This window comes from Urocitellus parryii, chromosome 7 (genome assembly GCF_045843805.1).
Source record: "Urocitellus parryii isolate mUroPar1 chromosome 7, mUroPar1.hap1, whole genome shotgun sequence".
Classification (NCBI taxonomy): domain Eukaryota; kingdom Metazoa; phylum Chordata; class Mammalia; order Rodentia; family Sciuridae; genus Urocitellus; species Urocitellus parryii.
Window position 1 is genome coordinate 182,543,522 of NC_135537.1, and position 137,344 is coordinate 182,680,865.

General features: G+C 56.2%; 6 protein-coding genes across 18 annotated transcripts; 3 read left to right on the forward strand and 3 right to left on the reverse strand.

The window, feature by feature from the left end:
• Positions 1 to 4,073: 4,073 nt before the first annotated feature.
• On the forward strand, positions 4,074 to 8,233 carry Pvalef (parvalbumin like EF-hand containing). 2 transcript variants are annotated; one of them, XM_026410822.1, is made up of 5 exons: positions 4,074 to 4,100; positions 6,063 to 6,174; positions 6,423 to 6,558; positions 6,818 to 6,933; positions 7,764 to 8,233. In XM_026410822.1, the coding sequence occupies exons 2-5, from the start codon at positions 6,069 to 6,071 to the stop codon at positions 7,808 to 7,810; spliced, it is 405 nt and encodes a 134-aa protein (XP_026266607.1). In that variant the 5' UTR covers positions 4,074 to 4,100; positions 6,063 to 6,068; the 3' UTR covers positions 7,811 to 8,233. The 2 variants fall into 2 exon arrangements, with proteins under 2 accessions (XP_026266607.1, XP_026266606.1); XM_026410821.1 differs by lacking the exon at positions 4,074 to 4,100 and adding an exon at positions 5,824 to 5,892.
• A 3,784-nt stretch (positions 8,234 to 12,017) lies between these two features.
• On the reverse strand, positions 12,018 to 35,759 carry Cep131 (centrosomal protein 131). Of its 5 annotated transcripts, none has more exons than XM_077800465.1 (26): positions 35,627 to 35,759; positions 33,610 to 33,682; positions 27,490 to 27,584; positions 25,573 to 25,687; positions 25,250 to 25,371; positions 24,543 to 24,656; positions 23,471 to 23,629; positions 21,572 to 21,689; positions 21,123 to 21,251; positions 20,808 to 20,967; positions 20,387 to 20,481; positions 19,680 to 19,847; positions 19,188 to 19,361; positions 18,407 to 18,532; positions 18,093 to 18,218; positions 17,226 to 17,342; positions 16,561 to 16,663; positions 15,798 to 15,999; positions 14,723 to 14,830; positions 14,493 to 14,610; positions 14,313 to 14,387; positions 13,569 to 13,711; positions 13,269 to 13,446; positions 13,029 to 13,192; positions 12,334 to 12,394; positions 12,018 to 12,258 (listed from the first exon to the last, which is right to left on the reverse strand). In XM_077800465.1, the coding sequence occupies exons 2-26, from the start codon at positions 33,625 to 33,627 to the stop codon at positions 12,184 to 12,186; spliced, it is 3,063 nt and encodes a 1,020-aa protein (XP_077656591.1). In that variant the 5' UTR covers positions 33,628 to 33,682; positions 35,627 to 35,759; the 3' UTR covers positions 12,018 to 12,183. The 5 variants fall into 5 exon arrangements, with proteins under 5 accessions (XP_077656591.1, XP_077656589.1, XP_026266574.1 ...); XM_077800463.1 differs by having other exon boundaries at positions 33,610 to 33,802; XM_026410789.1 differs by having other exon boundaries at positions 21,123 to 21,239; positions 33,610 to 33,802; positions 35,608 to 35,759.
• Positions 35,760 to 39,930: 4,171 nt separating this feature from the next.
• Tepsin (TEPSIN adaptor related protein complex 4 accessory protein) lies at positions 39,931 to 49,626 on the reverse strand. Its single transcript, XM_026410758.2, has 13 exons — positions 49,410 to 49,626; positions 46,202 to 46,274; positions 45,733 to 45,824; positions 45,485 to 45,578; positions 44,706 to 44,773; positions 44,397 to 44,475; positions 44,195 to 44,266; positions 43,073 to 43,261; positions 42,706 to 42,880; positions 42,434 to 42,547; positions 42,280 to 42,358; positions 42,018 to 42,152; positions 39,931 to 41,283 (listed from the first exon to the last, which is right to left on the reverse strand). Exons 1-13 carry the CDS (start codon positions 49,455 to 49,457, stop codon positions 40,801 to 40,803), a joined length of 1,701 nt encoding a protein of 566 aa, XP_026266543.2. The 5' UTR covers positions 49,458 to 49,626; the 3' UTR covers positions 39,931 to 40,800.
• LOC144255821 (protein Mdm4-like) lies at positions 46,817 to 48,651 on the forward strand. 2 transcript variants are annotated; one of them, XM_077800787.1, is made up of 2 exons: positions 46,817 to 47,072; positions 47,537 to 48,651. In XM_077800787.1, exons 1-2 carry the CDS (start codon positions 46,922 to 46,924, stop codon positions 48,190 to 48,192), a joined length of 807 nt encoding a protein of 268 aa, XP_077656913.1. In that variant the 5' UTR covers positions 46,817 to 46,921; the 3' UTR covers positions 48,193 to 48,651. The 2 variants fall into 2 exon arrangements, with proteins under 2 accessions (XP_077656913.1, XP_077656912.1); XM_077800786.1 differs by having other exon boundaries at positions 46,817 to 47,035; positions 47,131 to 48,651.
• A 69-nt stretch (positions 49,627 to 49,695) lies between the features above and the next one.
• Positions 49,696 to 52,328, forward strand: Ndufaf8 (NADH:ubiquinone oxidoreductase complex assembly factor 8). The gene is made up of 3 exons (XM_026410759.2): positions 49,696 to 49,857; positions 49,967 to 50,077; positions 51,916 to 52,328. Exons 1-3 carry the CDS (start codon positions 49,774 to 49,776, stop codon positions 51,943 to 51,945), a joined length of 225 nt encoding a protein of 74 aa, XP_026266544.1. The 5' UTR covers positions 49,696 to 49,773; the 3' UTR covers positions 51,946 to 52,328.
• A 2,320-nt stretch (positions 52,329 to 54,648) lies between these two features.
• Positions 54,649 to 102,767, reverse strand: Slc38a10 (solute carrier family 38 member 10). Of its 7 annotated transcripts, none has more exons than XM_026410743.2 (18): positions 102,487 to 102,767; positions 99,042 to 99,159; positions 94,822 to 94,867; positions 93,673 to 93,766; positions 91,848 to 91,991; positions 90,597 to 90,721; positions 87,704 to 87,806; positions 86,614 to 86,796; positions 84,068 to 84,179; positions 83,119 to 83,225; positions 66,152 to 66,308; positions 61,036 to 61,203; positions 60,254 to 60,721; positions 59,600 to 59,719; positions 59,287 to 59,331; positions 58,503 to 58,526; positions 56,424 to 56,597; positions 54,649 to 56,227 (listed from the first exon to the last, which is right to left on the reverse strand). In XM_026410743.2, the coding sequence occupies exons 1-18, from the start codon at positions 102,583 to 102,585 to the stop codon at positions 55,125 to 55,127; spliced, it is 3,390 nt and encodes a 1,129-aa protein (XP_026266528.2). In that variant the 5' UTR covers positions 102,586 to 102,767; the 3' UTR covers positions 54,649 to 55,124. The 7 variants fall into 7 exon arrangements, with proteins under 7 accessions (XP_026266528.2, XP_026266527.2, XP_026266530.2 ...); XM_026410742.2 differs by having other exon boundaries at positions 54,649 to 56,230; XM_026410745.2 differs by lacking the exon at positions 59,287 to 59,331.
• Between the last annotated feature and the right edge of the window lie 34,577 nt (positions 102,768 to 137,344).

Here is a 137,344-nt window from a genome sequence, read left to right on the forward strand (position 1 = left end):
ACAGAGCTTTGACAGGATGAAGGACAAGTGATGCACCAACTGAGGCAGAAAAAATATTGGATGAAATTCAACACCCTTTCATAGCAAAACACTCAACAGAGTAGAAGGAGACTACCTCAACACAGCACGAACCGTCTGTGCAGAACCCCAGCAAGCGCCACGCTCTGACGGAGGGCAGACTCAATGCTGCTTCTACCATTGGGAACAAGGCCAGGGTGCCTGCTCTTGCCATTTATAATCAACAGTACTAGAAGTTCTAGCCAAAGCAATTAGGCAAGAAAAGAAAAAGTATTCGAGTTGGAAAAGAAGAAGTCAAGACTATCTCTGCTCACAGATAATGTACTTTTATGTTTTGAAAACCTGAAAGATTCCACAAACTATTAGAGCTAACAAATGAATTCAGCAAAGTAGCAGGAAATAAAGTCAACACACAAATAAATACCCATGGTGGTTCTTTTTTGTGGGGGGTGGTTCTGGGGATTGAACTCAGGAGTACTTGGTCACTGAGCCACATCCTCAGCCTTATCTTGTATTTTATTTAGAGACAGGGTCTCACCAAGTTGCTTAGTGCTTCACTTTTGCCCAAGCTGGCTTTGAACTCGATCCCCCTGTCTCAGCCTCCCAAGTTGCTGGGATCACAGATGTGGGCCACTGGGCCCAGCTGTCAAATTTTTTTTTTTTTTTTCAAAAATTCATCTTTTTAGTTTTAGGTGGATACAATGTCTTTATTTTATTTTTATGTGGTGCTGAGGATTGAACCCAGTGCCTCATGCATGCTAGGCACTGAGCCAAGCCCCAGCCCCATGTCAAATGGTCTTTGACAAGGGTGTTAAGATGATCGATTCACTGGGGAAAAGACAAAAGACAAATGGTGCTGGGAAAACCAGGCATCCAAATGCGACGGGATGAAGTCAGACCTTCCTCATATCACATGCAAACCCTGGCTCAACAGGTCCAAGACCTGAACACCAGGGGTAAAGCCACAAACTATTAAAGAAGAGAGGACCAAGGTTCCATGGCATTGGGTTTGGCTTGGACTTCTTGGCTCTGACACCCACAACAGTCAACAAAAGAAAACACAATTTGAGTTCATGATTTTTTTTTTTAATGTGCAGAAAAGAAACAATCAACAGAGAAAAAAGTCAGTCCAAGGAATGGAAAAGCCAGGTGCAGTAGCTCAGGAGGCTGAGGCAGGAGGATCACAAGCTCAGGACCAGGCTCAGCAATTTATCGAGGACCTAAGCAACTTAGCGAGTCCGTGTCTCAAAATAAATAAAAAGGGCTGGGAATGTGCTCAGTGGTAGAGTGCTGCTGGGTTCAATCCCCAGTACCAAAAAAAAAAAAAAAAAAAAGATGGAAAAAAATGTTGCCAATCGTTGTCTGATAGGGAATTAGTGTGCAGAATGCACAGAGAGGATTCCTAAAGCTCAACAAAAGTCAAACAGCATGACTCAAAAATGAGCTAGAACTGAGATAGACAATTCTCAAACAAGAGCATGCATGGCCAGAGAGCACATACAAAGACGCTGGGCATCACTGGTCACAAGGAACACGCCAACTAAAACCGCAGCGGGCCCCCCTCACACCCACAGGATGGCTGCCATTGGGAAACAGCGGTGTGGAGAGGCTGGACCCCACGCCCCGTGGCCAGGTGTGAAGCGCACACCGCTGCCGAGCAGGGCCTGGGGCTCCTCCGTGAGGCCCAGCAGCTCTGATTCTGGGTGGATCCCCAGAAGAACTGAGGGCGGGGACGAGAGGGAATGCCTGCCTGCCCACATTGACAGAGCCTGCAATGTGGAGGGGACACTGCAATGTGGAGGGGACACGCCCGGGTCCATCGGCAGAGGAGGGGAGACAGAAGGTGGCCCAGCCACACTGGGGAAGCCCTTCGGCCCTGAAGAGACAGGCCTCTTTTCCTTCAGGGCACCCTGGAGGGCTGCTGCCCACCCAGGGTCACTGGTAGGTAAAAACAAGCCAGTCTCGCCTCTGCCCAGTGTCCCTGCTGCTGAGGGCAGCGTCTTTCACCCAGGGTGGAAGGAGGGCCCCTGGTGAGCTCCCCTCTGCAGCCCCACAGCGTCTGGTGACCAGGGCATCTCCCCACCCGACCCTGGAGGCTCCCTGTCTGTGCCACAAGCACCTGGTAAGAAGCTGCCGCAGAGACCACCCAGGGCCACTCCACGCTGCCCATGTCCCCACATCAGCAAGACGCCACCCTCACAGGGCTCAGGGCTCCAGCCCCGGGCCCAGTGGCCAAGTCATCCTGCCCACCCATGTCATGTTGCAGGATAAGAAGCACATGGCTGAGGGCCACTCAGGGCCAGGTTCAACTCCCGGCTGCCGGAGGTCCACATCTTAAAGAAGGGGGACTTGACCAAGTTTAATGCAGACCAATGTGAAGACATGGTGACTGAGTGGTGGCTCATCCCCAAGGCTACAGGGTCAAGTGCGCCCCAGTCAGGGTTCCCCAGACACACGGGACCCTGCACTCCTGAGGACTTTTCCTGTGCCCTTGATCACACCCACTGATACATCCTGTATTACGTCCAGGAAGAAAAAAAGATCTGACCCCTGCCACACGGGAGAACTCGAAGGTCTCGCGGTGAGTGAAACAAGCCAGTCACAGAGGGACACGGACCGTGCGAGGCCTCCTACCGGAGGTGCCCAGACCCCCGTTCATGGCGACAGTGGATGCGGTGGCCAGCAGCTGGGCGCAGGGAGGAGGGTCAGTGTGCCGGGGGGCAGGGCTTCAGTCTGGAATGAAGGGTCCTGGAGGGGACAGTGGTGGTGGCCACGCCGTGACGTGCTCACAGCTGCTCAGCGGTGCCCTTGAAGATAGTCGTGCTGGAGAGCTTGAGGCCGCTCGCCTTCCACCACCGTGAAGCAGGAAGCACGGCAGCCAGAGGCCCATGGGAGGGCTTCTGGTGGCCCCTTCCCGCCAGGCCTGCCCTCTGTGCTCTCCACGTTGCAGACCTGCTGCAGTAACCCATCCCACCGTGGTCCCAGTAAAGCAAGGACACTGGCTGGACCCCGCGGTGCTAGGATCTCCCCGTCCTAGCTGCTGTGGACAGAGCTGGCTCAGCCCTGCAGGAGAGTGAGCTGTCGGGCACACTGGGGGCCCCTCGCTGTCCTGGGCCTAGTGTCTGCCCTGAGGCTCCAGGTGCTCCCTGGCCCCTGAGCCTGGAGCAAACAGAACTGGGGGCCATTTCCCACTTTCTGGGGACAGAGCCTCGGGGGGCTGCTGTGATGGTTCCCTGAGACCCTCTCAAACTGGTCGGCAGGGCACCCGAGGGCAGATGGCACTGCATAACAGCTTCATCGTCACAGATCAGAAGGAACGTCACCTTCATAGGGTGGTACACCACCAACAGGACCAGGTGCTGGGCCCAGCCATGCCCCTTCTGACGACTCCTTCCTGCCCTCGCACAGCCTGTTGCCCCCAGCGTGGACACCTCACAGGGTCAAGCTGACTGCAGCTACCTGCCCTGGGCAGAAGGTGACGATGTGCCTGGTGCTCAGAACCCTCCTGGCCCCAGCAGAGGGACACACTGTGACCTGGGAGGAGGTCTGTCCTGTGCCATCTGGAGGCTCCCCAGCTGCCCGTTGGCCTCAGGCTCTGCTGAACTGTGAGCCTTCGCCCTGGCTCAGGTCCCCAACGTGCCACAGCACCACCTCTCCAGGGTCCCACCAGCCCACGGCTGCCAGGCCACGGCCACATCCTCATCTTTTGAGCTTCACGGCCCAGCGTTCCCGTGTCCAGGGCCATCAGGACCTGGGTCTCCAAGTGTGGTGGAGGCTCCAGGTCTCGGCTCCATCCTGTGACCTTGGGCAAGGCCTTGGCCCTGCACCATCTGCCTGCCCCTCCCCATCCCCACGCCGTGCCCGTTAAGGCCAGGTACTGCCCAGTCTGGACAGGCTAGCCAAGTGCCAGCAAGCCCCTTGGGGCAGCCAGTGCCAGGCTGGAGTGCCCGGGAGGGGTGGAGGACAGCTGCAGTCGCGAGATGTAAACAAGCCGGGCGCTCCCAGGTATAAAGCCTGACGCCCCCCTGGTCCTCTAACCCACAGCCTGACTGCCTCCCAAGAGCCCCGAGGAAAGCCAGGCGGTAAGCTGTCCGGGCTGGGAAGCTCGGGGCGCTAGGCCCGACTAGAGTTGCCCAAGCCGGACAGCAGGAGCTTGGGGCCTGGTCTTTATACACAGGACAAAGAGGTGCCCTGGGATCTGGAAGGAACTTAGCAAAGTCCAGGGGAGACAGGGAAAGGAGGAGGAGGGAGAGGGGCAGCTCTTCTGCCAGCAGCCCCCACTGGCCCCAAGGGAGTTCTGCTCCAAAGGCAGCCAGGTGGGCCTGGGTCCGCACACGCGCCCACGGGGGGCGGCCCGGGTCTGCCCGTGTGCCCACGGGGGGTGGGGGTGGGGAGGCCCAGGTCTGCACGTGTGCCCACAGGGGGCAGCCCGGGTCCGCACGTGTGCCCACAGGGGGTGGCCGTGAGCCAGGACTGCACAGGGGCTGACGGCCACCACCCTTGGGCCCTGGGGTGCACAGGGCAGTAGCTCCAGGGCCTCCTGACCCAGCAGCCCTGAGCTGGCTCTGGCCCCTCACCTAGCCCCATCCATGGATCCCCTGTGCCCATTATCTCCTGGCCACCAGTGAGTCCTCTCCCCGTAGCGTCTGAACCTGGAAGTCCTTGGCAGAGGTTGGGTGCTGGGGCAGCCCCCGCTCCCAGGGAAGGCCATGTGAGTGGTGTGGAGGGGTTGGGCACAAAGGTGTCCAGCTGATGGCAGGACTGGGGACACGGCCACTGGCAGGCCTCAGAGCTCAGTCAGCTCTGGTGGTGGAGGCCGGGAGATCGGAGGGGAAAGGAGGCCTGAGCAGGGAGGAAAGAGGAAGGACTCTCCAGGCGCTGAGGGGAGCGCGGGACTGTTCGCCTGGGCCGTGCAGCCCCATCAGGCTGGACATCGGGGCCTTTCTCTGGGGACTGGTCAACTCCCCCCCCAGGTCTGGACGCAGGAGCTATAAATAAACAGGAGCCCAAGGCCCTGCCTCCCTGGCCCCGGCCCCGGCCCCAGCATGCTGGTGGGGACCCTGACAGTAGCCAGGTGGGAAGGGGGCTGGTGATGAGCACAGGCTCTGGACAGGAGGTCGCCGTCTGGCTGGGCCGGGCTGGGCCTAGAATTTGGCTGGGCCCCTTCCTGATGGAAGCAGGTGGCAGGTCCCCCAGCAGGACCCCAAGTGGGCAGACGGTTTTCTCCTCTTCCAGAACGGACCCTGAGATGCCCGGGGAGGGGAGTCAGGGACCAGGTCAGGTCCCGGGGTGGTAGGGCCTCTGCTCTGCTGCAGGAGTTAGCCACTGAGGTGACGATGGGGGATGCGGCTCTAAGCCCATCAAACGTGCAAAAGCCCAGGCCCCACCATCCCCTTCCCTCCTGCTAGAAGACAGGGGCTGCCCCAGGGGAGCCACCCCAGGCAGGAAGCAGGATCCAGTCTTGGGGCTGCATCCAGTGCTCCCCACGTCCAGGCCCCAGGGTGGGGCTGCAACCTTTGACCTCTCAGGAGGAGAGGAGAGAGGCCTCTAGCCACTGCCCAGCCCCTGGCAGGGCCATGAGTGCCCACTGCCCCTCCTGGTGGGGCCAGGTATTCTAGATGTCTCCATCACCCTGTGAACTTTCTGCAGGGCTCAGAGGCCTTGGACACCTGCTAGCCTGCAGCCCTGGACTCTGAAATAGCTGTTCCCACTCATATCCTGGAACCCAACACCCCCCAGGGAAAGAACCTGAGAGCCCACAGGTCACGAGGCTCTGCCATGAGGGCACAGGCTGCCCAGCTGCCCCGTGAAGGGTGGACAGTGATGCCTGCACCTCCTGGGCCACCCAGGCTCAGGGGCTGCCCCCGAGAGCAGGTGCCTTTCTCGGTGGGGAAACTGAGGCCTGGAAACCCCTCCACCAGCTGCCCCTCTTCCCAGCCTGGGGCCGCCCCACATGTCAAAGTTGTGACGTTTGCTGCCCAGGTGGGCGGGGAGTGCACACCTGGGCAGGGACGTACCAAGAGGCTGTTCTCTGCCCACCCCAGGACAGGATGGACGAGGACTTCTCCTCCCAGATGAAGAAGATGGCCCTGGCCATGGGCACATCCCTATCAGACAAGGACATAGAGCTTCTGCCCTCAGACATGAGGCACCACGGTACAGCCAGCTCTGGGGGCCCGGCCCCAGCCTGGGAAGGGGGAATGGGACATGGCTGCCCCTGTCCCTGGGCCCAGGTCTAGCAGGGGACATCTGATTTGTGTCCCTGGGGCTGATGGGCTCAGGACCATGACCTTGGTGGGCAGGGAGGAAAAGAAGTGGACCCGGATGACCCCATCTCTGGGTCCACTGACCTGCCCAGCCCTGTGCACAGCTGGCCCTTCTGATGCCAGCCCGGTTGGCTCCAGGGTCCTTCAACTACCTCAAGTTCTTTGAGTACATGCGCAAGTTCCAGGCCTCGGGACAGTTGGAGAGCGCCATCCGCAAGGCCTTCCAGACCCTGGACAAGGACAAGAGCGGCTTCATTGAGTGGAACGAGATCAAGTAACGGCAGGGGCTGGGCAGGGTGCTGGTGTCCCTGGCCAGCCACAGCCGGTGCCCCCATGCACCCAGCAGACTTGACATGCCCCCTGGAGCCCCACTGGCCGGGGCCACAGTGTCAGTGCTGGACCCAAACCAGAGGGTGGGGGACTCTGGGCCTGAGGCATCCGTCCAGGGCCTTGGTTTCCCCACCTGTGAAGTGGGTCGAGCAGCTGCGAAGGTCAGGCCCTCCTGGCCCTGACCTGAGCCCCCTTTGGCCCAGGTACATCCTGACCACCATCCCCAGTAACATGCCCACTGCCCCCCTGACGGATGAGGAGGCCGAGGCCATGATCCAGGCAGCCGACACCGATGGGGATGGAAGGATCGACTACGAAGGTGGGAGCAGCCAGACGGGGCCCCAGGGACTCCTCCAGTGCCCCACCCCATGTGACCACCTGGCCCCACAGTAATGGCCCTTGCCAGTGCTGGACACGCACTATCCAGGCATAGCATTGAGTGGCCACCCCACCCCAGATCTCTCAGCACCCCAACTCAACGTGGGGAACCAGTCTGGGGGTTGCTGAGTGGGTGGGTGTCTCACTGAGCAGAGCCGGGTGCCGGGTGGGCTGGGGAAGGCTGGCTGGGCAGAGACAGTATGGGTGGGGCTGTGCCCAGGGAAGCGGCAGGGCTCAGGCTGCCTGTGGCTCTGGCTGCCCTACACTTCTGGCCGCCACTCGCTGTCATGATACTGGGGCAGAGGGCAGGCAAAGTGGCCACCAGGAAAGAGCCAACCGGCCCAGCGCCCCAGACACCACTGTCCAGGTGTGCGCCCATCCCTACCCACCTGTGCCACATCACAGCCCTCAGTGCCGGGGGAGGCCCCAGGCATAAAACAGGATGGCTGGCCAAGGGGCTGGGCAGGACTCAGGCCCCCAGCCTCAGTTTCCCCACTGAGAAAGGCAGGTTGATCACAGGGCACCTGCTCAGAAGGGTCTCAGCAGACCCAGGTCATTTGAGCTCAGGGAGGGTCCACTCACTGGTCTTTCAGCTCACACCAGGGCTCAGGCAGGCTGGGACGTCAGATCCTCCAGACTGTGGGCCCTCAGAAAGGGGCACGCCTCACCACTGCTGAGCCATCAGAGGGCCAGCAGCCTGCCCCTCAGGGGCCAGCGGCCTAGGCTGTCAGAAAGCAGACGTGTTTACTAGGTATGGGTTTCCTGCCCTAGAATTTTCTGAATTAATCAAGAAGGAGAAGACTCCAAAGAAGAAGTAATGCCATGACCAGCCCTGGACCAGCCAGAGGTCCCTGTAGGGCTGTGTGGGGTGAGCATGGGCCCTAGTGGACATTCACGGAGGAGACCGAGGGTGGACACAGCCTGTTCCAGGAAAGTGGAGGAAACAGAGCTCTAAACAAATGCGGTGCCGCTGCCCGTGTGTCTGTGAACGCCTGCCTGCGCCTGGGGGCTGGTGGGGAATGGGCAGATGGGCGGGCAGGGGTCCAGGCCTCCCTTCCCCTGGTCTCACCTCACTGGAGGCACTGGGAGGGAGGTCCCCCCCAGCCCTGGGCTGCCTGGGTCTGCCCTCTCTCTTAGCCTGGTGCTTCTTGGACCCAGAACCCTGAAGGGCCCCTTCCTGTGGGCCCTGGGTCTGTCCTGTGGCCACCTGGCCCCACACCCCCAGCTGACACAGCAGATGTGTGGACATGTGTGGGGATTCCTGCCGCCCAGGGCGAGTGAGGCCCAGAGTGCTCTGCAGGTGTCCTTGGCTGCCCCCAGGCCAGAGCGCACAGGTGGTCGCCTCTCCTGGCCTGGCTCGCCGTTGGGCTGGCTCTCCCTCTCACTCCTTGTGCTCAATCCTCCACGACTCCAGCTCTCCCAAGCTCTCTGGTGGGACACGGGCCCGCCTTGGACTTTGCCCTGCCCCCGCTGGCCCACCCTCTTTCAGTGTGAGCACCATGTCTATGCTGTCCCTGGCCCCCTCCTGGCCTGTCATCCGGTGTGGAGAGTGAGCACCAGGAGCGTGGCTGACCTCAGTGCACTCATGGGAGCAGGTGGCCTCGTCCAGTGCCCCACCAGGAACATCCTGTCCCCGGGCCTTTCCACGGCTGCTCCCCCAGCCTGGCATGCTCCTCAGCTGCATGACAAACTCCCTCTTCTCCTTCAGTGTTTTCCTCAAAGGTCACGACCCAGAGAGGTCCCTACCCACCGTTCTGCCTTTCACTTACCCCCGAATCTCACGCTCCCCTTGACTCAGTCTTCCCCACAGCACCTCCCATCCTCCAATACACTGTGACCTTCACATGTGTGTCATGTTTTCCTTTATGAGCAAACAAAGCATCAGAGACACGGGTATGAGATCCCAGAGAGCGCCCAGGAGGTGAGCGTGAGGGGCACAGGTCCCCTGGCAGGCACGGTCCAGCCAGTGACACTGCTTAAGGGCTGAGCAGCCTCCTGGGTGTTCAGGATCTACCAGGGAGGAGGTGCCCACATTGCAGCTCCAGCGGGGTCCCCAAGAGGAGCCAGGACAGAGAGAACCCAGCCGGCCCCACAGACCTGGTCCCTTGGCCCCCTCCTCCCCACCTGCCCACCAGAGCAAAAGTGGGTCAGCAACTCACAGCCAGACCTGGTGTGCTTATCGCCTGGGACTGGCCTTAACTATAAGGCCACAGGAAGGTTGGAAGGAAAAAGGGGGCAAAGAGACACCACGCTCTGCTGGGGCAGAGCGCTTGTCTGGCACGTGGGAGGCACCGGATTCAATCCTCAGCACCACACAAAAATAAATAAAACAAAGGTATAAAAGTATTTTTTAAAAATTTAAAAAGAGAGACACATGCAGGTACCAAGGAGAGAAAGCTTTACTATCAGATGAAGGAGACTTTAAGGCAAGAAGCACTTCTAGGGTCAAAGAGGAAGGACTCATGATAAAGGGCCAATCTCAGGGAATCACCATGGTTCTGAACGTACAGCCTCCAAATGCACAACGGAAAAAATGAACACACCAGAATGAGACAGAGTTGATGCACAAATATGGTGAGAGACCTTAGCACTCAACCCCAGGGACCGAGAGACCGAGTGCCAAAGGAGGCTCGGGAAATACGACGGGCTGGCTCTTGGATGCAGCCAGTTCTCTGCAGCCCCCTGATGCAGAATGCACATTCTTCTTTAAATTACAGATGTGACATCTGCCAAAGTGGACCAACAGCCAGGCCTTAAAGCGTATCTCAACCAAGTGAAAGGACTGGAATAACACAGGACAGGTCCTCTGGGAAGATGAGTTAGAAATCAGAAACAAAAGCTAAAGAAAAACAACACAGTTCTAAACAGCCTGTGACTCAAAGAAACCACCACAGAAATAAGAAAATCAAACCTAACATTAACAAAAATACAACATACCAAACCTGGTGGGTACAGCTCAAGTTGTAATCTGAGGGAAATTCATAGTCTTAAATGCACTGATTTGAAAAAAAAAGGGGGCTGGCAATCAATGATCTAAGTATCCTCCCCAAGAACTTAGAAAAAACAACAGAAAATTAAAGTCAAAGAAAAGAGAGGGAAGAAAATAAAGGGCAGGAATTCTGAAATGGTAAGTCCCTTGCTTTCTGCCCATTACCCCCGCTAGCCTGTGGGCCCCGGAAGGCACGGTGTCTGCTCGGGTCTGCACCGCAAGGTCTAAGTCGGGCAGAGAGATGGCTGCTGATGGTGTGGCCTCTCTCAGAAGGAATGTGGCTCAGACGCAGGCTCTGTGGGGAATATGAAACCCACGGGGGCAGCCAGGTGGGCAGGGGGACTCCCTAGGCAGAGTCCACTTGAGGCTCTAAAACCTGGCCTCCTCGGGTTGGGGACACAGCTCGGCTGATGGAGTGCCTGCCTCACATGCACAAGGCCCTGGGTCCAATCCCAGCACCAAAGATAAAATAGAGAACCTCTAAAACCTGACCTCCTGCTGTGGGAGCTCTCCTCCTCACCCAGGGACCAGACCTGACCCCACCCACTCTACAGTCAGGCACCCCACCACTTTAGGGACCCCCCATGGTCAGACCCTCCCTTCCCACAGGAGCTCCACAGGATTACGTCCTGCTGGGTGACATCCTGCTGCCCCTGCCCTGACCTCTGGTCCACAACCTGCAGGAGGAGGAGGTGGAAGGCCCAGGCAGGAGGCTGAGGACTAACAGATGCCCCCAGAGCACAGCTGCCCCTGAGACCCCAGGAAACTTCCTGTGGAACTCCCGAGTGCTACAGGCTGCTGAGGGACCCAAGGGCTACGGACTCCCCTCTGAGCCCTGTCCACCCTCACTCTCCAGGAGTCAGGCCTTCCTGACCACATGCACTCTCTCCCAAATTCATATCTGCCTCCAGTTGTGTCCTGGTCAGGGGCATTTCCCCAGCCTCACCCAAAGGCTGGGGCTTCTCCTTCTGGTCAGCAGCCCTGTCCTGCAGACGGTGAGCAGAGAGGCCCAGCAGCCTTCACCCTCTGCCATGTAGGGGAGCCATCGACAGCCTCCTGGTCTAGCCTGAGACCAGGGACCAGTTGAGTTCTTCTCTGGGAGGGGGCTAGACAAGGAGCAGACATGGCTTAGGTCCAGCAGTGAACAGCATGGTGACTCGGGTGCAAGGTGGTACAGGGCAGGCTGACATCCTGTTGCCCCTGCCCTGACCTCTGGTCCACAACCTGCAGTAGGAGGAGGTCGGGCCCTCATGGGGGGAGACCCTCAGAGCCGTCCCAGACACAGCAGCAGAACCACATGCACAGGAAGCCTCCTGGGGTCTGCACACCACCTGCAGGCGAGGAGAGAGGCCCGGGGTGATGGCCCCCTGGGGCTGCTGGGCAGCATCCCAACACGGAAGCCTGATCCAGGACAACACGCCTGCTGAGCAGACCCTTATCTCCCTGCAAGTGCTCCAGGACTCTCCTGTCCACGAGGGCTGCAGCCTCCACCTGTCTGTGCCAACAACCCTCAAGGTGAAGGGCACTAGCAGATTCTGAGCTAAAGTGCCAAGTGCAGAGGCTGCAGAGGGAGGGTCTGGCAGTGCCCGCCCTCCTCGGGGTGCCTGTCCAGTCCCCGTTTCCAGAGGGCTCCCGGCAGTCATGCCTCAGTAGGGGGCAGTCTCCTAGGAGGGCCACCTGCGCCCCTGGAGTCTTTCCAGTCATGGGGACACAACAGCAGCCCAGGGGCTTCAGGCACCCACAGACTGCGTGGAGCCTCCTAAGGGCCAGGCGGGGACAGAGGGCCATTCTCCAAGTTGGGCACTGGAGCTGAGTCTCAGGGCCACAGGGCAAGGCAGAGAACAGATGGGGGCGGCAGGGGCGTTGAGAGCAGAAGGGCTGCTAGCCACCTGCCATTTCCTGGTCCGTCTGAACAGCCCAGAGGAGGGAGATGGGGAGGCAGGAGAGGGCTGGAGCCAGGCCTGAACTCTGGGGTGTCCCCCAGCCCAGGAGAGAAACATCAGGCAAGGGACACAGGACTCTAAAAAAACCACCTCTTTTACTGTTAAAAACACAGCCACAGACTGGGTGTGCTGAGCACGGGGCTCACGAGCAGGGCAGCAGGCCGCACCTTGGCAGCATGCGCCCCAGGGCCCGGCACGGCAGAGGGACTCCTTATTGCATCCCTCCTGTCTCCGGCCTGCCTCCGGCCTGCAGGTGGCATCACTTGGCACTCAGGGGCGGCCGCCTGTGCTGCTCCAGCAGCTCCTCCAGATGATCAGCCCGCTTCATGGCAGCCTGTGACGGGCACCAGAGTCAGGCGTGGGCTGCCCCAACCTCAGGCAGGAAGGGCAAAGGGACCCTGGGACCCACCTCATGCTGTCTCCGGAGGCTGCTCACGGCCTTCTCCTTCCTGGCGAGGGCTGTCTTCACCCTGCAGAGGCACACAGTGGGATTCTGCACAGCCCCCCTCGGCCAGCCTGTCGGGGCAGCCAGCCTGCCCAGCCCACTGGCCACAGCTCCCAGGCTGGCCTGGGCCCAGAGAAGCTGCCTTCACGGGGGTCGGAACCCAGAGAGCGTGCCTGGAGCAGCCCGGGCCGGGGGTCTGTGCCAGGACAGGCGTGAACTTCTCATACCCACCCCTCAGGGCCACGGCAAGTGTGGGCAGGTGGCAGGAGGACCATGAGGTCCCTGGGGGCTCACTGTTGCCCCTGCAGCTTTCCCTCTCTGTGCATCAGCTGCCCCACCCAGGCCTCCAGCCCTCAGCAGGCCCTGGGGTGCCCCCTGGAGAAGCACACTCTGAGCCCCAGCTTGAGGCAACCTGCTCAGGTGCTCCTGGTGAGGCCAGGCACCAGATGCCCCAGGACTCAGTGCCACTGGGGTACTGGTCCAGGCTTCCTGGACTCGGACCTGGACCACGTGCCAGCCCCTGCCCACAAGCGGCCTGCACCCTGGAGGCCTTCACCTTGCTCACCCTCCTCATCTGTGGTGCCCTCTGCCGTGGTGCTGGGGGGGTGCTGCATGCTGCCCTGCCCTCTGCCTCCAGCCCCTGCAACCTGGCTACCCACCTCTGGTGCACCTCATCCAGTTCCAGCTGCTGGCGGGCCTGCAGCTCAGCCAGCTCAGCCTTGACCCGCTGGTTCTCCTCCTCAGAGGCCGCCAGCCGGTCAGCAAACTCCTGGCGGACCACCTCGACCAGGCTGCCTCGCTCCCTGGACAGCTCTGAGTTGACCTGGAGGCAGGGAAGGTGGTGAACAGGGCTCCCACAGTGGTGGGCTCTGGACCTGGGAGGGGCGGGGGTCACTCACTGCCCGCAGGTCATCCAGCTCCTTCTCCCTCTGCCGCAACAGGGCCTGCAGGCGCTCCTCCTCCCCCTCGGCCTCCCCAAGGCGCCCCCTCAGCTCCGAGCACCGATCCTGAAGCTTCCGCTGGGACTGCTCCAGCTCCGAGAGCTCAGCCTCATACTGGTCCCGCACACGCTTGATGCTGGTGGGTGGGCAGGGTGCAGCTGGCAGAGTGGCCGGGACAAGCTCCTGCCCTCCCCTCACCCCAGCGGCCAGAGCAGCCCAGCACCAGCCCCTGGCTGGCTCCCGCGCTGGAGGCCTCACCGGCTCTCCATGGCCCTCTCACTCTCCTCCTTGGCCAGGGTCATGTCAGCCTCCAGCCGGTGGATAACCAGCTCGATCTCCTGGTCACGGTCTTTCCGGATTTCCTCCTTGAGCTCACGTTCCCGGTTCAGCTGCCACGCTTCCTGCGGGGCCAGGCAGCTGGCTTGGGAACCACTGGGAGGGTGCAGGACAAGGGAGGTGGAGGGGCACAGGGCAGGCTCCCGGGGCTCCCTTCTTTGAATCACAGGGGCACGGACACATTCGTCGGGCAGAGAGGGCTTGCCCTGCCCTAGTTCCCCAGGTGCTGGAGGCCCTTGGATAAGGCGGCCAACACGCGAGTCCTCTCCTTGGAGACCCACAGCCAAAGGTGACTGGAAACCACACTGCCACCAGACAGGCTGGGGACAAAGAAGGAACTTGCCATATTGCTAAGTGGGGATGTGAGAGTGTAAATGGGGCCAGTTCCTGGAAGCTATTTGGAAATTCCCCAAAGGAAACACCAGAGGCCAAGGAGGGCGGCCCCCATAGGTGGGGCAAGCAGTTGACCGAGGGGCACGGGCTGGCAGCTGCCGGGCATGGAGGACAAGATGCCCTGACCAGGCCTTGTCCTCTTGCTGCCAACTCCTGGCTCTCCTGTGGCCACAGGATGCAGAGAGCAGCTTGCAAGCCGAGGAAGGAGAGCCCCTGGAGCCTTGTGCGACACTGGAAGAGCCCCGGAGGCCTGGAGCTGCCCTGCCCTCCCACCTCTTTCTTGGCACAGCTGGCCGTCCATGCCTGCCTCTCCACCTCCAGCTGGTCCTTCAGAGCCTTCAGCTCCACCTGGAGGGGAACAGGGCATGAGAGCCACCAGCCAGCCCTGTCCGCCCAGAGCCTAGCCCAGGCCCCTGCCCTACTGGATGCCAGGCTCGGCACGGGGGAGGGGACCTGGTGCCGACGCTCCTGCTCCTCTTGACCCTTCTCAAACTCAGTCCTCAGGGCTCGGGTCAGCGCCGAGCTGCTGTCCTCTAGCTGCTGTCTCAGCTCCTCCAGCTCTGCCCGCTGCCTGCAAGCCAGGCCAGGGGTCAGTGGGCAAAGGGCACTGAGGGTCACCACGTGAGCAGTCTATGGGTGGGTGAGGGGTCACTGTGAGGAGGGTCAGCAGCCCCTGGCGGCACCTGGCTGCCTGCTGGCTCAGGCGCTCCCTTTCCTCGGCCACCTCGCTGTACAGCCGCCGCCGCTGCTGCTCCAGGGCACGCTGTTCCTGCTCCAGGTGCTGCTCAAACCTGCGGGAGGGCGAGGCTGGCTCAACTGGCAGGCTGCGCGGTCCCAGGACACTTGTGCGGCAAGGCAGGGGCGGCCACAGGCCACACACATCAGTCCTCAGAGCATCCTTCCAGTGACACTTGATGCCTGTCAAAGCCACTGCCCAGGTCAGCACAGCCAGGCCACAAGTCCACCATTGACTCTGAGCTGAGGCCCCTGTGGTGGCTCGTGAAATGGCCTCATGGCTCGGCCACCTACTATCTCCTATTCCTGTCTGTCCTCACCGACCCCATCCTGCTTGGCCCCGCAGGCGAGGAGGGCCTCTTCCTGCCAGCTCTGCTCCCTATGTGGGGGGCCAGGGGCAGGGTCCATGGTGGGAGCAGGCTGCCGTAGGCCTGTGTCCTCACCGGACCTGAGACAGGGCTGTGGGTCTGGCCAGCTGTGTTTTGAAGGGCCAGCCATACAAAAGGAGCTGCTTGCATATACTGGCCATCGCCAGCATGTCCCCCAGCCATCAGGTCCCTAGGGTCTGAGGGCCCACCCAGCCTGGTCACACCTCTGACCCAGCCTGGTCACACTCTCCACCCCCACAGGGCCAAGGAGACGAGGGCAAGAGGCTGCTCTGGGCACCAGAGGGGCCTTGGAGTCACCTGTCTGGGGCTGAAAGTTCTGGGCCAGCTGTGGGGGTCTGCACACCTCCTAAGTCACAACCCTAGCTTCACGGGAGGGCCGTGCTGGCTGGTGCAGGGGCTACACCCACAAGCACAAAGGAGCTGCTGGCCGGTGCTGAGGTGGGCAGGACTGCTATTCTGGGGCCACAGTTCCCTGTGCCCTCCTGGGCAGCTGCACCAAGACCCCCAGACCCAGGCCTTCAGGACATACCCTCAGGGTTTAGAGAGGAAATGCCCTGCTTCGGATGAGGGTCTGGGCCTGGCCCCACCCCACCCGGGCCCCTGGCCTGGGCAGCCAGGATGTGCAAATGCCCACCGCCGCTGGGCTCGCTCGCGCTCCTGCTGGCCCAGGGCCTCCTTCTCCCGCTCCAGGTGCTCCCGCAGGTCCTCCGCCTGGCGCAGGTAGCGCTGGGCGGCCTGCTCGTCCCGCTGCAGCAGCTCGGCCTCGTGCAGGCCCCGGAGCCGCCTCAGCTCCTGCTTGTGTTTGGCGATGAGCTTCTGGATCTCGGGCTCCAGGCCTGGGGGCAGGATAGCAGCTGCAGGGAGTCCCCGCCCACACCACCCCTCCAGGGCGCCAACCTCAGAGTGCAGCTGTGCCTGAAGTGCTGCAGGGAAGGGGCAGTGCTGCCCCTGGTCCCTGCTCCTGGGGACTACAGGGCCTGTCCAGCCTGGGCAGGTGCCCGCCTGCCCTAACCATCAGGTCTCTTAGCATGGGTGTCCAGGACCCTGGAGCCAGGGTTCTGGGTCAAGAGCCAGGCCAGGAGAGCCCCACGAGCCACCTGAGGGCCTGGGCTCCCTCCGACAGCACCCTGGAGCCCGCCTCCCAGCCCCCGCTCCCTGCTGCTGCCCACAGTGTGGCCTCCTGTTGGTGGCCCACTGACCCGACTTCTCCAAGCCCACCCCAGGGGAGGTGGGCGCTGCCCGAGCTCTAGTCTCTGGTGTGGGCCTGCCCCTTCCACCCCAGGGCGGCTGCCCCAACACTGTGCCTGCTCTGGGAGGTCTGGTGTGAGTCCCTCCTGTTGGGGACTGCAGCCACTCTTCCCTTCAAGAGCACCCAAATCGGTGCTGGCGTGGCCCACCTCTGACGGTGATCTCCTTGATCTTCTTGGTTTTCTCATTGATCCACTTCTCCCTGCGGACTTTCTCTGTTGCACTCATGAGTTCTTTGAGTTTCTTGATCTCCTAAAAACAAGGACGTGGGAAGTGGAAAGAAGAGGCAGATGACATCTGTCCCCTCTGCACACCTGTGTCCTGAGCAGGGCAGCAGCCTTCCAACTGCAGAGGCCCTGCTCTCCCCTGTGGCCGGCGGTCCTCAACGCTGGCTGTCACCATGGACTCCAGGGGCCTCTGGCCACGCTGGTGCCACCCCCACTCAGAATCTGGGCTCTGGTCTGGGGTGGGCTCAGGGACTTGGCATCCAGATGGGAAGCCCACTGAGGCGGCTGGCAGCCAAGCAGGAAGACGCCAGGAGCGGTCCTGGGCCTGAGCTGCTTGGGCACCCAGGCTGGGCTTGGCCTCCTGAGTCCAGGGCCACTGCCCAGGGGAAGGGCCAGGCCGGCACCAGGTCTGGATCTGGGGGGAAACGTGGCAGCAGCCGGGGAAGACGCAGCTTGGTGTGAGGAACAGCCCTCCTGCCTGGACCACATCCTCAGGGCCCCCGACCATGGAGACCCTCCTCCAACCCTGCCCCGCTCTGGGGTCCGCTGCCCACGGGGCAGCTGGGCCAGGCCCCCAGGCTGCTCACCAGCTCGTGCTGCTCCTGCATCTGGGCCATGCGCTCTCGACACCGCTGGTCGCCCTGCTTCAGCTCGGCCACCACTGCCTCACACTTCTCATTCAGGACCTTCTTGTCTTCGATCAGCTGTGGGGGGGGGGGGTAAGGCTCTGCACTAAGGTCCCACCCCAGCAGGAGGCCTGTCTCCCAGGGCCACCCTGTCCATACAGGACTGTGTATGCATGTGACACGGGGCGGCTGCCCCTCTGGGTACTCGACCTGGAGGACATGGTGGATGTCAGAGAAGCCCCAGTGGGGACCACACCCACCAGCCTGGGATGAGGGTGGCACCTTGCCTGCAGGAGGGCCTGCAGGCTGCTGCCAAGGGGTGTCCACGAAGCCTCCTGGAACCACACCAGCCGCACTGAGAGCCCGACTCGACTTGGGCACACTGATGTCAGCCACCCAGTAGCGACCACCATCTTTCCAACCCCAGGCCTAGAGGTCTCTCCAGATCTGGCCAGGGATAGTGGCTGAGGGGCAACCCGGAAGCTTCTGCTGCTCTCACTGGGGGTACTCTGGCTGTCCCAGAAGCCCCAACAGACCAGGGTGGCCCTCCAGGGATCTGATGGCCCAGGCACGGCACAGAAAATTTTGAACTTTGTCCAGGACACTTCCCTGTTGGGCCAGCAGTGAGCTAGCTCTGGAACTGCCTGGCTCCTCCAAGGGACGCCTGGTTATGCTCTGCCCGCTGTCCCGGCAGCCCACCACACTGGGCAGGACACAGTGGGCTATGTGGACCTCAGGCCAGCTCCACCTGCGGCCAGCCCCTGGCTCTGTAAGCCTGCTTCTGACCCTCTGGCCTCATCCATCTTCCTGGTCCCCTGGGGGCATCACCTGGTCAATGAAGGACAGGTGCCGCTGGATGGTGGCCTCATAGTGCTCTTTCTGTTGCCGAAGCTGCCGCCTCAGCTCCTTTTCTGTCTCTTTGACCCGCCGGACCGTGAGGTCACGTTGCTGTGCCTGTGGGGGGTGTGGGCAGGAAGGAGGTTCTGGCACCAGTCCAGCCAGAGACCCAGGGCTGGGCACTGGTGGCCGTGCAGAAGGCACAGAGTGCCTTGGGAAGAAGGCAGTGCCCAGGGCTCTCAGCGAGGTGCTATGGGGGCCTGTGGCCCAGCTGGCAGCCCTGGATGACATGCTAAGGGCCTCACCAGCGCCCTCTGCAGCAGCACCACAGTCTGCTTCTGCTCCTCCAGCTCCAGCTTCAGCCGCATCACAGACACGCGCCCCTCGGATGCCAGCTCTGGGTGCCCCCGCCCCACGTCTGGTGCCAGCCCCTGCAGACGTGGCCAAGTGTCAGGCAGGTGGGCCACCACCCACTACTCACTGGGTGGATGACCAGGAGGCGGCAGGGATGTGCCAGGTGCCCTGCCTGCCCATGTTCCAGGGGACCTCCATGTCCCTCCACTCCACCCTCAGGGGAAGGAGCAGCAAGGTGCAGGCGTTGAGGGGTGGTGGGAGAGCTCCCCCAGAAGGCCCTATTGCTGGGTACAGGGGAATGAGGCTGTGACCTCGGTCCCTACACAGCCACCAAAGAGCACTCTGGCACCAGTCCAGCCAGAGACCCAGGGCTGGGCACTGGTGGCCGTGCGGGAGGCACAGAGTGCCTTGGGAAGAAGGCAGTGCCCGGGTCACAGTCACTTCTGACCTTCCTGCCGTTTGCCACCACTCCCCTCAGCCTGGCCACTGGTGTTCACCAGGGGACACCAGGGCCCAGGGTGCCAGGACAGCTCCCTGGGCAAGGCGTGGGGAGGAGGCTCGAGAGGCTCACCCAGAGAGGAATCCGCATGGGACAGTCGGTCCCGCCAGTCCCCCGCCTGGGCCATTCAGCCACATCGCTGAGCAGCCTGGTGGCCTCAGGTAAGGGGGAGGCAGGTGCGACCCCCAGAGCAGAGGGGGCTGGGCTGCCGCAGGGGCCTGACAGGTGCCCACCTCCTGCTGCATCGCGGGCTGGCCCTGGCCCGACCTCTCCATCTCGTCCAGGAAGCTCCTGACGCCCTGCAGCTTCGCCTCAGACAGCAGCGCCCCCTCCTCAGGGGTGCTGCAGGGTGCACCGAGTTTCCCCCACCTCTCCAGGTTGTCAGCTGTCAGGGAGCTGGCACTGTCCTGTGGGGTGGGGCCAGCATTGGGTGCTGCTGGGGTGGCCCGAGCACTCGGGGTCCCCGGGGCTGGGTGCTTTGCTGGGGGAGCAGAGGCAGTAAGAGTGGGCGGCGGGAGGCAGCTGGGTGTCGCCCACCCAGAGGTTCTCCTGTGTCCCACCTCAGGGTCCCTGCACAGGAGGGGAGAGTGGGTCAGTGAGATCCAGCTGGCTGGTTAGGGTCTCAACTGCAGCCAGGAGCTGGGGCACCCTGCTTTCCCTGGCCTCAGGGCCTGTGAGGATGGTGGCAGCACGGGCTGGGGTGAGGGATCGTGTGGCTGAGTCACCTCATCCATCCAAGCATATCTGTCCTTGTGATAGACCCTGGGATGGGACAGTGGTTCGGGATCCTCCTCCAGCAGCCTCAGCGTGTCCAGCAGCTCGTCCAGGGTTTCCCTGGACTTGACCCTGCTCCTGGTGGGGCCCACCATCTCCACGTCCTCACTGGCCATGTCCTGGGACAGGATGCCTTACAGTAGACAGGCAGGGGGGACGCAGCCACCAAGGCCTCTGGTGCCCAAGAGAGTACTCGTGCCCAACGCGGACCCCAGTGGTGCTGGGTGGGGCCTCTGCTGCCCACGTCCTGTGGCTCCTCAAGCCCACCCTACAGGTTGAAGGCATCTCCACCAGTGGCAACCCTCCCCCAGGAGACCAGACAGACAGGCTCGGCCATTCAGCTACATCACTGAGCAGCCTGGTGGCCTCGCTGTCCCGACACCTCTGACCTTCAAGCTCGTCTTCTGTGGACAGGGACACAAGGCCCTACCCAGGCCCAGTGTGAAAACCTTACAGGGTTCCAGAGCAGTTCTGAGACTCCACCCAGCCAGGGCCCCCCAGCCTGCCACTCGGCATCAGAACAGGAGCCCTGGGAAGCCTTTCAGGGAAACCCGACTGAGGAGGGGCGGGGAAAAGGTCGGCTCAGGCCACTCCTGGCATAGACACGCCCCTCAAAACTAAAGTCCAGAAGGGAGGGAAGGGTGGGCTGTGCCCAGACCTGTGGCTTGTCCTCCGGAGACAGCTGGTGCTCTGAGGATGAGTCAGAGGCAGGTAGGCAGGGGTTCCTGGGGCCTGTGGGGTGGACGGTGGTGCCTGCCCAACAGAACACAGCAGGTTCCTGAACCTGGAAGAGCCTGGGAAGGAGCCAGGTAAGGGGGAGGCAGGCACGACCCAGAGCAGAGGCATCGGGGGGCCCTGGCTTCCAGGGACTGAGGTTGGGGAGCTGGCGTAACCAGCTGTCAAGGACTGAGCACCTCAAGTCCAACCAAACAGGTGAGCTGGTCAGGAGCAGAGGTGGTGTGGGTGTGACCATGGCCCAGGCTGCGGGTAGAAGCTGCCCACCTGGCCACAGTATGAGGGCCAGGGCATGACGGCAAAGGCTGCACCTCCTTCCTATCCTAGGCCTTCAGGTCACTCACCAGTGTTGTTGGCCTTGAGGGGCTGGCGGGCGTCACTGCCTGGTGTCAGGGGCGGCTCCTGGGAGGGCCGAGGCTGCCCCGGTGCTCTGGTTTCTGGGCTCCCCTTGGGCAGCCCGTGCTCAGCCTTGCCCGACTGCTGGGCTCGTTTCTGCCGCAGCTCCTGCCAGGGGAAGCATCTGTGAACAGCCCCGAGGCCAGCCCCTTGCCTCCCATAGCCCAGCTGCCCTGGGGCTCCATGTCCACGGCCTGAGGACCCAGGCAGCAGTGCTGGAGCTGGGGCTGGGCTCTTCCTGGCCTCCGGGGGCTGAAGGGCACCTGAATGGCCGCCTGCCTGGCCTGGCGAGCCTTCTCTTCTCGGGCCTTCTTCCTGGCCGCCTCCTTCTGCCGGTGCAGGTCCAGGAGGTTGCCACTGCCCAGCTGCTGCTGCTGCCCCTGCCAGAAGAGCTGGGGAGGGTGAGGCAAGCCCCCATGACCCTGAACCCCCCCTCTGCCCCATGAAGGGCGAGCCCCCAACCCCGAGAGTGCTCAGCAGGGGAGTCAACACTGTGCCTCGGGGTCAGGTGCCCATGCAGAGGCCTCCTGGGACTAGCAGGACACTCAGGCCTGACCATGGTCCTCATGGGGACAATGTGGGCCACAGAGGTGTGACCTGTGTGGTTCCAGGTCTCCGTTCTACTGGTCCCAGAAACTGCCTATGCACAGTTCAGACCTTGGGCTTCTGCACCCGCCCAGGGGGAGCCTGGGGTGGCTGTGCCCACACTGACCTCCTGTGTGGCCGACTGCAAGTGCTCCAGGTCTGTAACTCCTGCTTTGCGGCGCTGTACCTGGTGGCGGTACCAGCGCTGGATGGTGACGGCAGCCTGGTTCACCTGGTGGATAAACCTGCCCAGAGAGCAGGCTTCAGGGCTGAGAGGGGGTCCAGTGCCCCCAAGGCCCTGCAAGAACCTGCAGACTGGAGGCCCAGCCAGGCAGAGCAAGCTGGTGGCTGCACACAGCCCTTGCCACCGACTGAAACCTGGTAGGACCAGCCCTCCTGGCTCATCTCCCCAACACCCAAATGCGACATCCCAGGTCACCAGGAGAGCAGGTGCCGTCTGTCCACAGACCTGGGTAGTCTGTGCACGAAAGGCACCAACTGGAAGCAATCCAAACATGCTTCACTGTCTTCAGAGCAAGCACAGGTGACAGGTGACAGGATGCTGCTCAGCAGCAAGAAGCAACCACCTGCGCTAGTGCCGGGCACAGAGGAGGGGCTCTGTCTAGGGCTTGCCACAACAGCCGGACTGCTGGGCAGGGGCCTGAGGGTGGACAGACAGGACTCCAGGGACCGTGGTGCTGGAGCCATCTGGTGGTGGTGCACTGTATCCACAGACACCACGTGTGCATCTGTCCATGGAAGCCTTTTACCACTCGAGATCACACTCAATACAGCTGACCAAGTGAAAAGGCTGACCCTGACCCTTAGGACCAAGCGCAGATCCTCTCAGCAAAGACACTAGCAGAGAGCGCAGGGCGGAACTGGCCTGCCACCAGGGCCCGGACTCGTGAGTCCCGCCCACCAAGGCACCTCAGAGGCTTTGAGCAGCTGCAGCAGGGCAGGCGGGCTGGGTGGAGGCCGAGGCCAGGCGGAGGTGTCTGCAGAGGCTGTCTAGCTGCTAAGCGGGGAGGCCAGGGCCACTGTCCTGAGGCAGAGGCTCCACCACTCCCACCCGCAGCCCCCAAGGGCGGCTTCAAGTGCACAGCCCCACAGGGTGTCTTGCTCTTCTCAGTCTTGTTTCTTCTTTCCCTTTTCTTTTTCTTTTTTTTTCATTTTTTTTTTTTGTATTGAGGATTAAACCGAGGGGTGTTTAACCACCAAGCCACATCCCCAACCCTTTTTATTTTTGAGACAGGGTCTCGCTAAGTTGCTTATAGCCTTGCTAAATTGCTGAGGCTGGCCTTAAACTTGTGATCCTCCTGCCTCAGCCTCCTGAGCTGCTAGGATTACAGGTGTGCACCACCTCACCCAGCCATAAAGTTCTTTTAATAAACAACTTTACTGAGACTAACTGTCACATTATTAAAACCTGCCCATTTTCAGCACACAATTTCATGATTTTAAGCAAATTTACAGAGTCTGCAACTACCAGCACAATCCCCATCAACATAATCCTGTTCTAGAATGCCCCCACTGCCTCAAAGAGCAACGGCCACCCTGTGTCGCCAGCTTCTGCCCAATCCTGGCAGCCATTGCTCCCTTCATGCAGCTAAGGATCTGCCTCTTCTTGGCATTTTATGCAGATGAGCCACACCACATGTGTCTGTCACTTGCCATTTAAATAACTACTGAATAAGATTCCCACTGGAGTCCTCAGACCCCAGGCCCTTGCCCCTGCTCCCACAACCCCCAGGCCCTTGCCCCTGCTCCCCACAACCCCCAGGCCCTTACCTCTGCTCCCTAAAGCCCCTAGGCCCTTACCTCTGCTCCCTAAAGCCCCCAGGCCCTTACCTCTGCTCCCTAAAGCCCCTAGGCCCTTACCTCTGCTCCCCACAACCCCCAGGCCCTTGCCCCTGCTCCCCACAACCCCCAGGCCCTTGCCCCTGCTCCCCACAATCCCCCAGGCCCTTGCCCCTGCTCCCTAAAGCCCCCCAGGCCCTTGCCCCTGCTCCCCCCAAAGCCTCACCTCTCAGCTTCCTCCTCTGTCACCTCCGTCCGCCTGAGTAGGTTGGTGGTGGTCCCCCCAGCGGTGCCCCGGGCCGCACGGTCAGTGCTGAAGTTCTTGTGGGGCTTCCGGAAGCTGCTACCCTCACTGCCCTCGTTGGTGGCTGCCTTGATGATGTTGCTAATCGGAAGAGAAACCCCGTCTCACTGCCCCAGGAGCGCTCTGCCCAGGCGCCAGTGGAGCCCCAGCCGCCCTGGGCTCTGAGCCAGCAGGAGGTCTGGGCACGGCAAGAAGCTTGCCCTCCTCCTCTACTTGGCCAGTCCCTGGGGACACCTGTACTAGGACAGACCCATCAGCCCGCGCCCGAGTAAATGGGCGTCACATTCATTTTTTAAGTGGTATTGGGACTGAACGCAGGGGTACTGTATCACCGGGCCACATCCAGGCTTCTGTTTTTTTTTTTTAAGTATTTTTTTTAGTTGTAGTTGGACACAACTTTATGTTATTTATTTATTTTTATGTGGTGCCCAGGATTGAACCCAGTGCCTCACACGTGCTAGGCAAGCGCTCCACCTCTGAGCCACAACCCCAGCCCCAGTCTTCTGTTTTTTATTATACAGACAAGGTCTTACTAAATTGCTTAGGGCCTCCATAAATTGCCCAGGCTGGCTTCAAACCTGTGATCCTCTTGCCTCAGCCTCCAAATTAACTGAGATTATAGGCATCTGGGATTACAGGCATGTACCATTGGGCCAGATATTCTTTACATTTACAAAAGTAAGAAGCTCTTAGAAGCAGCAGGAGTCCATAGCTAGGTGGCTCAGGAAAGCTGGAGAGCCACCAACTCAGCAAAGCAGCGCAGGGGGCTCCTCTGCTTCTTTCAGTCACCCCACGGTGACACCCTTTCAGTTCTGGACAAGGCCAGCAGCTTCCTCAGGAGGGCCCCCACCCGGTGTGAGTCCCTGGGAAGTGGGCCTGGCCCTGGATGGGACTGGGTGACAGCACTGAGGGTGAGGGACCTGCTGCTCGTGCTCCGCAGTGCCCTGCTGAGCAGACCCCGGGCCTGGTGCCTCCCGGGCAGGTGCAGCCTTACTTGAGAGCGGGGGCTGTCTGGTTGGAGCTCTTGAGTGGGGGCGCCCGCTCCACGGGGGCGTAGTGGTTGTGCACCATGCTGGTGACGCAGTTGCCCACGGCTCCCTTGCTGCTCCTGCCAGAGAGGGAGGGTGCATGGGTGTGGGGGCAGGTGGCTGGGACCGCCAGCAGGGGTACGGGTGTCGAGGGGCTGCCAGGGCTTGCTGTGGCACCGTCAGGAGTCTCCAGGGCCCCACGTCCTGCACCTAGTGGAGAAGCCCTTCCTGTCTCTCGGGGGGACAGCTGTGTCCCCAGGCCCCAGGAGGCCGAGGCTGGGGCTGGCCTGCTGCTCCCTCGGGGCTTCTCCGCACCCTCCTACCACCCTGACCGTGGCCTGCGGACGTGCTCTGGTCCTTCAGGTCCCCAGAGTGTGACCTTAGAGTGAACACTGCATCCCTGACAAGGCAGGCCACTTTGGGCCTGAAGGCCATATGGTCCCCACCACCAGAGACACACCCGGAGCCTCCAAGTCCAACCTCCAGGGAACCCTGGAGGGGCAGGAGCTCCCCGCGGGACATGGCGGCTACAGCCTGCGGGACAAGCACAAGCCCCTGTTTAAGCAGTGGTCAACAGCGCCCCCGACCCCACCTTGCAGCCTTTGCCCTTGAGCAAGAAAGCCATTCATTCCAAAGGAGCCAGATCCCGCCACCAACACTGCAGAGGTGGTACCTGTTATTGGCTGTGAAGCTGGGTGCCAGGGCACACTCCCTCCTCCGTGGGCCCCCTGGGGAGTTGAGGGTGCTGGGACTCTGGGCACTGGACGGCGAGCCAAAGCCCCTGGGCTGATCGTCCTAGGGGCACACAGGACACCCTCGAGGCCCTACCCCAGGGCCCTTGCCCTCCCAACACTGCCACACCCACAAATGGAGGTGCCCAAGTGCCCAGGGTGTAAGGATCACAGCCTGCTGACCAAGACAAAGGCAAAAGGACACAAGGAGCAGATGGCAGTCCTGTGGCAGGACCAAGACCCACGCCGCCCCGGCCCGCCTCACCAGGACGTTCCAGGTGGCTCCCTTCCCACTGCATGGCTTGGGCAGGCTGGCCAGCCTCCCTCTCCCACCAGGATCTCCCTCGAACAGTGCCAGGAAGTCAGTGGGCTCCGTAGGCCTGGGTCACAAGAGGATGGCACATGAGGACAAGGTCAGCCAGCCAGGTGGCCAGCCCCAGGAAGACAGGGCCACATCTCACAAGAGGACAGAGGGGGCCGTGCTGCCAGTGAGAGCTCCTTGGCCCTGACCAGCGGGCTCGGGCTGGGGCCTGGGGAAGAGGCCCAAGAACCCGTCCATTAGCCACACTGAGCTTAGATTTCTGAGGACCAAGGGTCTTCGATAGGTGACCAGCCACTGCTACCACTCTCCTCCTGTGGTCAGGAAGCCACACAGGCCTGCAGCTCAGAGGGGTCCACAGGGCCCCCATGTGGCCTAGGACATACCTGCCCCAAGGTCCAAACCTACCAGGGACAAGAGCCACAGCTGCCCCAACAGAGCTGCCCTGATGGAAACGTGGTCTGTCCACACAGTACTGTATTATTATTGTTGTTGTTGTTATTATTGTACCAGGGATTGAACCCAGGGACGCTAACCACTGAGTTTCATCCCCAGCACTCTTTGCTTTTGAATTGGGGTCTTCCTAAGTTGCTTAGGGCCTTGCTAAGTTGCCCAGGCTGACTTGAACTTGAGTCCTCCTGCCTCAACCTCCTGAGTTGCTGGGATCACAGGCACATGCCACTGTGCCTGGCCAGTGATAAATCAACCCACTATGAGGTAGGCAGCACTGGTCATCCACGGGCCATCGCCATGGCACAGATGGCCCTCGAACACACTGAGCTCCAGGAAAAAGCCCGACACCAAAGGCCACACACTGGGACTCCAGCTGCAGGAAATGTCCAGAGCAGGCGAACCCACAGCACGCAGGTTGGTGGCCAGCGGGTGGGAGGGAAGTGACCATCAAGGGCCACGGGGCTTTCTCTAGGGAGAAAACATGACCGGGGCGATGGCGGTACAACTCAAGTGTACTAAGGATCACTGGTGGGCTGGGTGTGGCTCAGTGACAGAGCACTTGTCCAGCATGCAGGAGGCCCTGGGTTCAATCCCCAGCACCAGAAAAACAAATAAAAAGAAAAGAAGAAGAAATAAAAAGTGCAGCCAGTATCCCAGCTGCTCTGCGCCACAGTCCTGGGCTCTGAAGTTGCCTCTGGTGGACACACAATGCCAACCCCTGGGGCCACCGACCCTGGGCGGGGCAGCACTGTCCTGTTCCTCAGGGGAGGTGACCCCTGGGCTGGCCCAGAACTTATCATCTACACATCCGCAGCCCTAGCTGGCATCTGCCCTCTTGCAGACAAGACGCGTGGGAGGAGGTGTCGGCCTAGTCCCTGGTCCTGAGGGTCTGCGGGCTGCAGGCTGGGTCCCCTGCTGGCCCTGGGCATCCCCTCCCACTGGAGTGGAGCCAGCAGGGCAGCAGCTGTTTAACTGGTGGAGACGGCACAGGCTCTCAGGAGGATGGGGAAGTGCCAGGTGCCGGTGCCTCTGCACCCAGGCCTGACCCCAGGGGAAGGTGGAAGAGGCTGGGACAAAGACTTGTGGGGTGCAGGCCTGTGAGGGTCCCACCACCTGCCACCAAGCCCAGCCACAGAAGCAGAGGACGCAGGTGGAGATGTGCCTGGAGGACCCCGCCGGCAGGGTCCCTGCAATGAGACAAGACTGTCTGCCTGTTGGTGGCCTCCCCACCGAGCCCCTGGCTAGAGGTGGACATGCATGGAGCTCGCCCCAGGCCCCAGGCCTTAAAGGGGCACAGATGGAGCTGACAAAGGGCTGAGGCAGGAGAGGACAGGGGCTACCTGGGGGCTGGGCTACCAGAGGGCTCTGGGAGAAGCTGGGGTGATGAGACCCCCGATGGGCCGGGGTTACCTGGGGCAGCTGGTCCACGGCTGGTTGACCTGTGTGGTGCTGTTAGATCTTCGAAGGTTGTTGATGGCCCGGGAACCCCCAGGCCCTGTGGCCTCCTGCGAAGAGGGAGAGAAAGCCACTCAATGGCCGAAGTCTCCGACCCTTGTCAGCCTGCTCAGCACAGGCAAGCCCTGGAGGGACAGAGGAAAGGCACGCTGGGTTTAGGGATGGACTGGGACACAAGTGGCCCAGGAGCAGGTAGGCAGGACGGGGCAGTGTGGGGGCTGGGCAGGGCCGACCTCCTAGAGCCTGGACTTCCTGCACAGGTGGGGAGGGTCGTGGCCGGGCAGCAGGCTGGCTGTGAGCCGTCTCCTGTTGGGAGCACAGCCAGGCGGCTCTGGGTTGCCATGGGGTGAGAGAGGAGATGGGGCAACGGTGGGCAGCGAGCCCTCGGGGAGTCTGGGTCAGAGGGCAGTCTGCAGAGTCCCCTGGCAGGAGGCTGTTGGGGAGGAGAGTGCCGCAGGCCACGAGGGCATGTGAAGCCCTGAGGCCAGGCTGAGGGAGGCACCGTGGGTGGCCTCTGGGCCATTGCTGGGCCTTGCTCCCTGGGAGAGGCAGGTGGGGAAGGGCTCAGTGGAACAAGGCTGGGCCCGGGGCTGCCTTCCAGCTTCCCACAGGCTTAAGATCTTCCAAATCAAGCACTCTGGGGGAAAGTCCTGAATGAGAAACAGCGGGGTCACCAACGGGGGTCCACCCCAACAGTGAGCCCCCAGACCGGAAAACAGACACAGAATTTCAGGTTTTAAAATCCGAATCCTTAAGCTAAAAACACCCCCCCACACACACAGAAGAAAAAAACAAAACCAAGGGACCCGTCACAGGCGTCTCCCGTCACCCGTCTCCCTGGCGTCTCCCCTGGCTCTCAGTCTCTTTCTGAAGCAGCAGGAGCGGCAGAGGCAGAGACGCAGGGCTCTGACTACCTTCCCTGCAGGGGACGCACACTCCCCCCAGGCTGTGGGCGGCGACCCTCAGGGCTGTCAGGGTCGGTTCTGGAGGCAGCTGCCAAGTCTGGCAGGTCAGTGGATGTGCCCAGGGCTACTCCTGTGGCGGTCCCAGCTGGACCACACTAGGGGCCCAGGCCAGGCACTGGGAAAGGCTCCCGAGGACAGGGCTGTGGCAAGGGCACCAAGCATGCACCCAGCACCCAGGGCCCTGCGAAGGGAGCTGAGCGACGCTGAACCTGGGGCAATGGACCCAGAGAGGCCACTGCTCTTCTGGGCAGACCCAGGAATGTTGCCTGGCCCTGGCCTGTGCCTACCAGACATGGGCAGAGGGCACCCCCGCCTCCTCAGGGGGGCTGGCTGAGGTGGGCCGCACCTGCTCAGGGAGAGGGGCCACGGAGGCCTGCGCCTCACCAGAGCAAGCCCCAGACTCTGCCCTCAGCGTCTCAGGGGTGACCTCGAAGTCCCCAGAATTTCCTACCTGATCAAAATGCCAGTTCACCTGGGACCCTGGGCCAGCCCCATGTCCAACAGTGCGGTTTACAGAGGGGATTTCAACGACACCCAGAAGGGGAGGTGGGACGGGGGCGTGGGCCACATAGCCACTCCACCTGGAGGGGCTGGAGGCTGAGGTGGGCCAGTGTGTGCCACCGCACCTCTGCATGGAGCCGGGCAAAGCAGAACACACAAGATGAGGCCAGAGCAGTTTGTTGGGCCAGAAAGGAAGAAAGCAAGTGCTCAAAACCAAAAGGTGAGCGCAAGACTCCCGGGGCCAAGGCTGCAGCCGGCAGATCAGCAAGCAGGGGTACAAGAGCAGCACGCGCTGCGGAGCCTTCTCACCGTGAGGCACAGCGAGAAGCCCTGGTCCCAAACCCCAAAGAACCTGTGGAGACATTCTGGCTGGAGCAGGGCCCACGGGTCCCCAAGCGTGGGCCACATGGGTAAGAGCCCTCCAGAGAGCAAGTAAGAAAGGGAAACTCATGCCGTGAAAGGGCCGTCAGCTCTGTGGTCCTCCAAACCTGCCTACCCATGAGAACGTCCCGCAGACCACCTCAAGTCACGGAGGAGGGGCTGAGCCTCGGCCGTAGGGGACCGAGGGGGCCCAATGCCATGTGGGATCCTGGGGCAAAATAAAGACGTCAGGCCAGACACTGTCATCCCAGCGGCTCAAGAGGCTGAGACAGGAGGACCGCAAGTTCAAAGCCAGCCTCAGCAACAGCGAGGCACTAAGCAACTCAGTGAGACTCTGTCTCTAAATAAAATACAAAATAGGGCTGGGATGTGGCTCCCTGGGCAAGTACCCCTGAGTTCAATCCCCTGTACCCCGCCCCCCAAAAAAAGATGTCAGGAAAAAATTGGGCATGTGACAACTGTGGGCTTCAGCCATTGACAAGATCATGGCCTGGGCCAACATCCCACACTAGTGCCGCAAGAACACGACCCACAAGCTCGTGTGGATAGTCTTGGTTTCCATCTGAAGCTGTAAGGATGCAGCTTGCAGCTCAGGCTCACCCGATTTCACACAGGGAAATCAATGCCTCTGACGCCGCAGACACAGGTGTGGACTGCCACGCCGGCAGCTCGGGGGAAGAAACAAGGGGCAAAGTGCGCCGTGAGAGGCTGTGTCCAGCACAGAACCTGGCCCTCGGCCTGTAGTGGACCAACCCAGCCCTTCCCCTCTGCTGCCCTGATTCTAGAATCAGTCAATCACGCAGACCGTGACCCCCAAGCTCCTTCAAGCAGAGTGAAGGGCAGCTACGTCAGGATCCAGGTACATGCAGCGGCCTGCTAGCCTAGCTCCCCGGAAGCCCTTCAGCAGAAGTAAAGGCTGGCCCTGCCACCCACTCCACACACGTGATTGAGTTCTTGTGGCATCTCATTATTTCTAACGTGTGAATTCTCAGGTAAACTTCTCTCATTGCCAAACATCTATTTGAATTTGAAAATATTTATGTTTTATTAAGGCATGTAATAAATTATTCTTTGAAACTTGTTGGATTGAACAAGATTCAAAGCCATGTGGAAAAAGATGGCATACTGATTGCAAAATAAACAAAAATAACATTGTATTTTTTTTTAATACCGAGAATTGAACTCAGGGGCATTCAACCACTGAGCCAGATCCCCAGCCCCTTCTTGTGTTTTATTTAGAGACAGGGTCTCATTGAATTGGTTAGGGCCTCACTAAATTGCTGAGGCTGGTCTTGAACTCTTGATCCTCCTGCCTCAACCTCCTGAGCTGCTGGGATTACAGGCGCCACCACGGCACCTGGCTGCATCTTTCTAATACAATTTTCTAACAATGTAATAAAACACTAAACTTACATATCCATGTCCCGTTAAAACCACGTTCCATTAAAAGTACACTTTCATAGTATGTAATTTACATTTTTTTCCTAATGTGCATATCTAAATGAAGCAAAGCTACAAATATAGACCTTAAACTTCCCTACAATTGCTAAAAAACAGCATCATCAGTTCTCTTTCTGTGCATACCAAATTAGTGAAGACCAACAGCTGTGGGCATGTTGTGTGTCACCATCCATCAGTGGCACTCTCCTTGCGGTGAGGTGAGTGTAAATGAGGACAATGAGCTTCTTTTGGCAGCACCCAGGGCCCCCACTGAGCCACACCCAGCCGGAAGCACTTGGCAATACCAATACCACGTGCTCTGACCCAGTGGTTCCACCTTTAAGATTTATTCTACAAGATCATGTATGTATTGGCAAACACAGGCCCGAAGACACTCGCGGTGGCACTGTTTGCTGCCAGCCGACCTGCAGCCACCCACTAGAGGACCTTCTGCCCTGCTGTTAGAGAGAGCAACGGCTGCGCACAGCCACTCGGGGTTCTGCAAGACACAGCCCGCGCGCGGGCTCACATGTGTCTGTGTACTGGAGCAGGAAGACCCACAGCACCACACAGCCACCCTGACATGCTGCCCGGGGAGGTGACAGGCAGGTCTGCTGCTTGATGGGCCCCCTTCTGGTGTCTCTGCATTTTAAATCGTGTGCATGTGACCATTCAGAATAGCACACACAGAATTTTTTTAAATATGTATTTTTTAGTTGTAGATGGACACAATACCTTTATTTTATTTATCTTTGTGAAGTGCTTAGCATCGAACCCGGGGCCTCACACATGCTAGGCAAGCACTCTACCACTGAGCTACAGCCCCAGTCCCATAGGTAGAATTTTAAAACAATCAAACAAGGCGGCACCACGGCGGCACCAGGTGACGGATATGGACAGCTTCATCTGTCCTGGGTCTCCCTGGCAGCGGTTTCCCACCTCCTTGCTGAGGCTGATGTCAAGAAGGGAGGAGGGTCTTGTGCTCACTGAAGGCGCCAAGGTGGAAAGGGTGTGCTCGGAAGGTACACAAAGTCACAAGCCAGGAGCCCCTCCCTCCAACTGCAGAGTGGTCTGGCACTGACGTCACCTGAGCCACAAGACCACCAGTGACTACAGCTCATGTCCCGGACAATCGCGGGACAGAGGGCCTTGGAGAGAGGGAAGTCTTTGGAGACAAAGGCGATATGGAAATACCAGGCGGATGGTCAGCAAAATGGCCCCCAGCCAGGGGCTACTCCAGCCCCACAGAGAACAGGAGAAAGAGAGTCATCAGCCCCATGTCAGGCATGGAGCCATGGCCTGCAAGTGCTCCCCACAAACCCCAAGACACCTGTGGCAGCAAGGTGGCCAAGAGGGCAGGCACTACCAGAGCCACTCCTCGCTGGGTGGTGGCTTTCACCCACATCTGACCCCTGCCAGGGATACCAGGGAGCAAGCTACGATCATAAATGTAGGAAACAGCTGGACACTCTGCCACGGAGAGGACTCGCGAGCTCCACCCTCAACACGGGGGCAGGCAATGGGGCAGCTGGGAAGACATCTGGACAGGACCCATGCTGGCCTTGTCTTTAAACCCAGCTTCAGGAACAGAATGCCCTCAAGTGGAGAGGTGGGAGAGGGTGGTAGGTGCCCAGGTCAGCCACAGGTGCAGCCAACCACAGCTGGGCACTAGCAAGCCAGCAACTCCACACCACTGGGCCACAGTGTGTCACCGCATCAGCCCCGCCCCACGCCCCCTTCTAGGCCTGCTGGGGCAGTGGGAGGGAGCTGGACAGGAGGCAGGGTCCAGTGACTCCGGAGCAAGGTGGAGCTGCAGAGGGCAGCAGGTATCAGTGACACACTAACCCAAGTTGGCCATCACTCCGCTCAAGCAGCACACTGTATCTTAAACCTGTGGCCACCACAAGTGCCCTGGTAGAACGTCCCAGGTCCCCATAACGAGGGTCCTGGGCTTTGGGAACTTGTTTGGATGGAAGGTCCTCTACTAGGCTGTTGTCCTCACCTCAGAACTTGGCTTTCATCAAAGCCGGAGTGACCTTTTTAGGGAGAAGGGCGGGAAGAACACAAGGGCACTTAACCACTGAGCTACATCCCCAGCCTTTATATTTTATTTAGAGACAGGGTCTCACTGAGTTGCTGAGGGCCTCACTAAGTTTCTAGGGCTGGCTCTGAACTCATGATCCCCCTGCCTCAGCCTCCTGAGCCACTGGGATTACAGACGTGGCCACCCGCCCAGCTGGAGCAAGGCTTTTATCCACAGGGGAACCACCACCCCAACCCATGAGGCTACTCTCTACCCTGCCAGGATCCCCACCAGGACTAGACTGTCTGAGCCCCAGATGGTCTGGGCATCTAAGCCAAGCTCCCAGGCCCCTCTGTGGGGCACTGCCCTGAGACCAAATCCTAGCCCCTCAGCCACCCTGATGTGTGGGTGACAGCCTCATTCCCTGCCCCAGCACAGGTGCAGGAGGAGCACCCCTGCCCAGCACACTGGAGCCCATCCAGGGTTCTCCGGGGTCACAGGAGCGTGGCACCCTCCCCACAGGTCAACCTTGTTGATTAAGATTCCAAGCAAATCCAAGGGCAGCAGAGCAGGAGGGACAGGGCCTGGTGCTAGGATGTGGGCTCTGCCTCAGGCCAGTTGGCCACTGAGTCCTCCTGTGGGTCAGCTCCCAGGTGTGCACGGCCTGGACCATGCCTGCTTGGAAATGGCCAAGAACTGCACAGAACTGCCTGGGGCCAGATGCCACCCATGACAACAGGACCCAGGGCCCCACGCTGCACTCACCAGAGCCCTCCTCCTCATTGTGCCACCTGTGGCCACAGAGATGGAGCGGGTGACGGGCTTGGCTATAGAGGCACTGCTAGGACGCCGGGACATGGGCAGAGGGAGGCCAGTCAGACTCAGGTCCACACCTTCCAGGCTGCCCTCAGGGGTACCACTAGTGGCCCGTGAGCCTTTCATGGTGGACATGACAGACCTTAAGAGGGAAACAAGAGATATAGTGAGACACCCAAAAAAACTGCAAACACCACGTGCAGCAGAGCCTTGCCAGCTCAGAACACCTGGGTCCACCTGCCACCAAACCCTCCAGGAACCTGCCACCCTCCTCACTGGCAGGTGAGCCCCTCAACAGGAATACAAGGGGGCTGTTCTAAACCCCATGCCAGTACAGGGCTGAGCAGGTGCCTCTGGGTGATAGGCAGGTGGGCAGCATATTACTGCAAGAAAGTGGCTCAGACAAGTGGAGTGCCTTGCTCAAGATCATGGTGCTGGCAGTAAGTGGCAGAGCTCTACCATTTACTACCATTTATTATCAGCACCATGATCCTGAGCAAGGCACTCCACTTGTCTGAGCCACTTTCTTCAGTGAAATGGGAATTTTAGAAGTGCCTCTGCGTGGGCACCACAAGGTGTGACCTGAGGCTAGCATAGGGTGTGCACTCAACAACCCAAGTTACTCCAGCAGGATTTGGTCTTGAAAGTCCTAGGACAATAAGCTCAGGGTCCCCAAGTTCTAGCCAAGACCCCCTCAGAGCCCCTGGGCACTTCCTGAACTCTTGGATGAGGCAGCTGCTCTTGTGCTTTCGGGGCACCCTGCCACCCCTTTTCATGTAGGCTGCTCTTAGTCTCCTCTGAGTTGGAAGCCCCCAGGGCTCAGCCCCAGCTTCTCTTTCCCATCCACCCTCTTGCCTGGGAACCACCCACCTCTGGCCTCTTGGCTCCCTCCACATCTCAACCCTGGTTGGGTCAGAGACTCCTTGTCTTGGACAACCGTAACAGCCCCTCCACCTGCCGGCCCCCTGCTGTCCTCACTGGGCACCTGAGTTTCAGAACACTCCCAGCTGGTGGGAACAGTTTTCCAGGCACAGAGAATCAAACACCCCAGATCTGACCCTGCTCCCTGACACACACCCCCACCCCCACCCCCGCCCACTCTCATGCTCAGCTGGCCCATCCCAGCATCTCTGCACCTGCTGGCCCTTCTGCCTACCTGACCTTGTCTACCACCCCAACCCTCTTCTTTCCCATATCCTGCTTCCTCTTCAAACACCACACAAGATTGTTTTCTGAATTGGGTGACTCCCTTGAGAGGACAGGAACCTTGTAGCCACAGTACCTGACACACAGAAAGGGCTCAAGTGGTGAGTGCTGAGGGAACGAGGACCCAGATGTTACATGTGATCACAGTCCCTGTCACTGCATCCGGTGTGCCAAGGGCACAGAGCTATCGTGGGTCAGTGCTGCCTGGGTGCTACCCCACAGTTGGCCAGCCCCAGTCTGGGAGCAGACCTGCCACTGGCCTGGTCAGTGGCCTCAGCTCTGCGTTCCCTGCTTGCCGGTGAAATTTAACACCCCCCCCCTCCTCGGCACTGGCCACGCCCAGCTGGACAGAGCGGACCCTGCTGTCCCAGCCACACGTGCAGCCAGCGAGGCTCCCGGGGTAAACACAGCCTCTCCATGGAAACCTCCGGCAGGATGAAGGGAGGCCTGGGAGGCCAACCGCACCCCGGGTGGAAAGGTGTTCCTCGCGGGGCCTGAGGGGTCAGGTCCAGCGTCCCGCCTGGCCCCGCGTGGGGGGGGGACGCGGGGACGCGCAGGGGTAGGGCCCTGGCGCAGTGCGGCGCCCTCCGCTTCTCCCCGGGCCGCTCGGGTCTCCCCGGTTCCCCTGGGCATCAGGCGGGGTCCTGAGACCCCGGCCGTACTCCACGTCGCCCTCTGGGGAGGGCGGGAGAGGGCCGCCCGGGGGCACCAGCCCCGTCTCACCTGCAGGGCGAGACTCACCTGCGCGGACACCCCTCACCTGCGCGAGCTGGGCCTGGGGCGCGGGGCCCGCGGACTCGGCCGGGCGGGCGACCTGGAGCCCCGCGGTCCCCAGCGGTGCCCCCGGGCGGGTGACAATGAAGCGCCGTGAGGGCGGGCGAGGGGCCGCGGCTAGCAACCACTCGGGCACCGCCTCCCCTGCCCGTCACCCGGCCCGCCTTTCCTGCCAGCGTCGCTTTCGGATTGGTCTTCTGGCCTCCCGCTATGGAATTCTCGGGACCTCATTGGACCACTGGGCTGTCCTTCGGGAGGTTCCAGCGTGGGAGGAGCGGCGGAGAGCTGGGGGCCCGCGACGGCGGCGGGCTGCCGATTGGATGAGGCCGGAAGAGGGCGGAGCTTCTGGGGCGGGGCCAACGCGTGGGCGGAGCGGTCGGAACCAACGCGCCTCTTGATCCCACCCCTGACCCGGCTTCGTCCCCGGTGCACGGAAGGCGCGCGTTAGGCCGGGAGTGCGTCCCGGTGCTGCGTGGTCAGAGCCCTCGCCCCGCTCTGGCTCTCCTGACTCTGCCCAGGGAACCCTGGACATACAGATCGGATGCCCTCTTCAACAAAAGTTGTATTACAGTAACAACATAGTGCTGGCCTCTCCACATACCTTTTATATTAATATATATATATATATATATATATGATTTTTTTTTGGTACCAGGGACTGAACTCAGGGGCACTTGCCCACTGAGCCCCATCCCAGCCCTATGTTGTATTTTATTTAGAGACAGAGTCTCACTGAGTTAGCGCCTCGCTAAATTGCGGAGGCTGGCTTTGATTACAGGTATATATATTTTTTATTGTTGTTGTTGTCGTCGATTAACCTTTATTTTACTTATAGGCGGTGCTGAGAATCGAACCCTCACACATGCTAGACAAGCGTTCTACCACTGAGCTATAACCTCCACCCCCACCTTTTTTTTCCCTTAAACACCTTTATTATTTTATTCTTTTAAAAAAGGTTTGAACGGGGCACGTAGACCATGCCTGAAATCCCAGATGCTGGGGAGGCTGAGGCAAGAAGATTGCAAGTAGAGGCCAGCCTCAGCATCTTAGCAAGGCCCTGAGCAATTTAGAGAGACCCTGTCTCAAAATTAAAAAAAAAAAAAAAAGAAAAAGAAAAGAGGTTTGAAGCTGGGAGCAATAATGGTGCAGGCCTGTAATCCCGGGGACTATGGAAGCTGAAAGAGTATTACAAGTTCAAGGCCAGCCTGGAAAACTTATTAATGAGGCCGTGTCTCAAAATAAAAACCAGGGCTGGGGATGTGGCTCAAGCGGTAGCACGCTCGCCTGGCATGCGTGCGGCCCGGGTTCGATCCTCAGCACCACATACAAAAAAACAAAGATGTTGTGTCCGCCGAGAACTAAGGAAAAAATAAATAAATGTTAAAATTCTCTCTCTCTCTGTCCCCCTCTCTCTCACTCTCTCTTTAAAAAAAAAAAAAAAAAAAAGTTCAAAATAAAAACCAAAAAGGGCTGTGAATGTAGCTCAGTGGTTGTTTGCCTGGGTTCATTCCCCAGGACTGCAATAAATAAGTAAATAAAATAGAAGAGTTGGTTTATACATAGTAAAATTCACGGTGTTGGCAGTGTGAGTTGTGCAACCACCTCTGAAACCCAGGTGCAAAACACTCTTCCACCCACACGTGTGTGTGTGTGTGTGTGTGTGTGTGTGTGTGTGTGTGTTTGGGGTGGATCGGAATGTCCTCCAAGCTGGTGTGCTGAAGGTGTGGTCCTCAGTGCTGCAGTGTCCTGAGGTGGGCCTTCAGGGGGTGATGGGATCAGTAGGTCAGACCTCACACTGATGGGTGCTTAGTAGACTACTGGGCTGTAGCAAGGCTGTATGTCACTGGGTGTGTGCCCTGCAAGGGTACTTTTTGCTGGGGCTCCTGCTCCCTCTTTCCCACTCCCTCTCCTCCATCTCCTCCCTCTACTCAGGCCCAACACACTGCAGCCAGCCAGCCACGGGTGGAGAGCTCTGAAACTGAGCTACAACAGAAGTTGTTATTCTTGGGTATTTGTCACAGTGATGAAAAGCTGACTTAGAACTAGACCTCCTCACTGCCAAACCCTCCCCGCCCTCAGGCCCTGTGGTCACACAGCTTCAAGGTCATGGTGTAGCCTTGGGCGTGGTTCTCCCCCTGGTGTGGGACGGCTGGCTCTCTGCTCCTGGCAGCAGTGCTCAAGCCACAGACAAGCCCAGCTGTCACCTTGTTCTTCAACCTTAGGACCCAGCCTCAATCCCAGCACTGCCACTGAAGCAGTGGCTCTAGACTTGCTTAGACTGAGTGGAGGTGGCTTCTGTTTGGGTGAGTGCTGGGAGGGGCTTGTGGGTCGTGTACTGGGTGCTTGTAAGCTACCAGAATGTTCCACAAGCTTGCAGCTCCACACTTCTGCAGCCCTCTGGGCCCCGTGCTGCCAGGGTTCCACCTCTAGAGTCCCAGTGTGACAGGCAGGTCGTGGGAGCCCACACAGCCTTCAGGACCCTTCCTGATGATCAGGGGTGTTGAGAATCCACTCCCGACACGTGTGTTCACACAGATCCTTTGGGGTCATATCTGTTCACATATTCTGTTCACTTTGTGAGTCCTTTTTCTCAATTTTGAGTGTCCCTTACAAGGTCTTTATATCAGTCCTTCATAGGAGACAGGTGACCTGAAAATATCTTCTCTGTCTCTGTTCATTCCCTTAACTGTCAAAAGAAAAGTTTTGTTTTTTGGGGCTGGGGATGTGGCTCAAGCGGTAGCGCGCTCGCCTGGCATGCGTGCGGCCCGGGTTCGATCCTCAGCACCACATACCAATAAAGATGTTGTGTCCGCCGAGAACTAAAAAATAAATATTAAAAAAAAAATATTCTCTCTCTCTCCTCTCTAAAAAAAAAAAAAAAAAAAAAAAGTTTTGTTTTTGTGGTTTTTTGGTAGGTAGTAGAAATTGAACCCTCATGTATGCAAGGCAAGTGCTCTGCCACTGACCCACAACCCCAGCCCTTTTATTTTGAAACAGGGTTTAAGTTGCTGGGGGTCTTGCTAAATTGCCTGGGTTCCTCTGCCTTAACCTCCCAAGTAGCTAGGATTACAGGTGTGTACCACAACACCTGGCTAAAGAGTTTTTTTTTTTAAATCATTCTTTTTTCAAATATTTATTTTATGTACACAATGCCTTTATTTTATTTTTATGTGGTGCTGAGAATCGAACCCAGGGCCTTGCACACACTGAGTGCTCTACTGCTGAGCCACAACCCCAGCCCCAAGTTTTTTTTTTTTTTAACTTTAGTAATAAAGTCCTTTTATATCTCCTAACACTATTGCTTAACCAAACCACAGAAACTTCTGTTTTCTTCTGGAAGCTTGACAGTTTTGCTTCATGTTGAGACCTATGGCTCCGTTTTAACTACAGGTAAGGTGTGAGGTATGGGCCAAGATTTGTTTTTTATTCCTTTTTCCACATGCAGATGTCTGCTGTTTAGCACTGTCTTAAAGGCTGCCCCTTCTTCAGGGCCAGTCACTTTTGCAGAAGACGGATGGTCCACATGTGCTGGTCCATTGATCAGCATCTACCTTGTCGCCAACACCAGCCTCAGCTGTGCTGAGATCAGTTACTGGTGTGTTCTTATTCAAGATCACCTCAGTTATTCTAATTCCTTTGATTTTCACTGTTTGTCACTATATCTTAAAAAAATCCAGCAGAGGGACCTGGGGCACAGCTCAGTGGTAGAGCACTTGCTTGGCAGGTGAGTCCCTGGGTTCCATCCCAGCTGAGACTTGACGGGGTCACATGAAGCCTGCAGGTCTCTGGTTCAGAAGCAGGGATCCATCCATCGATGCTCGTGCTAATCTCCTCTGCTTGACCTCTCTCATCCCAGGCAGAGTGATGTGACCACCACCAGGATCGAGGTGTGAATGGACACAGTAAGGTTAGTGGCAAGGATGGGGCCACTTGGCAGTTGTGCCAAACGGTTAATAACAGCTGGCCTAAGACATCCTCAGAGTGAGCGGGACGGGGCGATGCACACCTGTAATCCCAATAGCTCGGAAGGCTGAGGCAGGAGGATGGCGAGTTCAAAGCCAGCCTCAGCAACTTAAGCAACTCAGGGAGACCCTGTCTTTAAATAAAATATAAATAAGGGCTGGGGATGTGGTTCAGTGGTTGAGTACTCCTGAGTTTGATCCCTGATAAACCCCCCCAAAAATGAAATCCTCAAAGTGTGTTCTTACTAATGGTGTCTTCACTAAAATGTACACATGCAGAAGAAAGGGGGAAAAAGTGGCCCAACTGCATATAAACAGTAGTGTTTTTATTCAGAGTGTAGACCCCAGCACTCTGGCAGCTCTCGTGGGATGGGCAGGAGCACTCCACTTCTCCCATGCAGTCTGCAGGAGGTAGCTGGGGCCAAGGGGAGCAGCGCGGGCCTTGGGCAGGGCACCCAGGAACCAGGCCTGCTGCACCCATGGGCACCACACCAGCCTCACCAGCACCCAACCCCACAAGGCAGTGGGCTCTGGCCACTGTGGCCTGAGAAGGATCTGAGGTCGGGACCAAAACAAACTAAGAACCAAGCTGTTGCTCCCAAGTTCAACCCTTGACTATGAAGGCAGGGCTGCTCCTGGACCCCAAGGCCAGCACCTGAAACCCTGTCTGCCACTACAGGAATTCAAGCCCAAGTAGCCAGCATCCAGCCAAGGAGGCAGATGGACAAGACTCAGATAGCCCTGGGGTCCTCTTCTCTGGTCAGGTTGCCTGGAGACTGGCCAGTAGCCTTCAGGAAGCATTAGTTTGCAGATGCACTGGCCAAAACTCCAAGACGACAGGTGGCCCCCAGCCACCCAGACCCTTGAGAAGGCATGTGTGGGTCCTATCCTGCAGGGGCATGGCTGGGGAACTGGCCTGGAGGGCAGGTATCACAGATGACTCATGGGGGCACCAGATAAACCTGCTCTTCAGCACGTACGCCCTGTCCTGGCCGGTCTGGGGCATGCAGAGGTGCCGCACAGGCTCCATTAGTGGCTGTCCACACCAAGGCCCCAATGGATGAGGGTGAGAGGCCAGAAAGGTGCAAGGAAACTGCCAGCAGACCCCTAGGAGAACCATGCCTTGACGGGCAGGAGGCCACAGGGTCCTGGGAGCCACCAGCTGAGAACAAGGAAACCAGATGCCAGGTCCACCCGGTCACACATTTAAGAACGGGAAAGCTGAGGGCTCGGAGCCCACAGGCTCTGCAACCATTGCCTTCTGGGCCAGTGCCTGGGGAGGCTGGGCTGGGCGGGGCGCCTCTATAGAAGCCCTGGTGCCACCCAGGTGGGGGCAGGCCACCAGCTCCATGCCAGCAAACAAGGAGCCACGACAGCGACTGGGGACTCTGTTTGGGGTGTCTGGGCCCTGCTCTCTAGACACTGCCAGAGAAGTTTCAGCCTCATTGGTGTCTCCAGGGATTGGGAGGGGACAGGAGTCCAGGGGTGGGGAGGGCACAGGGCTCCTAGGCAAGGCTGGGGTGGAGCTCAGCGGCTGGAGGAAGGCCTGGCCCCCAGGGGGAGGCGAGGGGCCAGTCAGCAAGTCCGATGGGCCTGCAAGGGTCGTTGCGGGGCCAGGCTCGGTGCAGGACCTGGGAGCAGGGGGCTGCTGTCCACAGGAGGCCTCCAGGTGCCTCAGGATCTGGAGGAAGAGAGGAAGTGGAGGTTTCTGCACAGCTCCAGGAGTCCTGGGGGACAGCTGGTCCCTCCCCACCTGCCCTTCTTAGCACACTGCCTAGAAGGCTGGGCCAGCTTGGGCAGGAGCCTGTTGTCATCGCTGCCCTCCCTATGTCACTGCCATGCAGACAGACATTCCTGTCCTCAGAACTTCCTGGGCAACACCAGGGAAACTGAAGAGCCTGTTCTTCTGCATGTCTGGTCACCCCAACAGGTGGACATGAAATGCACCCACAGCAATGTGCAGCCCAGGCTCACTCAGCACTATGACTGGAGCCCATCAGCAGGCAGCAGTGGCAGAAGGAGATGGGGCTGGGTGACGAGCAGCTGTACTCCCAGCAGCCACAGAATGGGAAAAATGGGGACCAGGACGATGGAGGGGCCAGGCCTGGCTGGGAGGGGCCAGCAGCACTCAGAACACTGGGGAAGTGGACACAGACCAGGGCTGGAGTTGGAGGAGGCTCCCCTGGCTGTGAGGCTATGAGGAGGGAGGGAGGAGGAAGAGTGAGCCAGGCACTGAGGCTGAGGGCTGGGGTTCTGGGACGTGACCGTGCCCCAAGCATGGTGCAGCCAGCACAGGGCGCAGGGGACAGCAGGGACCCTGTTCCATTTCCTCTGCCAGCACTGCCCACCAAGAAGGGCCTTGTGGGGCATGTGTCCAGGAGAGGGACACTGCCAGTGGCCCCAGTTGCTGCCCACCTTGGTGGCCTTGCTGGTCACAGGTCCAGGGCTTCCCCTGCTGAGTTCCTGCAACCTTGACTGGGAGAGGAGGAGGACGTGCTCCAGGGGAAGGAGGTCAGCACAGCCGAGGGAGGCGATGGCACTCAGGGCCCTCTGGGAGGCAGGAGGCAGGAGGCAGGGTCAGCACCCAACAGCACACCCAACCCCCAGGCTGAGCCCTGGGCACACAGCCCCCTGGCTCCCGGTGCCCCCGCCCCCCGCGGCCCCACAGCCCTCTCACCATCTGCTCGTGCTCGCCAGCCCTGCCCAGGCGGTGGAGGAGCAGCTCCAGCACAGCCTCACAGTTGAGCAGCCCGCACCTGTGGGCAGGAGGGGATGGCTGGGTGTCCCCCTGCAGGCCTAGCTGGTGGGGGCGGGGCGGGGTGTCAACTCACTCTTTGAGGAAGTGCTGGGCCTCCTCCCGGCTCAGGAAGGTGCGTGGCCCCTGCACCAAGGTGCTCACCAGGCTCAGCTCTTGCTGGCAGTCACTGGCGGCCACAGCCTCCGCCCTGGGGAGGGAAAGTACTCAGGCAGCTCTAGCTCTGGTGGAGGGGGACGGCCCCTCCCCCTCCCTAAGCTGGGGTGAGGCCTGGACAGCAGGAGCCCTGGGGAAGACCCCTCTGGGAGTGGAGGCCACATGTCCCCTCCCCTAGCTGATCCTGCTCACCTTTCTGCCAGGTCGCCTGGCTCCCGGCTGGCCCCTGACTGGCTGTCACTACCAGACCTACTGCCCAAGTCTGAGGCCCTGCTCAGGTCACTGTTCTGGGAGGAGTTCTGGGAGCTGGGGCTGCTGTCCAGCTCATCCCAGCCCCCTCCGGCCTGCCCAGGCTGGTGTCTGGTGGCTGCAAGAAAAGATGGCAGTTGTGACCCTCAGAGGCTTTGTTCCAGGTGGTGGTGGGGGGGCAGCTCTGCTTCCTATCTGTCCCTTCCCCAAGTGAGGAAGCACTGCCACCTGCCTCCACGCCCCAAAGCCCCAGGCCCCAGCACACAGGAGGAGCAGCCTGACCCGAGAGCAGGAGTCCTTGCCTCAGTACCTCGGACACCTGGGAGGGCTCCAGGGAGCTGGTTCCCAGGGGTGGGCAGGCCATGGCTGACTGCAGGAGTCACGGCAGGCTGGTAGGTGTCTCCCCAGGGTGGGGGTTTCTGGGCTCCAGGGCGCACGGCATTAGCCACCACCTCTGCAGCCCTCTGGATGGTGGAGAAGAGGGCCTCGCTGGCAGAGCCTATGCCCACAGAAGGGAGCCATATGAGCCCCAGTCTGCCCCCTAGTCCCCACATTCTCCAGCACGGAGGGGCCAGGGCTGCTCCCTGCTCAGGGCTGAAGAAGACAGGATACATGCTGCAGGTAGAGCAGAGGTTCCTAGTGGGACCCCAGCTCCCTGGAAGCTTCCAGCATATTCCATTTCAGCAGTTCCCAGGACCATGGTCCTGGACACCCTCAGCTGACAGGAGCTTGGGGTCAAGAAGCAAAAATGTTTTGGGCGCTTTGCTTGAGGGATGCCAGGACTGATGCCAGGAGGGGCCGCCCTTTTCTTTCCTAGGCTAAAGCAGAAAAGCCCACAGAACCTGGCTTTCAAGGCCCTTTCCTCCCAGGCTCTGTGCTCCAGCCAGCCCCGCCCTGCCCCCAGGGCCAGCAGGGAGTCCCTCTCCTCTGCCTCTGTGTAGGCCATAGCCAAAAGAAGCATAGCAGGAACCCCCAGAGCTGCAACCAGGATGGTCTGTTAGAGTCCAGCAGATGCCAGCACCAGGGGCCAGCTGAGATGCCTCGCACAGCAGCACAGGCTTCACAGATCCCGGGCCGCAGGCGTCTGCAGGCACTGCTCCCTGCACCACTCGCACAGGTGACAGCTGTTTCCACCTTGCTGGCCACTGCCCTCACCCCTCAGTCCCATCAGGGGACTGAGCCCCCGCTGCTGTTGCTGGCCAGACCCTGACCTCCCAGCCTGACTTCTCTCCCCTGCCCACAAAGCCAGTGTGGCCCCGGCCCTGCTGCTCTCCTCGTGGCTGGGCAGAAAGATGCCAATGGGGTCCACGCCAGGAAAGGTCCACCAAGGTGGGGCTGGGGTTAGCAGGGGAGGCACAGGGGCCTGCTCCCACTGCCCTCCTATTCCCTGATCCCCCAACATGCTAGGGGCCCCAGAGCCTCACCCTCTTACCTGCCTGGGCTTGCTCCTTGCTGTAGCCAAAACCCTGGAGGGTGCCCTGAGGCCTGGACTGGGAGCCCATGCCTATGGGAGGACCCTTGAGTCAGTGACCAGCCAACCCCACCCTTAGCCCCACCACACAGGCAACCAAGCTCAGAATACTCCAGAGGAAGAAACCCAGTGACAGGCTGAACGTGATCTCCATGACGAGTACCTGCTGGAGCCAGGCTCCGGGGAGGCTGGGAGGGAGGCAGCGGCAACATGGCGTCAGAGAACAAGGTGCTGCCCAGGTCCTGGAGGAGGAGGCAGGGTGCTCAGCGTCCACATGGGCCTGCTGCTCTGGCCCCCCCATTCCTGTCAGCTCTGCTCCATCTCAGATGCTTCCCCTGAGCTGCCTAGCTAGACACAGGGGCTGGAGGCTGGCAGCAAGGAGCAGAGCCTGGGGTCCCATGTGGCAGGAGAATGGCAAACACCCTGTGGGTGCTCTGGTACAAGTTCAGAGCGACCCTGATCCTGGGCTCACCTGGGCAGCTGCCCGCACCTTCTGGTACAAGCTGTTCCCGTGGAGAGGATCCGGGGGCCCTGCAAAAACTAGAAGGCAGAGAAAGCCAACAAGGGGTGGCTGAGCCTGGGCACTGCTGACCACCTGTAGAGTATGGCTCTTAAGGCCCATTCCTCCCAAGCTGTGGGCTACGGACGCCCCATCCCTACCGGCATGGCCAGCAAGGAGTCCCTCCTCAGGACCTATGCAGGCCACACCCAAGCAGATCCCCAGCACCCTCCTCACCTACCTGACAGTGGTGGCCCCTTATCTACCACCGTGGTGGCTGCTGTCTCCTCAGGTACCCATGCCTCCCCTCCTGCCAAGTCACTGCTTCACCCCTCACTGCTGCCTTAGGCCAAGTCTCCTCCAGCCAGACGCAACACAAGAGGCCTTGCAGGGACTGGATGTGCAACCCAGGTCTGTATCACGGCCTGAAAGGCCCTGCTTGTTTCAGCCCCACTCACGCCCAGCCTTGGGCTGTGCCAGGCTCCCTCTGCTAAAAAGCAGAGGTCCTAGAAAACCAGACTCAGTCACCCCCAAGCTCTCCTGCCTCAGGGCATGACAGCACCCCTCACCTACTCAACCTCATCCCATGAGGGCTTACAGCTGCCCGTGGAGAACCCTTAGCCCGTACCTCCAATACCTCCAATGCAAACAAATTCCCCTTTTCACCCCTTAACAGTCAATCAATTGACAATCCTTCTCCCTGCCATCCCACCCTGGCTTCCCCCAGCAAAATCTGTGCTGGCTCCACGTACCTGTGGCTTCCTGGATGAGGGCAGAGTTGCGTTTGAGGATCAGCAGGAAGGAGGAGGAACCGTGGCTGCACAGGTAGAGCAAGATCTTCAGCACCTGGGGAGTCCGCAGGTACAGAGTGCTGAGGGTTCTGGCATGGGATGCTCAGGGCAGAGCCCAGCTACCAGACACCCTGGCTACATGTCTTCCCCTCCAGCCTTGCCACCCACAGTGGGAACTGGGGCCTGACTGCTGCCACTCAAGGACTCACCTTGAGCTTGACGTGGCCAGAGCTGCTGTCCAGGCGGTTCAGGAGGTATTCCAGTAGGCACTGGCTGCTGCCCAGGGACTCATGGGAGATTTCTGGAATGCGGTCAGGTTAGGGAAGGAACCTGTGTGTGTGTGTGTGTGTGTGTGTGTGTGTACAAGCGCTCGCGCTCACGGCCTGTTGTAACACACGTTGCATCAGGATGCACTGGCTGAGGAGAGAAACCCAACCTCCTGTTACCAATGGCCTTCTCAGGGCGTGCTTCCTAGCGGCACTGACTGTAGGCCCTGGTTTCAGGAGTGCTGGGCTTCTGGGGTCTCCTGTATCGCAGTTCTTGGACCTGCCATCCCTGGATCCTATGATGAAGGAGCTGTGGATGCCCACAAGAGAGCAGAAACCCTAGTAACCTCAAAGCCACAAAGGGCCCCTGCCATCCACTCTCCCCCTCACCAGGAACATGGAGGAAGGATACTAGCAATCTCTTCAAACAGGTAGCCTGGACACGGGACATCATCATCCGAGGTGCCCTTCAGGAGAATTGGGAGCTGAAAGGGAACAAGAGCTGTGACACATTGCCATCTTACACATGTGAGCCCACAGTCACCAGAGGTGTTAGAAATAGGCCTCACCTAGCTAAGAGGGACCAGAACCGACCCCCAGGCCACAGGGAGGAGAGAAAGGAATGATGGTTCTCTTCTTGGGTCAAGACAGGCCCAGCTCCCAACCTTCTTACTGACATGTGAGATGGTTTTAAATAATACCCCTGCTTATTGACTAGCAAGAGCAAAATGCCCAGAACATTCTACGTAGAGAATGTGAATGCTGCTAGTTCTCCTGAGCACAGGTTCAAAGAATCAGAAGCATTCACTCTCCATATTCCTGAGAACAACTAACTGAAGTTTTAGGTTTTATGTTCACACATCAACAGACATGTTTGCTTTTCACGTGCTGACTTGGAATCATACCAGTATGCTGTTGAAAACTAACATGTTGTCATGTTATCCAGTATCTGTCCAGAATGGAAAAGTTGGGGGCTATTTAATTTGTTTTTTTATTATTCCTCGCCATTTCAAAAATGCTGCCGAGGGCTTAGGACCTGTGACTGCCACTCCTCCCCCCCCGGGCTCCGAGGGGGAGCGACGCATGGAGCGACCATAAGTTTTATCAACAGACTGCAGTTTCTTCAGTCAAAATGACATCATATTCCACCTCTGCCCAGTGTTCAACATCTGATAGTGCTTGCAGGATCTCTCCAGAACGAGTCAATAAGGTACGACCAAAATTGCCACTTTTGAAGATTTTGCAGGCAGCAGGTGCAGAAGGTGAAATGTTCACTGTTAAAGAGCCCTCTCTATGATATGCTAAGAAAGAATCTTGTCACTTTAACCACTGCTACTACAGCAAAGTACAGAGGAAAGTTCTAATTCCAGGAAAAGAATTGAAGAGGGTGATATTCCCGCACTGCCTACCTCAGAGCATAAATGCAGAAATTCCAGAGAAGATGAAGACTTGATAAATTTAAGCCAAGATGAGACATCTAGGTTGGACCTTGGGTTTGAGGAGTGGGATGTAGCTGGCCTGCCTTGGTGGTTTTTAGGAAACTTGAGAAACAATTATACACCCAGAAGTAATGGCTCAACTGATTTACAGACAAATCAGGATATAGGTACTGCCATTGTTTCAGATACTACAGATGATTTGTGGTTTTTAAATGAGTCAGTTTCAGAGCAGTTAGGTGTTGGAATAAAAGTTGAAGCTGCTGATACTGAACAAGCAAGTGAAGAAGTAGGGAAAGTGAGTGACAAAAAGGTGATTGAAGTGGGGAAAAATGATGACCTTGAGGACTCTAAGTCCTTAAGTGATGATACTGATATAGAAGTTACCTCTGAGGATGAGTGGCAGTGTACTGAATGCAAGAAATTTAATTCTCCAAGCAAGAGGTACTGTTTCCGTTGCTGGGCCTTGAGGAAGGATTGGTATTCAGATTGTTCTAAATTAACACATTCTCTCTCCACATCTGACATCACTGCCCTGCCCGAAAAGAAGGAAAGTGAAGGAATTGATGTCCCTGATTGCCGAAGAACTGTTTCAGCTCCAGTTGTTAGACCTAAAGATGTATCTATAAAGGAAGGAAATTCTAAACTTTTAAATCCCTGCAACTCAGTGGAATTCTTGGATTTGGCTCACAGTTCTGAAAGCCAAGAGACCATCTCAAGTATGGGAGAACAATCAGATAACGTCTCTGAGCAGAGAACAGATGTAGAAAATATGGAGGATTGCCAGAATATCTTGAAGCCATGTAGCTTGTGTGAGAAAAGACCACGAGATGGGAATATTATTCATGGAAGGACAAGCCATCTTACGACTTGTTTTCCCTGTGCCAGAAGACTAAAGAAGGCTGGGGCTTCATGTCCTATTTGCAAGAAAGAGATTCAATTAGTTATTAAGGTTTTTATAGCATAGTTGAATCAATTGCAAAGAAATATTAATTAGGAGCACCAGGTCACGTATGGAAACATCAGTATTGACTGTCTCTACTAATTGTAACACATTTTATGTGTACATTTGTACATGTAAACATCTGTGTTTTGGATTGTTTTTGCTTTGAAGCTTATATGGAACTTAAGACTGAGTATTTTAGAGCTAGATGATCAGTTTGGGGGCTTCATTAATGTGAAAAGGTACATAAAAGTCACTTAATTCTCCCTCCAAAGATGAAGATCTGGGAGGGAACAGTTACCAGTATAAACATAAATATTCATTCATTCACGTATCAGATTATTTGAAGATTAACCCTTTTTAAAATTTTATTCCCTAGCCTTCTATTTAATGTTGTTCTGGAGTTGAAATTCAAGGTAGTTATTAGAAAAATACTAGGATTAACGATGAAAAAAACAAATAATCTGATTAAATTATTGAAGTGCCGTGAAAAAAAAAAAAAAAAAAAAAAAAAAATTTGTTTTTTATTTACTTACTTACTTATAAGTTAGGGGTTATTTTAAATGATAAGCACTGGAATCATGTCTGGTGCCAGTGACCTGAATGGCAGCCATGTGTCAGGACTATACGTAAAATCGTGCAACGTGTGTTACAACAGGCTGTGAGCGCGAGCGCTTGTACACACACACACACACACACACACACACACACACACACACACACACAGTCACACCATGCTATTTGCCCACCATGCCCTGAAGGGGACCTGGAGGGAGGGGGTCTGCAGGACTACAGGAGAGCTCGCACAGAAGCGTCCCGTCCGGGGCTCTGCGCGGGAGACCGGACCCTTCTAGCAGCCCGAGGCGCGCGTCCCCGGACTACCCGGTGCTCTAGGGCCCAGGGCTGTCAAAGGACGACGCAGCGTTCCGGACAATGGCTGGTCACAGGCTCCTGACCTCTCCCTGAGCATCCACTACCCAAGCCTCTAGCTTCCCCTCTGTCGCCTGGAGATGTCTGCATCTCCCGTACGCGACATCTCCAGGACCTGAGGCTCCCTAGGCAAGGTGCCGTCCGGAGCGCCGCGGCCTCCGGGTGAAGGAGGTCGCCCGCCCGCCGCCCCCTCATCCTCCGCGATCAGGGAGAGCTCGGTCCTTCCCTCCTGCTGCTCAACAGTCCTTTCCCGTCGTCCCAGGAAGGTCCCCGGGCGCCCGGCGTCGGCGGGGCGAGCCGGCCTCACTCACCCGGTGCAGGAAGCTCAGGCGGTCCCGCAGTGGCGGCGCGGCAGCCATGGTCCAAGTCACCTCCCGGTCTGCCCCGCTTCCGCCAGGCCCGGGTCCTCCAATCACCGCGCGGCTCTGGCCCCGCTAGCCAATCGCTCGCGGGAGGCGGGCCCTAAGGTCGGCTTCGTGAGCAATTTGAGTCTGAACCAACCCGCAGTCCCAGACCACAGACAGACAAGGACCAGAGCCAACTGCAGGGGCTCTAGGCCTCCAACCTGGAAGAGTGGGCCAGCTAAGCACGGAAGCGCCGACCGATTTACAGCTGGACGCCGGAAGAGGGCGGGCCTAAGATGGCGGCGCCCTCAGGTGCCCGGAAGAGCCGCTCATGTCGGCGAACGGAGCGGTGTGGGGGCGCGTGCGGAGCCGCCTCCGCGCCTTCCCCGAGCGCTTGGCGGCCTGCGGGGCCGAGGTAAGGAGCCGAGGGCGGTGCCGTGCCTGTGGGGCCAGAAGGGCCGCGCGGGCGGTGGCGGGGGGGCCATGGCCGCGGTCAGGCCCCCGATGGCGCCCTCCCCTTGCAGGCCGCAGCGTACGGCAGGTGCGTGCAGGCCTCCACGGCCCCCGGCGGCCGCCTGAGCAAGGACGTCTGCGCGCGGGAGTTCGAGGCCCTGCGGAGCTGCTTCGCGGCCGCGGTAGGTGGGCGCGACCCCAGCCCCAACCCGCCCCAGGGTCGGGCTCTCTCCCTCAGGCCGCGGGGAGGACCGGCGGTGACCGGTGGAAGGCGCTCGCGCCAACTCGCGTTGGCATGTCACCCAGGGCCGTCCTGCCCGAAGGGACCCCAGCGCCGCGCTCCGCGTCCTGTTTGCAGCACGCGCTAGTGGCCGCTGCCCCGCGCCCCTTCATCGCTGACCATTCCACAAGGAGTCCTGGTCGGTTCTTGGTCCGAGATTTGGTCTGTCTCTGACCCCTCCACCTGCGTCCTTCCTGTTTCTGGGCTTCAGCATCTTCTGGTCCGTGCTATGGGTCTTTATGCAATAAAAGTCCTGTACAAATAGCCACATACTTTAAGGGGAAAGACCCAGGCCCTGGTGAAAGTGGGGTTCGTGGAGGCTGGTGGACTGGGCCACGGTGAATGTTCCAGAACAGGACTGGGAAGCTGTCACCTGCCAATGGGGCTTTTGTTGTTTATTTATTTTTATTTTTTTGTACTGGGGATTGAACCCAGGGCACTTAATCCCTGAGCCACGCCCCTAGCCCTTTTTTTTTTTTTTTTTGCATTTTTTAATTTTAGAGTCAGGACCTTGCTAAGTTGCTGAGGCTGGCTTTAGACTCACAATCCTCTGCCTCAGCCTCCTTAGCAACTGGGATTACAGGCACTACTACACGGGGCCCAATAGGGCTTTAACCACAAGGGTCTTGTGCCATCATTATTCTGGGGTTGCATATACCTTAGGTACCCCTAATTCAGTCTGGGGTCTGAGGTGAGTCATGATGCCAGTGATTACTTGTTTACTGGAAGCTATTAATGCAGGGAATTGGGCCAAAAAAAAACATAGCTGGCTAAGACTCACAGGATTCAGTGAATCCCAAGCAACTTCTGGATGTTTCAGGACTGCCCTAGGCAGAATGGCAGTGGACGAGGAATCTGGTTCCTGTTCTCCTTTTTGGAAGGCTTAGGGAACTCTCTCTTCTTTTAGTTCTTATGGCTTAGCCCCACCATGTGGCCCCTGGACTAGCTGCCCATCCAGAGGCCAGTCACTCACCAGCAGTTGCCCTTTGTTCCTTTCGGCAGCTTCCCAGCCTCACTGCCCTTCAGAGGGGAAAGGCAGCTTTGAGGCAGCTCTGTGTTAGATGAAGAATGGCGTGCTCCTGCTGTTTGTAGGTCTCTGTGGCTGGTCAAGAGCTAACCCTTAGGTTGTCGGCCATCTGTGACCCCCCCCCCACACACACACACTCTTTTGCCAAGGTCAGGTAAAGGCCTCCCCACAGCAGTCCCTGCATGTGCCCTCACTCACTTGGGCTGGGGCCCCCAGTTGTTTCTCACAGTGAGGAAACCTGCCAATAAGCTGGTTCGGGCCTCTCCTCCCCGTGATCCAAGGCACTTTTACAGGGTTCTACATGAGGAGGTGGAAAGGTCATTGGGCTCAAATTCCTGCTGCATCCTTGGAGCCCTCCCTGTGACCTGGACAAGTGACTTCACCCTCTCTGAACCTAGTGAGAATAGTCTCCCACTGCTGTTGCCCGTGTGTCTGTGTGTGTGTGTGTGTGTGTGTGAGACCAGATGTGTGTGGGCCTGGTGGGGTCTGGTGCAGGTGCTGCTCAGGGGTAGGCAAGTAAGGTCTGTGCTGGCCGTCAGGGTCACTGTGAACAGCTGAACTGGACACCCAGCCCTGGGGTGAGCTCCAGCCAGCTCCCCCAGCACCCATAAGGTATTTGGTAAAATATGGCTTTTATTGTGGTGGGTTTGTTACTTTTGAGCCATATCTAGTTTGGAAAAAAGCCACTCAGACAAAACGCTTTTATCTTTCAGGCCAAGAGAACCTTGAAGGGAAGTTCCTAGGAAGGACCCTACACTCTGACCTCCGTCCACCACCACTGGATGGCACACAGCGAACACTCTTGGGCTAGAAGGGGTGGGAGCAACGAAGTTCTTGGGTGTTGGAGCATGTTTCTTCTCAACAGGTTGAACCTTGGGTGGGCAGGAACTTATTATATGTAAGGATCTGGGTTAGGTTAAGATGTAATCAAGCCAGCAACAAAGACTATTGAATCCTGCAGCTTCAGCTTTATTGTACAGAGTGAGTGGCCTGTGGGCCTGGCCTCCCCCAAGAAGCTGGCAGGTCTGGGCCATGGAACACTGCCACCAGGTCCCCACTTAAGAACCTTCTCCCCAGATGCATTTAACCTGAGTAGTGAAGGAAGCCCCTGAACCTGATAGCCAGTGCCCAGAACACACCAGAGATAACAGTCCAGAGGCACAAGGGGACCCACTCTGCAGATGATTGGACTTAGGAAGGGGGCAGTTCTGACTGCAGCTGCCGAGTACCTGAGCCCAAGGTGCTCTTGAGCACAAGCCTTTTCCAACCCTTCATGGGCTCCCCGTCCCATCTCATGGGGGACCTTTCTAAAAGGTCTGAAGTGTAACTCTGGCACTCCTGAGGCCACAGGGAAGCCACAGGCCTGAGCACCATCTGCTGGGCACTGTGGGGAACCATCCTGTTCACTTGCTGGGCATAGAAGGCATGCTGTCCTTGTCACAGCTTGCACCCCCTCAGGGCCCTGGGGCAGAGCAGAGCCAGGATGGGGCCCTTTGGCACTGCCTCCTGTGAACTCAAGTCTGTGCTCTGCCTTGCGTCTAAACCTTATTTCAAAGCTGTAAGTGCTGAAACTCCTTCCACTTCAAGATGTGGCTTCCAAGAGGGTGTAGTGGCCACTGTGCCAAGGCTTTAGAGAGGCTGGGTCTTGTCCAGAGAGAGGGACATTGTGCTGGCATGACTCTCTGCTGCTGCTGGGGTGTTGGGACAGGGCAGCCACACATCTCAGAAACACTAACTTCTCAAGTGTCCTTTCTCAGCTGGAATGGTGTCTGCTGCTGCTCACATGACCTGTCTAGGCTTGTACTGTTTCAGGCGTGCTCTGTGTGGCTGCCATAAAAGAATACCAGAGACTGAGCAGTTTATAAAAACCCTTTCTCATTCTGGGGGCTGGAAGTCCAGTGTCAATGGTGTCTTATGAGGGCCCTCTTGCTGCCCTTCTAGCAGGTGGCAAGGTAGGAGCATGTACACCTAGGCACCACCTGGGCTCCCAAGAGCTGTGTTCCTGCCATGGGGGTGACTCGTAACCCAAGCCCCTCTTCGAGGACCGCCTCGGTGCTCTCGTTATGCCCAGGCAGAAGTCTTGGTTCCCGAGGGAGAGCTGGAGTTCTGTAAAGCCAAATGCTTCTGGGTTCCCGCCCTGGCTCAGGGTGCTGTGCACTGACTAGGCAGCACTGTCCCTGCTCTAGGTAGGCACCACTGCCCTGTGGTCTGCACTGGGGTGGGCCTGGCCCTTGTCTGCCAAGGGCAGCAACTGACTTGGTGGGTGGCTCATTGATGACCCAGTCTGAGAGTTCTGGCCAGAACTACTGGTTGCTCCCAGCAGTCATGTGACCCAGACGGGGTTGGTGCCGAGGAGTCAGAGCCCTGTTCAGAGCTCCACCCAGAGGTCTGCAATTTCTTGGGGAAGAAGTTCCTGTCCTTACCTGTGAAGGGCTGCTGACTGGAAGGGGCAGATGGACAGCCGGAGGAAAGTGTTGAGGGGGCAGGTGAGGGCAGTGGCAGCTGTGACATGCCCAGTCATGACATCCATCTACTGGGGTAGATGGCCCTGACTCTAAGGAGGACGGGGGCAGGGGGGGAATGGTATGACGTCCAGCAAGGAAAAGAAAACTGGGTGAAGGTAAGATGCAAGAGAAAACATGGGGGCAGGGGGGGAATGGTATGACATCCAGCAAGGAAAAGAAAACTGGGTGAAGGTAAGATGCAAGAGAAAACTCGCACCCCAGCAATCTTAACCCGTGGAGCTTGATCCCAGGGTCACCCAGAGGGTGCTTCACCACGCCACAGCTGATCTGGAGTTGTGAGGAACGAAAGGTGGGAGGTGACCTGGGATCCACACCCCTCTTGAGCAGTGTTCAGCAGGAGTCCCAGCCTGGCCTGCAGAAACTCCACTCCTATTCATTTTCTAAAAGATCACAGTAAAATCTAAGGACTTCAGCAGGTGCAGGGTGGCACCACACAGCCCTACTCCCCAGGCTTCCAAGGCCAGGTGCAAATATGGTGCTTCCAAGACCCAAAGACAAGCCAGGCTCCTTGTCCCTGCATTCCTCAAGTGCCTCCCCCTCCCCCCCAGGCCAGTGGTGTTAAAGGCACAGAACTAAACCCACACCTCCCTGCCTGAATTCCCAGCAGCAAGGCCCTGGTGGCCACACTGGTAAGTGTGGAAAAGGAATGATGGCCGAGGCAGCCCTGGGCCTGGGCCGCGAGCCCACTGCAGGCAATAGCACCTGGTGCAACAGTGCCACTCCACAGCTGGCAAGGCACACTAGGTTGCTCTGGTTGTGGGCATGCACGTGCCACAAGCACAAGGCAGCCTCTAGGGCTGCACTTGCCCTTTGAGCATGCAGGTCCTGTGATGTCTGGGTGGGGCACCTCCCCTCCAAGACCCCAGTCCCATCAAATCCTGACTGGGTTTTCCTTCAGGTGACTCAATGCCAACTTGACTCTTCAGTTATCAGTGGTGTTTTTATTTTTAAAAAAATCTCATCATTAATTAATTTCAAAGAACAGGCCACAAAGTGTGTGGATGATTGACAGGAAGCTCAGATCAGCTACACCCTACAGCTGGCCAAGGCTCACCCCGCACGTCTCTCACACCAAGGGCTTTGCCTGCCAGTGGGGAGGCCTCAGCATGCTCAGGGAGGAGCCCCTGGAGGGACAGAGGCCATGGTGGAATGCAGGTGTCACGGAAGCCAAGAGTGGGATCAGCACTGCTCGACTAGGCACAGCAGGCCACAGGTGAGACCCTCTTCCTCTTGAGGACAGCCAGAGCCCACAGCTGCAAAGGCCTAGAGGCCCTGAGAAAGCAGGGAGAATGCCGCAGACAAGGCGGTCCTTCAGGCCTTCCCAGCGCTTGCTAAGGGGCTCAGACAAATACCTGGGAAGAAACAAGTGTGACCTCACACTCACCAGCGGCTAGACACTAGCTGGCCTCCTCCAGAGCCCCAGACAACTGTTTGATTTGCCGGCTGTGAACCACCTGCAGTGCGCCCCCTGCTGCCTGGCGGAGCTGGGTATCCAGGGCACTGCGAAGATCGTTCACCTGGACATCAGGGAGGGGGTTAAAGCTGATGATGACCCCATCCTTTGGGGCTGGCTCCCCCTTGGGATGAGGGGCAAGATCCCGTCGCCGCCTCCGAAGGTCAGAGTCAGCTTGCAGCTTCAGGTCTCGGTTGGGTTTGGGATTGTCTGGCCTCTCAGCCGCAGGAGCAACTATCCTGGGGCTGGGCTCAGGGTCTGGCCTCTGCTTGGGCTCCTGGTCGGCAGTATCTTCCCCAGCTCTTGGCTGCTCATGAGGAGCAGGTACCTGGTCCCCACCAGGGGGCTCCTTTTTTGCCTCTAGGTGACCACCTTGGACCCCCTCAGAGATGGGCTGGGGTTCCTTCTGACCTAGCATGGCTTGGGGCTGAGGGTCCACTCCTGCTGGCCTGCCAGGGGGGTCCACGGCAGGTCCCAGGTCTCGGCTCAACTGCCTGGACTTCATATGAGGGTCCCCAGCCTCTACAACTGCCCCTACCATGGGCCGGTCAGCCTCCTCCTGTGTGTTGGCCCCAGTGGCTGCTGCTTCCTGTCCAGTTTTTTTCCTTTCTTGGGAACCTCCGCCAAAGGTGTCCTGGCTTTGCCTGAAGACCTCCCCAGCAAGATGCTCTTCTGGGCTCCCGGGGGCCCCGGCAGGGTGTGGCTTGGGTGCTGGTTCCAAGTCTTGGGCCACCTTAGGCTCTTTCACAGCCTGGGCCACCTCGGGTAGGGCACCTTTCTGTTCCTCTCTCAGCTTGGCCCGGGCTCCCTGCGGCTCTGTGTCAGATCCTCCACCAGGAGGACCAGCTGGGTCTCTGCCCGCTGCCCCCTCGGGTTTCTCTGGGGAGTGCTGGCCCAGTTCCCGGGGTGGAGCTCGGCGATCCCCTGGAGCTCCAAGTGCAGGTTTCAAGGGCTGTAGAGGGGCATTTTCCATCTTCCCCGCAGGCCCATCTCGGGCCTCCTTATCCTGACCTTTGGGCACACCCACTCCAGGCTCTGGCTGCATGTCTTCTGCAAGTAAAGCTGATGTTAGTTTGGGCCACAGAAACAAATACAAGCTGCTAATGCAGGGACTAAAAAGAACAGACTGCGAGAAGTTAAGAATTACAAATCAAAATTAAACTCGCCCTCTAGACTTCAGGCCAGCAAGCCTCAGGTCCAGCCCCAGATGCCTAATGCCCTCCCCCTGCCAGGGCCAGCCTACCAGGCCTGGACTTGTCCTCATCCTCCTGCCTCTGCTGGTGGATCTCCTTGTGCTGCTCCTCGATCACGGCCAGCAGCTTCTCCTGCTGGTCCAGCAGGCGCTTCTGCTGCACCTGCTGCTCTTTGATCACCTGCAGCAGGACAGCGTGGTCCAGCATCTCTGCCCTGCCAGCTTCTGGTGGGGACACACACAGCACACAGTCAGGACACTGGGCTGCCAGACACCTGGTGGGCTGCCAGCATGACGCACCTCAAGGCCCAGAGCTGCAGCGGAGGGCCAGGCCGCCTTCACCTCAACTGCATGAGTGCAGTGAGGGTTCTGCCAGTGAGAGTTACAAGGAGGCCTAGAAACCTGCCCACCACTAGCTGGGTGCCAGCTCCCGCCCGCAGCCACACCCTGGTGGCCAGGCCATCCAACCAGTTAGCCCCCCACTGTTGTGGTTCAGACACAACTGCAGAGCCCAGCTCCCTGCCTGGTACTTGCTGAAAAAAATGCGCCCAGAGAAAAACCAAATTAAGTCTGGGAATGTGCCAGAAGATCAGCAGTTATCTGGGGTGGGTGGTTTCCCCACTGTTCACACTGTTGTTCTAAGCCAATCACCTAAGAAAATAAGAGACAAGCTAGTTTTTTAAAAAGAATATTGGTGGGGCTGGGGATGTGGCTCAAGCGGTAGTACGCTTGCCTGCCATGTGCGGGGCGCTGGGTTCGATCCTCAGCACCACATACAAATAAAAAATAAAGATGTTGTGTCCACCGAAAACTAAAAGATAAATATTAAAAAAAAAAATATTGGTACTTTAAGAAAGTTTCCTCCAAGGTGAGAATAAACACAGTTTTCCTTTAAGAAGAGCATGGGGGCCAGACCCAGTGAGGCATAGGCCAGTGGCCAGCACACAGCTGTCCTGGACACCCAGCAGCCCTGGCACGTAAGGGAGCACATACCCTCAGAGGGAAGTGGCCAGCCATGGGATAGCACAGACGGGAGGGGAGGGAGGCTCCAAACGTCCACTTGCACCTGCGCCCTGTTTGTATGCAGAGCCAGGCATCACCAGCAACCACCACCCATGGGGTCAGCAGGGAGCTGGCTTTTTTCTGCAAACCCTTCAGCACAGGTTCACTTGTGGGCAGCAGGCACCTGTGGTTTGTGAAATTTTCACAAGTACTGAAACTGAGAATCTCTGAAAGATGACGGGTTAGGGCTGCCAGGGGAATGGCTCACATCAGACGGAAGAATGCCCAGCAAGGGCCCGGTGTGCCTCACAGACTGGCGGCACGCCATCCTCCCCAAGAGTGACAAGGTGACAGGCTGCGGCAGTCCAGGGCAGCATCCTCCCAGGGGCACTGAGGGTTCCCCGGACACAGCCCTAGGCTTTGCCCTGATCTCCTGTGGTCCAGTGGCAAGGATGCCGAGGCTGAGGACCAGGGGCAGCCCCTACTCCCTGCCCAGTCCCAGACACTTGCCCAGAGGGAAAGGCCACATAATACAGAGTGGTGCCCACATACCTCCCTTCAGGGAGCTGTCCCCATGGGTTACAGACCAGCCACCTCAGCCACAAGTCTCACGGCACCCTGGCTGTCTCAAGTCATGATGGTGACATGAAGTCCCACTTCTGCTGACACCCTCCTGCCCCTAGGGTGGGTTCCAAGAGTGCAGCCCCCCCCCATGCCTGGAGGACCTGGAGGACCAGCCCTGGACTCTGCTGAGAGGGACAGGGCAAGGAGGAAAGAGGCCCTTGATGCTGCAGGAAGCCCCACAGGACACAAGTCAGACACTGGAGGGGTAAGACCACCCAGCCAGAGCCCACCAAAACCAATGGGACCAGGCAGAGGGCTGTGGCTGCCCACATGTGGAGCCCCGTGTGGAATGCGTGACACACCCATCTCTAGTGGGCGGGCCGTCCTCTCACAGAAGCCATTCAGTGGTCCTCTGAGGACAGCAGAGCCACAGCAGGGCTGAGAAGGAAGAGTCTCCGAGAGCGCTGGGTGTTGGGCCCAGCTTGGTGGGCTCCCCAGCCGACGCCACCCGCACGAGGCCCTCCGCGAGCCCACTGCATCCCAACACACTCCTTCAGGTCCTACCTGCTACTATCTTTTTAATTTCAGCTGTTCGTCCCGTTGAGAGGCATACGGAAGAAAGGCAGAATAGGAAACTGTGAAAAGTCTCTTTTCAGAAAGAAAAAAACTAAAGCATCAGATAGGTTTAGGTGACAGAGCATAGAAACTGGAACCAACGAGCACAGCCAGACCAACAGAGAGGCAAGAGCCACAGCAAAGGAAAGCCTTCTGAGCAACTCCACACCTGCAGAAACCCACCATACGCCCAGCTCTGCCTTCCAGGACTTCTGCCACAGGGCCTGCTGGCACCCAGCAGAGTGCAAAGCTGCTCTCTCCCCCACCCTGAGGGTGGCCCTGGAGCACGAGGCAGCACCATGTCCAGAGCAGCTGAGGCTGGTGCCAGGCTGGCCCAGGAGAGCTGAGCAACCTGCGCCTGCCGTCCCCAAGGACGGTGGGGCCAACCTCCCAGCTGTGTCCTGAGGGAATGGTGACGTGAGTTGGCCGGCCTAGGAGGCAACATGGCACAGAAGCCTGTCCGTCACCAAAGTCAGCAAGAGGGGCCATCACTAGCAGGCCACTAGGGGGCCGCCACCTCCTCCTCTGCCAGGGAGCACTTAGGATGAGGTAGGTAGGGTTCAAAGCCAGGAAAGGCATGGCCAAGCTTTAGGGAACAGGGGACAGTCCTTTACAGCACGAGATGGGCAGGAAGGGACCCTGCGAGGACCACAGGGTCACAACCCCACAAGGCAGCCCCAGGCAAAGCACAGCCTTAAAGCGAGTCTTCACACCTGGGTATGCTAACACCCACCCTGGATGGCTCCAACCCTGAGTGCTGGAAGCAGCGACCTGCCTGCTTTAAGGTAAAATAAAAGGGCAATTTCAAGCCACGAGGCACTACGTACGCAGGTTCTTTTTGAAGAGGAGAAGGGAGATAAAAAAGCACTTCTTCATAGAAGGGCCCGGAGAAAGCCCCAAGGGGGAGACAGAAGAGGGCTGCAGAGGGCACTTCCTTAGAGAAATGGAGGTGAGCAGAAGCCGGGACCTGGTGGGCTCTGGGGACCACCCCAGCCTCTCCCCAACCTTACCCTGGGGAACTGGAGGGACTGATGCTCAGGCCTTACCCTCCAGCTTGCTGCCCGCTTGGTCTCCGCCTGGGCGTTCTGCATCCCTCTGCTCACGAGGCTCTGGCTGCAGGCCGGCCCCAGGAGCTGGCCTCTGTGCTGGGAGGGGCGCCTTCCCACCTGCACATACAGGAGGCTCAGGTTTTGCAAAATGCTGGGGGTGGGGGACAAAGGAGGCAGCAGATGTTTCCTAAAACGATTCCCCGACGTAGCCCCCCCAACCTGTCAGCAGTTTATATTCAACCTGATGATTACCAGGGAAGTAATAAAAAAATATTTAACAATCTCATAGGCTTGTGGCAGTGAGCCAATGTTAACTACCTTTGCCAATTAAAATGCAAGCCGCATCCTAACTAGCTCTTAGACGGGCACTTAACAATGTGTTACCTGTCAAGCGCTCCCGAGCCGTCCCCAGTGTGCACCCAGACACACCAGAACAGCGTGGCACCTGACATTTAGTGGTCTGCAAACAACTGTGTGACAGACACTATAGTAGCTGTCAAGCCACCAGATTCTTCCTTCCCCACCAGCTGCTGAAGGGGCTGTTACAGTCACACGCTGATCTTGTGAAATGAGAGAGAGTAATCAATCCCTCCTGCCCATTCCCAAGCCCACCCCGCGGGAGCTCCCCAAGGTAAGCTGGCTGACACCCACCAGGGCCACTCTCTGCAGGCTTCTCCGTGTGCCCCACAGCACCTTGTGCAGGCTCCCCTCCAGCTGCGGCCAGGACCTTCTGATCTGCAGAGATCACAGCCTGGGGCCCTGGGTGCACATCTCTGCTGCCTGGCCCATACTCGTCCTTCCCAGGCTGGACATCTGGTTGGACGTTTCCTTCTGGAAGCTTCTGGAGACTTTCGGGAAGACCACCTGCTTCCTCCAGGACCTGGGCCTGTTCAGGTCTTCTCCCTGCCTCTCCCCTCTCAGGCTCCCCCCCCTCTCTCTCTGATTCAGGCAGGGGCAGCGCCATCTGCCCCTTGCCTTCAGGAGCCCCTCCATCCGTGCGTCTGGAAGGCAACTTGTTCTCTCCTGGCCCTTCTCGGTCTTGACCTTCATCCACCACCACCTTGTCATGAGGCACAGGAGGCTCATGGCGGTGGGCCTCACCCATGGGGACAGCAATGCCTGAAAGGACAGGGAGGTTGGGGGGTCAGGCTGAGCAAGCGGTACCCACTTTCACTTCCCAGGGAACCTGAACTGGTTCCAGTTCTCATCAGGGTGAAGCACCCAACAGCACCACCCCCTGCTAGCCCGCCACATCAGCCAAGGTCTGACACCACTCTGGAAAGCTACGAGGGAAGCAGTGGCAAGCAGAGAATGGAGAGACAGAGAGTGGGGACGCAGGACCTAAGGCTGGGCCCGGGGAAGACGCGCAGTCTTCAGTGTCCCTCCACAAGGACTGGAGTCCCTCTCTGTTCCCAGTGGCCAGTGCCACCCACCTTGACCAGGGCGATCAAGTTGTGCGGCCTCTTGCTTCTCCTTTGCATCTTCCTCTCCAGGCACATTCTCGGGGCCTTTAATCTGGGCCTGCTCCAGGTCCTCCTTCTCCTCGGGCAGCTTTGGCTTCTCCCGGCCATCCTCAGCCATGTTCACTGGGGGATCCTGGACTGTAAACATAGCACAGCAAGCTGAACCACCCTCCACCCAGCTGCCTGTCAATCAGCACAGGGTGGCAGGTGGCTCTCTGGGATCATGACCACATTTCCCAGTTGAGTGCCAGACCCTCAACAGCCATTTTTCCCAGCTCAATCATTAACATCTAAATAGCAAAGAAAACTGTCATTTTTCATGTGTATTCATAACAAAAATATGTCAAAATGCAATTTACACCTAATGGCACAGACCACTCCATGTAATGCTCGGCCATGACCACCAGGTGGCAGCATGAACCCATGGATGGGCTGTCTACAGAGGGTCCCCTTTGCAGGATGACCTGCCCAAACTCCCCTACCCTTCCTCTAAGGGAAGCATGAGGAGTGCTAACCTGCAATCCTGTGAACATCTCACTGCTGGTGGGGGAAACTCACTTCAAAAGGACAACAGCACAAGGAAAGCTCTTTATTGTCCTAGCGCTGCATCCCACTGCAAGCCACAGTGCAGGGGCCAGCAGGCCACCGAGAGGGGTCCAACAGAGCCCAGGAGGAACCACTTCCACCTAAAATGGCCACTTTCTATGTTTTAGGCGAGCATGGCAGAATCCAAAGAACCAACTAGGGGAAAACAACTCTGGAAATCAGAACCCCTTCCTCCCAGAGGCCCAGGGCCACCTCTGTGCCCCATCCCCGACCAGAATTATCAGGAAAGGGAAGTAAAAGTGCGCCATGGGCCCTAGGTGCTGTGCTGTGGCCCAGGGACCCATGAGATGCCGTGGAGAGGATTCGCCCATGGGCCCATCGGAGGGGAAAATGGGGAGCCGCCTTGGCTCCACATCAGCCTCACGTGGCAGCCGACTGACAGTCAAGGGAAGCAGAACTGGACACACATGAGCCAGGTATAAAGGTACCGTCCATTTGGGGATCAAGAGTCCTTAACAAACTGGAGGCTGGCACCTCCTGTGCTGGAATGCCTCACAGAAAGCTCTACAGCGCCACCGGGTGACAAACTCAGGCAGGTGACAACACACCAGTCCCCAGCACACAATTAGCCCCCTGGCAGAAGCCCTGTGCATGAACAGGAAGAACCACAGGTCAAGGGGAGCTTCCAGGGCTGGGGCTGTAGCAGTGGCAAAGCGCTTGCTGTGCACGTGGAAGGTACTGGGTTCAATCCTCAGCACCACATTAAAAAAAAATAAAGGCATGCTGTTCATCTACATCTATAAGAAAAATTCAAAAAAGGGGCTTCCAGCAGAGTGCAGAGTTGATAAAGGGCTGGGAGGAAGGACAGTGAAACAAAGAGAAGCCCACTCTCCCCAGAACAGATGCCCCTGAGCAGTGGCTTTCTAGCAGGAGACAAACCTGTTTGTCCTCAGGCTGAGCAGATAGTCAGCTTGGACACTGACTGGGGCTCTGGGAGGAGCTCCACAGGGCTGGAGCGTTCTGCCTCTGGGCACCACCACTGTGTCCTGTGGTCAGTACACATGGAAAGTATCCCCTCTGTAATGCTGCGGCTGTCCCTGCAGCCCACGGACGAGCTCCCACCAGAGCCACATTGGAGACTCGGGACCCAAGGCCTCTGCATGGAGTGGGGACAGGCTCCACCAGCTCTGGTCAGAGCCAGCCTGCCCCGCTGCTGCCCTCCTCACTGTGGCTGTGCTAACCTGCTACCCAGCCTTCTGGGGCTGGGGTTGTGGCTCAGCGGTAGAGCGCTCGCCTAGCATGTGCGAGGCCCTGGGTTCGATCCTCAGCACCACATGAAAATAAATAAATAAAAATAAAAGTATTGTGTCCAACTACAAGTAAAAAATAAATATTAAAAAAAACCCTGGGCTGGGGATGTGGCTCAGGCGGTAGCGCGCTCGCCTGGCATGCGCAGGGCGCTGGGTTTGACCCTCAACACCACATAAAAATAAAGATATTGTGTCCACCTAAAACTAAAAACTAAAAAAAACTTGAAAACCCGCCTCTGGATGTGGCTGCTACATGAGCCGCAGGGTCAGAGGCCAACTCCTGATGCTCAGAGGCCTAGGCTGGTGCCCAGGGCCAGCAGTGCAATGTTGGGGTGCCAGCAAGGAGAGGGATGCTGGACCCTCACGCTTTTCTTTACAAGCAGGGTGTCTGCCAGGTGACCAATGGGAAGGGTCAATCTTCAGAGGCAGCAAGGTAGCCCAGGTCACACACGTGTGGTCAGGAGTTGACACTGCGTTACACCACCAGTCTTTCGTGTTTTTTAGGTTGAGATAGGATCTCACTAAGTTGCTCAGGCTGTTCTTGAACTTGTGACCCGCCTGCTCCAAACTCCCAAGTAGCTGGGATTAGAGGAATAGTCTGATCCAGCTGGGTCAGAACAAGGACTTTTAGAACCTGCTCAGTGGGGACAAGGAAGCACTGCCCGGTTAAGGAGAGAGCAGAGGAACATGTGACAGCAGGTCTCGCCCTGATGTCAAAGGTGCTCAGAGGCTCTCCCACCCCCGGGTGTGGGCAGCAGTGGAGGTTATAGAAGACCATCAGGAACAAACAATGATGGAGTGAGAGAGATCCCGCCAGCTGAAGGTACAGATGTGTGGCCCACTCAGGCCGAGGTCGCCTCTGCATCAGCACCCACAGGTAGGCAGCTGTGGCTGCAAGCAGGCTGAAGTGCAGACCCACCTCCTCTTCCCACAAGGCACACAGCCTCCCCACTGCTGGGGAGAGGGGACAGGCGCAGGCACCAGGGTGTGGGCCAAGACTATGGCCAGTGTGCATGAGCGGGGAGCGGGGAAGGTGAGAGGGTAGCTAGATGGGCACATGGCCGGGTTCAAGGAAGAGCTGCAACACTCCAGGACCCCTAACGCACCCCAGACCCTCAGAGGGCTTCCAGACAGGCAAATGGCCTAATCAGCTTTTCTTAATTGTCTCCATGAGCCTTTTCAGGGACACAGCCATGTTTGCCAAGGGCCTTTGTGAGGCCTGGGCTGCACCTGCCAGTCACCCGTGTCCCACGTGAAGGCAGGACTGAGTCCATGGAAGGGCTCTCAGCAGAGCAGGCAGGTTCTATCTGTGGTCTCCTCAACATCAGAAGGCCAGACGCTCTGTTCATGCTGATGGTGCAGCTCATGGGCACAGGCTGGTGAAGTTTCCAGGCCCCCAGCTATGCCCAAGGAGGCAGCCCTTCTGTACAGGGGTGACTGGCGGCTAGAAGACGGGAGTTGTGGGCATGAGGCTCTGAGGGGCCACACATTAGTCTCAGGGAAGAAATGAAGAAGGGGTGGTGGAGGGCCTCAAGTGAGCATGCAGCATGCAATGACAAGATGCAGACACTGTCCCCAACCAGAGACAACACAGCTCCACAGGACAGGAGCCCAGCGCTGATCAACCAAGAAGCTCATCACCAGGCAGGCCTGCACTGAACCGGGAAAGACATGGCATCAAGTTCCCCAGGGACCCTGCAGACCAGAATTCAGCTCTGGTCGCCAGGACCCCCCATCACTAGATCCCCTGGGCATCAGCACCTGCTTTATACCCAACAGCTCAGATAGCTTCAGACTGGCCTTTCCCAGCGGGGACTGAGTCCAGGCTACCCACGGGGGTGGGCACGCACCAGCCACCTCCTCTAGTGCACCTCCTCCCAGTCTAGTCGTCACCACTGAGGCAAGGCGGTGCACAGCAACCTGTGGCTGCTTAACACGACGCTTGGCTTCTCTGGGCCCAGCCTGCCCTCCCTCGGCACCTGCCTGGCAGGCCGTGTCTGCTTCTCAGCCTCTTGACTGCAAGGAACTGGGACGGAAGAACCTTCTCACCTGCTTCTGCCAACCAAGGAAGACAGAAGAAGGCTCCTGAAGCTGTTCCTTGCACAGGGCTGTCCAGAGCAGAGGGCCAGGGGAGCTCCCAGGACAGTTTTACAAGGTGACAATGCTGGGGAAGGGCTACGGAAGCCCAGGAACGGTATCCCAGAATGCAGGAATGGCCCGTCGTGGGCTTGTGCTGAGGCTACACCTCCAAGTGCCTGGGCAGGCCAGTGGGCATGCCGGGTTGCCGGGGTCCCTTCAACGGACCTGTGTCTTCTGTCCACTAAGGACAGGCATCCTCATGGTGACCTGGAATCCACCAACACGGAGAGCACTGCTCCCCCAGCACGGCCTCCTCAGAGCTGCAGGCTGGACAGAAACCTGGTGTATGGACCCAAGTCTCTTGACTGACCACCCACAGATGCACCTTGGTGTGGCACCTGGCCTCAGGGACGGAAGCCCCAGAAGGAAGGCCAGCACAGGGAACACCCACCTGCTAGCACCCCCAATGCCACCTGGAGCTGCTGGGCAGGCATGAAGCTGGATGGGGTCTGCCAGCCTGTGGGCCCTCCCTGCGTTACCCCTCCCACCTGTGTCTGGGAAAGCCTGGGGGTCAGAGACTGGCCCAGACACTTCTGGGTACTCCACGTGCCATAATAAAATACGGCTGCACCCCCACATGATGTGGCCACAGATGGGCCTGAGAGCACCAGGACTCTTCGGGGACTTGCAGCTGGTGGGCAGTGTGGGATGCAGTGCTCTGGATGACTGATAAACAATAAGTAACAGGAAACAAAGCTGAGACACAATTGCTCACTCTACTGAGGAAAAAATGGCTCAAAATTTACATCCTCAAAATAAATGAACAAACATGAGCACCCCCACGGATTTACACACCTGCCAGCGCACCCAGGAGCCAGGTGCTGGGTCTCAGCCTGTCCCAGGCTGGCGCTGCACCACCCCGTGCCCCTGCACACCGGCCAGCCTCTGTGGAAGGAGGCCTTCACAGGCCAGGTCTGTGAGTCCCAGACAGCAGCCCTCTGCCAGGTCTATCACCCATTGGATGGAGGCTGCTGCTGGAGACGTAAAACACTCCGAGCAGAGCTGAGAGGCAGCCCGTGACCCTGAGACGATGCAGTGGCCACTGATCCCGAGAAGGCTCAGTGGGCTGGGGCTGGGACCTGGACGCATACCTGAGAGCCGGGCCACCTCCGCCTTCTTAGCTCCCTCGACCTCCCCATGTCGGCTACCAGGAGCTTCCTTTGCCAAGTCCACAGGGGCCTCCTCGCTCACGGACAGGGTGGTGAGTGTGCTGACCACCAGGACGCCCAGGCCGACCCACAGCACCACCTGGATGAAAAACCCCAAGACAGGAGGCGTCACGGCAGTCCCCACACACTGCTGTGAAAACTTCCTCTTGCAGTGGAAGCCCAGGGATGGAGCAAGGGAGGAAGGAGGGAGGACAGTGGTATGGAGCAGCCCTCTGGGAGGGCAGCATAGGTAGGCACGGGTCCTAACAGTGACATCCAGGGGAGACAGCCTGCCTCCCGCAAACCAGATGACATCAGGGGCTGTGACGGGACACTGACCAGCCACGACTCCCTCGTCAACCCAGGTGGTCTGGGTGCCCATGGGTCCTGTCAGCTGGGTCATGAGTCAGGCCTGTGGAGCTGCCTCGGCAGGGCGGAAGGGCTGGAGCATGAGGGTGGAGTGGGAACACTTTGGAAAGCTGCAGGCATGAGAGGAGCCTCGGGAAAGCAGGGGTGCTATATGTGCGATGGAGGCAGAGACCCAAGCCTTGATCCAGCCTCCTGGGGAGGGCAGTCTCCTGACCACCATAGAACAGGAGCAAGGATCTCAGGACACCTGCCCAAGCCAGGTGTCTCTTAAACCTATCATCCTCAAGGTACACACTCCTGCACAACCCCCACAGTGTACCAAGGATGCAGGCCACACAGGTATGGACACACTGTCCCCCAACATCACCCACATCTGATGCCCAACAGTAGGCTAAACATGCCCAGAGCTGGCAAGGTGGGAAACCCTACCAGGCCAGACTCAGAAAGACAGCACCTCCTTTCTCAGCTGTGTGATGGTACCCATCAGTGTCCCCATGAGCTGCATTCAAGGGGCCCTGCCTCCTCCTGAAGGACCCACGGTTGACTCTAAGGCCTTCAGTCCCACCAATTCCTCCTCACCCAGTTCCAACTCCTGTTGCAAAACAGGCACCTGCTGGGCCAGCTCTCTGCCTGCGTACCTGTGCCACCTCACCAGTGGGTGCTGCTACTGCTGACCTGCCTCAGCCCTCCAGGGGCAGAAACTCCTGCTATGATGGTTCTGCAACAGAGGCCAGAGAGTGGCCTTCCTGTCCAGCTGAAGGGACCCTCACTCATCAACTGCCTGAGGTCTCAAGAGCCCTAACTCCAGTTCTCTTCTGAAGGGCCAGCTGCCTGAAAGAACAGCAGCTCAGCAGTGGTGAGGCCACCTGGGTCTGGCAATCACAGAAGGCAGATTCCCACGGGGAAAGAAGACTCTGAAGCAGGATCATGACCAACTCAGAAGAGACACCTGAGGGAAAAGTCCACTCGCTTCTCTGCCACCAGACACCCTGAGCTGCTCCCAATTCACGGATGCCCTGGAGCACAGGGGGCCAGTCCCAGCCTGCCTCATGGATGTGCAGAGCTCTTGGGGAGCCCACGAGCCCCACGGCAGGAACTGCAGCCAGCCAGCCTGTCAGGTAATAGCAGGGCTGCCCAGGTGCCAGGGGGATGCTATCTGAACTGAGTCCCTGGCACTGAGAACTCAGAAGCTCTACCATGCACAGAGATGAAAGCTCCTGACCCCACTGGGCCCAAAGTGTTTTCCTAAAAGTCTGTGAAGACCCAGCCTCAGCTGTTGCATAAATATCTGCAAAAACATTTACAGACAAGGACGTCGTCTGACAGTGAGCTGGGTCTTCTTAGGATAATAAAAAGGAGGAAATAGCCACCTCCTGAGACCACCAGCTCCCTGCAGGGAGGAGTGGCAACAGTCCACATGAGCAGCAGCTGCCAGTGGGTAACCTAGGCCAGCAGGGCACTGAAGACATCAGACAGCAGGCCTTGCGACCCCTCCACCCTGCCTGCATAGCCTGTCCTAAATCAAGGCTCTCTGCCCTCCAGTTGCAGCTTCTCCTGGATGGCAGAGAGAAGATATGTGCAGTGGCACACACCTGTAATCCCAGTGGCTCAGGAGGCTGAGGCAGGAGGATTTCAAGTTCAAAGCCAGCCTCAGCAAATTAGTGAGGCCCTGTCTCTAAATAAAATATAAAACATGGCTGGGGATGTGCTCAGTGGGTTAAGTGCTCCTGGGTTCAACTCCCAGTCTGAAAAAAAAAAGATGTCAGGCAAAGGATAGCCAAGGACGGAAGGTCCTCGCTCTGAAATGTGAGGTCTAACTGCTGACCATTTGCAGAGGAGCCATCATGGTTCCCTTGGGACTCCTGAATAAGAAAGAGAATGAAGCTCTGAGCTCTAACATTCAGCAGGGACGGAACAACTGGGAACCTGGGGAAGGAGCAGCCGGCCGAGTGCGGCCTCAGGCTCAGGAAGGAACCTAACCTGGCCTCTAGATGCCCAGTCCAGCCTCCAGCACTGTGCCAGGAGACACAGCCTAGTGCATGACAGAAAAGCTGCTTCTGAAGCAGGGGACCCAGTGGATAAGCGGGCCTGGCCTGCCAGCCGTCTACCTCAGAGCACCCTGCTGACTGAGATTCTGGCAGCGACACCTCTTTACACAGCCACAGAGCCAGCTGGGAGAGGTGCAAATCCATCTTGGAAGTTCTGCTCAGGCCTGGGAAATGCAGGGCCTTGACTGGGGCCATAGTCTTCAAGGCTTCTGCAGCACCCCTCCTGTCGGGCAGTGACGGCGGCTCCAGCTGAGAGGGGCGGATTCGGTGCAGAGACGACCTCTGGGGGGGATGAAACGTTCACTTCTACTGTGTGGACACCACATAAATTGCACTCTGCCCTTCAGTGATGGATCAAGCGCCTAGAGCCTGGGGTTCTGGCCACTCTGTAGCCCTGTGGCTCAATGTGGAACCCAAGGCCATCTGGGTCAGGGTTCAGGCCCAGCCACAATGGCCACCTCTCTCTGCAGGGCAATGTGTACTGGCACCTCTCCAAGAGCAGGACTTCCTGCCCTGGGGCCCTCTGGCTGTCCCTCCTCTGCCTCCCTGGGCTGGCCTTCCTTGCCCTAGGGACCGTCCTCCTAAGCGCATTCCCTCTAGCTCCTGCCCCCCCACGCCCCCGCCAGCTGGCTTCAGGGCAGCCCTGAGTTGGGTCCACCAGCTGAACTGGGGCTGCCCTCATTTAAGATTGAAAAGAACTCTGATTTTCTAAGACAAAAAAATGAAATTCATAAGGACACACAGGGTTAGTTTACTTGGCTGTTTTTATGCTTTCTAATTACTCTTCTGGGAACAGTCTCACAACACTCCTTCCTTTGCACGCTGGTCAGCTATCCACAATGCACACACCTGTGCAGAGAATAAGCACCAAAGCAGATAGAGAGCTCAAGGGAATTGAGGGTCTGGCCCCATGGGGGACTGGGGTTCCAAACACACATCCCTCACAACATAAAAACTCTGGCACACCCCAATCAGCTGGTCCATTGGCCCATTCCAGACAGAATGGTGGCTGGCAGGCAGCTCCCTGGGAGAACAGAACCTCAGCATCTTTCCAACTTGGCCAAAAAAGAAGTTTGGGCAGTGCAGCACATTCTAGAGTTTAAGAAATGCAGTGAAACAGGCCCAGTAGTCTCTGGCACAACACCTTGTGTGCGAGCGTCCATGTGCACGTGGAGCTGGGCCCATCTGCGCTTGCTCCTATACCAAGCCAAGAGCACTGGGCTGAACACACACTAGAAGACATCCCCACTGAGTCACAGGCACGCGTGACGCAGGCAGACACGGTCATGGGATGATGGGAAAAAGGAGGTAAATTGTCATTAGCTGCAGGTAAAAAATCCAAGAGATCCAGTGAGAGTTCATTAAGGTAAATAGGTAAAAAACAAATTCATGAACATGTGCAGCTTCCTTACACATAAAAGAACTGGTTAGGAGAGCCAACTGAGAGCCATCCCAGCTCAGGGCCCATGACAGGAGACAAGCAGTCAGGGAGGAAGGCGGGGGCAAGAGGGCGGCCTGTGGCGGCCCTGTGGGGGCATGCAGACACCCTGAATTCACCCCAGCTGCTGAAGAGGGCAGCTCCTGGTACAGAGTGCAGATCTGATGAAGCACAAAGACACTGATTCTCCTACATTAACCTAAAGCATCAATGAATTAACTCCAACTAGACCAAAAACAGGGGGACTGGCTTCTGTTCATCAGATCAGCCAATTCAAACAAGGTCTGCAACAGGACAGGTGGGAGGGAACACAGTGCGGCAGCTGTGGGCAGCTGTGGCAGTCGACACGGGCGTGGCGGGGTCCTACCGTGCGTACACCAGGGTTTGACATGTGAGAGCGTTAACCTTTCACCCAAGGAGGACTACTTGGATAAACCCAGTTCTATAGCTAGGCACCATCTAGAAAAAAGTACCTAATCTGCTTCTCACGCCAAAATAAAACACAGATGGGTCAAAAATTTAAATGAAAAACAATGAAATCACAAAACTGTTAGACAAAATGATAAAAGAATCTTAAAAATAATACTGGCATGGGGAAGGTCTTTGTAACTTTTTTTTTTTCAAAAAAAAAAAAGAAAAGAAAAGAAAGTTTGACTTACTTAAAAACTGGAGGATGTGAAACTGGGACAACAGCTGTAGTCTGACAGGCAACGGGCTACCTTCCTCAAACTCACTAAGGACCTTCTGCCTCAAGCCCAGACACAAGAGCTGGTATTCAACTGGTCTTCCCACTTAGCCACAGAAGCCAGACAAAACCCAAAGCCACCCAACTGAAGCACTGGGGAAGACCCGCAGCAGCTCAGCCCCAGGGGCCGAGACCCAGAGAGCAGGAGAGCACTCAGACAAGCAGGCTGACTGCCCATGGCACCCGGGGCCACTGGGGCCACTGGCGCCACAGTGAGGGCGGTGCAGGGCGGCAGTGGACTCCTCCTCATGGGAGGAGGTCGGGATGCGGAGAAAGAAGCCCCAGAGAAGCTGCCACGCCACCTTCTGCCACTCTCCTGGAGGCACGTGCGGCTACCAGCTGAGCCAAGAACCAAGCAAGGACAGAACAAGGAGCGAGTGCAGGAGAATGAGAGCAACCAGCAGGGCCAGCTCAGGGTTGAGACCCTGGGGCGGGGCGAGCAGAACAGGGCCACCTCAGCTATCTGATGGACGGAAGTCACACCCCTCAGCTTCTGCAGGCCTTGATGACTGCAAAATTCCAAGCACACCAGAAGACAGGGCCAGACGACAAAGATCAAGAGACCAAAGAGGGGGCTGGGGATGTGGCTCAAGCGGTAGCGCGCTTGCCTGGCATGCATGTGGCCTGGGTTCGATCCTCAGCACCACATACCAACAAAGATGTTGTGTCCGCCGAGAACTAAAATAAATAAATAAATAAATTCTCTCTCTCTCTCTCTCTCCCCCCCTCCTCTCTCTTTAAAAAAAAAAAAAAAGAGACCAAAGAGGAACACGGGCATCAAGACTGACCACGTGTGCTCCTCAATATACAGTGGGATCACATCTTGATGAACCCAACCACAACGAAACCACCCTAAGTCCATCTGCATGAAATTCTTCTGGCCTGCTAGTACCCCAGCTGAGTAGCACAGCACAGCGTCAGCGGGGCCCTGCTGAGGCGAGGCTCACTGCCACCAGGCAATGCCAGCTGGAGAGAGTGAACTCAAAACGTGAAGCAGGATTTCTACCAGGTGCGTACTGCTCTCACACCACCACCCATCGCCAACTCCAAGCTGAGCCACCTAAGAACTGTCCACACTGGCAACAACAGTAACGGGCAGGACTTCAAACACAGGTAATAGGGCTGGGATTGTGGCTCAGCGGTAGAGCACTTGCCTGGCATGTGTGAGGAGCTGGGTTCAATTCTCAGCACCGCATTTGAATAAATGAATAAAACACAGATCCCTCAATATCTAAAAAAATATATTTAAAAAAAAATGGGTAATAGTAAGAACAGAAGCACCAAAGGCCTGCGAGGGCAAATAGGGTGAAATTACTGAGACACATGCACCTTGTCTGGGAAGTGGCTAAAAAAAGGAATTCACAGTGGACCAAGCTGAGGATTTGTAGTATCTAGTGTGACCACTAGGTTAGAGTGCACCCACAGCGGGAAAAGAGTAAATGCTTTACATGCCTGACTGATCAAAACAAAGAAATGGGAAAATAAACAGAAAGAACAAAGAGTAGGACAGAAGCTTCTTCCCAAAATGAGTAATCGTACTAACTGTAAATGGTCTTAAACACTCCTACTAACAGACTCCTGTTAACAAAACAAAACCCAGTAACACACCATTGCCAGAGACATGGCTTCAACTCAGAAGGGCACAGAGAGGACACAGGAAGGTAAACAAGTGACCACTTGTAAAGTGGGGCTAGGGCAGCCACATGGCCGGCTCACGGGAGCTCCACGGACACTAGGACCTTCACAAGGGAAGTGTCAGGTTGGCAGAAGATACAACCAACCAGAACCCGTGTGTTCCAATGACACACTAAGAGGCAACACCTTCACCTAAGTGATAAGCCACACACAGGTGCACCTGACACCTGTTAGAAACCTCGACTGAAGCCAGGGGCAGTACACACAGCCGCCAGATGCTGAGCCGCAGCCGCTGCAGGTCTCGGAAGTGACCTCACCAAGAAGGACTGGCATTCTCTGTAGTGTACTACCCAACCACACTGGGACTAAGCTTGAAAGCAGGAAAAAAAATTACTAGGAAATCCTGAAGGTTTGGAAAGCTAAAGAAGCCATGGGTGAAAGTAGAAATCAGAAAATTTTGTGCACTGAAGAATGATTTCAACCCTTCAATGCAACCCCCATGAAAATTTCAACAGGTCATTTTTGAGGAAGCCCCAGGCCATTCTAAGATTTAGTAGGGCAAACAAAGAGCCAACTACAGGAAAGAACATTTTATAGAGGAATACAGCAGGAGGACTCCAACTGCCCACCATGGACACACCCTGCACAGCTGCAGTCCTGAAGTGGGCAGTGCTGCTCAGGACAGCAGCCCCACTGGAGGGGGGCTGAGGGCCACACGCACAGGGCAAGGGCAGGGCCACATGGCCTGCCCCACACCCATTGATCCCCGTGGGGCACAGGTGTAGATGTGAGCCTCCAGAGCATAGCTGTTTTCAGGACCGTGGGGTAGGTAGGGTTGGCAAGAATCAAAAAGCACCAAGGGGAAAAAGAGATCCACACACTGGACCACCCTAAAATGCAGAACTTCTGTTCACAAAAGATGTCCTACAAAAGCAAAAAGGCGCCAGGCACTGTGGCCCACACCTGTAATCCCAGTGGCTTGGGAGGCTGAGACAGGAAGATCATGAGTTCAAAGCCAGCTTCAGCAACAGTGAGGCACTGAGCAACTCAGTGAGACCCTGTCTCTACATTAAATACAAAATAGGGCTGGAGTGTGACTCAGCCGTCAAGTGCCCCCGAGTTCAATCCTTGGTACCAAAAACAACACCAAAAAAAGCAAAAAAAAAGGCAGGGGGCTGGGGCTGGGGCTGAGTGGTTGAGCACTTGCCTTGCATGTGTGAGGCCTGGGTTCCAGCCTCAGCACAAAAAAAAAATAAATAAAATAAAGGTATTGTGGGGCTGGGGATGTGGCTCAAGCGGTAGCGCGCTCGCCTGGCATGCGTGCGGCCCGGGTTCGATCCTCAGCACCACATACAGACAAAGATGTTGTGTCCGCCGAAAACTAAAAAATAAATATTAAAAAATTCTCTCTCTCTCTCTCATTCTATCTTTAAAAAAAATAAAATAAATAAATAAAGGTATTGTGTCCATCTACAACAACAACAACAAAAGATTTTTAGTCATAGAGGTACATGCTGAGGGCCATTACCAAGTAGGTATTGACGCATCGTAATCCTTGCCAGTGTACCCCATGTTAAATGGACTTGCCTTGGAAATTTGCTGCGACCTTGCTTGTGTGTTTGAGAAAGATGACCCTGCTCAAGGTGATCGAGGGTGGATCCAGGTTTGAGGAAGTATCCTGCAGGTTTGAGGAAGTATCCCGGTCCTTGGGCTTAGGGTGTTCCCGGTTTAAGGCGTTTCCCGGTTTAAGAATATGGGTTTTAGGGAAGTTGAGGTTGAAGATTATTGCTGCTGGGATTAGGGTGTTCCTGTTGCTTGTTCCCGTTGAGTTCTCGTGAGATTCAAATGGGATTTTGGAAAAAGCCTCGTGGAGTAGGTGAAGTGGGCGGCAGAACGAGACTGCCCCTGAACGTGTGTGGAGGCTGGTGTGAGATCCGGAATAAAGAATTGCTGTTTGAACCTACAGAGCTGTGTGGTGGCTCGTGATTCTGTGCCAAGCCGAGTCATTGGCACTTGGCTTCGGCATTTGGTGGCCCGTACGGGGAACATCTGAAATTTGGAGGTGAGTAAATTGCTCGCCCCTGAGGGAAGGCGAGAGAATGGGTGACCATTTCCAAAAACAATGTGTTCTTGTTTTGATTTATTTCGTTTTTGTTTCAAGTTGCCTGTCCCTAGAAATTTCTCAGGCAAACTGGGAAAAATGGTTCGCTCAAGGTTTGAAGTTTGTTAGCCCCGAGAAAGAGAAAATTGATACAGCGAATTTTTATTCAGTTTTTGTTTCATTCAGTTGCGGTTTTTTCTTATGTTATCTTATTGGGTTGCGTTATCTTTATAGAAGATTAGAAATTAGTAAAAAAGAAACCGAAAAGTTGTTAAGTAAATTGTTAGAGGTTCAGACCATGGAGAAAGACATTTTAGATCAAGGAAAAGAGAAGGTCTCTCGAGCTAGTCAGAGAGAGGAAGAAAATTTAAAGAAAAAGGGGTTATTAGGAAAAAGGCCACAACAAAAGGCTGTTACTAACTCCGTTTTATTACCAGAGGGTGTAATTCAACCATCAGCCCCGCCGATGGAGACAGCTGAATGGCCCTCAAACCCCATCGTAGTTGATAGATGGGATCCTGAGACAGGACCTCAAAGATTAGCATGCCCTGTATTTGAACAGGTAGGAGGGCAGCGAATTCACCGTGCTTTAGAATTTAAAACAGTGAAGCAGTTAAAGGAGGCTGTAACAACCTATGGTCCTCAAGCCCCTTTCACAGTAAGCATGGTGGAGTCCATTACTAACTTGGACATGACGCCAGCAGATTGGGCTAGCATGTGTAAATCTGTGCTAAATGGAGGACAATATTTATTATGGAAGGTTGCCAATGAGGAATTTTGCAGGGAGACAGCTAGACGAAATGCAGCAGCCGGTTACCCTCAAAGAAATCTAGAGATGCTGCTAGGAAAAGGAGATTATGAGGGTCAGCGGCAACAAATGGAATATGATCCTGCTGTATATGCACAGATTGCTGCAGACGCAGTTAGGGCATGGAAGACTTTACAAGGACATGGAGATTTACAAGGTCAGCTATCTAAGGTATTACAGAGACCTAATGAACCTTACGCTGACTTTGTAGATAGGCTTATTCAAACGGCCGCCAAAATTTTTGGTGACACAGAACAAGCAATGCCATTAATAAAACAATTGGCTTATGACCAAGCAAATCGTTGCTGCAGAGAGGTTATTAGACCATGGAGGCATGAAGATTTAAACACATATATTAAATTATGTAGAGATGTTAATGAACAAGGGCAAGTCATGGCAGCTGCAGTAAAACAGGCTTTAGATGCCAGGCCAGAAACATGCTATAATTGTGAACAAACAGGACATTTTAAAAGGAGTTGCCCCATAAGAGGAGGTTTTAACAAAACTAGAAATCAAAGGAATAGAATACCGGGTATTTGCCCACGATGCCGTAGAGGGAAACATTGGGCTAATGAATGCCGTTCTCAAACCACCATAGAAGGTACTCCCTTATCAAAAAACGGAGAAGGATCAGGTATTTACCCAAGATATCGTGGAGAAAGGCATCAGGCTTCATTGCCAAAAAACGGACAGGGGGGCCCAATGCTCCGGGGCCCACAACCACAAATATACGGGGCAGTGGAGGAACCCAGCAACCCCATAAGGGTGGTGCCCAGGACACATTGTCCATTAAATCCCTCATCAGACAAACCCGAGGGAGCGCAGGGTTGGACATCTGTGCCTCTGCCAGAGCAGTATTAACTCCAGAGATGGGAGTTCAAATCATTCCTACAGGAATAAAAGGACCTCTTCCCCAAGGAACAGTAGGCTTATTATTGGGACGTAGTTCATCTACATCAAAAGGACTTATGATAAGTCCTGGGGTAATTGATCCCGATTATGTAGGTGAAATAAAAATTATAGCTAGTTCTCCAGGAGGTATATCAGTAATTTCACCTGGAGATAGAATAGCACAGTTGTTAATAATACCCAGCCTACATAATAAGTTCTCTAGTCTTAATGTAGAAAGAGGTTCCAGGGGATTAGGCTCCACAGGTGTAGATTGGGCTATGTTGTCTTTAAATTTAGATTCTCGCCCAATGCTAAAACTAAATATTCAGGGTCGTGAGTTTAATGGCCTGCTGGACACAGGTGCTGACCTTAGCATCATATCTCTTCAAGAATGGCCAAAACATTGGCCATTACAACAAGCCACTCAAACGCTTCGAGGCCTAGGAGTGGCGACTAATCCCCATAGAAGTGCTATGGTATTAGATTGGAAGGATCCTGAAGGATGTGAAGGAACTATACAGCCATATGTTTTGGATCACCTTCCTATTAATTTATGGGGACGAGATGTCCTAGATCAACTAGGTTTGATGTTAACAAATAACATCAATCCTAATGCGCCCACTACTAGGGCTAGACAAGGTATCAGGAAAGAAAAAAGATTAGGAAAACAAGAGCAAGGTATAGCAGCACCAATTCAAATAGATCAAGGAACAGACAGACATGGGTTGGATTTTCAGAAAGGGCCACTGAGACAATTAAAATTACTTGGAAATCAGAAAGACCAGTGTGGGTTCCTCAGTGGCCCCTGACTAAAGAAAAGATACAAGTAGCCCATGATCTGGTCAAACAACAATTAGCGGAAGGACATTTACAACCTTCTGTATCTCCCCATAATACTCCCATTTTTGTCATCAAAAAGAAATCGGGTAAATGGAGATTATTACAAGATTTAAGAGCAATTAATAATGAGATGGTTATTATGGGACCTGCTCAATCAGGGATTCCTCAATTGTCTGCTTTACCAAAAACGTGGCATGTTTTAGCTATAGACATTAAAGATTGCTTTTTTTCGATTCCAATTCATCCCGAGGATAGTCCACGTTTTGCATTTACTATCCCTGCATTAAATCATGAAGGTCCTGATGAGAGATATGAATGGAAAGTACTCCCTCAAGGAATGGCTAACAGTCCGACTATGTGTCAAATATATGTTAATAAAGCAATCCAGCCACTTAGAAATCAAAATCCTGAACTAAAAATATTTCACTATATGGATGATGTATTATTAGCACATAAAGATAAAAACACATTGCTGGAATGTTATGCCACACTTACAAACTTGTTAAAAAATTATAATCTAGAGATAGGAATAGATAAGGTACAATTAAATTTTCCAATTAATTATTTAGGAGTTCTATTATCCTCAACCATGGTCCGTCCACCTAAAATTCAAATACGAGTAGATCAACTCAAATCACTTAATGACTTTCAAAAGTTGTTGGGAGATATAAATTGGATAAGGCCTTATCTAGGCATACCAACAGGAGAGTTGGGACCTTTATTTGATATTCTAAAAGGTCCATCAGATCCAAATTCACCCCGAATGCTAACTCCTAAAGCTAGAAAGGCATTAAAAATTATTGAAACATATATGGAAAATATGCATTTAGATAGAATTGATATAAGTTTGCCTTTATTATTTATCGTACTACCAACAAAAAATATTCCTACAGGAGTATTTTGGCAGGAAGGTCCATTATTGTGGATACATTTATCTTACTCTCCTAACACTATTCTTACTAGGTATCCTGAGGCTGTAGGACAATTAATACTCAAAGGAATAAAAGCAGCAAAGGGAGTGTTTGGAATTTCTCCCAATAAAATTATTACTCCATATACTATGGAGCAAATTGATGAGTTAGCTAATGAGTTAAATACATGGGCAATAATCATGTGTAAATCAAATGTTTCATTTGATAATCATTTACCATCTAATCCTTTGTTGTCTTTTTGGTCTAAGCATCCTGTAGTTTTTCCTAAAATGACAAGAAAAACACCTATCGTGAATGCTCCAAATATATTCACTGATGGGTCTAATAATGGTACAGCTGCAGTAGTTACCCCTGATCAAACTTTTACATTTTTAGTTCCCAAACAATCAGCTCAAAAGGTAGAGCTTAATGCAGTTTTACAAGCTTTCCTGATGTTCAAAGATTCTGTATTTAATTTATTTTCTGATAGTCAGTATATAGTTAACGCTATTATATCCCTTGAAGATGCTGGTAGGATTTCCCCTTCCTCTACTGTTTTCTCTTTGTTTTCTGCTATACAAAGTCTAATCTGGGATAGAAAAGATCCATTCTTTATAGGACATATCAGGGCACATACAGGATTGCCTGGAGCCCTTAGTTTGGGCAATGATTTAGCAGATAAAACTACACATGATATACATATTTTTTCTACTGTAGAAGAAGCTACAAATTTTCATAAAAGGTTTCATGTTAATGCTAATACTTTACAAAAGCGTTTTAAAATAACTAAGGAACAAGCCAGGCATATAATAAAACAATGTCAAAATTGTGTGACCTTTTTACCACAAGTTAATCTTGGAGTCAATCCTAGAGGACTGATACCTAACCATATTTGGCAGATGGACGTCACACACTTGCCAGAATTTGGAAAATTAAAATATTTACATGTTACAGTTGATACTTCTTCCGGATTTTTGATGGGCTCCCTTCATGCCGGAGAAAAAACTAAAGATGTTATAGCTCATTGCTTACAAAATTTTGCCACTGTGGGTGTTCCTAAACAGTTAAAAACTGATAATGGTCCTGGTTACACTTCTAACTCTTTTAAACAATTTTGCTCATCCTTTGGTATTACTCATATAACAGGAATCCCATACAACCCACAGGGACAAGGCATAGTTGAAAGAGCTCATCAAACTATTAAAACGTACTTATTAAAGCAAAAAGAGGGAATTGGAAAGGGGTATATATCCCCCAAAGATAAACTTAAAATAACCCTTTTTACTCTAAACTTTCTAAATTTGGATTCATCAGGACTTAGTGCTGCGGAAAGACATATGTATCCGAAAAATGTACATAAGCCTAAGGTACTTTGGAAAGATATTCTAACAGGACAATGGAAAAGTCCCGACCCAGTTATTGTCTGGAGTCGGGGTTCCGTTTGTGTGTTCCCACAGGGAGAACAGCAGCCGATTTGGATTCCAGAGAGGTTAACCAAAACAATTTCTACAGAAAAAGAAGATGATTTGACTGAAATCCATAACAGCTGATATCCAGAGCTCCAGCTTGGCTATTCTTACATCTGCGACAGTGATTAACCACGGTGCTTTTTTTCAATATCTATTTTATTATTGCATTTTTCCCACATCATAAAGTTCTATTTTATTTTTTGAGCTCATACAAACCTAGGTTAATGTTTTTCTGATCAGTTTTGTTTTTTGACTGTGTTTTATTTTTTGACTGTGGAGTTTTTAAACATTGCAATGGAGATTTCACTTAGGTATAGCTACAAGGCCTTTACTTATTATTGTCTTATGTGTTGTATGTTATGTGTGTACTGTTTTGTGTTGCATGTCAGTATGTGTGTATGTCCATATTTTTATTTGAGGAGCGCTCATGAAAAAATGGATCCGAATTTTTTTTTTTTTATTCACGTGATTTAAGTGGTTTAATCTAAATTAGGTAAACAGCTGTTAATGATTGTTTTCAAAGGTGGTTAACAGATCTGTTTGCTTGCTATTGTTTTTAAAAGTGATTAACAGATCTGTTTGTTTACTTTCACTTTTCCTTTTCATTATATTTAATAATTCTGTTCAGGATAATGTCTCTTTAACATCATTGCCAGAATTCCCATCTCCATCCCAGTGCCTGTGAAGACTAAGAAAACCAAACTACAGCTTCTATGATCACAGTAAACTGTATAAACTGATGCATCAATGAATATAACTCAACAAGTAATGCTCAATCAAGGACTTGATTTACTTTGGGAGGAAATGGACATATTGATAGACTCTTCCACTTTGAACTGCCTGCAGAACTTGCCTGGACTATATATCAGTTGCATGCATTGTGAACTATCGTCTGGTGCAGCGAATTGTGGTACTGCTGGCATATTTTTGCTGATGGTGTCACCAGTGATGCAATTTCCTTGCCAGCGCACCCCATGTTAATTGTGGTAACACTGGCATCTTTGCTGATGGTGTCACCAGTGACGCAATTTTTCCAAAGGAGCCGTCAATTGGCTTGGTGTCTTGGCATTTCTGTGTCTTCCTCCCTTCTACTAGTGATGGTCTAAAATCTGGGGGCCAACAGAGGTGAGGCAAGAACCTCACCCCCCCACTGGTGCTTAGGCCTATCCACAAGCATGGCTGAATGCTGGACCGGTAGTCAGTGACGGGTTGATCTGGTTGCAGTGGATTCAACCTAAGACAGGAAGTTGACGCCCAAAGGTCAGCTCTCCCATGACGGGTAAGAACCACATGTTGAATTGGACAACCTACCAGGCACGGTCCTAAGCCACATTGCTTGTTGTTTAATTAATCAGAAGGGGGGAGATGCTGAGGGCCATTACCAAGTAGGTATTGACGCATCGTAATCCTTGCCAGTGTACCCCATGTTAAATGGACTTGCCTTGGAAATTTGCTGCGACCTTGCTTGTGTGTTTGAGAAAGATGACCCTGCTCAAGGTGATCGAGGGTGGATCCAGGTTTGAGGAAGTATCCTGCAGGTTTGAGGAAGTATCCCGGTCCTTGGGCTTAGGGTGTTCCCGGTTTAAGGCGTTTCCCGGTTTAAGAATATGGGTTTTAGGGAAGTTGAGGTTGAAGATTATTGCTGCTGGGATTAGGGTGTTCCTGTTGCTTGTTCCCGTTGAGTTCTCGTGAGATTCAAATGGGATTTTGGAAAAAGCCTCGTGGAGTAGGTGAAGTGGGCGGCAGAACGAGACTGCCCCTGAACGTGTGTGGAGGCTGGTGTGAGATCCGGAATAAAGAATTGCTGTTTGAACCTACAGAGCTGTGTGGTGGCTCGTGATTCTGTGCCAAGCCGAGTCATTGGCACTTGGCTTCGGCAGGTACACAATTTCTTTATTTAATTATTTATTTTTATGTGGTGCTGAGGATCGAACCCAGGGCCCCACACATGCTAGGCAAGGGCTCTACTGCTAAGCCACAACCCCAGCCCCAAATATGTTTTTTTTTAAAAAAAGGGATTTACATCTAGAACCTGTTTTTTAAATTTATTATCATTGTTATTGTTATTATTATTATTATTATTATTATTATTTAATGTGGTGCTGAGGATCAAACCCAAGGCCTCGCACCTGCTAGGTGAACACTCTACTGCTGAGCCACAATCCCAGGCCAGAATGTGTTTAAACTCCTACAAATCAATAAGAAAAAGACAACTCAGTAGGAGAAAAAAACAAGACTTGAAAGGAAGTCACAAAAGGCAACACCCACGTGGCTCACAGCCCAAGGAAAGGTACATGAGGTCATCAGTCAGGCAGGGGCCTCCACACCCACACCCACCCTTCAGAAGGGCAGCTCTCAAAAAGGGAGAGGAGATGGGAAGTGTAGGGGACTCTCTGTGCTACTGGAGGAGCCACTGTGGAAAACAAGTCCACTTGGCAGAGCCAAGGCCACACTCAGGACGCCCTCCCAAGTGTACAACAAGCCACACACCCATGGGCACTGGAAGAAACGCTTGGCACAGCAGGTTAGCAGCTTCCTGTCCTGCCAAGTGAGTGGACAGCGGTGATGGCACAGAAAGGAAAGCACACAGCCGCGGGCAGCAAGCTCCTCGGCAGGCCCACGGGTGAGCTCAGACGGAAGGCTGAGCACAGGGCCCACGCCCAGGGACACACACCATGAGGCTATCAATTTGAAAACAGAAAAAATTATTCCAAAACATCAACAGAAGACAGCAGCAACCTCTGGACTGTGAGGGTGGATGGCCAAGAGGTGCCCAAGGGAAGTTTTGGGTGCCAGAATGTTCTCTACCTGACCTGGAAGGTGGTTCTGTGGCTGGGCACCCTTTGCAAAGGTGGGTCAAGCTGTATACCTACCAATACACATGGGTAAGAAAGAGCTCAGCGACCCCATCAAGAGGGAAAAAGCATGAGTCCACAGGAAAAGCCAGTAGCTTCCAAACCATAAAAAATGTTCACGTTCACTCCAGGGAAGCCAAGAAAGAGGAAGGTGGAAAGGTGGGAGCGAGAGGTCATCAAGCACTCGGGCAAAAGGCCCCGAGATTCCGTGTCCAGACGCTTCCTACAGACACATTCCTGCACAGGCTGAAATGCCCACAACAGCTGACCTGCAGCACAAGGCTGGAGACAGGCTCCTGGGAGCCTGGGCCATGGACCGTCCCTGGAAGGCAGTCTGGGGAGCAGCTCCTCCTGGCAACAGCTCTGAGGTTCACACCACAGCTGTGCAAGCAGCCTGGAAGGGGCTTTAGCAAAGTGGGGGCTGGGTGCAGAGTCCTGTGGTGGACTTGCCTAGCATGTGTGCGGGTTTGATTCCAGCACCACAGGAGAAAAAAGCATGAGCACGCACACACAAGCACCCCCATGTGCATGCTGCCTTGAGAACATGGAAACACATAGTGGGGAGAAGCGGTGAAGCCCCAGCACTCAGGCAGGAAGGTAAACTCTGGGAAGCACGGGACGCACATGGACACTGAGGACAGAGACTGCTCAGCCTGACTGTACCACTGTCCAACTGCCTCCTTGACCAAGTTCCCCTTGTGCTAGGAAACAAAACCAGTCAACAGACCCCATCTGAACACTGAGAGGGGCTCTGCACCGCCGCCTCCTCTCCCAACCAGCCTGGCTGGCAACACACTCACCTGGGAGGAGAGGGCGTTCTTGTGGGCCTTCTTGTAGATCAGAGCTGGACAGATGAAGCAGATGAGGCTCCCCATCGTGGCCCCCGTGAGACCCAAGACAGTCTCCACTGGAACAGATGCAACAGCAGGGGTGAGCCAGAAGGAGCTTGGTGGGAGAGACTGCAGCCCAGCCAGCGCACAGGTGGGCAGCATTAAGGTGAGGGCTAAGTGTCAGTGAGGAGCCAGGCAGCCACTGTGCCCCGAGGGCTCCACAAACCAGGCTCAATTCACCAGGCTGCTCTGGCTGCCAGTCTTTAAAGGGCCAGTCATCTGGAATTTCCTACCAAAATCAGTTGTTGACTCCACATGGCCTAGGTCATACTGCCTGCAATTTCACAGGTGACTCAGTGACTAGTCCTAGCACACAACAAAAGCCAGGGGCAGAAGTGTGCTGGCCAGGTAGAGTCCCAGCAAAAAGCTGGACAGGTGGCTTCTGGGGCGGGCACCTGCAAGTTCCTATCTGGTGACAAGCTCCACCCACCATGTCTGTGAGGGAGTGGGTGCATCTGGACACTGAAAGTGCTGCTCTGGGCCTCCGACCTTCCCCTGGGTACTGTGTTGACAAGTTGGGAGTCAACAGTGACAGTAAGGAAGCAGCAGCTTTACAGCCATGCACTTTACAAACTGGGCCCATGTCCCAGCTCTGAGTCTCTGCCCAGGTGCCGAACTGCTTGGTGTCAACACACATTTGCTGCTCCATCCGGCTGCCAACGCTATCCCCTGCTTCTCTGTGGGCCAAGGGAAAAAATAGCCTGGGAGTTTCTGGGCTGGTAGGAGACCAGAGGACGGCATGGGAGCTGGGAGCCTGGGCTGAATGCCAAGACACAGGGCAGGGACACCTGGAACTTGTGTGGAACGTCAAAAATGGAGTAGAAGTGGAGAGAAAGGAGGGGCCGCCCACCTTACCTACCATTGGGGATCATGATGCCACCAACCATGGTTCCAAACACGACGGAGAGGGTGAGTGCCTTAAACCGGAGAGGCGGCATGTAGCCTCCAGCAGCAAAGGTCCCATCTTTTTGCTATACGGAGGAAATAAAAAGTTTGAAAGGGTGGATCTCCTCACCACTCTCCTGAGGAGCAATGCTGTACTGGGCTCTGACAAACGCACCAGGCTCCACGCTGGGCGAAGGGAGCTCCTGGCAGGTAAGCCCTGCAGCATGGCTGGAGAGCTCTCCACCCAGGTGCTGACCACCCATCCTAAAATTTGGCCTAGAGACCATAGTGTCAAGTCCTACTGTTTTCCTTTTCACTTTCGGAGCAAAGCCACAGAGAGATTATCAAAAGAAACACCAAGTGCAGACAACACTTGGTCCGCAGGGAAGCAGCCGGCATCTCCCAAATGCAGGCTGCAGAGCTCAGGCAGAGGCCCCCATGCACCTGGCTGAGTTACCTTCATCTCTGAATGGTCCGGAATGAGCAAATAACAATTTCAAAGCCCGGGAAGAAGAAGAAAAAAGGGGGGGGGGGGCGTTGTATAAAGTGGCAGAGCCCCCTGCACCCGGCCTCATGCATGCCACGCACAGAACACTGAACACTTTCCAGGTGGAGTGGCACAGGCAGAGGCAGCTGGCCTTAGAATCCCGTCCAGGAGCTCCAGACTACCTGGTTCAGATCCTGGCTCTGCCACTCACCTGCCTCAGGTTCCCCCTGCCAAGAGAAACATCTCATCAAGCTGCGGTGAGGACCCAATGAGTTAACACACAGGAAGGGCTGACCATGCTGATCTCTGGGCTAGAAACAACTGCAGAACCTTTCAGAACTAGAATTTCAAAGCACCAATTTTCAGAATAGACTGACACAGGATGAACTGAAAGAGGGCTGGAGCCACAATTTCTACTCTGGTGCGACAATTTGTCCAAGGTTTTAAGGTCTATAGCCCAGGAGTCCCAGTACTACAGATTTACCAAGAATACGCTAAGAAATACTCCAAGAAAAGGGGAAGTAGGGGAACCGTGTGCACATTCATAAGCCAGTTACCCAAGGGGGTCAAGGGGAAAAGGCTGGGAACCATCCATAACAGGGTGCAGGTGCTGAGGTTTCCAAGGACTCTCAGAGAAAAGCTGCCTACACACCCACAGAAGACACAGGGACAAGGAGCTGGAGGGATGGTGCTGTGCTTCTGTCATCAGACCCACGAGGTGGGGCAGCAGCTACGCAGTGCTACGTACGGGAAGGCTGCAGGTGAACTTTCTTCCTTGATACTGCCTTTCATGCCACTATTGATTTTTTTTAACTTTACAGAAAAACTGATAAAATGTATGCAAATGCACAAATGCTATTGCAATACAGAACACATGTTTCCATCAAACAGAGAGATGGACTTCAGCAACCCACAGGTGGAAGCAGGGTGGGGTGAGCCAGGGAGGACTCCACAGCCAGATGAGCAGGCCTCACCTTTGCCCTGCAAGAGCCTGAGTCCTAACCTCTACCTTGTTTGGCTACAGGTGCCTGAATGCTAGCAGAGGCAGACCAGAGTGCCAGCACATGAAGGGCACTTGGTCTCTGGACTAGGCCTCTGCCATTGCTGATGCCAGAGTCCACAAGGAGACAAGAGCTGCAGCTCTGCCACAACCATGTCCCTGGCCTTCACGGGTAGGGAGCCCTGTGCCAGCTGCCCTTCCCAGTCTGCCTGCTGGACTCTCCCCTGGATTCTCTGGGACCACTAAACAACCCCTTGCCATAGTAGTTTAAGTGACCTTGTGTCCCTGGCCACCAGGAGTCCCAGCTGACAAGACAGGTGGGGCCCAAAGACCTAGGGCAGAATATGCTGCCACAGAGAAGCTTCCACTCGGTGCAGACCATTTAGCTAAGCACCTCTGGACAGGTAGGTGGGAAGCCAAGATGGTGCAAGGCTCCTGTAGACACTCTGGAGAGGGGCCCAAGCCCAAATAACCTGGGCCCAAGCATCATAAGAATGTCTTTGATACGCAATAGCAGTGGGGAACCAAGAAAGCCTTTCTGTTTTCAAACCTGTATGAGAATTTTTCTTGTAAAGGCCTAGGCAGCTATCTTGAATACACACACAGCACTGCAGAAACCTTTTAATTGTTAAGATTTCCCAAGTCACACAAAAGTGAAAAAGCAGTGTCACAAGCCCAGCCCTGCCTCCAGTCTTTGTCAACACTTGCGGTCATCTGGTTCCTCCATCCCTCCCCAGGACTGCTCAGAAACAAAAGCTGCTTCTATTCCTGCTAATTCTGATGACAGTATCCATGCTGGGAAATCAGAGGCCTAAGCTTCTGGCACACCTGGCTTGACCCCAAAGGCCCGTCTTTGGTCCTCTTTCTTCCAAAGTTGGCTTAAAAATTGCCTCCTAGGGGCTGGAATGGTTAAGCACATGCTCAGCACTGTTTCCACTGAAGCCTGCTTACTTTTAACTAGGAAAAGCCCCCCTCCCACCACCTACGAAAGCAGGATGAGCACAAGCAGTGGAGGACACCCCAAGAACCATACCTGCTGCTCAAAAAGCAGCGTGTTCAAGGCCTGCCTGCACGGCAGGATCATCATGGGGAAGCCCACAGCCACCGACATCACGAAGCCCACGCGGATCATCTCTGTCACCAGGTTGGAGGGGAAGTGCATCAATACGTTGCCGGCAGTGGCCTCAGTGAAGCTGACGTACCCAAAAAACCCCACCTGTGAGAGGAAACAGCAACATGGCAGAGCGTGGGGAGAAGGGCTGCTCCCAGAATGCCCTCACGCCCCTTCCCAAAGAAGCTGGTGCAAGAGAGGGCCTGCCAGGGACAAAAAGGCCACTCGGCTCCGCCTCTGTAAACGTCCCCCTCTGACACAATCAGAGGGCATCTTAAAATGCTAAATGAGGAGTCCAACACAGCTTCCCAAGAGGGTCCCAGGGAGGAGAAAACGGAGCTGCCTGGGTGGAAGGCAGGCACCAGAGTGCTCCCAAGCCCTTCCGAGGACCCACTCGTAATCTGGGTCCAAAACACAACCAGGGAACCATGGTCCTCTACAGAAGTAGACGCAGGAGTGGACGATGCTTGCCAGGGACCATCCCTAGTTACCTAGAGCAACACTAGAAGCACAAAAGCAAAAGAAAGAGGCTACAACCTTCTCCTACTTATAATCTGATTGAAAGACAGAAATTGGAGCAATAAGACTGCAAGAAAAATTTACCAAAATGCTAACAGTGACTGCATTTACAGATTGGGACTTGAGGTATTCTCTCCTACTATTTGATACCTCCTCATTTCTCTTTAGTGGACACACCCCACCTCTGGAGTAAGTTAACAAAGTTCTGGGAGAGGGTAAGCAGAGTCCCTCTACTAGAGCAGTCTGGGCAGCTCTGCTGCTGAGGTGCTGGGTTCCTCAGACTGGGAGATGTCAACGCAGCCTGGGGTGAAGGGCCTAGCACGACCAGCCCAGTAATGACCGGGGTTGAGAAGAGGACCTGTTTTGGGTTGCTACATGAGCAGTGCACCCCCAGACACTGGAATGGGACAGTGACACCTCTGCATAATGAAGGGTCTCGAGGGCTAGAGACCTGATGCGACCCAGGAGAGGAGAGGCACAAACAGGGTCCTACCATGACATAGAAGGTGGTGACCACGTTGAGAGAGGAGGCAAATATGGAACTCATGGTCTTCACTGACGGTTCGTCCAGGCTGTCATAGGTGGGCAGGACCTGGCTGTGTGGAGACAAGAGGTTCTTAAAGCAGGCTCTGCACAGCCTCGCCTGCCCTGGCGGCCAGCTCCCAGGACTTCTTCTGCAGCCTGGCCACTAGTACCTCTTCACATGGCACTCATCACACACGGACTCACCACCCTAAAGCCAGCGGGTCTCACAACACAGCAGTGGCAGCACCGTGATGGCCCCCAGACCAGCCCCCAGAACATGTTCCACATGGATAGCTCACAAGTACTACAGAGCCAAAGCCATCTGTGTCGTGGGGACACAAGATGCCCACTGCGGAGAGCATGGCACTGAGGATGAAGGCAGCTGCTCAGACACACCTCAGGGAAGGGAGAATCCAATGGAACAAGCCTGGCAGTTGTAGCCCCCCCAGCACTCTGGCCAGGTGGGAGTGGAATGGGCAGAGAGGGGACAATACAGACACACTGCCCAGCTGGCAGCCTCTTATCTGTGTGATGAGAACACTGGCTCCTGTCTCATACCTGGTGCCAGGAGTGTGGTGCTACTGGGCAGATGGGAGGGACCCAGTCACTGCTGGGCAGGGGATGATAGCCCCACACAGGTTCTGCAACTGCACTCTGAGGACATGAGGCAGCACTGAGGAAAGCTCAGGGGACAGGATGCCTGCAAGGGGTGGGAGCCAAGACAGAAAGGAGGAGACGGGGCCACAGGGAGGTGGGAGCTATGCTGGGAGCAGTCTCAGTAAGGGCACAAGGGTTGACGCAGGCTCAAGAGGGAGTCCAGTGGTGCCCTCTAGGGCAACCTAGGCTCAAGGCACAAAGGACACGAGGTCAGAGCAGGGCAGGAGGAGAAGGTCAGGATGCAGAAAATCAGCAGCTACTAAGTAGATAAGCACAAGGTCAATTGAGCCAAATAACAAAACTGCCTTTTAAAAGTGAAAGAAAAACAAAAAAGAACACCTGAGCCAGATGGAAGAGCAGACGAAAACAAACAGGTGGGAAGGCCCAGCCCGGTGAGGCTGTTCACCCAGGCTCACGGCACACTGTCCCTCAGGCCACCTCAACACAGGCCACCACAGCAGTCAGGATAGGCAGGAACTGGCAGCCACATGCCCAGGCACCAGCAGAAAGTCAAAGGGAGATACCAAAGCCCCAGCCCCAAAGCTCTGGGGAAGACTATGTCCTGTAACCAGCTTCTCAGTGCTCACCATCTGCCCAGAGCCGGACCACACCAGGAACCCAGCCTGTGGGGATCAGCACCAGAGACCCATGATTCATGCTTGCCCCTGACCCCCAATACACTCAGAGAACTACTGGAAGGAAGCTGCAGCAGCTACAAGGAGGGACACCTGGGGATGGACAGGGTGGAGAGGCCAAGTCACAGGCTCTCCTCTAACCTGCATTCCCAGGGACCCCTGGACTATCCCCTGGACTGGACAGAAGAAAGGTCAGAGACATAGACCTCCCAGCCCCCTCCACAACATTCCCATGCTCCCCTGGAGGGCGTGGCTCTGAGCACCACTCCTGGCACCCAAAGGTATTCCAGACTACCCACCTCACAGAGTAGCCTCCATCATAGCTGTTCCCACTACTGGGACTGGGACCCAGGTCTCCAGGGAGTCTGTCCTCCCCAGGCCTCCTATGATCAATGCTAACACAGCCACCTCTCTGGGCACAGGATGACAGTTCTGCATCAGCCAGCATTCACTGTGTGAGGCCAGAAGGACCACACAGTGAATCTGAAAACGAGACCAACAGGGACAGGCTCCTGGCTGCAGAGTGTCCTGGGAATGAAGAGACCCTGTCACTGCACCTGGCGAACATTCGAGTATTCAAGAGGACAAGTCTTTGGGAGGCCCTTCTGGGAGGAGGACAAACCTGCACGTAGCTGCCTGTGATCCCCCTCCCAGTCCACAACTCGCCTGAGAATCAAACCCAACAGATGTGCACTGGCTGCTATGTGGACACCACTGAAGCGGCCAGACCACAGGCTTAGGTTTAAAACCACCCAAACACATAGACAGAAAGGACAACTGGTAACTAGGTACACAGTGCAAGAATGCAACTTCTGTCACCGATGATAATGGGGACATTAAACAGCAAGGCTGGAGCACGTTCTGGCGGAAACCGAGCTGCCAAGAGAGAGATGGTAAGTGGGAAATGACGATTTGGATCTCGTATGTGGGTGTAAACACAGCAGTGTGAGCAAATTTTATCTGTCACATTAGTTTACGATTGGCATAATACATGCCCACTGTTGCTATGGGGGGGCCCACTCTGCCAGCCCCCTGCACGCTGATGGTCTTTTCCCGTCCGCACCGGATTTACGCCTCTCTTTTCAGCCGGTTACTGCTCCCGTCCAGGCATGAATCACTAGCTCTTGCCACCCTGGTAGAGAAGGTACTGCCGCTGCGATGGCGGAGCAGCCTGATCTGCATTCACAGAGCCCCAAGTGCCAGAGTGAGCCTGCCCGCCTGCGCACACACAAGACCGGAGATGTCCCAGCAGCAGCCTGAACTCAATGTTTGTGCAATTTCCTCTCAACATTCTCAGAACAGCAGCTAAATTCTGGCAAAACACTCAGGACTCTGCGCAATCAGATGGCTGTGCTGCTGCCGCACCCGCAGCCAGCTTTCCTCTCCCGGGATCTGGCAAAGCAGGCGCTCCAGCCAGCCAGTCCCAGCAAGAGTCTCTCGGGGTCACACAGAACTCACAGGTCACACTGGAACAAGACAGTGCTCTTTAGCTCCATGTGGTTGACAAAGACAGGCACTGGGCACGGCTGTCTGCACCCTCCCCCCACCACCCACCCCAGCAGTACTCACGATTGGCAGGCGAAAGACATGCCAAAGATGGGGATGCAGCGGAAGACACCCTCCCAACGGACGTAGCTGACCCGCTGCAGCCACTGCCCACCAAAAAGGCCATGCTTGAGGGAGGACAGCACAATCTGCAAGGAGAGAGCAAGGCACAGGTCAGGAGCAGCCTCCTTCGGCCGACCTCCTGAGGCAGGAGGCACGCGGCCCTTCCCGCTCCACTCTGCGGCTGGAGGACCCCACGCCTTCCCGGGCTCTCTGCCTCCTGCCCTAGAGCACTCTGGTTCATGCCACAGGTTGGCTGGACACTGCCAAAGGAATGCACCCAGCTGCATAGGATTCCCATTCCCTGCTCACATCCGAGCCACTTTCTATAAGGGCCACTCAGCCCAGAGAGAAGCACAACCTTGCTCACTCACCCTGCCCAGTCCCAGTGCCCATCAAATTACAGAGGACAGTCTCCTCAATATGGAAAGGTCTTCCCTGGCCCTGGATCATGCTGAGCACAGCATCGTTCAAGAGCTCAACCAACTGAGGGGCAGCTATCTGAAGGGCAAGGACCTAACATGTAGACCAGTCCTCAGAGAGCTGTGAAATGCCAGAAAACTGCAGCTCCAGCCAATAACCCGCAGCTGCTCCAGTGCAAGCTGCCTGTGGAAACACCAGCTCCCTTCCCTCAGGAAGAATCCATTCTAATTTTGCTGTGAATAGCTCAGGTCCCAAGGAACTCACGGGGCAGGCTCTCCCAGGGAAGCCTCCCTATCCTCAGTGTCAGTGCTACACTTTATCTTCCAGCCTAGTCCACCAAAATGCACACTTAAAAAAACAATAACTTGCCACCATGGGACAAAAAAACTGAATTGCCATGCTCTGGATCACAAATCCCACATGAAAGGTCTTCCATAAAAAATGCAGACATAGAGCCGGGGATGTAGCTTAGTGGAGAGCACTTACCCAGCATGCACAAAGCCCTGGATCCAATCCCCAGTGTCATTAAAAAAAAGAAAAAGAAAACAAACGAAACTATGCAAGTGCTACACCTGAGTCCCCACAGGCTGGGTGAAGGGACACCAGTCTCAGAGCCACTCCTGCTGAAAGTGCTCACTGGCCAGGAGACCTGTGGGCTTCATGCACATTCCGATCTTTCTAACACATTTCTCAGGCTTGGAGCCACTTCCCCATGGTTCCCCAAGAGGCACTCGCAGATAAACCAGGTCTGGGCATGTGACTGAGCCCTTCCACAGGGCACAAGGCTCTCACCACAAACATGAAGACAGTGTAGAAGATGAGAGCCATGGCACTGAAGGACTGGATGGAGGCCATCATGTTCCTCTGTAGGCTGAGCGGGAGCACAATGCACAGGGACACCACGAAGAGCAGGAACACACGGAAGGTGCCGGTCACCTAGAAGGGAATCAGCAGGGTCTCCTGGGTTGCAGCCCTGAGCTCACTCACTAGCAAGGGTATGGGGGACACCATGGGGCCTAGGGGACCAACAGCATCTAAAGCAGAAGGTGGTGAGTCTCCAGAAGTGGCCCTCAAGGTCACTGGGCAGTGTGGCTCAGTGCACATTTCTGAACACCATGGGATACAGTCCACCCCAGAATGAGATCAGCCAGAGCCGGAAAAAAAAAAAGAGAGAGAGAGAGAGAGAGAGAGAAAGAAAAAGAAAAAGAAAGAAAAAGTCAGCTGTTCCCTTCTTCACACAGGGAAGGAAGGTGGTGGGAGCCTAGCACCCAGGCTGGCAGAAACCCAGAGAACCTACCACAGGTGGCTTCTCCAGCCAACTCAAAGCCAACCTTGCTTCAAGGAGGCTAGGACTCTTGAAATACTGATCCAGAAAAATCAATGGCAAAAGTCCAGACTGTGTTTACTTTAGCAGAAACTGCGAGGGTCTGGGGTACCTGACATGTCACTTGGCTGTAGCTGATACATGCCTACCCAGCTTCAGAGCTGCCGGCAGCCAGCCAGGGGTGGTAGGGGCTCTGCCAAGACTTTCTGAAAACATCTCTCAGCACATTCTCCCAGCTCCAAACACCTGTGCACCTATCAGCATGGGAGTGTCACACATGCAGAGTGACCTCGACAACCCACTAAGGGGGACGAGATGGACAGGTGCTGCACACACTGGCCTGCTGGGAAGCATTGCCAGGCAGCAGCAGCCACCACTGTCTCTCCTGTGCGTCCCACAGGATCAGTGAGACGTCTGGACCTGGAGTGCAGCTGGTGGTACAAAGATGGTCCCCTTGTGTCCTACAGGCAGAACTACGTCTACAGAGTCCATGGTGAGACTTGGGAAGTAGAAAATCAACTGGGAAGACATGCTCAGGGCACAGACCAGGGCCACACTCACTCACTGGAATATTCTTGGCAATGTATAAGTCTGGCACATTCCACTCATGCAGAGGACTGCTCCCCCCAGCCATAATCTTTGCAAACTGAAATCCTTTTCTACCCCACTGGCATCCAAATATGAAGAACTCTTCATAGAGAAGACCCTTTATGCGAAATCATGGGTTCACCCTAGCCAGCTTCTGGCTACAGCTTTGCTGCCATCAGGGAAGTAAAGAGGTATGTGAGGGGCCCAGTTCACAGATGGGACCCTCAGGGGCAGGAACACCAAGCTTGGAGGATGCCACACGGAATCCCCCAGACTGCACAAAGCATGAGTCCAACAGCCCTGGCAGCAGTGCCCTCACATCCACCTCAGCAGGGTAAAGACAGAGCTCCCAGTGTGGCCACTCTAACCGATACCTGAGCACAGTGGCCAACAAGGGCCTGGCTACTTCACCTGCTCTGCGCTGCACCTTGGTGTGAGATGTCCCACTGCCCATCCTCCCCACTCATGCCTACAGCCATGGGCAGCACGGCAGCTGCTCGTCCTGCCTCTCCGCCACCTCCACAGAGGCTACCGCAGCAAGGCCTCGAGCTCCAGCTCAGGGAGCATCAGTGGACTCAGGACCCAGGGAGCGTCTCCCAGCCAAGCATACCGATCTCAGCTGGCTAGTGGGAGTGACCTGACACCGAGGTGCCACAGACAACCTCCAGCAGGCCAAAAGACCAGAAGAGATAAGGATGCCCTTACCTGAAACCCAAACAGCCGAGCGAAGAAGTTAGACCCCAGGTCACCGATCACCACATAGAAGGCGATGCATGTTCCTAGCATCAGCCCAATCATGCTGCAACAAAGGAAACCATGGATTTGAAACAGTATTTTGAAGGAGTGGGACATCTTGTCATGACTGAAGCAGGGAGCAGGTGCCTGCAAGTCCTGAGGACAGGACTAAAGGCCAGGAACCCTGTTCCCTGGGCTGTGCTGACCCAGGACTGCATAGGCTGGTGGGATGAGAGTGCAATTTCAAACGTCCAAGTTCACAGGACTTGGGCATGAGTGGGGTGCACTTTCTTGTACTTGGAGTGAAGACTGAACAACAGTGAACTTCTCTGTGTGGTACTGTATTTTTCTCTCGACAGGAGGGTCTCAAAATTCTTTTAGCTGTGCAGAAATGCATCATGATGTAAGACAAGTTAAAAGAACAATGATCTAGCAGGGCACAGTGGCGCACACCTGTAATCCCAGCAGCTCAGAGGCTGAGACAGGAGGATCGTGAGTTCAAAGCCAGCCTGAGCAACAACAAGGCACTAAGCAACTCAGTGAGACCCGTCTCTAAATAAAATACAATTGGGCTGGGGATGTGGCTCAGTGGTCAGTGCCTCTGAGTTCAATCCCCAGCACCAAAAAAAAGAACGATGATCTGCTCCCAAAAAAGGGAGGCCTTGTCCCGAAAGTTTACAATTCCCTAATTTAGAAAGCTAAAAGTACAATTTCCCAGTACCAAAAAATAAGCATATAAATAAAATTGCAATTTCCCAGCACAGTTTTATCTCATAAAATTTTAGTCCAAATGAAAAAAACATGCCTCAGTTTAATCCGCCTATCTGCAGCAGTGCTGGATTACAGGTGAGGGAACAGCACTGAGCCTTATTGACAGTGGAGGGAGAGCTATTATTCTACTGGGTTCCAAGTTTCCCAGCTTTATGGACTTCTTGGTAAGACTTGTGTAAGGCTTTCAACCTTGCGGCAATCACTTTCAGAATAAGACACATTAGACTTTTGACTAAGTTATAAACCAATCCGCATGTGAAACAGGCCATTCACCTCCTACATCCACAGCATCTGCAGCTGCAGGTACTGAGGAAGGAAAGAGAAGGTGGGTGTGGCTTCGAGGCTTACCTGGTCTCTACCAGCATCTTCCCGGCCTTCCCATAGGCGTGGAACGCTAGCACCAAAGAGAAGAAAAGCGCTCAGTCCAACGGTAAGCAGCAGGGCAGTGAGACCATGTGACCCAAACCCACTGGTCTTATGTGTTATGGATCTCAGGGGGACACTTTCAAATTCTGGCCCCAGGTATTCTGGGGATCCACCCTCCATAAACAAAACCACAAGAGACAAAAGAAAGCAAGGGAGACAAAAGGCAGGTTGTTTTTTCACATGACAATGTTGTTGTTGTTTTTAAATATATATATTTTTAGTTGCAGTTGAACACAATATCTTTATTTTATTTATCTATGTGGGTGCTAAGGAACGAACCCAGGGCCTCGCACCTGAGAGGCAAGCGCTCTACCACTGAGCCACAACCCCAGCCCCACATGACAATGTTTTCTAAAAAAAAGAGAGAAAAGTCCCCACAAAGCAGAGGTTCCCAGCATGTGACGACCACGAGGAGGCCTGCCTAGAACAGGGCCAATACAGAGGGCACAGGGGAAAGGTCTCCAGGGCTTGCAGGCACCCCGCAGGTCCAGCCCTTGGCCAGAAGGCCGATCTCCAAGCCTGCAGCACAGGAGGGAGGGCTTTTGTCTTCACCCTTCAATCGTGACTTGCAGAAGGAAACACAATCTTATGAGCAGGTCACTCTGGGGACCAAGGGAGGAGAGGAGAGTTCTGGGGCTTGCCCGTGTCCAAGTGGACAGCCAGAATGCTGCACTGATGAACAGTGGGCACTGCCACAGCACAGGGCACCCTACCACAAACGGAGCCTCTGTCTTTCCTTCCTGACCCCAGAATCATTTATAGAAATGAGAAATTGCTGACTTGGCAAGGTCCCTCCCAGGACCCTGATGGTGATCTGGTCATCATCAATTTCCCTATGGTCCAGTCAGATGAGGGGAAGGGGAAGTTCTGGTCTCCAAGGAGCAGCCCAAAGCGGGTGCATGTGACAGGATGGCTTCATCCTTGTCAGCAGCCCCAGCTTCCTGCGCATTTCCTTCACAGGGGGTCGGAGGCCCCCTGGCAAGGTCTGAAAGCAGGAAACATGCAGCCTGTTGGGTATGAATGATCCCGTCATTTTAATTTACTTGGGAAAGGCCCAGCCTGAGAGCAGAGAAGGCTTCTGCCTCCAGGGGTCACTCTGGCCTTTCTCAAACTCAGCTGGCACCCTTCAAGTGCATATAACAAAAGCCAAAGCCTGAGCCTGATCCCTACCCAGAATCCAGAATGCTGATCAAGACCTAAGCACCAGCTGGCAGGACACAGAATCTCCAGTCCCACAAGTGGAAGTGACGGTACCTGCCCATCCCCAATTCTTTAAAAGAAAGCTGAGTCTACAGGATGCTTCACACTGGAATGCCCTGCTGCAGAAAAGTTCCAGAACATGCCTGCATCCAGACATGGGAGAGTGGAAAGCCCACAGGAAATCAGAGAAGGAATGAGAGGCAGAGCTCTCTCCTGGCTCCTAGAACATGACTCCAAGCAGGGCCATGCCAAAACCAGGCCCTGTCACTGCAGCAGCCCCTATTCTCTCTTCTTTTCCCCTGGCTCACCCACACCCCAGTGTCTGCAGGTGTCCAAGAACCACCTCAGTGTGGGTGGGCACACCCTTCCCCATACTCATGGGCCCCCTCCTCCATCCAGGGCAGGCCATATGGGGACGGGGAGGCCAGCTGGCTCTGGCACCAGGGAAGCACCCAGGATTTCCACCTGCCTGTCTCCTGCCTTCATTGGACCCTGAGAAACAGGGCCACCTTTTCCTCCCCAGCACCACAGGCTGCCCAGCAGAGCTGACTCCCACCCTCTCCTGCTTGCAAAACCCAGCAGCAGCAAGGGAGAGAAGGGGGTGCTGTGTAAGATGGGAGCACACACGGGGCAAAGAAGGGGTGCTGTTCAAAACAGAACAACATGCCACACACACCTGTAATCCCAGTGGCTCGGGAGGCTGAGGCAGGAGGACAATGAGCTCAAAGCCAGCTTCAGCAAAAGTGAGGGGCTAAGCAACTCAGTGAGACCTGTCTCTAAATACAACACAACATAGGGCTGGGGGTGTGGCTCAGTGGTCGAGTGCACCTGAGCTCCATCCCCAATAACCCCCATTTAAAAAAAGGACAACACATACAAGGCAGAGAAGGCCAGCCAGTGACTTCAACACAGCTCCTCCTGGAACCAGGGGAGGAATGGTATTGGGGACCCAACTGCTGCATGGGACACAGGGCCAGCAGCACACAGCAGGAGAAAGCCAAGGGTGGGAAGGGTCTGAAAGCTCAGTTTGACAGCCCTGTTTCCCAAGCCACACAGCACACGCCCAGGAAGCCCAAGGGCCATGGAATGTGTGTGACACGGCACCGGCAACACCGGTTGCTCACAACCAAGAACTCAGAGGTCCCTGCTGCAGCAGAAGCAGCTTCCAGCCCAGACCACCTGTGCCAGGATTTGGCCATAACTCAGGGCAACGTCCGGGGCTCAGAAAGTTTCATGGGAGTCATGGCATCTAAACAATCGATTCTGATGCCTGTACATTTTCTGAAATGAATCGAGGCTTGAAGGAGGGTGTCCACATGCAGTAGGACGAGCTGGGCAGCAGTCGCCCACGCAGTTAAGGCTGGAGCCCAGGTGGCCAGCACACAGCACTGCTCACGAGGCAATTTTCTTTCAATCTTTCACATCTTGTCAAACCAGTTTGACTTCTCAGGAACTTTCGAAGAATAATCAGCCAGCCAGTTATCAAAAGCCATGACCTTCCCAGCCGAGGGCCCCACAACTTCTTTCAGGACACAGTATGAGTACTGAACTGCAGTCTCTGCTATAAAATGCAGAGGAAGACCTCAGTGGGGACAAGCATCACACCAGTCACAGGTGTGCAGACCAGGAAGGGACGTACTTCATCCCTAGCAGTTAGGCCCTCTCAGTATGGGTCAAGTTTCACCAATAACTCATACATACTCAATGACAACGAAAGACTGAGTGCCACCATCCTCAAGAGCAGAAGAGAAGGAAGGGGTCCCTGGGTTCTGGAGTCAGAAACAAATACTAGTGTCCCAGTGCCAGTGCAAGGCAGGCTGGGAGGAAATGAGAGGCTGTGCCCAAGTTCACTGTGCATGTCCAGAGGGGTCTACTTTCTTCAGCCCTGTAACTCTGCACTGTTTCCTCTCACGGGTCTCCCCCCTGTGCCCCCAGAGCTGGGAGGAGGGAGCCAAGGCAGGCAGAGAGACCTGGAGAGAACAGAACACACACTACCCTGGCTGAATACACCAGACTAGGCAGGCAGACAGGAAAGTGAGGGCGGTGCCCTCAAAGCCAAAGTATTAAGAGTCCAAACTGAAATGGAGAGCACAGCCTTCACTCCTTCTGACTAAAGTCACATTAAAGGAAGAAAAAACTACAGGAAACAAAACCGCAGCAAGGGAACCAGGAGACAGACAAAGCCTATGGTCTTTGTCCGTCTAATCCCAGATACAGCCAAAGCTCAGAACAAGATCCTCCATAGACTTCCAGGTAGGGAGTTCAGGAGAATCCCTTTCGACAGCTCCAAGGAAGGCTTCTGGGTAAGGGGAGTGACACAGCCAGGCAGCCCTAAAGAGGGTGAGCATAGCTATCCCTGCCAGACTTGGAGAGGAGGGTACATACATCACCTGCTCAGAGTGGGGGTGCAGGAGAGCAAGTGGGAGACCTGACACCTCAACCTTTCCCTATCACTTCAATACTGAAGCAGGTGATTCTATTAACACTTTTATTTTATATTGCATTAAATTTTAAAATAAGAAAGAACACTGCTGTCCAAGAAACTCATTAAGAATAAAGTAGAGCTGGGCATAGGGGAGTACTCCTTTTATCCCCACGGTAAGGAGGCTAAGGCAGGGGGAATCACAGGTTCAAGGCCAACCTGAACAACTAAGCAAGACTGTCTCAGAATAAAAAATAAAGAGCTAAAGATAGAGCCCAGTGGTAGAGCACCCCTGGGTTCAATTTCCAGTACAGCAAAAAATAGCAATAATAATAATTAATTTAAGAAATAAAATGGAAGAAAAACAACCAAATCAGAGGAATAAGACCCCACAGCCCCAGAGGTAGAATGTCATGCTTCTTGAGAAAGGGCTTAAGCGCAGAGAAGGCCAGCCAGTGACTTCAACCCAGCCCCTGTGTTGAACTGTGTTGAACCAACTACTCCAAGAGCCAGTACTCACCCAGGCCGGCGTAGGTTCTCCGTTTGCTCAGGCTGGCAGACTTCACCAAGAACATGCATGACTGATGCGTCATCCAGGAACAGAAGACCAAGAGCAGGGCACCCAGGACAATGCCACACTGGAGAGTGGAGACAAAGAGACATCACAAAGCAGATCCTCCCCAGCACCTCCACCTCACACACAGCATCAGGGTTCACACAGCACTCTCTGCCCGCAGGGAGGCTCCACCGCAGTCTCCTCTTACTGAGAGGGCTGTTGCCCTGAAGCAGGGGAATTCTGCATGTGAATCTTCCCCTTCCTCAAGTCCTACTGGACAGCTAGGTATTGCCAACAGCTAGCTGGTTCCCCAATTCTCTGCACACACGTCACATTCACCACGTGTTAGCTACTTGGATCAACAACTATAAGTGGTAAACACCTTCTGAGAGATTAGAGATGACATGTGTGACTTTCTTATAAGTTAAACAGACACTTCCCATGTGACTCTGCAACTAAACTCCTAGGTAATTCCCCCAGAGAAATGAAAACATGTCCTTGAACAAACCTATATCTTTACAGCAGGTGTAACCATAATCCCAAAACTGGAAAGTAACCTGGGTGGCCTTCAATAACAATAAAGAAATTGTGGTCCATCCATGCAAAGGAACATTATTCAGCAGTAAAAAAAGGAACCACTGTACCCCTTTTGACATGAATGTATCCTGCATGCACCATGCCAAACGGAAAGAAGCTAGACCCAAAGGCAATGAACTGTGGTGACATTTATAGGACATTCAAGAAAGGTACAACCTGAGCAAGTTGTGCAGGTCACAGGGGTTGAGGATGGGAGAGTGTGGACAGCAGAGGGACAGAGGTCACTTTGTGAGGTGATGGAACTTGGTTGTGTGGCTACATGACAGTACACAAACATCAAAACCCAAGGAATCACACCCTACAATAGGTAAGTTTCACTGCATGTAAACTATCCCTTAATAATGGACTCTTATAACATCAGCACCTCTATGTGGGACAAGGCGTTAAGGGGTCAGGCAGCCTACAGGAACTCCCTGTACTTCCCACTCAGTTGGTCATAAACCTAAAACTACTTAAAAATGTAAATCCCAGCTGGGGTTCTGGCTCAGTGGTAGAGTGCTTGCCTCGCATATGTGGCACTTGGTTCGATTCTCAGCACTGCATACAGATAAATGATTAAAATAAAGGTCCATCATCAATTTAAAAAAATTAAAAATATATATATATAAATCTAGGGGCCGGGGTTCTGGCTCAGAGGTAGAGTGCTTGCCTAGCATGATGAGGCACTAGGTTCGATCCTTAGCACCACATAAAAATATTGTGTCTCCTAAAACTAAAAAATAAATATAAAAAAAAATAAGTCGGGACTGGGGATGTGGCTCAAGCGGTAGCGTGCTCGCCTGGCATGCGTGCGGCCCGGGTTCGATCCTCAGCACCGCATACAAACAAAGATGTTGTGTCCGCCGAAAACTGAAAAAAATTAATATTAAAATTCTTTCTCTCCTCCCCCCCCTCTCAAAAAAAATATATATGTCTATCAATTTTAAAAACACAAATGAACCAGGCATGGTGGCACATGCCTGTAATCCCAGCTACTCAGGGGAGACAGAAAGATGGCAAGTCCCAGGCCATCTTGGGCAACTTAATGAGACACTGTGTCAAAATTTTAAAAATCAAGAGCTGGGACTCAGTGGTAGAGCACTTGCCCAGTATGTGCAAGGCCCTGGGTCCAATTGTCAGCACCACAAAAAATAAATAAATGCACACACAATGTGATGTCACCACCCTCTCATCAGAATGGCTCAAATGGAAAAGAGACAGGATATCAAATACTGCAGAGTGTGGAACACTTGGACCTCAGACACCTGCTGGCAGGAGTGAACACTAGAACATCGATCTGCCCTGGAAACTCTCAGCAGCATCCACTAGAACTGCACACACACATCTTGTGACCCTGATGTTCTACCCAGGTACACACCCAAAATAAACGCTATCAAACACTCAACAGAGCCTGGGTAACTGGTCCTAAGGGCTCCAAACAGGAAACACCATAAACACCTGCAAAGGTAGGACAAACTCTATTTCCATATGACAGAATACTACCAGATCCTGAAATAAACACACCAACTCCATCTAATGTCAGCAGAAAGCAGGCAATGGAACCTCCCGCACCAGAGGCAGGTGGTGGCCTGTGTAGTGGGCAGGAGTGACTGGCAAGGATGCTAGCACTATGGCATTCTTCAATGCAAAGTGAATCACTGTGTTTGCTGACTTTATAAAAGTTCACTGAGTATACCTGAAGCATATACAGTTTTCTATACATTAAACTTCAATGTATAGAAAATGTTTATATGTGTGCATGTGTGTGTAAGTGCCAGAATTACTGAGTGAGAAAAAGAAACACTAATGCAAGTTTTTTAATGACAGAGCTGCCAAACACTAAACACACCCCTCTCCAAGTAACATGTTGGCTTCTGCTGAAGGAGATGATGAGTCCAGAGGAAGCAGCTGGCTGGCACTCAGGACGCGTGTGACTGTTTCTCATCCTCTGCTAGCACAGAGGCTCCCCGCTAAACTTCCAAGCTCTTCCCAGGCAGGCCTCTGCTGACCTCATCCTCTGGCAGCGGCCTAATACCCCACACGCAGCAGGTGTTCCAAATCTGGGGACACAAGAATCACCTGGGCCCTAGTCTCAACCACGGAGGCATTTCACAGCCACCGCTATCCCCAACAGTTCTGCTGCGGACACTGGGAGAGGCAGGAATTCCGGAAGCACCCTGGGGTAACAGTGCTGGGATGCCCCAGCCAGGGACTCTGGTGACATCGCAGTTCTGTCCTCCCGCCTACACTGGCCAACAATGTTAGACTAACAACCCACACGAAAAGGCTGCAGAGCTCTGTGTGCAGGACGGAAAATTCCTGGATCGCAACTTTTTTTTTTTTATGTTTTCATCCAAAAGAGCACACGAAGTGCTTACCTAAAACAACTACCGGCACCACCTCCGGCTCCAAAATGCCCGTCTCATTTCTTTTTAATATGTATTTTTTAGTTGTTGCTGGACCTTTATTCACTTATTTATACATGGCGCTGAGAAGGGAACCCAGTGTCGCACACAGGCCAGGCAAGTGCTCAGCCCCCCATCGCATGTTCACTGCCTGCCTCTTTGGCGTGGCCAGCGGCCAGGACCTCCCGGCAGCGGGACCGGGGCCAGCGCACGGTTAACGGCCCCGGGAGGGCGCGGCCTCCCGGGAGTCCGCCCGCCGGCGCAAGCTGCGAGCGGGAGCCACGCAGACGCGGCGCTGTCCTCCACGTGGCAGTCACTCCGCAGTGACACCGACCTCTCCGCGCCGGGGCCTTGCCCTGGCGTCGGCGCAGCCCGGAGCGGGCGCAGCGCGGCCTGCGGGCGGCTCGCACGTCGGCGGCCCGGCTCACCTGCTTGAAGCAGAAGGGCATGGTGAGCACGCTGACGCCCACGATGCTGTTCACCACGTTCGTGACCAGCCCCCAGTTGGAGGCGGCGGCCGCCGTCATCCTGAGTGTCGGGGCGGGGGCGCGCAGTCAGCCTCCAGACCCCGCCAGGCCGCGCGGCCGATTCCCAGCCATAGTCCTGCGCTCGCTCTCGCGGCCCGCGGCGCCGACCCGGAAGAGCCAGCGGCTCTGGAGCTACACCTCAGCCCGCTTCGCCGGCCCCAGCACACACACTTCCGCCTTCCGCGCACTCCCTGCCCGGAAGTGACGGTAGCGAAGGCGGGGCACGGCGGGACCCGAGCCAGAGAGAGGCGGTCCCGGAAGTTTCAAAGAGGTGGGGCGGGGCTTGTACGACGGGGCGGGCCTCGGGGTGGTGTGCGCCAATGAGAGGCAAGCGTGCCCGGGAGGGGCGGTGCCGGCGCGCTAGCCCGGTTCCTGCCTGATACTTAGCCGGCGCTAACCCGGTCGACTCCTCCTCCGATAGTAATGGGGCTGGAGGGCCAGGGGTTCCTCCCCTGGGAGCTTCATGCCGAAGGGCAATCAGGGCTGGAGAGGAAGGGGGTCGCTGCGCCCTGCGAAGAGGAGCGGGGTTTCTAGCGTTCATCGTCAGCCCTTAGCCCTTAGCCCTTAGCCCTTAGGACTGATTAGGACTGATTTTAGGGCAGTGCCTTGCATTTTACAAATGAGATGCCCAGGCACTGTTGTAGGGACAGATGAGGTGAGGCACGGAAGAGAGCAGGAAACCCTTTTATTTGGCTGCAGCCAGGTTCAGAGGGCACAGCTTTTGCTGTAATCAATCAATAACCTGAACCTCGAGTTCAGGGAGTTTCATACCCAGCATCTAAGGGGAGGGGCTCAGAAGTTTACAGTCTCTAGAAGTTCACATAAAAGCAGCTTTTTCTTTCACTATTCTGGGCAAGTTAGCCCTTCAAGGACAACACCTGAGAAGGGGAGAGCTTCTTCTCCCCTCTCTTTCCTCGCCCTACCAGCTGTTACCATGGAGCCCAATTGGTAACTTCTCTTATCCTAGAAATGTAGACATCTCTGTGAAGCCCAGCTCAAGGCCAGAGGCCTAGTTTGCACATTTGTACAAACTACTATACTAGATACATACCGTTGTGAAAAACTAGTAAGAGGGTGTCCAGCACCTGGTGTGCTGATTTCTTCTCAGCCAGTAGCCAAGTAAAACAGGGCAACACGAAAAAAAGGAAGTTTATCTACATTAAATTCTTTTGCAGAAACTCTTGTTGACAATCCTAAAATCAGCCATGGTGAAGATTTCTGGAGAAATCTTCAGAAATGCCCAGTTAAGACTTTTCTGTGGAGAAAGGGGTGCCACTTCAGCACCGAGGGGTTGGTCCACTCCGCTACAGGCAGGAGACTTGGCTAAGACAGAAGCAGGACGTGGAGTCTGCAGAATGGCCCCTGCAGTAGTGGGAGGAATCTAACCGCCTAATATGAAAAGGAGCGAAGGAAATGTGAGAGGAAGAGATGGAAAGACTGTGACCAGAGAAATCTGGGAGAGCTTCCAGAGCGGGTGGCCTCTAGGCTGGGGCTTGGACAAATGAAAATTCTTCCTGTAGAAATGGATGTTGGGGAGGTGAGAGAAGAAAGGAGGGCCCTGACACATAATAAATCCTGATATCTGGTGATGCCCACCAGTCCTCTGAGCTGAAATTGCACATGAGAATTGCAGGTTGCTGGGGAAGCTCTTGGCCACGTCTGCAGGCAAATGCAGGGTCTTGTGTCTTAAATGAGAGGCTCTTCAGGCACCAGGCAGTGCAGCCACTAAGTAATGCCCTGTCCCACCTTCAAGAGAAGAAGAGGAGGAGATGACAGGATTAAGAGTAACTGAGTACAAAATCAAAATAATAAATGCCTGCACTCATTTATTTTATGCAAATATCATACAGTATATAAACTACTTTTGATTAATTATGTAATTTTTATGAAATTTTGTGTTCAGGATGTGAAACTTTTTTTAATATCTATTATTTTTTAGTTGGACACAATATCTTTATTTATTTATTTTTATGTGGTGCTGAGGATCGAATCCAGGGCCTCACACATGCTAGGCGAGCACTCTACCACTGAGCCACAACCCCAGCCCCAAGATGTGAAACTTAACACAGGTTGTAATGAATAACAATACCTGTGGGGACTTCAGCTTTAAGAGTGGGATCACTAGGAACTCAAATGTTCCCTTTGAGTTCCTCCCCAGTTCCCTTTTCCCTACCACTCTAGAATCATCATTATCCAGATTTTATCATTACTTTTCTTTAAAGTTTACCTCATACGGATATACCACTGAACAATTATGGGGAAGACTATTGCTTGTGTCTTTATTGTTATTTATTCCAATTTAATAGGGCTTTGGCCTGCACATGTGGCTGCCTAGAATAAGGAAAACAGTCCCCAGCCTCTCTTGCAAGTAAGGGCGACCATGTGACTAAGTTCCAGCCAACAGGAAGTGAGCAAAAATGACAGCTGCAACTCCTAGGTCAATCCTCAGAAGGAGGAATTTGTCCCTTCTTTCATGTGCTGTTTGGAACACAGACCATGGGGGCCAGGATGAGACCACGGCAGGAGTGGAGCTAGGAGGAGCCTGGGTTCCTGGACACCGTGGGGCAGAGCCATCATACCTGTGCAGACTACTGTCTCTGGACTGCTCCATAAGGTAGAAAGACTGTCTGGTTTAAGCTGCTGTTATTTTGGATTCTGTTTCATGAAGCCAAAGCTATAGCCTAATTAACTCAATAGTATATTGGGATCAAGCATTTTTGCATTTTTTTACTTGTATACTAAATGGAATCATATTGTATACATTCTGCAACTATCTCATTCAACGTTGTTTATAAGATTCACCATCACCATCACCACAGTGTGGTGGGGGTAAGTCATTCTTTCTGCTCTATGGATGCCAGTGTTTAAGTAGCCCAGAATATAAATCCATTCTCCTGCCAAGGGCACTGAGTTGTTTCCAGTTGTTTGCCATTATAAACAGTGATGTACTGAGTATTGTTGTACTTGTCACCTCAGTGTCTACATGTTAGAAGTTCTCCAGGGTAAATACCTAGAAGTTGGATTGCAGATTCAAACACATGCATATCTTTACTAGTAATTGCCAAATTGCTCTTGAAAGCAGCTATAAGAGTCCTTCCTGGTTTGCATTGGAGGCTGGCAAACTTCCTGTTAAGTGTCAGTTAGTGAGTATTTCCTGCTTCCTTAACCTCGCTGTTTCTATCAAAACTGTTAAGTTCTGCCACTTCGGCACTAAAGCAGTCCTGAACAATACACAACAAGTGGGTGTGTCTGCTCCAATAAAACTTTATTTACAAAACAGCAGTTGGCCCAGTTGACCTGAAGGCTGTGGATTGTGGACGCTCTGCTCTATGTTGTCCCCAACATTTGATATCATCAGCTTGGCCAATCTGGTAAATAAAATGTAGTCTCACTGAGGCTTTAATTTCTCTTCCCTAATTACAAATGAGGTTAATCATCTATTCATATTTTTGTTTTCTGTTCATATTTCTTCTGTGAAAGCAACTCACTGAGTTGCTTAGCACCTTGCCGTTGCTAAGGCTGGCTTTGAACTCGTGATCCTCCAGTCTCAGCCTCCCAAGCCACTGGGATTACAGACGTGTGCCACCGTGCCTGGTTCATTTATTTATTTTTATGTGGTGCTGAGGATTGAACCCAGTGCTTCACATGTGCTAGGAAAGCACTCTACCACTGAGCCATAACTCCAGCCCTCCATTTTTCTTTTTAGCTGTTCATCCTTATGAATTTTGAGGCATTATTTCTATGTTCTAGATAAGCAACCCCGTGGCCCTTAATTTGGGTTTGTCTGATGTCTTCACTAATTTTTCATGGCTGGTGTAACAGATTACCACAAATCCAGTTGCTTGATGCCCACTTTTTATTTCTTAGCTCTGGGGGTTAGGAGTCCAGCACAGACCTCGCTGGACGGAGTTCAGGCTACCAGCGGGCCACCTTCCTATCTGGAGGCTCCAGGGTGGGTCTGCTTGTTGGTGAGTGGCAGGACTTGCATCCTTGGTTGCTGGGCCAAAGCCCGTTTCTTGCCAGCCCTTTCCAGGGCTGCTGCCCTCCCTGGCTCACAGCCCACTTCCTCCATCTTCAAAGCCAGGGACGCAGGGAGGAGAGTCAGGTCCCTTCATGCTGCATCTCCGACCCAGCAGGAGAAAACTCTTCGATTTTAAGGATTCATGTGATTAGATCGGGTCCATCAGATTATCTGGGATAATCTCCTATCTCAAGGTCTGTGACCTTAATCACACCTACAAAGCCCTTTTGCCACATGAGGTCACATACAGGCTCCATGATTAAGGGGTGCACATCTTTGGGGGGCCATGATTCTGCCAACCCCCCCAAGATGAGATGTGGGTTATGAGGTGGTGCTGTTTCACCGTCCCATCTGGTAATGCACGACTTCTGCACATCCCATCGCTGATGAGGTCTCTCCCTGCAAATCTACCTCTTTCTCTTCTAGAATTAATGAGTGGTTTCTGGGGAGGTACTTTGAAATGACATATCTTGTTTCTTACCAAGCTTTTAATTAATTAATATAACTATATCAGTATAGATTCATGGTTCCTATTTTATTCAATGGGTTATAATTTGTGCTGACTTTTTTTTTCAATACTGGGCATCAAACCCAGGCCTCATGCATGTGAGGCAACTAACACTGTTTTGATGCTGGAATTACCCAGATTTGGGTTGCAGAACCCCTCTGTGGTTCCTGTGTTCTTCCATCCCTCCATTCTTTGAGCACCTCCTTGCTTTCTGGGTGCTCCTGGCTGGAATCAGCCTGGTCTCCCTGGATCTCTGGTTCCCCTCAGTGGAGGATGGAGTTGGAGGCCAGACTTGGGTGTTATGTGTCTGCAGCCTTTGCCAAACTTCTGCTCCCAGGTTCCGTCTGTAGATACAGCTAGAAAAGATGTGTGTGTGCCCCAGTGCGCTGGGTGACCGCACCATACATCCCTGTCTCCATTCCTTCCTGGGTCAGCCACCTGCACTGAAAGACACAGTTCACACCAACCCCTCCAAGCACCTCGGAGGCCCAGGCCTCAGGTCTGTCTGGCCAGCCTTCTCCCCACCCATGTTCGTGACTTCCACAGTGAGGTACTCACCTCCTCCCTCCGAGATCTGCCCTGTATGGCCCCATCCGCAAGACACCCCTCCTGCATCGCAGTCACTCCCCGGGCCCTTCTCTGCCTAAATGCTTAAGACACAGTTTAAGGAAGAGTAGGGCGAGGACACGCCGGGGCCCTTCTCCACCCACAGGCCTCCATCCTCGACCCACTCACAAGAGTGCAGTCCCCAGAGTGACTGTGGCTTTTCAAGTGTCCCACCAAAGAAACACAGAGGCTGGCCTGCCGTTAAGTCCACACGGGGGCTGTGGACTGCGTCCAGGGAGAATGCCTGGGAGGGGAGACGGCACTCCAGGAGCATCAGCGGTGGACAGGCCTGGGCCAGGTCACTTGGACAGCTGAGACCTTGAGGCTTTCTGTGAAGTCCAGTGAGAGCGGTCCTCCCGTGGGCTGACCTCCACCTCCATCTGTCTCCAAATTCAAGCTGGAGCCATGCTTAGAGGCCAGGATGGACTGTGGGCTGGCACCGTGGGGTCCTGGAGCCTTGTGCTGGGCCTGGGTTTCATCCCCAGCAAGGAGGGGTCAAGGGCCCCCCGCCCAGGCGCTGAATCATGTGGAAACTCAGGCCCGCCCCTTCCTCTAGGAACCCTTCCCTTCCAGTCTTCTGTGCTCCAGCAGAACTCTGAGGCCACCCAACACAGGGTGACATCTGAAGGGATGGGGGTCCCAGGCCTGGTGGCCTCTGTCCAGCCGGCCTTGCTTCCTACTATTTCTATAAACCCAGAGCCATAAAGCTCGCCACAGGCCCAGCAGGCAAGAATGGATCTAATCTAGCATCTGCAGCCTGGAGGCTATGGCTGGACGGGAAGCTGCTGGGGCCAGTCCACTCCTCCCACATAGAGGGTCTTGGGACCAACCAGGACCAATGCCAAGGGCCACATCCCAGGGGCAGCCTGGGGACAGACAGGCTCAGGGAGTCTCAGGGTGCAGTCCCCACACTGGCCCTGGCCTGCATGTTCTGAGTAGGGGCATGAGGGATGAGGGGTCCGACCCAGCTGCCCTGTTCCCACCCCTCGTGTGGTTTGAAGGGCTCCTGTCAGTTCAATGCATTGGCCCTTTTGGGAAAGGGAGAAGGAGCTAGCTCAGGCCGCCCCCAGTGTGGCCAGCGGGGTGGGTCTCCTCCTTCTCTGTCAGGGCCTCCCCCAAATCAAGGAGGACAAGGACCTGGCTTAGCCAGTCCTTGGCCCTGCTCTGCCTAGATGCTTTAGGATGAAGCATGAGGAAGGGACAGGGAGCAGAGTTGGGGCTGGGTGGGGTGGGGGCAGCCAGGTGGGCCAGGTGTGGGGAGCCCAAGCTGGGAGTTCAGGCTTAATGCCCCTGGTGTCTCTCCTTCTGGGAGGAGGGCTGGGGGTCTGAGGACCAGGGGGTGCTGGGCAGGTGGACACCCACATGCTGCCATTCTGACAGGAGAGGAGGCAGGGAGCTGCCTGGGCACCTGGGTGGAGCAGGCCTGGAAGACCCGCTAGGGGTCAGCAGGGCCTAGGGGCCTGGACACCTTCTCTGCTGGGTGTCCAACCTCTAGAGGCCTCTCGCTACAGCCAGGGGCCACGAGACCCTCAGTTGGAAAAACTGCTGGTGGTGGCACTGCCAAAACACATGGGAGGCCAGCCCTCCAGCATGCCCACCCCTAGGGTTCAGGGAGACAGAGGAGGCAGGAGCCCTGGGAGGCCATCCTCTAACAGTCCTCCCAAGAGGCCAGGCCAGCCTCCTCCCAGCCCATCCTAGGCCAGACAGCCTCCCCCAGTCTTCCCAGGAGGTCAGGCAGCCTCCACCAGCCCTCCCCACCTCCCTCAAGATGGCCCAAGGCAGGGCTGTGTGCAGAGGCAGGGAGACACCAGCCCTAGGGGAGACCAGACGGGCCAAGGGAGGAGTTGGGGATCCCTCTTTGTGGGTCTAGGACCTAAGAAGGGCACCCTGGAAGCCCTTCCCAGCCCCAGCTTACCCTCCACCTTTCCCAGAGGTGGGAAGACCCCACCACACCTCCACCCTTCAGCTGGGGCCCAGGAGCCCAGGCTCGGTCCTGTTCTTGGGGACCACCCTGCCATCCCCAGGAATCTCACTGAGGCAACCCAGGATGGAAAGACCAAAGGGAATTTTCCGCAAGGAAGTGAGAAATGGCCACTAGTAAGTGGCCAAGTCTGAGCAGGCTCCCCTGCCCCTGGGGCCCCAGGACCCACCCCTAGATACCTGCCCAGGAAGGCTGCAGCGCGCCAGGGCAGGCCCTGCTAAGAAACTCCCAGGACACCTGCCCCTACATGCAAGGGTTGCGTTCCCCCCAGAGTCCCAGCCCTGGTACTTCAGAATGTGACCTCTACAGATGTCATTGGTCAGGCTGAGGTCCTTCTGGAGTAGGGCGGGTCCTATCTCCCACATAACCGGGTCCTCATCAGAAGGGGAGATTTGGAGACATTCACATGGGGCTGAGCCACGGGCAGATGAAGGCAGAGAGCAGGCTGCACTTCTACTGCCTCACAGCTCAGGAGAAGCCACCTGGACTGGACATCTGGCCCGCGGAGCTCTGAGATGCCTTCTGTTGTGTCAAGCCCCGCTCCCCGCTGTCCGTAGCACTTTGTGCTAGCAACCCCAGGACCCTCGCCCCGCGTGTGCTGGTGCACAAGGTCCCAGGACCATGCCACAGGCACACATGCAGGCCACCCACAGCTCTGCACCTGCCAAAGCCTCGCTCAGCACCCAGCCCCACCGTGAGTCCTCGTGCCTTTCTCACACTGCTGGACTTGGCTCTGGGTGCCCTTACCACTCAGCCACCCCTGAGGCCAACCCAACTGCACACTCGCCTGGAGCCAAGTTCACAGCATCAGAGCAGCCCTGCCCCTGGGAGCCACAGGAAGCACGCTGTGCGAGATGCAGCCTCCCTCCCGCAGGTGCCACAGGCAGAGAAGCCCACCAGACGCCCACCGGCTCCTCTGGGCTCCTTCCTGCCTGCCTTGCTGGGTGGCCACTGGCGTCCAGGAGCTGCAGGTTCAGTCCCGTTCTTGGGGAGACTTGCAGGTAGGCACCTCACCTTTGCTAGCCTCATTGTCCCTGAGGATGGAGAGAGTCCGGCTGCTCCCCAGTTCTGAGAACGCTGCTGCCACTGTGCAATCGTACCATCTCTGGGCCCTCTGCCTGTGGCCCACCCTGCTCCTGGCCCTTGTCACAGGGCAGGCAAGCAGCATCCTTACAGTGTCCCCAGTCTCTCCTGTTCCAGCCTCATTGTGGAGCTGCTGGACAAGGGCCAGCCACACTTCTGCAGGAGTCAAGGTCTCCATGGCTCCAGCCAGGACCGGGGCTGTGCACTGAGGAAGGGCGAGTATCCCTGGGAGCCAGGCGCTCAGGAAACTGGTGAGCTGCATGGGCACAGGGGTGCGCTGGGCCCTGGCATGAGGCCAGAAGGGGCAGGAAGCCAGGCCAGGCCTTCTCCTGGAGCTCACACCCTCAGGAGCAGGCGGGGAGATGAGCAAACTCAGATGTGAGGGGTTCTGAGTGCTACGAAGGGGTTTGTCAGGCAGGAAACAGTGCTTGGGGATTCCCTTATATAGTGGGTCAACAGTGGCCCCCCCAAACATAGGTCTACCTGGAGCCCCAGAATGTACCTCATCTGCACATGTAATTAAGGTGAGGATCTGGAGGTAAGAGCATCCTGGGTGTCCAGTGGGCCCTGAATCCAGTGAGAAGAAACCATGTGACAGCACAGAGACTGGAGTGAGACGGCCACACACCGGGGAACATCAGGGTCATCAGAAGATGGGCAGGTCAGGAAGGACCCCTCTCAAGAGACAGGAGACAGCATGGCCCTGCTGACCTCGTTGTTGGACTCCTGGCCCTGGAACCAGAAGAGAATGAGCTTGTGTTGGTTGTTGGCCAGCCAATCTGGGGTCCCTCACTGAGACAAGCTCCAGGACCCTGGTGCTTTGTTTGGTTGCTCTTGGGGTCTCTGAGATGCCGAGAAGCACAGGGGCAGGCTGATCTCAAGACAGGGCAGGGTCTTTCTAGGAGGATCAGGGGAGCATCTGGTTTTTTTTTTTTTTTTTTTAGAATTTTTTAATATTTATTTTTAGTTTTCGGCGGACACAACATCTTTGTTGGTATGTGGTGCTGAGGATCGAACCCGGGCCGCACGCATGCCAGGCGAGCGCGCTACCGCTTGAGCTACATCCCCAGCCCTCAGGGGAGCATCTGTAGAGAGACCCAGTGACTGCCCCGGGCTTCACCAAAGGGTGGGAGGAGAGCAGGGCAGCCAGGCAGAGGGTAGGCAGGCTATGTGACTGAGACCCGACCAACGTGAGCGAGGGGCTTGGGTGGACAGCCGAGAGCCCTTTTACCTCCCCACTTTCCTCATTCCTGCTGCCTGAAATGCAGGTGCAAAGGCTGCTTCTATCAAACCATCCTGGACTTCTTCCCAGTCCCACCCCTTATCCGATCTGTCAGGAAATGCTGGTGAGTCCATGTTCAGATGCCTGTGATTCTGAACATCCCTCATGTCTCTGCCCCACCCTGGGTCATCATTGCTGCTGGAGCCTGGATTTTAAGTGTCCCCCAAAGGCCCCAGCGTGGAAGGCTTGGCTACCAGCCTGTGCTCTGGGAAAGAGTGAGACCTTTAGGCAGGGGGCCTGTGGGAGGAGGTTAGGTGTTGGGGGTGTGGTCTTGAAGGGAACACTGGGATGTGAGTCCCCTCCTCCTCTTCCTCTCCCTGCCACTACCGGTGTCCTCTCCCATGCACTCCCTACCAGGACATTCTGGGTTACCGCAAAACAATAGGGACAAGGGACCCTGGACTGCCACTCCAAAGCCATGAGCCAGTAAAAACCTTCCTCCTTTTAAGGTGACCAACTCAGGTCTCTTGTAGGGTGATGGAAGCTGACCAGGACAATGGCTTCTCTCCCAGACTGTATTGCTGTAGTGCTGTCCTGCTGGGCCCCGGTCTTGCCAGCACGAAGTTGCCAGAGGGGCAGCTCACGCCCTTCCTCAGCCCAGGCCCTTGCAGCACAGTCTGCCGTCACCTTCCCAGCACCTTCACCTGTTGTTCTGCTGCAGCCATACTCCTTCTGGAAGGTCCCTCCCCAGGCCTGGGGACTGGCTGTGGCCTCCACGGAGCACAGCTTCCCAGCCCTCCTGCCCTGCCACCCCTGCCTCTCCATCTGTGGAGAAGGGCAGCACAGATGGAGAGGCACCTGCACTGCCCTGGCCGAGGTCTTCCTGGGCACGTCCCCCTCCCCCTGCTGTCTGCCCCCTCACCTGCTCATCATCCGTCTCTCCCCCAGCGGCGGAAGCTCTGAGGCACTGCACGGCCGAAAGGAAGCTTGGGCTTGAGGATGGAGGCACCTGCTTCGGCCTGGGCCCCCGCACCCCACCAACAGAGCAGACCTCGGTTTTCAAGTCACTGTTGCTTTGGGTTTCTGACAGAGGCAGCCAGCGATGACCCCCAGCCATGACCGTCTCCGTTCTACACAGGGGAAACAGAAGTCATGCACTCAAGGCCACAAAACTCCTAAGGGTATGGTCAGGTGTTGAGCGGGTCACAGGTCACTGTGACTTCAACACCACTGGGCCACTTCCACCTAACCCCCACACTTAGGGGAGGGTGGGATCCACAGAGGGTTGGCCCTTGAGCAGTGTCGATCCTACACTGCCCTGTGGAGGCCGGGGCTTTAGGACACTAAACACACTGCTGAGCCCCTGTGTGCTGAACTGGAGCCTCAGGGCCAGCCCTCTGCAGACCTCCAAGAGAAAGGGCAGCTGTGCCCCTCACCAGGGCTCCCTTTGCCCAGGTCTCAGGATGTGAGCCCTTGCTAGGCCCAGCAGGGGTGGGCAAGGGGGGTGCAGTGGTCCCGCAGCAAATGTGTGTCCCCAGGCCCTCCAGGGTGGGGTCTGAGGGTGGTGGGCCCCACCTGGCCCCAGATAGCAGCACGGGGAGGGGGGCTGGCCAGACAGTATGACCTTCACAGATGTCTGCTGCTCAGATAAGAGCAGCAGGTTATCATGTCGGCCACCTGGAGGGGACTTCCCATGAGCCTTCAGTCGAGAATTCCACAAGATGAGAACCTGCTTTCCTCCATAATTTTGTCCCTTTTCTCAAATTTCTGTGCCTGGACACAGGTGGAGGGCATACAAGGAGACACACACACAGCGGCCAGCCAGCACACACAGGCCTCTACCGGGCTCAGGCAGGTTCCCCTGCAGGCCCCTGGGAAATTCACTCGTGGTCACCCTACATGTTTGGGCAGGAGGCAGGTCATGGAGGCACAAGAACAGAAGCGGTCATTTCTTTTTCTTTTTTTTTTTTTTTTTAAAGAGAGAGTGAGAGGGGGGGGGACAGAGAGAGAGAGGGAGAGAGAATTTTAACATTTATTTATTTATTTATTTTTTAGTTCTCGGCGGACACAACATCTTTGTTGGTATGTGGTGCTGCTGAGGATCGAACCCGGGCCGCACGCATGCCAGGCGAGCGCGCTACCGCTTGAGCCACATCCCCAGCCCCAGAAGCGGTCATTTCTGAGCACGTTCTTCATCTCATTTCCTTCTCCTGGTGTCCTCGCACCAGAGCCCAGCTGACCCCACCCAGGCTGGCGCTGACCACCAAGGGGCACAGGGTCTCTGTAGGGTACAGGCCTCAGTCTTCTCTGGGCCAGGCAGCACCATGGCCACCTTCTGCCCAGCCTCAGCCTTGGGCAGATCCAGGCTGAGACCAGCACACACTCAGCCTGCCCTGCCCTGTCCAGGGATCCTGTGTCCAGGAAGGCCAATGAGGGGAGCACAAGGCCTCACCCAGGACGAGAGCTGAGACCTCAGGCTGCTCAGGCCACATCACAGGCAGAGGGTAGAGGGTAGGATATGTGCACCCTGGCTGGCCAGCATGAGATACCCCAAAGACTTTCAATTTCTCACTGCGGAAGGGAGAGGCAGCAATGCCCCCAACCCCGCACTTGCCCACACCCTGGCCTTGCTCAGGAAGCCTGTGGTGTGGGTGGGGAGGGCCTGGGGTCCTCACCTGTGTGCTCCACAGGCAGACGCGGGAGTTGCTGATACTAAAGACAGGGAGACCACTCTAGGGCCAGCTACTCCCAGCAGCAGATCAGGAGGAATGTTACCAGTCTCCCCAACAAGGTGCACCCAAGTGGGGCTTAACTCCAGGAAAGACTGTGACCCACGAGGTCAGAAGTGACTGGACCTCAGAGAGCCCTGCCTTGCGTGGGGATTCTTGGGCCTCTTTGCTGATTAGAACTCAGCTCCTTCAAGGGCCTGGATCCTGGAGACAGAAATCCCTGTTTTCCCTCTGTGAGGCTGTGGGATAAGCTACAATGGGGAGGGGGTAGAGAATCAAAGGGACACAGCTGGGAGTCCTGGGGCACAGTTGGGCTGTGTCCAGATCCTCCTTCCAGCAGCTGCAGCCCCCCACCCCGTCCCTGTGCCCTTGGCTACCCTGCAGCTGGGCAGGACAGTGGCCCCAGGGAGATATGCAGGTATGCAGCATGCCTGGGCTCCAGAGAGCCTTCCCAGCTGTGCAGAGGCCCAGGCAGATCAGATGCCGCCTGGTGATTAAGGCCCCTGACAGCTGAGGAGTGATGGGGCAGTGAGCAGGGGGAGGGAGGCAGGCAGGTTCTCCCCGGGGAGCAGAGTGGAGCCGGCAGGGAGAGAAGGCTGAGGCGGTGGGTGCCCAGTGGGCAAGAGAGGCTGGTTCTAGGACCAGGCCGGGCCAGGACCTCCAGGTCACACCCGCAGGCCATGGTTGGGACACCTGGTGCGTAGGCTTTGCACTCTGAGGAAGACAGACAGGCCTGGGGAACAGGAAGGTTGAAGCCAAAGGCTGGGGAGCGCCGGTGCCAACTGCCTTCATCCCAGAGGCCAGGCCAGGGCGGCCCTGGGCCCAGGCTCTGCCGCCTGCCCAGTGTGAGCCCCCAGGCCTGCTGCCCTTGATGCTGCCAGCTGGGGTGCTGCCCCAGAGAGACGGCCTTCTCCGCCTCCATGCTGGGCAGGGAGAGGCTTAGGAGTCAGAGATCATCCTGCCCTTGTCCGCCTCTTTGTCCAGCCCCAGTGCCAGGCCCACTTCTCTTCCTTCCCTGTGGCCCCACAGACAATGTCCTGTGCTCAGTAGCAGCAGAGGCCGAGAAAAGGTGGGAAGGCCTGTTGGCATTCGCATCCCCAACTCCTGGGGAAGGACAGAGCCTCAGGAGCTGCCCCCGCAGGAGGTCTTGAAAGGGACTTCTGGCCCTGGGAACCGAGCCATAAGGTCACTCTCAACTGACAGAGTCCTAAACTGGCCATTTCAAGGCCATGTGTGGGAGTTGTCCCAAGAGGTGATTCCCAAGAGGTACCAGGCCTGGCTTTCCTAGCACAGCACTCCAAACTCCCGGGAAGGAGGAGTCTGCTCGGCCACCTGCAGGGCCTGCTGTGTCCTCCTCTGTGGGGCCAGTGCAAGATGAGAATTTGGGGTGCCTTGTTCAAAAGGCAGAAAAAAATGCCATCAAAAGTGTTTAAGTCTAGGGCTGGGGATGTGGCTCAAGCGGTAGCACGCTCGCCTGGCATGCGTGAGGCCCGGGTTCGATCCTCAGCACCACATACAAACAAAGATGTTGTGTCCGCCGAGAACTAAAAAAAAAATAAATATTAAAATTCTCTCTCTCTCTCTCTCTTAAAATAAATAAATAAATAAATAAATAAAGACAGTGAGAGAGAGAATTTAAAAAAAAAAGTGTTTAAGTCTAAAGCTTTTCCCTTCTTTCCACCGTCTCTCCACTTGCCTGTTTTGTTTTTTGTATTGGGGGTTGAACCCAGGGCTGCTCTACCACTGAGCCGCTTCCCCAGCTCCCCACCGCCTCTTATTTACTTTTTTTAAATTTGAGACAGGGCTTCGTAAGTTACTGAGGCTGGCCTTGAACTTGCAATCCTGCATCAGCCTCCTGAGTCGCTGTGGTAACAGGCGTCCACCACCAGGACGGCTCCACCGTTCTTTTTATTTGCCAAATACATCATTATAAAATAAAGAAGGGCTGGGGGCAGCTCAGTGGCAGAGCACTTGCCCAGCACACACGAGGGTGTGGGTTCCGTCTCCAGCACCACAAAAAAAAAAAAAAAAAAAAAAAAGAAAGAAAGAAAGAAAGAAAAGAAAGAAACATTTAAATGATCAAATGATCAGCATGGCTTTCGCTGTTCATCTCTGTGTTGTACAACGCCCGCTCAGAACGCAAACAGGGGCCAAACCTGGGACAACACCCACCAGCATTTTGTAGTCAGCGTAAGCACAGTGTCCTCATTACCAACACGGTACATGAACTGCACCAGAGGAACCGACTCCTTCTTTGCTTCTTTGTCTCTGATGGGACCAAGGGTGTGCTCCGCTAGCCCCGGCCACCCCCTCCCAGAGCCGACTGTTTTTACTTGGCTTCTCCATGTGTGTGCATTCCACAGAGCTGCTCTTCCCTGCTTCCCAGTGAGGACAGCAGGACAAGGAGCCTGGGGCTGCCCTCTCCTCCCCTCCTTCCCTCTCACCCCAGGGCAGGGGGCAGGTGGTCAGTCGGCTGACCCAGGAAGGGACACAGGGCACCTGCCGGCCTCTGTGCTTCCATTAGGGCAATTTCCATTTCCAACAGGAAGTGTGGCCCCTGGGGCCCTTGATGACCCCACCTCGCATGGTGACCACCTTGCAGCTGGTCCCTGAAGTCCAGGGGCCACTAGGTTCTGTGCTTGCGGCACTGAGGACTCTGCAGGCAGACGTGGCCTCGAGGGACCCTGTGAGGCGCATGGCAGTTCTGAAGGGCCTGCTCCAGCACCTCCCAGACCCCTCTTACCACACAAGTGCAGAGATGAATCTGTTAAGAATTCCAGAGCAGCATTCACGCCAAGGGCACTTTCTCAGTCTGCACCTTCTGCAACGGTCATGGGCACCACCCAGGAAGCCAGACTTGTTTCTTGGCCAGGAGTCGACCTACAAATGTCAGATACGGCTCAGGGGTGAGGAGAGCGGCTGGGAGAAGGCAGAGTCATGGAGGGACACGTGCAGGGCTGGGAAGCTCCCTTAGGGCCCGGGATTAGGGGTGCCACACTGGTGGCCCTGCCCTCTTCATCACAAACCTCCTCCCAACCCTCCTGCCCTGGTGAAGCAGCAACAGCCCCACAAGGAGCCCCCCCCTCCCTTCTTGCCACCTAGGAGTGAGCTCCAGCTGCCGCCCACTGCCCCGCCCAGTTCCTGCCAGGCTCCAGGCCCAGGCTGTCCTCTGGCCCTCTGGAGCCCGGCACCTTGAAGAAACCAGGGCCCGCTTCCCTCTAACCCTAACCTGACCCTCCACCTAACGGGCTCTTCACTCTTATCCCTCTCTAAACACCTCCTGGAAGACTCCCTGGACGGCTCGTCCCCCGCCTGGGTCACAGGTGCCCTGCCCAGGTGCCCAGAGTTCTGGCAGTTATAGGACATCTGTCTCTTCCACCATGACAGACAGGAGGTCAGTGAGCTCAGGACAGAACGTGTCAGTACTCCAAAAAGAAGGTGGGCAGGTGGTAGGGAGGTGGTGGACAGAAAGGGGAAGGGACGGGTAGGTGAATGGGTGAGTGAACAGGTGAGTGAATGCACAGGAGGGTGAATAAAGAATGGATGGGTGTATGGAGAGGTAGAATTATGGAAGAGAGGATGGATGGGTGTGTGGATGGGTGGATGGATGCATGACTAGAGAGCAGGATGGATAGGTAAGTGGGTGATGGATAGGTAGGTAAATAAATGAAGGCATGGATGGATAGATGGGTGGATGGAAGGGGGCAGCGGTGGGTAGGGTACAGATGGGTGTGTTGGTGGGTAAGTGTGCAACTATGTAGATGTATGTATGGGTGGGTGGATGCGTGCACAGATGTTAGGTAGACAGGTGGATGGAGGCACAGGTGAATACAGGGGTTGGTGGGTGGAAGGATGGAGGGATAGATAAATGGGTGAATTGGTGGGTGTGATCATGACTGAAGTCTTTTCTAGGTAGAACCCCGAGTTTCAACCCTGTCAACTTCATTCTGCTGGAACTTACATCAACCACAGCTTCCAGCCAGTCTTTGACAACAGAAAGCAATCCTGCTCTCTTCATCAAAAAGATTGAAGCCTGCACAGGGCCCTGGGTTCAATTGCCAGCACCACCACAAAAATAAAAAAGTGGGTTGGGTGAGGTGGCCCACGCCTGTGATGCAGCAGCTTGGGAAGCTGAGGCAGGAGGATCACAAATTCAAAGCCAGCTTCAGTAATTTAGGGAGTCCCTGTCTCAAAAAAGTTGAGGAGTGGGCTGGGGCTGTGTCTCAGTGGTTAAGTGTCCCTGGGTTCAGTCCCAGTACCAATAAATAAATAAATAAATAAATAAATAAATAAATAAATAAATAAATAAAATCCCTGAGATTGGGTCCTGGGGCATGGTTCACTGGTAGAGAACTTGCCTAGCATGCAAGGGCCTGGGGTCCCAGGGTCCCACCCCCAGCTCCTTGAGAGAAAGAAGAAAGAGAGGAAATGAAAAGGTTGAGGTTAGAAGAGGGTGACGGAGCCGAGGCCACGCCTGTCATCCCGGTGGCTCCAGGGGCTGAGTTCAAAGCCAGCCTCCGCAAGAGGGAGGCGCGGAGAGACCCTGTCTCTAAGTAAAATATGAAACAGGGCTGGGGATGTGGCTCAGGGGTCGAGTGCCCCCGAGTTCAATCCTGGTACCAAAAAAAAAAAAAGACCCTTATTTCTCGAGCTGAGAAGCAGCTGAAGGTGGAGCTCAGGAAAAGGACCTTCTGAAGGGGCAGAGTATCAGCCATCTTTTGGTGGCACAGCCTGGCCAGTGCTCCCAGAGCCACACCACCAGGACTCTGCCAACCCCTCACCCCGGGACCTGGTGTCTGCCAGCCAAGGTCTGGGTCACACAGCATCCTGGCTGCAGGAGAGCAGAGCCCAGCTTCTGGGCTTCCCTTCTGGGCAGCAGGGGCTACAGAGCTGAGGGAGTCCTCCTCCAGCCAAGATCAGGTTGTGGCTCCTGCCAGGCTCCAGGGCAGAGCCCAGTGCCCCAGCGTGGGGTCTCTCCTGGCAGGCAGACTTCCCCACGTGGCCCCACGCACGCTGCGGGGATCCTTGCTGGGGGCCAGGACTCGGCCTCTCTCAGGTGGCTCCCAGCCCCTGGGCTGTGCTACATTTGCTCCAGCGGGAACCCAGGCTCCAGGGAAAGGGGGCTGCAGTGAGTGTCACCTGTCTGGTGGCTGCAGTATGACCCTGGTTAGCACCTGAGTCTGTGACAGCGCCCACTGCTTGCTGGGGGAGGTCCAGGGGACCGCCGCCCAGGTTCCCAGAATCCTGAAAGGGGTTGGGGGCAGCACCTGGCAGAAGAGGGACAGAGCTGGGGCTGTGCGGAGCCCAGCTGTGGCACTAGGATGGTCTGCGGGAAGTTTTCTGAACATGCTCTTTGCCACTCCCCAAAAGCTTGGAGCCACCAGCTACAAAGAAGAGGGTCCTCTCTCGGCAGGTAGCCCCAGGAAGTGGAGGCTAAGGCCTCTAGCCACTCCTTCCTCCAGACGAGAGGGGGTGCAGGTGTCTCCCCGTGGCCCCTCCACCCTGTCCGCAGAGGTAATAAAAGGACTTGGCACAACATCAGACAAGAACTCTGAGCTCAGAAAGAAAAGTCGTCCTGGGCAATCAGGTCCTTCCTCGGGGACAGCTGCCCCTCAGGCGAGGCTGGTTCCTGGGCCCCGGGCCTCAGCCTCAGGTGGGGCCTTTGCAGCCAGGGACCCCCACCAGCCTGGGCACCCCCACCAGCCAGGGACCCCCACCAGCCTGGGCACCCCCACCAGCCAGGGACCCCCACCAGCCTGGGCACCCCCACCTGCCTGGGCACCCCCACCTGCCTGGGCACCCCCACCAGCCAGGGACCCCCACCAGCCTGGGCACCCCCACCTGCCTGGGCACCCCCACCTGCCTGGACACCCCCACCAGCCTGGGCACCCCCACCTGCCTGGACACCCCCACCAGCCTGGGCACCCCCACCAGCCTGGGCACCCCCACCTGCCTGGACACCCCCACCAGCCTGGGCACCCCCACCAGCCTGGGCACCCCCACCTGCCTGGGCACCCCCACCTGCCTGGACACCCCCACCAGCCTGGGCACCCCCACCAGCCTGGACACCCCCACCAGCCTAGGCACCCCCACCTGCCTGGGCACCCCCACCAGCCTGGGCACCCCCACCTGCCTGGGCACCCCTACCTGCCTGGGCACCCCACCATCCTGGGCACCCTTTATACAAAACACGGGGATGATGCCTTCAAGGATGTCCCCATCTCCGCGGGGCCAGCTCGAGTTCTGGTGGTCAGCGGTTGCTGGAGGAGGCGTGAGGGTGGGACTCCCCTGGGGAGATGTCCTCTGGCCTTGCAGCAGTGTGGGGGGCTGGAGCAGAGGCTGGTGAACAAAGACCAGGTGAGGACATAAATCAGCTGCCCGATCACTTTTCCTGCCCTGAAAGCTCCTGTAAAACACGAGAGAAAATTGACCTGTCAGGGGGATAGATGGGCAGCGAGAGTGGCCGCCCGCGGGGGCAGCTCCCCTCCACCCAGGGGTCTCACCTGCACTGAGCACCCGCCCTGCGTGGGGCTGGGCTCCTGCTGCCTGGGCAGCCCCTGGGGAAGCCAAGCCGGGGACAGGCCCTGATGGCTGGGCCGCGGCGGGGGGGGGGGGGGGGGGGGGGGGGGGGGCTTGGCTCCTGGCCCCGCCCTCCGCACACCGACAGATGGGGCCCAGCTGCCCGATCCCGTCAGGCTGTAAAACGGATGGAGACCAGGGATGGTGTCAGCTGACAGCTAGAGTACCTTTTAAAAAATGTAATCTCTTTTTATTTCCCCTCCTCTGCCTCCCTCCTCCCTCAGACATAGCGGCCCAGCCACCCTCCCCCTTCCTGGGCAGCACCCCAGCTGGCGGTGACCTTGGTGCCCAGACCTGGGTGTGGGGCGGCTGGAGCCTTCAAGGACACCCTCCCCACCTTGAGGAGCTCGCTGAGCCAGCCCGTGGGGCGGGAGCAGGCGGGAAGCAGAGTCCACTGGGCAGGCTGTGGCTCCCTGGCCAAGAGCCACCTCCTCCAAGGTGACCCTGCATCTCCCCAGTACTAGGAGGCCCGGGAAACCCCCGAGGGGCCCCTGAGGCCGCCCACTGTGGACAAGAGACAGGAGGCCTCCTGCAGTCCACTTCTCAGGACAGTGGAGGGGAAGTGGGGCCTGTGTCTTCCAGTCTCCCACCCGAGCCCAACTGTTCTCTGTCAGTCCATTTTACGGCCAAGGAAAGGAGGACTGGAGATCCAGAGATGGCCCAGTGTCGTGATGGTGGACGGCCAAGCTGGTGGCACCTCTCCTCTGTCTGCTCACCCCACCCAGGCCATGCCCAGAGGCCTAGGCTAGATCTTCCCCTAGGCCACGTTCTCTGGGGCCTTGGAAAGGCCCAGGGCTCCTGATCTCCTGGCCTCTCCTGCCTCCCCCTGGCAACTCCCTCTGCTGGGATGGCCCAGCCTTTCCTGCGGGCCCAGCCACTTGGCTCCTGCTCTGCTGCCCCAGCACTCTCCCCCGAGGCTGTCCACACCCGTGCTGGCAGCCACAGCCTACAGGGGGTGATGGCCATTCCCAGAAGCCTCAAGGTCCACCTGAGGCTCCCGAGGGGCTGAGTGGGCGGCGGGAGGTTCTGTGCATCCTGGTCTCGAACCCTGGGGTCCTCTTTGTCCACCCCACCCGTCCCCTGCCCCAAGCTCCCAATCCAGGGCTGGGCCGGATCTCATCCTGCAGCTGCCTGGGCTCAGCAAGATCAGGTGCTCGTGGGGCCACGGGACTGGGAGGGCGAAGCTCACAGGCAGCCCAAGAGGCCATTATCTGGGTGCCGGGCAGAGGGGATTCCTCTTGGCATCTCTTTTTTAATATTTATTTTTTAGTTGTGGTTGGACACAATACCTTTATTTTATTTTTTTAATGTGGAGCTGAGGATGGAACCCAGGGCCTCGCAGGTGCTGGGCAAGCGCTCTACCGCTGAGCCACAGTCTCAGCTCTTTTTCTTGGCATTTCTTCTCTCCCACAGCCTCTGGCCAGTGGAGGGACCCTCTGGACGCTGAGGGGACCTCCCAGAACGCATCGGCACCCCACCAGGTCAGCCTGTCTGAGTGGGTCCTTTTGCTGCCTCTGTGATGCCCATCCACCTTTCCCGTCCTCTGTGGTTTGACCCTGCAGCCTGCCAGTCCTGGTTCTCTACGCCTGAGCCCTTGGGGGGGCCCTGGCTGGTGCCCGGGTCACCTCCAACCCACTGCCTGCCCAGGTCTCCACCCCTCCATCTGTCCACCAGTGCAGACCTGCGTCCCCTGGCTGACCACCCAGTGCTCTTTGTCTGCCCATCCCCCTCTCCCCACTTCCTCCACTGCGCCTGGGCTCTGTGACATTAAGCACTGGCTCCCCTGTGACCCGGGCGCAGGCTTATGTAGGGCAGGCCTCTGGCTCCCAGGGAACAGCTGACCTGGAAAGCAGGTCCCAGCCGCCCCCCGCAGGCCAGGCACGCCACACAAGACAGTCGGACCGTTCAGGACTGCCCTGCACGTGGAGAGGGCTGAAGGGACGCCATGTCCAACGTGTACAGGATCCGGGCTGCAGGAAGAAAGGCATGGAGCATGTCCCCGTTTGGTCTCCAATTTTGGTGTCTCTTATTTTAAATATGTTTACTTTCTCGTTTCTCAGAAAACTGAGCTTTCTAACTCCAATGAGACAAAGAAAGACCTCAGGACGCCAGCAAGATCAGGGACTCCAGTGTGGGCCGTGGGCATGGGGGGTTGGGGAGAGAAGGACTGGCCCACAGCAGCTTGCAGTCCCTGGCGCCCTGGGACCCTCAGGACTGGACGAGAGAGCCTGTCCCCGGGACCCCACCACAGGCTGGGGCCCTCCTGCCTGCACCTGCCTTGTTCCCTGGGGGGCTGGACAAGGATGCCTGGAGCGTTCTCTTCCCAAACATACCTCTCTCTCCCACAAAATAATTTAATGCAACTTAATGGCTTGAAGTTGATGTAAAAATTACAGGCGTGTGCGGGTGGGGTGGGGTGGGGGCCTCGTAAGAAATCCTTTTGAAAATATAATTGAGTTAATGGAGCCATAACTGCGTCTCGTTTTGGGGGTAATTGGTCCGCTTTTTGTCACCCCGTCCATTTACATACTCCTGTTTTCTTTTTGCGATTGATTTTTTCTTTATAAAGTGGGCCACTTTACTGCAATTTTTAAAGCCCCAGTGATGAATAAAACCTCATCTCCCCGCTCATTAAGACACTGGAATTAGCTGGGCTCAGGGCCCCACCAGTCAATTTGCTTAACAATCCCAGGCTGCCAGTGTTTGGGTAGAGGTGCTGCCTGCAGCAAGAGGGGCCAGCGTCCTCCTGAAAGTGGGTCCTGGACAAGGTCCGCCTCCCGGGGAGGAAAGCTGGAGTGGAGGCCGCCAGAAATCCCCTACCTCCGCCTGCCCCAGCATCGGGGTCCCCATGCCCTTGAGCGTGGGACCCCTTCCCGTCCCAGCCTTCCCTTGCTGGAGGCTGGACTGTGGGCTCCCCGCCCCGGCCTGCCTGACGCAGCTGCGATTCAGAGGCCCCACCCACCTGCCTTTGACTGAAGATCAAGGTCACACCTCCTTCAGAAAATATTTTTATAATTATAAAATCCAAGGTTACACAGAGTCAACCAGTCCAAGAGCACAGAGGGACGGGGAGCGGAGAGCAGCTCTGCAGGGCGCTGGCCACCCCCAGGCACTCCAGAGCCCTGGAAACCCGCTAACCCGGCTCTGCCTGCTCCTCCCAGCTTGGCTCTCTTCTGCTTCCTTGTACCTGGCATCACCTGCCCGTCTTCCACAGTGACACAGTGACACATGGAGCCCAGGGCCTCTCTGGTTTGTGCTAGGCAGGTGCTCTTTCACTGAGAGCTTTTTTTTTTTTTTTTTGGTACCAGGGATTGAACTCAGGGGCTCTTGACCACTGGGCCACCTCCCAACCCTATTTTGGATTTTATTAGAGACAGGGTCTCCCTGAGCTGCTTAGCACCTCACCATTGCTGAGGCTGACTTTGAGCTCAAGATCCTCCTGTCTCAGCCTCCTGAGCTGCTGGGATTACAGGTGTGTGCCACCGCGCCTGGCTCCAGTCCTTTTTATTTCTTATTTCGACACAGGGTCTTGCTAAGTAGTCCAGGCTATCCTTAAACTTTCCATCCTCCTGCCTCAACCTCCGGAGCTGCTGGGATCACAGGTGTGTGCCGCTGTGCCTGGCTGAGCTTTTTGTTTTTATTTTGAGGCAGGATTTTGCCTGTGTAGCCTGGCCTTGAACTTCCATCTTCCTGCCTCTGCCTCCAGAGGTGCTGGGCTCTGGGCATGTGCCACCCACACTGGCCCATGGTGGGCACGGAGGTTCCTGGGGCACCCTTCTGACTTACGGGTGCTCCCTGGCATGTCTGTGCCATGCTGTGTTCCGTAGCCAGCAGCCTAGCCACGGGGCGTCCCAGAACCAGGTTCTCAGGGCTGCAGTCCCCAGCAACCTGGGACAAGGCCTGGGCTCTAGGTTGGGTCCAAATGTCCACCGTCCCATGAAGACCATGCTGTGGAGCTACTGGGAGGTGGTGGATCTGTGGGAGGTGGGGCCTAGTGGGAGGGATTTAGGTCAGGGTCATGCCCCTCAAAGAGGGGTTAGGACCCCGGTTCTTTCCTGTCTGTCCCTTTCACTCCCCAGCTGCCATAAGGTGAGTAGCCTCCTCCACCATGCACTCCTGCTATGATGGACTGCGGTGCCACAGGCCCAGAGCAAAGCAGAGACCATGAACTGAGCCAAAATAAACCTTTCCTCTTTGTAAGTCCATTATCTCAGGGATTTTGTCACAGAGACAGGGGGCTGACCAACACGGTTGGCTTATGCATACTTAGCCAGTGTCTTACTGTTGGACATTGAGTTGCTTCTGATTTTTTAAAAAAATTTCTTTATTTGTTGATAGACCTTATTTTTATTTTATTTATATGCAGTGCCGAGAATCGAACCCAGTGCCTCACACACTCCAGGCAAGTGTGCTACCACTGAGCCCCAACCCAGCCTCCTGCTTCTGATTTTTCAACAAAGCAAATACTGTTGCAAAGAATGTTTCCATATCACTTCTTCAATTGAGGTGCAGGGGGTGGAACCCAGGGTCTTGCACACACTAGTTCATCTCTGTGCTTTTACACACATGTCTGGAAGATAAAGTCCCTAGGAGAGGAAGCACCGGTTAAAAGGTATGCATGGTGCAGACGCTGATTGGTTCTGCCAGGCTGCGCAGCAGTTTGCCAAAGCACACCTCCCTCCTGCCCAAGGATGAGGGTCTGCTTCCCCGCCTCCTTGGCAAAGCGGGATATGATCAGTCATTTTGACTTTGGTCATCTGATGGGTGACATTAGGACCTTGTTGGTTTTTAGTTCTGATCTGCTTAATCGAGATAGACTTCAGAAACGAGAAAGTGCACCCATTTTAACGGCTCAGCGCAATGAGTTCCGACAAGTGTGTGCAGACCAGACGCGGGGGCGGCTCAGTGAGACACGGAGCGCTGGCACCCCCACAGGGCTCCTGCAGCTCCTCTCTGCTCAGTCGCTGCCCAGGCAGCCAGGGGTCTGCCTCCATCACCGTCTCCGTAGGTCACTGTCCCTCCTCTAGTGTTTCACACAATCTGAACCACGTGGGACAGTCTGCCTTCTGTGGCTCTGGGTGACCATCCTAGGGCTCAGCCCTGTTGTCTGTGTGTCCACAGCTCTGTCCTCATTGATGCCACCAGACCCTGTGGCTCAGCTGTCCTGCGGTTATAGCACTCGCTGTGGTGGGACACTACTGATGTGAAAGCTGTTGGGACGCTGAGTGTGGGCTTGCCGAGCTTTGGAATGGCTGCGTCAAGCGCTGGGTGGGCTTAGTTTCCTTTTCTCGTCTCCTTCTGGTACTGAGGATGGAACCCAGGGCCTTACATTTTTTTTTTTTCCCTGAGAACTGGGGGTTGAACTCAGGGGCACTTGACACTGAGCCACACCCCAGTGGTATTTTGTATTTTATTTAGAGACAGGGTCTCACTGAGTTGCTAAGGGCCTCACTTTTGTTGAGGCTGGCTTTGAACTTGAGCTCCTCCTGCCTCAGCCTCCAGAGCCACTAGGATTGCAGGCACATGCCACTGTACCCAAAACCTTGCATTTTGCCCCCTGTCAGGATGTTTGAGCCCCACTTACTCTTAGGAGTTTCCAAAGGGGTGCAGCCTTCCCACCCTGCCAACTCCCTTCTCTCCGGGCCCGAGGCTGTCTCCAGGGCTTGTGGAGGTTGTGGAGAGATGGACATCACTGTCCACATGAGGCCAATGCCATGCCCAGGGCCAGTCTTGCCGCTGCTGAGGCCTCCAACCCTCAGGGGCTCAGCCGCCCCTTGTGTGCACCTGCAGCAGGGTCTCCGTCCCTGCAAGGCTCCCCAGGACCAGAGGCCTGGAAGGTCCAAACAAGCCAGAGGGCAACCGGGACCGGAAGTGGAGGCCAGATGAAGGGAGACCTAGCAAGGTCCCATCTGACCAGGGGGCCTCGGTTGCCTGCCCCAGGGCTGGAGCTCCCAAGTCTGGCCCTTTCTCCCCCACACAACTATGCACCGCCCCAGGGCCAAATGACCATGCCCAGGAGTGTAAGCTCATGTGGCAGGAAGGGGACAGTGGAGCCAGCTGGGGGCTGCCCCTCCCCTGACTGTTCCCTAGGGGAGACAGCGGCAGAGTCCCTCCAGGCCTGGGCTGCTGTTCAAGAGGCCAGCTCCCATGGTGCGCAAGCTGTGCCCTGGCCTGTTGGAGGCCTTGCTGAGGGCCATTACCAAGTAGGTATTGACGCATCCTAATCCTTGCCAGCGTACCCCATGTTAAATGGACTTGCCTTGGAAATTTGCTGCCACCTTGCATGTGTGTTTGAGAAAGATGACCCGGCTCAAGGTGATCGAGGGTGGGTCCAGGTTTGAGGAAGTATCCTGCAGGTTTGAGGAAGTATCCCGGTCCTTGGGTTTAGGGTGTTCCCGGTTTAAGGCATTTCCCGGTTTAAGAATATGGGTTTTGGGCTGGGGATGTGGCTCAAGCGGTAGCGCGCTCGCCTGGCATGCGTGCGGCCCTGGTTCGATCCTCAGCACCGCATACCAGCAAGGATGTTGTGTCTGCCGAGAACTAAAAAATAAATATTAAAAGATTCTCTCTCTCTCTCTCTCTCTCTCTCTCTCTCTCTCTCCTCTCTCACTATCTCTTAAAAAAAAATTAAAAAAAAAAAAAAAGAATATGGGTTTTAGGGAAGTTGAGGTTGAAGATTATTGCTGCTGGGATTAGGGTGTTCCTGCTGCTTGTTCCCGTTGAGTTCTCGTGAGATTCAAATGGGATTTGGAAAAAGCCTCGTGGAGTAGGTGAATTGTGCGGTCAGAAGGAGACTGCTCCTGAACGTGTGTGGAGGCTGGTGTGAGATCGGGAATAAAGAATTGCTGTTTGAATCTACAAAGTGTGAGTGCCTCCTGATCTTGTGCCCAGGCAAGACTTTGGCAAGGCCTCAACTCCTTTCCTGGAGTCCAGGCCTGCTTCCCTCTCCCCCACCTGCCCCTCCACCCTGGGGTGCAGCCCTGAGCAGAGGTGCAGAGCAAAAGGAGCCAGCACTCAGGGCAGCGGAGACCACCCCGACAGCCGCCCATGGCCCTCAGGCCAAGGGCCAGCCTGGCCTCTGCCTCTTCTGGAACCCAGCTCTGGGCCTCAGGTCCCCGGACAGTGCCTTACTGTGACCCTGGAGTGCCCTGGGCTTGCATAGATGTGGGCACCAGAGCCACCCAGGGCCCCTTGTCTGTGCCCAGGAGCCCTGCTGAGACCTCCCCTGTTTCCCAGGTGCACTCAGCCAAGAGGACCCACTCTGGCCTCCTCTGCCCTGTCCCTACTCACCTTCCCCTCCTCCACCCCCAATTCCTGTCTGTCCTCCCCCAACATGATGGGGAGGGATGGCCTGGGGAGACGGCAGTTCCTACAACTGAAAGGACACTCAGAGAGCACCTTCCTGTCAAGTCGAGGCCTTGGAGACAAGGGCAGCAGGAAGGACACGGGTTAGACTGTAAGAGTGAGCCAGTCTTAGCAAAGAAGGTTGAGGCACCTTCTTTTTCAGCCCCAGGCAGATCCATGTCCTCAAAGTCTCTGGGCATGTCTGGGAGGAAGCCCACAGGTCTGGTCTTTCCCCAACCCCTGAGGCCAGTCCTCAGGGGCCTGGGTCTCCCCTGACAGCACCACCCTTAGCGCCAGGCCAGCCGGGAGTGCCCAGTGCAGGTCCTTCCCCAGGTCCTCTGGCCTGCACAGTTAGTGCCCATGTTAGGTCTGTTTGCAGACAGGGGATGAAGCAGGGCCGTTGGGGGCCACACTCCACCCACCAGTGCCAGCTCCCGTGTGCCCCAGCCCCCCCCAGGACCCGCTGCCCGGGGCTCTTGTGTCCACTGCTCTCTTCCCCAGCCCTGTCCTGTTTTACAGCAGTGGGGGGTGGCCCTGGTTCCTGACCCTATTCCCCTGCCTACTCCCGGGAAGAGCCACTGTCCCCCACTTCAAGGACCCCTACTTGTCACCCCACAGTGTTTCCTCCTTGAGAAGTGGCAGGCACAGCCCCATCCAGGCGTCCCCCTGGCAGCCACAGTGGCCTGGCCCACATCCTCTCTTCACCCAGGCTGGGGTCTTTCTGGGTACAACTCCCAGGACCCCAGGGACCCCCTTATGCAGAAATGGAAGCCATGCTTGGGAGAAGGGGGTTCTACTCTAGGTTGTCCCCAAGGACCTCTGGGTCTTGTCCTGGCTGCCCCCAGACCCACGGAGGTAGCCAGTGCCCCTCTGCAGGCAGCTCGGCCGCAGGCGCAGACCCAGTCATGTGACTGAAGCTCAGCCTGCTCTGACTGGCCACGCTGCACTGTGCTCCTCCCGCTGGGGGGAGGCCCTGTGATGGGCAGCCTGACCGGAGAGGGGCTGAGGAGGGTCCTCCACTGGGCACGTGTGGGCTCCCAGGGATCCTGTGCCTTCCGCCCCTTCACAGCAGTGTCCCGGCCTTCCACCCTCTCCCAGCCTCCCATTCCCCTCTGTGCCGAGGGGCTACAGCCGGCACCATTCAGTCACCTGCCCCTGGAAGCCCCTGGGGCACTGGTGGCCCTGGCCAGGTGTGGTGGGAAGACCTTTGTCCCAAGCAAGCCCTGGACAAAGGGGACCTGTTTCCCAGGAGGACCCTGGCAGCTGAGCCAGAAGGCCGCCTCTCCTGCTCCCCCATTCTCCCAGGAGAGTGTGGGGCCACCTGGGGCACCCCTGCTCCTCTGGGGACAGTGTGACTAACACCCAGCTACTACGCACGTCCTAGAAGAGCTGCACTGTCCTGGGCCAGGTGCCTCAGGTGGGAGCAGGCACTGGGGCAGGCGGCTGTGGCCAGGCCTGGGGGCACCTGGGTTGAGGCACTGCCCTTGGAGCCCGGGGCAGGTCTGTGCTCCCCACTATCCTCTGAGGATCTGCCCTGACCTCTCGGCTGCAGGCCGTCCACGTGCCTGGGCCATGGGAAGCCACCTGGACTCCCGCTGAGGGGTCACGGCAGCTCTTTTGTCCTATTGCCGGGCAGGAGAGGCACAGGCTGCGTCTGCCTCGCCAGGTTTCACCCAGGTGCCCGAGGTGGGCAGTCCCCAGGGCCTCCCTGCTGGCCCAGCACCCCGTCATTCAGCAGGGCCCCTGCAGACCGCCCTGTCTGCCTGTGAGGCTGGTGGGGGCCATGGGGAATCTCTGGAGCTTCAGGGCCTCAGAGACCCCCTCCCTAAGGCCAGAGCAGGGAGGTCCTGGCTCAACCCACCTCCTCACCCCCCATGGGTGGGCCACAGGACCTCGGCAGGGCCAGCGGAGCCGGGCTACCTCGTCGTGCCTTCTGTCAGTATGTCTCCTGGGTCCCCGCGGTGTGGGGCTCGGGCAGGCAGCACTGCCTGCCCCCATGGGTCCCCCAAGGACAAGACAGCACCAGAACCGGCCAGAGCCCCCACAGCTGGGCACCGCTGCCCCGCCCCGGTCCCCCAGTCTTGTCAGTGGGGTTTTGGCCCAGGTCCACTGCCTGGGCATCATGTCCTTACCTGGATGAGGGCTTGGATCCTGGGCCATTGGGCAGGGAAGGCTATGGTTGGCTGGACACAGGCCACGTCCACCAGCCACGTGACTGTACCTTCCAGGAGGGGAGCGTGGTTCCTCAGGAAGAGGGGCTTGAGGGCCCCTCCCAGCCAGCACATGGTCAGAGGCGTCTCCCTGCCACCTCTCTCTCCTGGATCAGGACAGAGCTCTCCAGCCTCCCTTGTCACTGAGAGGAGAGGCCCAGAGGGCAGAGTGGCCTCCGTGGCCCAAGCCTGTCCCCAAAGCCAAGATGGAGCTGGGGGCTCCCAGGCAGGAGGCAGTGCTGGGGGACGAGGGAGGGGGCTAGGCTGGCCGTGCCGGGTTCAGTGGCAGGAGCCCTCGGCCCTCAGTGTGGCCCAGCCCTGCCCAACGTCCCCCACCCCTGAGACTTCAGCCCCTGAACCCACCAGGCCACGAGGCAAGAGTCTGAACGAGAAGAGGCTGCCCAGCTGGCTTGGAAGGCAGGGCAGAGAGAGCTGCGGACCCAGGGTAGGGACAGCGGCTGACCAGGGGACCCTGAACCAGGGGACAGCAAGCAGGACTTCAGGAAGCGTCCAAGCACTGGAGGCATCCAGTGCCCAGGAAGCACTAGGGACGGGCAGCTCTAAGGAGCACCCAGAGTCAGGCTGGAGACCCAGGCGCTAGGGCCTTACCCCAGGGGTCCTCCAGGGCGTCCTCCAGGGCGTCCTCCAGGGGGTCCTCCAGGGCTTCCTCCATGGGGTCCTCCAGGGCGTCCTCCAGGGGGTTCTCCAGGGCGTCCTCCAGGGGGTCCTCCAGGGCGTCCTCCAGGGGGTCCTCCAGGGCGTCCTCCAGGGCGTCCTCCAGGTACCACGTTCCCCAGGCCCGGCCCAGCCTCCCCTGGCAGGCCCGAGGGGTCCTGGGTGCCTGGGGAAGGGGTCTGGCTGGCGAGGGGAGCCAGCCCTCAGGGACGCCCTTGAGGGGGACTAAGAAGTAGAGCCCAGAGCAGCCGGGACCCCAGGGGGCCTCCCTGCAGGAGCCTGGCCCTCACCCCACCAGGGCCTGTCCCAGAAAGGCCAGGCCGGGGCTGGTGGCCTTCTGTGACCTCTGGGAGGGAAGGGCAGGGTGTGAGTCCCCGGGGCCCCCTGCCCCTCATCCTGTGCCCTGCCCCACACTAGGCCATAGGCTCTGAGTGGGCTCATGGGACTCCTGTCCAGGCTGCTGCAGGGCCCTGAGGACAGGTCCCGGGTTCCACTCTGCCCTGCGCTCAGGTGCCCTGAGCTACCCACCCCCAGCACATTCCTCCCCGAGCCAGGCCTGGCTCCAGGGCCTGCTCCCTCAGGGGACAGATGGACTCTGTGCCCCTAACCTCTCCCACAGGGTGGGGGAAGCAGGTCACTCTTCAGCCTCTCCGCCATGGCATGTGCTGGGCTCAGGGGGTGGACCTGGCCTTCCCTGCCCTCTGAGGTCCCGGGGTGCAGACTCCTAGCGGAGGCAGTGGAGTGGTGAGGCTGTTGCTGGGGAGGGGGCTCAGGGACTCTTCTGGGAGTGGACAGGAGACAAGCTAGAGGACTCTGGGGGCTGACCTCGGAGCCCGGAGCCCGCGGGAGCCCCAGGCCCTCCCCACCTGCCCTGGGAACTCTCCCTGCAGCTGCCTTCCACAGCAACTGGAGGCTCGGGTCAGCAGGAGGCCAGGAAGGGGCTGGGGGTGTGAGGATGGGGCCCTGGGGTGGGGTGGCCGGGCCAGCCAGGAGCCGCAGAGGGCAGGGGGAGTGCAGGGAGCGGCCAGCCGCCAGCAGGCCGCCAGCAATGTGGTTTCAATCTAATTGTCCCAAAATATTGTTACAACACAAACCACGTGGCATCCACTCACCTGCAACTAATCAGCACAAAGCTACCGAATAAATCGGTTCCACACCCCGGGCCAGGCAGCCCTGCGCGAACTGGGCGCCCCAGCCGGCCGAGGCCAGGCTGCCGCCGCCAGGGCCTGTTTCCTGTTGGGGCAAGAACTGCAGGATTAAGAGGAGGGACAGAGGAAGGGCAACCCTCTCTGGACCCCCTACCCCACTCTGGGGACAGAGCAGGAAGGGACAGCCCTCATGTCACAGCAGGCCCAGGCCTGGGAGAGTTAGCCAGGGAGTGGAGCTGCACAGGCTGAGGTGCCCTCTGTCCTCCCCCCGCAGTACCACCCCATCCCAACATGGTGTGTTGGTCTGCAGCCCTCCCTGGGATATTGTCATGTCCGCCATGGCCACAGCAAGACGGGCCTCTTGGTAGAACGATTCCTCTAATGCTCCAGTGAGCTAAGGAGCATTCTCCACTCAGCCAAAGAGGAAACCAAGGCTCACAGAGGACCCCAGACACTGCAGGCCCCCCGCAAGTCTCGGCCTGTACCTGCACATGGAAGGCCTGTTGTGCTGGACACGGGCCCACACAGTGCTGGCCACAGGCACAGGGACAGCAGGACACAGCTGTGGACTGCTGGAGCAGCTGGTGGCCCTGAACCCTCCCCTTGGAGTGAGGGAGGCCCTGCAGTGACCCAGGAACTTGGCCTGGAAGTCCAGTGGTGTGTCCAGGGGCCGGAAGGGGGCCAACAATCAGTACCACCTCTGTAGGCCTCGTGTGCGGTCAGCAGCCCCTCACTGGGTTTTAGGGATGGCCTAGCATCGCGCCGTGACTGGAGCAGCTGAGGTGGCCAGGCTGTCCAAGAGCCCGGCACCTAGCCACCCAGGGTGGGCAGCACTCCCACCAGCTATGGAAGGAAGCCAGAGCCCCAGACCTAGGGGGTGCATGGCCTCCACCACAGCCCCCCAGTGGCACTGAGTCCCTGATCTGAGCTGTGGTCGGGGCTGGTGCCGACAGTGATGGCCGTGCAAGGGACCCGGGCCCATAGCAACTGACCACAGAGTTGGTGGCTTAAAATGCAGACGTTCATTCTCTCACAGTTGTGGGGACGGGAGACTAGCCCCACGGTGTGGCAAGGCTGGTTCTCCTGGGCTCCTAGGAGGGTCAAGTCCTGCCTATCCCACTCCGGTGGTTGCTGGCCATTCTTGGTGCTCACTGTTTCTGGCATTGTGACTCCGATCCTTGCCCCGTCTCCCATGGCCTTCCTCCCTGCAGGTGCCTCCTCCTTTGTCTTCTATAAGGTCTCTTGTGGTTGGATTAGGGCCCTCGCTAATCCAGGATGATCTCAGGTCAAGACCCTTAAGTGAGTCTCAGAGATGTTAGCTGTCTGTCCCAAGGCAGCACAGCGGGGGGACGGCTGGTCCCTGGAGGAGGTCTGTGCTCTGCTGTAGAATAAAGCTGGTGGGGTAACGATCGACCCCGGGATTGCCAGTGCTGGATCCACAGGCACGTGGCGCCTGGCAGGGAGAAGAACAAAGTTTCAGGGCACCTTGCGAGTCGGTGGGCCTCACCTCCACATCTGGATACTGGTTCCTCCCACAGACTCTGGGGAAACTCACGTAGACTCAGGGCCCAGGAAGATGGCAGCACGACCCAGCACCACACAGCAGGCAGTGACTGAGGAGAAGACGCCCTTCCAGGGCAGGAGGAGCCTTCAGGCTTGGCCACGCTGAGGGTCACTCCCACCAGCATCCTCCCAGGGCCCAGGGCCTCCTTGGCAGCAGGGGTGGCCCTTGGAAGCAGGCAGAGGTAAGGCGGTCACCCCTGCCCTGGACGGGGCGTGGGGAGAACAGTGAACAGGTGTTTGCTCTGAGGCTGTCCTTCGCCCGTCCAGTGTGAACGAGAGGTGGGGTGGGCAGTTGGTCTGCCGAAGCAGCACTGTCCTGTGAGGCCGAGCAGGGGCCTGGGAGCTGGTTGTCCTCCACGCTGCTCCTCCTTTTTTATGGTAGTAAAATATATGCCACGTCAAACTAGCCGTTCGAAACTTTTATTTTTGGTGCCAGGCATTGAGCCCAGGGCGCCTCACCATGGAGCCACATCCCCGGCCCTTTTTACAATTTTTATTAAATTTTGAGACAGGGTCTTGCAAAGTTGCTGAGGCTGGCCTTGAACCTGTGATCCTCCTGCCTCAGTCTCCCGCTGCCGGGATCACAGGGGTGCACCACAGCGCCCGGCCCCTTGGAGCATTCTGGAGTGCACAGGTCGAGCACGGAGCACCCATGCTGCACGTGCCATGCTGCTCGGCCAACACCCTGTCCACCCAGACTTCCCAGCTGAGGCCCTGTCCCCATTGAGCAATGGCTCCCCTGGCCCAGTCCTGGCACCCACTGACCCACTTGCTGATGGGGGAATCTGCCTGCTCTGGACACTCGTGTAAGCAGAGTCTCACGACACCTGTCCTGCTCAGTCCAGATCTCAGAGAGCACCCATGTTGTGACCCGCGTCAAATGTCTTCCTTTTTGAGGCTACCCTCCGTCATCTGGACATAGCCGCTTCGTCACGCAGTCACCTCGGGGGGGCACTCGGTGCTGCCACCGTCGGGCTCTTGTGGACAGTGCAGCACTGGACGCTGGTGTGCAGCCATCGAGGCCCCAGTTGGCAACCTTCTGAGCGCGCTCAGGAGTGGCATGCCTGGGCCACCATTTCGCAAAGAAAAAGACTGATCTGTCCCCTGCTCCTCCCAGACGCTGTGGCAGGGCTGCTTGGAGAGTCTGGGCCAGGCTGTCCCTGACCCCCGAGGCTCAGCTCCACCCTCCCTGGCTGCAGGGCCTGGGCAGACAGGCCCCTCACTCTGAGCCTCCGTCCCTCATCTGTCCACTGGGGACGGAACAGCATCCACCTGTCAGGAGGGTGAGCAAGGGGGCAGGCAGCACTGAGGAGCCCTGGGTAACCGTCCATCCTCGCCACCCACAGCCCTGCTCAAGGCCAGGAGCAGACCCAAGCCCACTCACCTGACCCGGCCGAGCTCAGCACACTGCTCCAGGGGTCCCCTCCTTGTTAAGGACCCTGGTGTCTCGGGGCAGAGGCAGAGCCCAGGGAGAGAGCATGGCCCTGGGGGGTGAAGGAAGCAGCCACCAGAAGGAGGGCTTGGGTGAGAGAGGACAGGAGGGCAGGGGGACAGCCTACTCCCTGTGCCCAGGCATGGCAGACGGACAGGGCGGGCAGCTGGTCAGCAGCCTTGGCTGGGTCTGCATTTCCCTGCTGGGCTGCAGTCACCTTTCCTGATGGACACCGGGCTCCTAGCCAAGATGTGCATCCCCCGAGGTTTGTAGAGCTGGGGACAAGGGACAGGGCTCTCCACCTGGGGTCCTGAAGAGGCCTGGGAGCCAGGAGAGGTCAGGAGGAGCTCCACAGCTGGAAGGCACCCAAAGGGGCAGACCAAGGCACAGGCCAAAGGCTGTTCCAGGTCACCCCAGGCCACCTGGGCTGGGAGGGGTCTCAGAGGAGGAGGGGTCTCAATGCAGGAGGGGCTTGGAGATGGGGGGAGTGTCTGATGACGGTGGGGGGCTGTGCCTGCCCTGCTCGCTGCCACGGGGCAGTGGGACCCTGCCTGTCCAAGGGTGGGGGGCTCTGGGCACTACGCCAGGTCCTGGCCTCCTGCTCTGGGGCTGACCTTGGGGCAGTCGCCTCCCCAGTTATCCCCGGGGACCTGAGGCCCTCTCTGAGGTCCGCAGTTTCCGAAAGACGTTCTCCAGGCTGGGTGTGCCTGACGTGATCCTCACATGGCCCCAAGAAACCCCAGAACCCGTGATTCACGCTGCCGGGTGCAGCAGGAGACCCAAACCCCGGCACCAGCCCGCGGCTCCGGCGACCAGTCTGAACAAGAGCAGGTTAAAAAGCCCGTGAGGTCACAGGGGGCTGTCGGGTGGGTACTAGGTGGGTTTGCAGGAATCAGGCCTGGACAGGGAGGGCTTGGGGTGTCCCCCATTTCCCACCGTGCAGGTACCTGGCTGGAGCAGGGAGAGGGATGGGGGCGAGGGGTCTGGCCCGGCTCAGGGGAAGGAGCCCTCTAGGCCCCGCGGAGATCCTCCTCTGTCCTCCCACTGGTGATTCCTGTCTGTCAGGTGGCAGGCTGGGTGACTCACCTGGTTGGGCCCCAGGAGAAGTGAGACCCGGGATGGGAAGCCCCGCCCAGGCCTGGGGCGGGCAGGTGTCTGGTGGCAGCCCTCCTCCCACACCCACACAGGCCTCCAGGCCCAGTGTCTGGGCCCTTGGGTGCTCTCCCTGGCTCTGAAGCAGCAACCACCTCTCCCGGGGGGGACCTGGAATTCAGGTGCTCTTTTTGGGCTCCACCTCCCACTGGCACACCTGAGCGGCTGAGGCTCAAGATTGCCACCTGCCTCTGCTGCCTGTTGGCTGCGTGGCTTCCGGCCCTGGCACCAGCTCTCTGAGTCTCAGGTTCTTACCTCTAGACGGTTCCTTCACACCCCCACAGGCCACTGTGGGCTCCCAAGACCTGGCTCCCTCCTCCTGCCTACCTGGATCACATGAGCGGTGTCCTGGGCCCAGGAACCAGTCCTCTCTTGGCCTCCCTGGTGGAGGGGCCAGCGGGAGGTGGAGGTCCCCCTTGTCCTTGGGGACCCTCCTCTGGAGTCCAGTGTGGGGCAGTGCCTGGTGGCCACTGCCACCCCCACTGTCTACCTTTTCAGGATGACCT

Coding starts and splice junctions, on each gene's coding strand:
- Pvalef (XM_026410821.1), top strand. CDS start 5,842: ATGCCTGCACCTCCTGGGCCACCCAGGCTCAGGGGCTGCCCCCGAGAG. Junction 6,175..6,422: donor CTCAGACATGAGGCACCACG/GTACAGCCAGCT, acceptor GGTTGGCTCCAG/GGTCCTTCAACTACCTCAAG. Junction 6,934..7,763: donor TGGAAGGATCGACTACGAAG/GTGGGAGCAGCC, acceptor TTCCTGCCCTAG/AATTTTCTGAATTAATCAAG.
- Cep131 (XM_077800463.1), bottom strand. CDS start 33,795: ATGTCCACCATGAAAGGCTCACGGGCCACTAGTGGTACCCCTGAGGGC. Junction 21,252..21,571: donor TGCAGTCGGCCACACAGGAG/GTCAGTGTGGGC, acceptor CACCCTCCCCAG/CTCTTCTGGCAGGGGCAGCA. Junction 13,447..13,568: donor GAGAGGGCCATGGAGAGCCG/GTGAGGCCTCCA, acceptor CCCACCCACCAG/CATCAAGCGTGTGCGGGACC.
- LOC144255821 (XM_077800786.1), top strand. CDS start 46,922: ATGACATCATATTCCACCTCTGCCCAGTGTTCAACATCTGATAGTGCT. Junction 47,036..47,130: donor CACTTTTGAAGATTTTGCAG/GCAGCAGGTGCA, acceptor CTGCTACTACAG/CAAAGTACAGAGGAAAGTTC.
- Tepsin (XM_026410758.2), bottom strand. CDS start 49,457: ATGGCTGCCGCGCCGCCACTGCGGGACCGCCTGAGCTTCCTGCACCGG. Junction 45,825..46,201: donor CCTGTTTGAAGAGATTGCTA/GTATCCTTCCTC, acceptor ACCGCATTCCAG/AAATCTCCCATGAGTCCCTG. Junction 44,774..45,484: donor CCTCATCCAGGAAGCCACAG/GTACGTGGAGCC, acceptor TCTGCCTTCTAG/TTTTTGCAGGGCCCCCGGAT.
- Ndufaf8 (XM_026410759.2), top strand. CDS start 49,774: ATGTCGGCGAACGGAGCGGTGTGGGGGCGCGTGCGGAGCCGCCTCCGC. Junction 49,858..49,966: donor TGGCGGCCTGCGGGGCCGAG/GTAAGGAGCCGA, acceptor CTCCCCTTGCAG/GCCGCAGCGTACGGCAGGTG. Junction 50,078..51,915: donor GGAGCTGCTTCGCGGCCGCG/GTAGGTGGGCGC, acceptor TTTATCTTTCAG/GCCAAGAGAACCTTGAAGGG.
- Slc38a10 (XM_026410742.2), bottom strand. CDS start 102,585: ATGACGGCGGCCGCCGCCTCCAACTGGGGGCTGGTCACGAACGTGGTG. Junction 91,992..93,672: donor CTCGGCTGTTTGGGTTTCAG/GTAAGGGCATCC, acceptor ATTCCCTTCTAG/GTGACCGGCACCTTCCGTGT. Junction 87,807..90,596: donor ATGTCTTTCGCCTGCCAATC/GTGAGTACTGCT, acceptor GTCTCCACACAG/CCAGGTCCTGCCCACCTATG.